The 120002-nt window shown below is 43.8% G+C and overlaps 2 protein-coding genes across 2 annotated transcripts; one reads left to right on the forward strand and one right to left on the reverse strand.

The window, feature by feature from the left end:
• Nucleotides 1-8112: 8112 nt before the first annotated feature.
• Nucleotides 8113-61104, reverse strand: LOC149446170 (phospholipase A and acyltransferase 4-like). The gene is made up of 4 exons (XM_089652790.1): nucleotides 61056-61104; nucleotides 53514-53613; nucleotides 42351-42610; nucleotides 8113-10310 (listed from the first exon to the last, which is right to left on the reverse strand). The coding sequence occupies exons 1-4, from the start codon at nucleotides 61065-61067 to the stop codon at nucleotides 10194-10196; spliced, it is 489 nt and encodes a 162-aa protein (XP_089508916.1). The 5' UTR covers nucleotides 61068-61104; the 3' UTR covers nucleotides 8113-10193.
• A 22711-nt stretch (nucleotides 61105-83815) lies between these two features.
• LOC149446171 (REST corepressor 2-like) lies at nucleotides 83816-97833 on the forward strand. The gene is made up of 4 exons (XM_089652777.1): nucleotides 83816-83906; nucleotides 84005-84184; nucleotides 89605-89663; nucleotides 97561-97833. Exons 1-4 carry the CDS (start codon nucleotides 83816-83818, stop codon nucleotides 97831-97833), a joined length of 603 nt encoding a protein of 200 aa, XP_089508903.1.
• Nucleotides 97834-120002: the final 22169 nt, after the last annotated feature.

Here is a 120002-nt window from a genome sequence, read left to right on the forward strand (position 1 = left end):
GACTCTGCAGACAGTTGTCGACTTCTGTGCACTGTGCTCTTCTGAAAGCGCTGATCCCGCTCTGTCATTGTACGTGGCATACCACTTCGTTGCTGAATTGCTGTTGTTCCCAGTTGCTTCCGCTTTGTTATACCACTAACAGTTGACCGTGTAATATTTAGTAGCAAGGAAATGTGACGGATGGACTTATTGCACAGGTGGCAACCTATCACGGTACCACACCTGAATTCACTGAGCTCCTGAGACCGACCCATTCCTTCACAAATGTTTGTAGAAGCAGTCTGCATGCCTAGGTGCTTGATTTTATACACTTGCGGCCATGGAGGAGGTGATTGGAACACCTGAATCCAATGAATTGGAGGGTGTCCCAATACTTTTGGCAATATAGTGTGTGTGTATGTGTGCATATATATATATATATATATATATATGCACATACATAGTGTATGTGTACTTATTTCCTCAGACTATAGGGGAAAAGTCTGCTTGTCTTGGAGACAGACATCAAGTTTCTTGGAGTTTGAGGAGATACTTCTCAAACAAGTGCCACTGGATACAATGGTAACAAAGATACTATTGTTATATTTCAGTTGACAGTTGGTTTAGTCTATTGTTCTGTAACCATAGCCAAACACAGCTTGACTTTTGACATATGTGACCTATGGTATGTATGATACCACAGAGCCATCTTGAGGTCGAATTGAAGAATGTTCCTGACATTGAAACACTGTTTTGTGAAAGGGGCCACACTCATGTGGGGATGGTAAACTTTTCAAATAAAAGGTTGGCTGGTTAGGTTGACATGGAAGACTCCATGATGACTTAACACCAAGGAAGATCCCTGCAAGAACCTGATGACACTTGTAGCCAAATCTCCTGCAACCATTTTACAGCAAGCCTGGGATCCTCATTGCCCACTGAGATTGTGAAGCCTCTGTAATCAGAATTAAGTAGCCTTTTAGCATATTTCCATTGTATACAGACTTGCTTATTTGCTAGGAAGTAGGTAGCAATTTGCTTGTTGTATGTATATCTGCCAGTCTTGTACTGTTTTTCCTATACAGGTGTACCTCGGTTTACAAATTTAGTGCATTCTCCAGGACGTTTTGTATTGCGAAAAACTTGTAAACCAAAAAACGGTTTCCCATAGGAATTCACTGAAAACCAATTAATCCGTTCCGGAGGTCAGAAAAAAAGTTTTTAAAAAGTGGCTGTCACTATAGGTCAGTGCCAGTTTTTAAATGTAATTACCGGCTTTTTTTTCTTGGCTCACAGAATCAGCTGTCACTTTCCCCCCAGCTAAAATAAAGAAGGATTTCTTTTAGTTTATTTCCCAAAGTTAAAAGAAACAATGTTTCCTTTTAGTTTCTTAAAAGAAACAAAGTTTCCTTTAGCACCGGGGAAAGTGACAGCTAATTCTGTGAGTTATAGTGAAGGAAAAAAAAATCCGACAATTGCATTTGAAAATCGTCACTAACATGCACTTCATATTGTGAAAAAAATTCCTAAAGGCATTATTTTCAATGGATTTTCATTCGTAAACCGAAAATTACATTGACCGAGGCGTTTGTAAACCGAGGTACGCCTGTAGTTTTAAAGGTTTCTATGTACAGAATTTTAGTAAAGCACATTAATATACCATGGAGGTCTACGCTTCCATGCATATAATGCAGAGTAACCTTTACTAGCAGGGCTGCTGTTAGAAACCACAGGGCCCCATACAGCCAACCTGCCAGGGCCCCCCTCAAAAAAGAAAAAGTTTACTATGCTTCAGTTATGAATGAACACCATGAGTGATCAGTAACAATCACTGATTGTGTTCATTCAGAAAAGGAAGGGGCTGGTAAATGTGACATAGTTAGAGGACCCTTCCCCAACTCTCCATCCTGAAAGATCCTATTGTGCTTGCTGCTGCTGGTGGAAAGAAGGGGAGGGAAGCTGGCAGCACTGCAGGGGTGGGGGCACACGGGGGCCTGGACAGCAGGGGGAAATGTATGATGTACAGGGAGGGTGATTACTGGAACTGGTCCCCTCTATGGCTCCAGCTGAAAGCTAGCAAGACGGAGAGGAGAAGAAGCCAGCTTTCAGCTGCTCCCTCTGGGGATCCCCATGCAGGGGATCAGTTCCAGTAGTCTCCCCCCCGCCATGCTGATCGCCATCCCTGCCCACATCCGATTCACCCAGCTGCCTGGGCCCCCCTGCTGGCCTGTGCCCAGTACAGGAGGACTGGTGGTACCCTCTTATCCACAGCCCTGTTTAGACACCAAGAAAAACATATATTCATTGGATGTTTGGATATATGTTATCTTATTTGCCATTGGTGTATCAGAACATTGACTACTCTAGCACCATCTTGTGGACATTTATCCCAAGCACTCTTTGTTGTATAGAGTACCTATCTGTCATTTCACTACTCCAAGTGGGTTTGATTGAGCAGCTAGGAAACTAGTCCACTATCTTGTGCTACACAAATTTAAATCCTATTGCCTGAGAGTTGGAATTTTCTGTTTTTACTTCTTACTTTTCTGAACCTAAAAGTACTGGTCCAAAAAAATATACAAATGGCAGATTTTGCCAGTTACAGTTTAAAAAGCTCCTGTGGATCAGCCTGTCAAGTTATTTACTTAGATTAGAAATCAAGTTTCTCCAATTTGTGGATCTTTATAATCCCACAATATTATGTACATACAATATCTCCTAGAAGTGAGTACACCCCTCACATTTTTGGAACTATTTTATTCTATCTTTTCATGTGACCAGTGAAGAAATTACACTTTCCTACAATGTAAAGTAATGAGTGTACAGCTTGTATAACAGTGTAAATTTGCTGTCCCCTCAAAATAGCTCAACACATGCAGCCATTAATGTCTAAACCGCTGACAACAAAAGTGAGTACACCCCTAAGTGAAAATGTCCAAATTGGGCCCAAAGTGTCAATATTTTGTGTGACCACCATTATTTTCCAGCACTGCCTTAATCGTCTTGGGCATGGAGTTCATCAGAGCTTCACAGGTTGCCACTGGAGTCCTCTTCCACTCCTCCATGATGCCATCATAGAGCTGGTTGGATGTTAGAGACCTTGCGCTCCTCCACCTTCCATTTGAGGATGCCCCACAGATGCTCAATAGGGTTTAGGTCTCTAACATCCACCAGCTCCGTGATGTCGTCATGGAGGAGTGGAAGAGGACTTCCACATCTCAATTCCTTTCCTTCAAAGTCATATTGAGCATCAGTCCTTTGGCATCTGATAAATGCTGCATGTTTCAGTACTCCAGAACTATGGAATTCTCTTCTTCAGCAACCATCCAACAGTGGATTAGACAAATGGAAGACATTAGGATTATGGAAAGTCTTACCGCTTCAATAAACAACCCACAACTTAAAGTTACTTCCACCTGCTTCTACTGGCTAGACTTCACTTGTAAGAATGACTTTAAAATAGTTCTTGTATGTATGACCTAGAGCCATGTTTCTCATGTAATGGGTTGTGACCAGGGGCAGACTGGACCCCAGGCCTCTTTAATGCCCTAATAAAATGCCTGGTGCCCTGACAACATAGCTTAATAAAAAACGCAGGCCTCACTAATATAGGTGTTAAGATGGCTGGGATCGCAATTCTAGCCGACCCTAATATTTGTAGTAATGCAGCCAGCCGGTCCCATCAAAGTGGTGCACAAGGGGTTCCAAAGCCTTCACGCGCATTCCTCCTTCCTCTGCGTCAGCACTGGGAGGAAGTGACATTTAAGTACACTTCCTTCCAGCCAGCCAGCCGCGCAGGAGGGAAGAAAATCACCACTGGACGCCAGGGAATGACTCCACTAGGTACTTTTCCTGGGGTGATGGAGAGCGCATGGAAGGGGGGATTCAAGGAGTGCATGAAATGGTAGGGACTGAAAACCCTCACATAAATATTGCACAAATTATATTGTTAATTTAAAAAGCCACTGAAGACATTAATACTCTTAACTTAGTGTGGCTTTGAGAGTGAGAAGTAGAGGAGGTATTGTTCAGTTTAATGGGCTATTACTGTGAGGTAGAGGGGACATTGCTTAAAGTTAGGGGTATTGGTGGATTTTTGTTTTTATATGTATGCTTAAAATATTTTTTTATTTTAAAAGTCTAAAAAAGTGTTTTATTATGTTATTGTAGAATACTGCACGAGTTGTTTTGTGGAATCAATTATAATGTTTCACAAATTAAATTATTTTTAATGATTTAATGACCAAGGACAAATGTGGCTCCTGAGGTTCCAGAGGTTGGGAATTACTCACCTGGAAACTTGGTGGTCACACTGTAGGCTCTATCAGCTATCCCCCTCAGCTATCCCCCTGCAGTCTTTTTTACTTCACAAAGGTTCTGGTTCCCCACCGCCTGCACCCTGGTCTCCCTTCCCCTCCTTTTCTTTTTTCGTCATGTTCTTGACTCCCCACTTTCTTTCTTTCATTGGTTCTACTTCCTCCTACCCTGCACATGTATTGGCATGGAAAGGGAATGTCATGCTGATCTATTGTACATAACGCTGTCTTCTAGTCACAGTTAGAAATGTACAAAACGAAAAAATGTGTTTAGTTTCGGATTGATTCGGTAAGTTAATCATTGCATCTCGTGATCCGACGACATGACGTCAAGGCATGCAGGCTCCTCCAAAACACGTTTCGTAAAATTGTACTTCCTCAGTTGGGGTATGGCTCTTCAGTAAGCTTTTTAATCCCCCAAAGCTCCCCCTGGTGACCATCCCTGTATTCTGAAGAGGCTGCATATACGTCCTTAAAGGGGACCTCTGGATGTAAAACAACCCTGATGCTACCCTAAGCTGTAACACCTATAAGAGGGATTCCGGGCAGACCTCTGTTTGATTAATACATTGCGCATTATCCCTGCGCATCTGGTGAGTGCGCATTTTATCTATATGTTGCCACCCACAGAATCTGTTTGATGACTGATACACCATCGGGAATAATCGTGTCACCTTGGGGCCTTCATATGATCTTTGATTTTATTTATGGACTTTTATTCTAATATTTTAATATTTTATGAGTAATATATATGATTATCATTTAAGGTATTTTTATTGACCCTACATTCTATTGAGTATTTTATTTATGCTATATCGTTCATATTATACTACTATATATTTTTAGCGCTGCACTATCTTACACTACTTTGAAGGTTGTATGGTCTCCTTTCAGTGCATAGCTATTTTCTTGTTAGCCAAGCGCTCGCTGATATTTCTCCAGGTTATAATGATTCATTTTTGGAATTTGTTTTGTATATTAGGATTAACAAACGTAACCAGCGCTCCAGTCTTCATGCAACCAAGAAGATGCCAAAATGCCAACCGAAGAGGTGCAGCCCTTCTAAGATCGGGAAATCTGAGCACTAGTGCAAAAGAACAGACAAGGGCGCACTCTATACTCACAAACCAACGTGATTAAAAGCAGTAGAAGTGGTCCACAAAGACAGTTACAATACATCTGTGTCTAATGATGCGAATGAGCTGACGCGTTTCGGGAGCTGAACCCCCTTCCTCAGAGCTAGGATTAGTTTCATATATTTGTAGTTCTGAATCAATTAGTATTTTCAGAGGTTATTTTGGAAAATTGACTAAATTCATTTTAACGTATTAATTCGCTATTTCAGGAAGTTACTTATGCACTCTGAGTCATCCTTGCTAGTCCAACCCACAAAGAGAAATTAAATGTGCTGATTGGACGATATGGACTGGAGTCATGTGCATTCAAAAGAACGAATGGAACAAAATTAACTTTGGATTAATTCGATGTTGTAATTCAGAGATTCTAATGGATCCTCCTCCATACAACCCAAACACAATAAGTAGGACTCATTATCTTATTTCACCCACTATACCTTGCTGTATTTGTTGCAATATGTTTCCATTTCATATGTAGTGCATTTTTTTATAATAAAGAAAAATGTTAATGCAAAGTAAAAATGAAATGGAATCTGAATCAATTTGGATCATTTGCTGTGTTACGTTATTTCGGATGCTTCAAACAAACAAATGACCCAAACTATGACATTATGTCATTCAAATGAAACATGAATATGAATGAATTTGTCGTTTCATTATAATTTAATTCGGATTTGTAGAAATGTGTTACTATTGTGATTCGGATATTCATATACATCTGAAGCTCCGAATAATGAAAATTTTTGTAGAATTTCGATTTGTAACAAAACAAATCACCCATGTCTAGTCACAGTCAAGTTGAAGGCATTTGTGATTATTTATCCTGATGTCCTATGGTAGGTATCTGTATCCCTCGATTGTTGGCTGTTTCTCACTGAACAATAGGTGTCTCTCTGTGCTGTATGCTGTCTAATGTTTTACTGTACCTTGTACTTCTAGTTAGTTATACCACTGTTCCTGTGTTCCATGATCATGTAAAACTCAATAAACACAGAATGCATAAAAAAGGGGGAATTTATAAAGGGACATGCTTTCGAATTCCATCAGGGCACAGCACTAAAAAAACAGTGGTTGCTTCCAATTCATGTACCTGTCAGTGCCTAGCATGGAGGGGTAGAGTGTCCATAATGGACATTTCATCCCCAGTGTGCACCTTGCTCAACCACTGCAGCCTTTACATTGCCAGGCGCATGGGCGAGGAGTTTTGCACCAGGGGTGGGCGGAGCCTGATATTAAATTGAGAGACTAGTTCCCTATCAGGTCTGCGTTACTTTTGATTGACAGCACATGGATCCATAGCTTTTCAGTCCAATAGCAGCTTTCAAATCTGGCAACACTGCATCATGCATATGACAAATTTAAAAATGTAAGGGTGTGTGACACCGAGGAGGAGGTCCAAGCACAAGGCTAATTGTATTGGAATCAACTTCAGTTGCAATTATTTTGCATGAGCACCATATAACCTAAAGGCTACCCTGATCATATCTAATGTACAGTATATAAAAAGCCTGATTCTAGTACATGTGTTTGTCCTCTACAGTAAAGTGACATGATATTTCCTCTATCTGCCTAATAGCTACCATCATATGACTTATTAATCACTTGCCCTCCAGAGGATTTACCCCCCTTCCTCACCAGGCCATTTTTTGCTTTACGGCGCTGCGTTACTTTAACTGACAATTGCACGGTCATGCAACGCTGCACCCAAATAAAATTTACATCCTTTTTTACCACAAATAGAGATTTCTTTTGGTAGTATTTGATCGCCCATGCGTTTTTTATTTTTTGCGCTATAAACAAAAAAAGACTGACAATTTTGACAAAAAAAACAATATTTTTTACTTTTTGCTATTAAACATGTCCAGTAAAAAAAAATTTAAAAATCTAATTTAATCATAAATTTAGGGCAAAATGTATTCAGTTACATGTTTGTGCTAAAATAAATCCCAATACGTGTAAATTAATTGGTTTACATGAAAGTTATAGCATCTACAAATGGAGGTGTATACAAAGTGGAATTTTTTATTTTTATATTTACTAGTAATGGCGGCGATCAGCGACTTATAGCGGGACTGCAGCGGCATTCTGACACTGGGGGTAACTGATATACAGTGATCAGTGCTTAAAAAAAAGCACTGATACTGTACTAATGGCACTGGGCAGGAAGTGGTTAACATGAGGGGTGATCAAAGGGTTAACTGTGTGCTGTTTCACATTATGTGCTGTGTGTGCTTTGTATGGCTCTGCTGGAGCTGACAGGAGAGATAACTGTATTGTTTACATACAGTTTTCTCCCCCGTCGGTAATACTCGGCAATCACCGAGTGCCGGCGAGTAATCACCGGCCAGGGCTCGTGTGCGCCCCCTACCCAGAGTTGCAAAATCATATATATATACATACACATGATTTTGTGCACCCGTACCACCCTGTGGCAGTATATCTGCTATAAGGCAGACGGGAAGTGGTTATTGACCCCTCGCTCAGACTCTCTCATGATATGCTAGCGCTGATCAGCACAAAGGACATCAGTCCTTACAATAGACAACAAAGTGCTACATGTAAAGAATTTTTTGTGTTTGAGATGTCCAGTACCCTTTCAGTTAATAATGTACACTAATTTGTATGTAATATTACAACTCATTCAGTAGTAAATTCACAGAGATCACACTAAAACAAATAGGTATGAACTACATAGATTTATTTTGATCATATTACATTTGAATTATAAAAGCACAGACTTCAACTATATAGTATAACAATGTGCACTTAATACTGTTATAAGATTATAATTATTATTGTTGATATTAATATTATTATTATACAGGATTTACATAGCGCCAACAGTTTGCGCAGCGCTTTACAAAATGAAGGACGACAGTACAATTACAATACATTTCAGTACAGAAGGAATAGGGGGGCCCTGCTCGTGGAGCTTACAATCTAAATTATAATATAAAATATAGATAAGCATATAATCAAATACAAATCTAAGATTAGCACAAAGCTGGGAGTTAAATTAAGGCAATAAAGGGAATTCTGTGACTCCATATTTTCCATGTTCCATGATACCCTGCTTATAAATATAGGGCTGACAATCTGTCCAAAAAAAATGCCTTAAGACTCCATATTGGAAAAGTACTAAATCCGATTTACACCCCGGTCACATCCAACCCGACTTTGAAATTGTGTGAGTTACAGTGAAGTCGCACGATTTCAAAGTCGGGTGAGATGCCGATTTCCGGTGCAATTTGCAAGACATCTGACACAGATGTCTATGCAAATCGCACCGAAATTAGTGCATGTACTACTTTAGAAATCAGTGCGGCTCCAACCAAGCAGGAACAACACTGATATGACCGCTCTAGTTGCGGACAATAGGGCGTGACTTGGCATGCAATTTGCAAGTCGCATGGCATGCACATCGCATGCCAATTCGCATCCAGTGTGGCCGGGGACTTAAGACCCATTTGAACCTTCAATGCACTGTAATTATTTTGTAAGTATGGATAAGTGCTGCTGTGTACCATCCATATCTACAGAATAATTATATGGTGCACTGATGTTGGATGTAATTTTCATTTCTTTTCTATTCTTTGTATATATATATATTGCACTGTGATCAGTGCTTAAAAAAAGCACTGATACTGTACTAATGGCACTGGGCAGGAAGTGGTTAACATGAGGGGTGATCAAAGGGTTAACTGTGTGCTGTTTTACATTATTTGCTTTTTCTTTTCTATTCTTTGTATATATATACTGCACTTTTTCTACATTCCAAGTGTAATTTTCAGTATATATTATTTTCTCTGCATGTACACTGCCTGGCACCACGTATTTGGTATCCATTAAAGGCTAATTCTACCCATAGAACATTTTACATGTTACACCCATATATAAGGTGTACCATAGAACATTGTGCCCTGTGGATGCCACCCCCCCCCCCTCCACACTACCAAAACAAACAAAACAACCCTCCCCCACATGTTGCAGTTCTTCTCACTCTTAACCACTATCAGATATGAAATTGGCGTGGCTGTGCTAGACTCCATCTGCACTGCCACATTATTTTTCTATGAGAAAACTACAAATCCAATGCGCCACCGCGGCTGACAGACTTCTAATTCTCAGTGGAACACAAGTGCAGTGATATCCTCATACATAGTCTATTGACACCTCCACCAGCTCTCCAAATGAGAACCTATACCTCTGTACTGACAGAGCTGGAGGAGGAGTCTACAGGAGCCTGACAATGCATCCGCAGTCCACTAATCGTTGCAATGCTTTGCTGGCCCATTTGCAAAAACATTTTTTTTCTGCAAATAAATGTGCATTTATTTATTTGCAAAAGGTGAACTTAAAAAGGCTGTGGAACTCCCACCTTTATATAGATGTTTAGTTTTGACGGCCTCCTCAATGTAACTTTATGTCATTATTATGTTTGTAACCATGCAGATCTCACCATCGATGTGCTCTCTCTCTCTCTCTCTCCTGTGATGTTGTTTGTATGTATATATATCTTTGTGAAAATTTATAAAAATTGTTAATATAAAAAAAAAGGGCTGTGGAACACCAGGGTGGTTAATTGAATCTTCCTGTCAGTATATCTGCTTACCCATACATCCTGTACATCCTGTATACTGACAGATCTGCAGGAGCCCTGCATGGCACCAGCTTTACAGGTTCCTGCAGCCAAAAATAATAAATGCACATTTTTTTACCTACATAAAGATGTGCATTTATTATTTTTGGTCGAATGATGAACTTATTCTGTAGCGTTTCTTTGCTTCCGTCGACTTATTGCAGTTGCTACCACTGCAAGAATTCCACCAACAACAGCAATAGCTGCACCTCCGGCTGCATAAATCTTTGCATTATCCACCTGCAAGAAGAGCAACATAAAAACTTTGTAAACCCTTTATATTACTACAGAAACTGTTATTTCTTGTTGTGATTCTACAAAAAAACAAAAAAAAAAGCCCAACTTCAGCCTTTTTTGTTGGTTTTTATTAAGTGGGAAAGATTTTATCAGGTTCTCATCACTATAAACAAAAACAGGCAGCACTCCAAAGTAGTAGATCTCCAATTTATATTGAGATTTTATTTTATTTATTTATTTAAGGTATGTAGCGACGTCAATTTACGCAGCGCTTTACATATACCGTATTTTTCGCTCCATAAGACGCACTTTTTTCCCCCCAAAAAAGGGGGGGAAAATGTCAATGCGTCTTATGGAGCGAATATAGAGCGGCCGGTCCGGTATTTCCACCGCCGCCGTGCAGAATACCGGGCCGGCCGCTCAGCTCTGCAGCGGGACCTTATGAAGAGGACTGATGACCTTTGGGGAGGTGGGGAGCGGGTACCTGAATTTGACAGGTACCCGCTGTTACTTATTTGTTCTTTATCTTACCTGTTCCTCTATCCAGCGGCGCGCTGTCTTCCCGGCTTCTGTAGTGTGGGCACTGGGCATGACAGCCGGGTGCCAAGTGCGCATGCGCAAGAAGCGGTGCTTTTTGTGAATGGTAAGGCGGTACCTGGGACACATGACCGATCCCAGAAGCCGCCAGACCAATCACAAAGTGCAAGTGCTTCTCGCTCATGCGCACTGGGCACCCGGCTGTCATGCCGAGCGCCATTACAGAAGCCGGGAAGACAGCGCGCGGCTGGATCGAGGAACAGGTAAGATAAAGAACAACTCCGCGGAAGTAAGAGCGGGTATCTGTCAAATTCAGGTACCCGCTCCCCCCCTCCCCAAAGGTCAGCAGTCATCTGTACTGTCCGCAGTCTCTGGTCATCCCTGTGCTGTCCTCAGTCTCTGGTCATCCCTGTGCTGTCCGCAGTCTCTGGTCATCCCTGTGCTGTCCGCAGTCTCTGGTCATCCCTGTGCTGTCCGCAGTCTCTGGTCATCCCTGTGCTGTCCGCAGTCTCTGGTAATCCCTGTGCTGTCCGCAGTCTCTGGTCATCCCTGTGCTGTCCGCAGTCTCTGGTCATCCCTGTGCTGTCCGCAGTCTCTGGTCATCCCTGTACTATGTCTGCAGTCTCTGGTTATCTCCTGTACTATGTCTGCAGTCCATTAGTTCAGAATTTTTTTTTCCTGTTTTCTGCCTCTAAAACCTAGGTGCGTCTTATGGTCAGGTGCGTCTTATGGAGCGAAAAATACGGTATATATATTGTACATTCATATCAGTCCCTAACCCTCAAGGGGCATACAGTCTAAGGTCCCTAACTTACATTCTTACAATTTAGACAGGATCCAATTAAACTACCAGCATGTCTTTGGAGTGTGGGAGGAAACTCATGCAGGCACAGGGAGAACATGCAAACTCCAGGCAGGTGGTGCCGTGGTTGGGATTCGAAAACCAACGAGCTTAGTACTGCCAGGCGGAAGTGCTAACCTTAGCAGTAGCAAAACATAGCTTATGCAGTAAAGCAAAATAGCATGGTGGAGTTTTTCTTAGTGCATAAACTTTGTTTTTCTACTAAACTCTCAGTAGAAATTTGATATCTACTACTTTTGGAGTGCTGGCTCTTTCCATTTAAAGTTTTACACCGTGGCGTTGATTTTACAGATGTGCATCAAGGAATAATTTGTTTCCTTTCAGGATTCGTTTGTTAAGTTCCATATATTAATTATTTTCAAACTGAAATTCGAATTTCGGAAGTTATATTCATTCTATTCTATTCTTCTATTCTATTATGTTTTATTCTATTCTTCTATTGCTTTATTTTTTTTTTCTTTTTTGCTTTATTCTATTCTAATCAGCAGCCTATGTAGGAATCATCATCATATTTCACTTTAATACCTTACTGTATTTATTGCAACATGTTTCCATTTCGAATTTGAACTCATTGCCTCTAATGTTAATGCTCCCCAGCCTCTGCCGTTGTAATCTTTTGGTGTGGCAGGGATACTACATCTAACGGGTTATCGCAGGCACTCATCAAGAAAGCCCGGCAATGCCAGAGCCTTTCCACCCAGCTGCTCCTTCATTCATGCTGTACTACAGCTTCTATGAATGAAACTGGATCTATGAATGGAGGGGGCTGATGCCTGAAAGGCCCACCCCTACATTCATATAGAGTTTTTCACTCATAAAAGCTGTAATAATACTTCTATGAACAGAGCAGCTGGATGAAAAGGGCGGTCATAATCAGGCTGTCTTGATGAGAGCCGATGACAGACCCTTATATGGGGTTGGTGGACATGAATGGAGGAGGATTTCTACTAACAGAAGAGGAATCAGCATAAGGGACACATCCTCCTGGCTGTAAGTTATGTCCTTTGTGCTGAATTTTTCTGGTTTTTATTTTACCTATAGTTAGGATTTAAACAAATTGTTGGATTGGGAAGCTAATGAAAAGTTACATAACAGGTTATGACCACTATACCTTTACATTTTGAGCTTGATATTAGAATGATCCCACTGGGGCTTATCCGATTCTCCTTCCAGAACAAGTTGTTTTATTTCAGGTATCAATTTGCACAGCACTTTACATATGTATTGTGCATTCACATCAGTCCCTAACCCTCAAGGGGTGTACAATCTAAGGTCCCTAACTCACATTCATACATACACATACTAGGGCCACGTTTGGCAGGAGCCAATTAATCTACTAGCATGTCTTTGGAGTGTGGGAGGAAACTGGAGTACCCGGAGGAAACCCACACAGGCACAGGGAGAACATGCAAACTCCAGGCAGGTGGTGCCGTGGTTGGAATTGGAACCAACAACCTTAGTACTGCCAGGCAGAAGTGCTAACCATTTAGCCACTGTGCTGCCCGTAAGTTAATGCTTTCTAATACAAACTTGTTTTATCCTAATAATTGTAATGATTTATTTGTTGTAACAATAAAAATCATTAGAAAACAAATTAAGCGTTGGAAGGTGAGATTTTATTTTTTTTTAATATGATATTTGCTATCATTAAATGCTGCCATTTTTTTTCTTAGAAACAATCCTCTCGATATATATATATATATATATATATATATATATTTTTTTTTTTTTTTTTAAACCATAGCTCTGCTTTATCCCATTGTAATGACAAGAAGTTATGTGAATGAAGCAGAAAGCCCATAGTTGTATATTTGTTTCTCATGGTCATTAACAGTTAAAAGAGTGTGAATAATAAGCTATGAATAAATGTTTTATACTTTCTTAAAATTATAAGTGCATTTTATTATTTGTATCCTTTTCTTCTTTAACCTTCCCTCGCAATATTTTGAAAATTTAAATATAATGTATACCTACAAGACCTCTGTTAAAAAAAAACCTAAAAATCCATAATTTTCTTTTCCTGGTGCATCTTCATGGCAGTAAAAAATATGGGTTGAGTCTCTGCCCCCACAACCTGATAAGACTGGTTAACTATAAATCAAAGACAGACCTGGCTAACATCATTCTCCATAACTCTCACCATTGGGGTGGGAATCTGTACGCTGCCATAAAAATGCACCAGGAAAGGAAAATAATGGAAAGGTGCATATACAATTTTCCATTTTCCTGGTGTATCATGGCAGCATACAATGGGAACTAACTCGCCATATGGGAGGGTACATGAAAAAATTTGTAATGCTCAGTAGTGTAAGTATCCTCCTGCACAACAAATTTTCCAAATTTACTGTCACAAGCTGAGTCGGGTTCACCTAATAAAGTGTAATAATGGTGTTCTGGGAGGTCAGTATTGCTGACTTGCAAGTAGCCTCAGGAGATACTCAGCACTGTGCTGTCTAGAGAGCTGGTACTGCCCTGGCTGAATATGCTCTTAAGTCTTATGGTATAGAAAGGTTCTGTGAAGAGTAGGCTCTTTTTTTGTCTTAACAATCTAGGAGGTGACTGTACGTGTTGATGCTGACTGACACTGCCTTAAGCCATGCGGGGCCAAGCACAGATTTCAGATTTCCTGAATGAAAAGGTATCTGCTAAGCAGGCCATCAGAGTTAGACCAACATCCAGGGGATATGGTTCTCTTGATTCACCAAAGAATGATGGTAAATGGACTTCCTGGTTAAAGTGGAAGGAGGAAGAAACCTTATGGATAAAAGCGGTCTGATTTTAGAATTATTCTGTCAGGGTAGAACGTTAGGTGAAGCTTCTCACGTACAAAGCCTGTGGCTCTGACACCCTTTTCACAGAGGTTGTGGCAATCAGAAATATGATCTTCAGAGATTGCAGAGTGTAGCCAATTCTGCAGGATAAAAACGAGGCCTAGACAGAGGTTCGAAGACCATAGGCAAGTCCCACTTAGGGAACAATAGTTTCCTGGCAAGTCTAAATTCATGCAAGCCTTTAAGAATTACTAAATGGTTAAGGGCTCCTTAAACTCCTGTAATGGTGGACAAGGCTAAACTTTGAACGTTAAATGTATTTGAACCTAAGCCCCTGTCCAGCCCCAGTTGAAAGAACTGCGAAGCCTTGGCTGATTTTGGTGATGAAGGATTCCAGGCTTTTGCTGTGAGATCTGCAAATTTTACCCATATTCTCTGGTAAGTCTGATTCATGGAGACCTCTCTGGCTTGACACAAAGTAGCCACTACCTGCACTGAGCACCCTTGACTTGGTAGCCTCAGCCTTCATGCCATCAAATGTAGTCTCTGGGAGCTGTATGGCAAAACTAGCAATGAGAGAGTAGATCCATCATCACTGGCAGAGGCAGTGGTGACTCAGTGCTCAACTGTAGGAGAGATAGACACCAGAGCCTCCTATCAATATTGTAAGTTCCACTGGCAGCTTATGAATTCTACCCTTCCACTGCTGTCTAGGCACAGTACAACTCTTGTGCCTCTTATAAAAGGAGTGAATGCCAGAAGAGCTTTGAATGCTGCTCTCAGTTTGAAAGTTTTCATACCATGCCTCAAAAGCTGAACATCCCACGATCTTGAGCTTCCTACTCTTTGAAATGCATCCCCCAACCTTTCTGGCTGGACGTGATAATGTTGCATTTGAAAACAACAATTGGGCAATTAAGAAAAACCAAGGATACTTAGGCACTGTCCTGCTGAAAGAGACTTCGCTCCCAAACCACCTTTGATTTTCTCTATCAGAGGATGGCTCCTCCCTCGTGGAAATTCTACTTTATTTTTTCTGTGTATCCAAAATGCCGCCAAGAGCCTCATTCTTTGAGCTGGGCAGAAGAAGCTTTCTTCAAATTAAATAGCAATCAAACTGTGGTATAAGGTGCAGCAGAGCATCCCATTGCTGAATAAGCATCTCATGATTTCTAGCTAGAAAAAGGATGCCATCCATGTGAATGTCTTGGGGGAGGTGGACAGACTGAAGGGAAGGCACCAAAACTGGTAGTGGAATGGATTGGGAAAAGTAAATAGGCGTCTGATAAACCAGAGAGCATCCACTCTCCTAGATTTATCAATAATAGAACTGATTGCAGATTCTCTATCTGGAATGACTCCAACCTTCTGTGCTTGTTGAGTTTTTTCAAATTAAGCACTGGGCACAGATCACTTGATTTTGAGGGTTTTTTTTGTTTTTTTACTAGGAACAGAGGTGAACTAAATTCTCATCTCCTCTGGGGGCTTGGAACCTTCACGATTGCTCATTTTTACAATTCGTTCGGCTACAAACTGAACCAAAATGTTTTGCTTTTCCATCAAATCCGGTAGCCAGGCTGGCTGTAAGTGATTGGAAGGTGGATATACCCTTAAACTTCCACCAATGTCACACTGATATAGGTGACATGGCTCACTGATCCTGAATATTTTCGCTCCAGGTGTGTTTGCAAAGCTTCAGCTGGCTCCCACAGGCACCCCCCGGATGAGCGCACCCTTAAAAGGACTTCTGCTGTTCTCTCAGGACAGGTGCCTTAGCTTTTTAAGGCTTCAACAATGAAGATTGGTTACTATTAGAGATGAGCGAATTATTCAAAAATTCGATTCGGCTGATTCGCCGAATTCGCGGAATAAATTCGATTCGAGCCGAATATATTCGCTGCGAATTTAACTTATAAAAAGGGTGTTTCTAGGCTTCAGAGAGCCTTTATATTAGTGCAGAACACTGTACCTTTAATTTAAATGCCCTTGGAGTCTGCTGGGGAAGAGAAATAATACTGTCAGTCAGTATGACATGCAGATGAGTGCCGTCGATCTTAGAATCACCGCACACTTCACTCATTTGGGCAGTCACGGGGCCAAAACCAGAGTGTGGAGCCACAGTGTGGCGGTGGAGGCAGCAGCAATGGGAGGCCATACAGCACCCTATGACAAAATGGAACCCACCAGCAGTGTGAGGAGACCTGAAAGTGGCACATGGCAGAGTGTGGCGATGGAGACAGCAGCAATGGGAGGCCGTACAGGGACCCATGACACACTCTGGACCTGGCAGCAGCATGAGGAGGCGGTACAGGGGCCCATGACAGATTATGGGCCTGGCAGCAGCATGAGGAGTCGGTACGGGGGCCCATGGCAGATTACGGGCCTGGCAGCAGCATGAGGAGGCGGTACAGGGGCCCATGGCAGAGTGGCGGAGCGTAAGCAGCTAAAATTGAAGGCCATACAGAGGCCTATGTTAAAAAGTCCCCCCAGCAGCAGCGTGGGGAGACGACTATCAAGAGTCCAATGGCAGAGTGGCGGAGCAGAAGCAGCTTCAATTGAAGGCCATACACAGGCCTAGGTTAAAAAGCGGAAGCCGTCAGCAGCGTGAGCAGACGACAGAGACACATGGCGCAGGGTGGCGGTGGATGCAGCAGTATTCGGAAGCCAAACACAGGCCTCGGTTAAAAAGCGGAAGCCGTCAGCAGCGTGAGCAGACGACAGAGGCACATGGTGCAGGGTGGCGGTGGAGGCAGCAGCAATGGAAGGCCATACAGCACCCTATCACAAAATGGAACCCACCAACAGTGTAAGGAGACCTGAAAGTGGCACATGGAGCAGGGTGGCGGTGGAGGCAGCAGTATTCGGAAGCCATACACAGGCCTAGGTTAAAAAGCGGAAGCCGTCAGCAGCGTGAGCAGACGACAGAGGCACATGGCGCAGGGTGGCGGTGGAGGCAGCAGTATTCGGAAGCCATACACAGGCCTAGGTTAAAAAGCGGAAGCCGTCAGCAGCGTGAGCAGACGACAGAGACACATGGCGCAGGGTGGCGGTGGATGCAGCAGTATTCGGAAGCCAAACACAGGCCTCGGTTAAAAAGCGGAAGCCGTCAGCAGCGTGAGCAGACGACAGAGGCACATGGCAGCGGCAGGTGTCACGCATGAGCTGCCAATGGCTGACATCTAAGTTACACAGGGGAGTACCTTTATCTGCTTGTAACATCAGGAAATCGGTGATGGCCTTTCGCTGTTCGTAAAGGCGGTCTAACATATGTAGGGTTGAATTCCACCTTGTTGCAACGTCGCAGATCAGGCGATGCTGTGGAATTCCGTTCTGCCGCTGCAGCTCAAGGAGGGTGTGCTTTGCGGTGTAGGAATGGCTGAAATGCATGCAAAGTTTACGTGACATTTTAAGGATGTCTTGCAGTGGGATGGTGGATTTTAGGAACCGCTTGACAACCAGATTGAACACGTGAGCCATGCATGGCGCATGGCACAACCTTCCTTGACGCAGAGCAGACACCATGTTCTTTCCGTTGTCGGTCAACATGGTTCCGATTTTCAGTTTGCGCGGAGACAGCCATCTGTCCATTTCTCTGTTCATTACACTCAGAAGTTCCTCCCCTGTGTGACTACGTTCGCCAAGGCATACCAGGTGCAGCACAGCGTGACACCGTTGCGCCCTGCACATGTGATATGCCGGTCGGGTAATGGGACTTGGCACGGGGGTGGCGGCTGAGGACACGGTGGAAGAAGAGGTGGTAGAGGCGGACATCTTTGCTGGACCAAGGACGTGCAAACGTGGAGGCAAAAGCGGCGTGACCTGTCCAAGTTGCTGGTGCGGCTGTGCCGGCACCACGTTCACCCAGTGGGCCGTAAATGACATGTACTGTCCCTGACCGTAGTTACAGCTCCACACGTCGGCGCTGCCGTGCACTTTGGCAGAGACCGACATGCTCAAAGACTGGCCCACCATCTCTTCTACATGTGAATGCAGGGCTGGCACTGCCTTTTTGGCGAAGAAATGCCGGCTTGGCACTCTCCATCGCAGCGCGGCACAAGCCATCATTTCTCGGAAAGGTGCTGAGTCCACCACTTGGAAAGGGAGGGACTGCAGCACCAGCAACTTGGACAGGAGGACGTTCAGCTTCTGCACCGTCGGGTGCGTGCTCGCAAACTGTTGTCTCTTGGAAACGGATTCCAAGAAAGACTGCTGACGGAATCCGTGAAGAGGAGTAGCAGGAGAAGGAGCATCTGAACGAGCGGAAGATGCCAACGAGCGACAACTCCCCTCAGCAGAGGTGTTGGAGCCTTGACTGGCTGATAGAGGGCGATTGACGTTGGGTGACGGAGCAAGTAACGGAGCGGGTGATGGAGCGGGGGCTGGGGCAGGCAGAACCGCCGTATCTTTATCACGGTTTTCCCAGGCCACCGAATGGCGACGCTGCATATGCTGACGCAACGCTGTAGTCCCAACATTGGCCCCCTGGCCACGCTTGACTTTCTGGCCACATAGTCGACATACGGCTACGTTTACTTCCTCGGGCGGCGTGACGAAAAATTGCCACACCGCCGAGTAGGAAACTTTGCCCCCGCTACTCCTCACTGGCTGACTGCTACTTCCTCCGTGCACACCGGCACCACTACTGGCCGTGGTGGTAGGCTGCAGTGGAGGTGGTGCTCTACTCCGAGGCCGTTTGGCTCCACTGACACTGCTGCGACCCTGCTGCCTCCTGGGCAACCCACCGACTGTTTTGCTCGCTGGCAAGCTGGCACCCTCTTCTCCTGATGATGCGGAAGCAATAGCCTGATGACGACGAGGCTGCCAAGTGCGATCAGCCTCATCATTATCAATTAGGGTCTCCGCATCACTACTAGCCCCCTCGGCTGCGTGTGGGTCAGGAGACAGACCTGTCTCTAGACCGGCTACCGAGCCACTCTCCTCGCCAGTACTTCTTCGCCTGGCTGCTGAAGAGGCGGATGTCTCCCCCCGTTCCTGACCGCCCTCTGTTAGCTCTTCCTCACTGTACAGTGGGGCTGAGCCCACAGCATGCGATACTTCGCTTGGTGAGGGAACACCAAAGGACAGGGGCAGGTCGAGGACACGTGATTTCAGTGGGCTTGCTCCCGGGCCATGCCAACTAACGGTTGTGTCTGACGTACACACCGACTGTTGGCTGTAGGTGTCAGAGGTGACCTGGGAAGAGGAAGACGACCGAGTCAACCAATCGATGACGGCAGGGTTGTCGGTGGAGACACGACCGCTGGATGACACCGGGAGCACTGGCCTCTGGCTGCGACTAGTGCTGCCTCGACCCCTTCCTCTGCTGCCACGTCTGCTCGCTCCTGAATCATTGCCTCCTCTGCCACTCCTCTGCGTGTTGTCTGACATACTCTTTAATTCAATAAGCACCCCAAAAATAAAACCGGATTTAACTCTTTGAACGTACAATAGTGGTTGTGAAGCAGAAAGTCAGTTTATGTAGCACAATCGGTCAATTGCAGCTTGCCGTTGGCTGTAAACTGTACGTTTATGTCACTGGAATGCACTAATCACCCAAAAAATATTACCGCCACCCGGCGTGTATATGGATTTAACTCTTTGAACGTACAATAGTGGTTGTGAAGCAGAAAGTCAGTTTATTTAGCACAATCGGTCAATTGCAGCTTGCCGTTGGCTGGAAACTGTACGTTTATGTCACTGGAATGCACTAATCACCCAAAAAATATTACCGCCACCCGGCGTGTATATGGATTTAACTCTTTGAACGTACAATAGTGGTTGTGAAGCAGAAAGTCAGTTTATTTAGCACAATCGGTCAATTGCAGCTTGCCGTTGGCTGGAAACTGTACGTTTATGTCACTGGAATGCACTAATCACCCAAAAAATATTACCGCCACCCGGCGTGTATATGGATTTAACTCTTTGAACGTACAATAGTGGTTGTGAAGCAGAAAGTCAGTTTATTGTACACAATCGGTCAATTGCAGCTTGCCGTTGGCTGGAAACTGTACGTTTAGGTCACTGGAATGCACTAATCACCCAAAAAATATTACCGCCAGCCGGCGTGTAAATGGATTTAACTCTTTGAACGTACAATAGTGGTTGTGAAGCAGAAAGTCAGTTTATTGTACACAATCGGTCAATTGCAGCTTGCCGTTGGCTGGAAACTGTACGTTTATGTCACTGGAATGCACTAATCACCCAAAAAATATTACCGCCACCCGGCGTGTAAATGGATTTAACTCTTTGAACGTACAATAGTGGTTGTGAGGCAGAAAGTCAGTTTATTTAGCACAATCGGTCAATTGCAGCTTGCCGTTGGCTGGAAACTGTACGTTTATGTCACTGGAATGCACTAATCACCCAAAAAATATTACCGCCACCCGGCGTGTAAATGGATCTAACTCTTTGAACGTACAATAGTGGTTGTGAAGCAGAAAGTCAGTTTATTGTACACAATCGGTCAATTGCAGCTTGCCGTTGGCTGGAAACTGTACGTTTATGTCACTGGAATGCACTAATCACCCAAAAAATATTACCGCCAGCCGGCGTGTAAATGGATCTAACTCTTTGAACGTACAATAGTGGTTGTGAAGCAGAAAGTCAGTTTATTGTACACAATCGGTCAATTGCAGCTTGCCGTTGGCTGGAAACTGTACGTTTAGGTCACTGGAATGCACTAATCACCCAAAAAATATTACCGCCAGCCGGCGTGTAAATGGATTTAACTCTTTGAACGTACAATAGTGGTTGTGAAGCAGAAAGTCAGTTTATTGTACACAATCGGTCAATTGCAGCTTGCCGTTGGCTGGAAACTGTACGTTTATGTCACTGGAATGCACTAATCACCCAAAAAATATTACCGCCACCCGGCGTGTAAATGGATCTAACTCTTTGAACGTACAATAGTGGTTGTGAAGCAGAAAGTCAGTTTATTTAGCACAATCGGTCAATTGCAGCTTGCCGTTGGCTGGAAACTGTACGTTTATGTCACTGGAATGCACTAATCACCCAAAAAATATTACCGCCACCCGGCGTGTATATGGATTTAACTCTTTGAACGTACAATAGTGGTTGTGAAGCAGAAAGTCAGTTTATTTAGCACAATCGGTCAATTGCAGCTCGCCGTTGGCTGGAAACTGTACGTTTAGGTCACTGGAATGCACTAATCACCCAAAAAATATTACCGCCAGCCGGCGTGTAAATGGATTTAACTCTTTGAACGTACAATAGTGGTTGTGAAGCAGAAAGTCAGTTTATTTAGCACAATCGGTCAATTGCAGCTTGCCGTTGGCTGGAAACTGTACGTTTATGTCACTGGAATGCACTAATCACCCAAAAAATATTACCGCCACCCGGCGTGTAAATGGATCTAACTCTTTGAACGTACAATAGTGGTTGTGAAGCAGAAAGTCAGTTTATTTAGCACAATCGGTCAATTGCAGCTTGCCGTTGGCTGGAAACTGTACGTTTATGTCACTGGAATGCACTAATCACCCAAAAAATATTACCGCCACCCGGCGTGTATATGGATTTAACTCTTTGAACGTACAATAGTGGTTGTGAAGCAGAAAGTCAGTTTATTTAGCACAATCGGTCAATTGCAGCTTGCCGTTGGCTGGAAACTGTATGTTTATGTCACTGGAATGCACTAATCACCCAAAAAATATTACCGCCACCCGGCGTGTAAATGGATCTAACTCTTTGAACGTACAATAGTGGTTGTGAAGCAGATAGTCAGTTTATTGTACACAATCGGTCAATTGCAGCTTGCCGTTGGCTGGAAACTACGTTTCTGTCACTGGAATGCACTAATCACCCAAAAAATATTACCGCCAGCCGGCGTGTAAATGGATTTAACTCTTTGAACGTACAATAGTGGTTGTGAAGCAGAAAGTCAGTTTATTTTGCACAATCGGCAAACTGCAGCACCAACTGTGCACGACAGCCACCAAAAAAAAAAAGGGTGTATGTCACTTTAAATTTTCGATTCTTTGATAGCTGTGGCCCTAAGTAACGATTCTGTGTCCCTGAGTAACGATTCTGTGTCCCTGAGTAACAATTCTGTGTCCCTGAGTAACGATTCTGTGTCCCTGAGTAACAATTCTGTGTCCCTGAGTAACGATTCTGTGTCCCTGAGTAACGATTCTGTGTCCCTGAGTAACGATTCTGTGTCCCTGAGTAACAATTCTGTGTCCCTGAGTAACGATTCTGTGTCCCTGAGTAACGATTCTGTGTCCCTGAGTAACGATTCTGTGTCCCTGAGTAACGATTCTGTGGCCCTAAAGTCTCTGTGGCCCTAACTCTGTCCCATAATACACACAGGTCTGTCTCTCTTGAATGACCGGAGGCTAATGGAGAATTCTAAGATGGCCGCGATTTATAGCTCCACCATTACACAGTGCTGGCTGGCTGGCTGCTGATTGGCTAATGCGATCACATGTCATGAATGAATGCATTATGGGTCAGCGCGCCTTGTCTGCGCGCCTTCCCAGAGATCCCCGCTCCGTCGCCGCACATGTCGCCGCCATTTTTGGGAAAATTCGATTCGTGCATCCGAAGTTTGCTAATCTTCGGATTCGTCGCGAATCGAATTTTTCCAAATCTTCGGAACGAATTCCACTTCGTCATGTTCGATTCGCTCATCTCTAGTTACTATAGTTCCCTTTTTAATCTTTTCCAAATCCTTAGGATTTTGCCTCTTCGTATCTACCCAGGAGTTGCCGCCTGTATGCTGGACCTTTCTGATTTTTCTGGTTTTTGTCAGATGATATCCCCCTTAACCTGCCAGTGGTCACCCTTAAGATGGCTGTATCTAGTCTACTCCCAAATAGATTGGAGCCAACATCTGGTATCTTACACTAGTTTAATTTCAAGATGGAATCTGTCGACCATGGCTTCAGCCATAATACCCTCCTCGCTGTGACTGCAAGAAAGAACATTAAATGATGCCTCCACCACAGAGTCTCCCACCAATTCCAGCTCTCACAAGGCTGTTACCACCTTGTCTCTCTCCACTTCCTCCAGGATTTCTTTAATATTAACTGTCCAACTCCATATTGCTCTGTCTACCACTGCAAATGTTATAGCTGCTCTGCAGGCAGCTGCAGATGCTACAATACATAAGAGCACTTCAGATCTAGATCTAATTTTTTGGACTAGAGCGTCCTAGAATGTAACAGCAAAGTGATGTGTCTTGTCAGTGGCATCATTGATGCATCCAACATCTGAGGCGACAGCAGCAGATTGACCTTTGGCTCTTTCAGGGGATACCATTTTGAAAACCTGTTTATACAGGCCTCTTTCCTTGGCCCCTGTCATTCTTCCTGGGTTAACTCCTCCAGTCTTCAATGAAGGGAAATGAGACTGGATCTCTCTTGAGATTTGGGAAGTACTTTCTAACCTTGTCAAAGTTTCCTACACTTCACCCCAGACAGACTTGACATACTAGCTTGGAAAGGCAATGGCTTTCTATCAGAAACACAGCAACCTGTAAGTCTGCAATGAGTGATAATAATGAGAGGCGAGATGCTGACATTTATCAACATTGCCTGGATGCCTGTGCCTAAATGGCAACTGTTCTGGCCTTTACAGGGCTACCTGCATCTTGAGGACCTTGCAGGGCTGTATGCTGCTTGCTCCAGGCAGACATGACATACTAGCTTGTCAGGCAAACAATTTCCACCACAAGCACAGCAACTATTAGGGCTGGTAACTTGTGATGTTTGTAGACAGGGAGCAATAAGAATGAGAGGTGAGATGAAGACCCTAAACAACATTTCCTGGATGTCTGCTCTTAGATGGCAACTTGTCTTGATCTTTAGAGGGTTCCTTCCATCTGAAGGTCCTTACAGGGCTGTAGATATTACAACAGTATTGGCTCCCTTTTTCTCAATATCTTCACTACTTACCTAATCCTTTTACCTTACAAGCAATGGGTGGTCTTACTGGGCAGCATTCCCCGTAGAAACAGAGAAAAGCAGCAGACTGAAATGAAAAGCAACATGACACGGTAATGCCAGAGCAACACTGAGAAGGAGATAAGAAAAGCCCAGGTGAAATGCCATAAAAAAGGGAAAACATACCTGTAAACAGTGATCACATAAGCATCCTAAATGCATGAGTAGAGAACACCACCATGTGTTTCCCAAAAATTCATTAAAACCATTTAAAACTGTCACCCTTGGCCATTAGTATTGGTATCAGCACCTGAGCATGCTCAGATCGCAGTCTGGGGCTTACAGAATCTCAGAAAAGGGCAAGACAGGAAACTTTCCACAGTGGCAGCATCTCTTCCTGCCATCCATGTTCAGAGTGTACTTGCACTGCTGAAGCCATCTTTGAAATAGTAAACACCCACAACACAGACAGGTCCAGGAAAGTACTGGCAAACAGAGAAAGGAAGGGAAAAGCATATGGAAAGAAAAGAGAAAATACTGCTATTACACCAAAGCTTTTCTAAAGCACCACCAGAATAGGGCTCCAACCATATAGCCAATTTAGGGACTGTACAGGAAGGACTTCTACCCAGGAGAGGCTGAACCTGGTTGGGGCAACAAACTGTAAGAGATGCCTCGTGACTCTAGTCCTGATCAGGTGAGAACAAAGAGGAGAATGCTGTGAGCCAGGTCTGCCTTTGATTCATAGTTAACCAGTCCTATCATGTTGTAGGGGCAGAGTCACAACCCAATTTATGCTGCCAAGATGCCCCAGGAAAAATAGAGAAGGGACGGAATTCCTTATACTGAGCTTGGACGCTGAAAAGGTGGTTGATTGCCTGAACTGGCCTTTTCTTTTTGCTACACTTCAATGTATGGGTTTTAAAAGGTCCGTTCCTGTGAGCAATTAAGCATTTATACTGTACCCCTTCCACACAGGTTAAGACACCCTATGCCACCTTGTCTCCATTGGATATGTCCAATGGCATGAGACAGATGCCATCTTCAGGAAGTGATGCCGCCAGGTGAAACGTAAGTAGAAATGTGATCCTGTCACTTCTGGGTCCTACACGATGTCACGTCCAGCTCGCTAACACGAAGCTTGAAACACACGCCGGCCAAATACAGAGACACATGCTGTCCCCACATTGGCTGTACAGACTGGTGCCGGGGTACAGGCACCAAACAATGTGAGTGTATTTTTACTTATTTTATGAACCATGGTTCCTAATAAATACTATATTTAGAGAACATTTCATGGATATTCGTTTTCATTTTGAGATTCTTTGAGAGTTACTACTATAAGAAGGGGAGCCTGAAAACCCACCATGTAAAAGCCTACAGTTGGGAATCCATATATCATTTGATCATCCTAGCATTAGTTGACCACCCAGAGTGGGAAATTCATTTAATACTCAAAAGTGGTGTAGAAGAACCTACTGGAACAATATGACACCCTCCTATGGGACTCTCATACATTTACATTTTCTGGACTTTACCATACCCTGTATTAGATTCATTACTACATGTGGTGTAAGGAGAGCACTTTATATATATTTGTATTTCAACTTTTAGGTTTCATGACACATATGTATATATTGTAATTTCATTAAGCAAGCGCCTGCCTATTTATGGTTTTGGCATTTAATACCCCACAAGGTTATGCAGGCACCACAATATTGTTTTTTTTTTATTTTTGAGACAAAATCCTAGGTAAGGAGCTCTCCCCGGAAACATTGCAGGTTGTACAGTCTCAGGCAGCCAAAAGTTCCATTTGTTTTCTCTATAGAAAAAAACTCATAAAATACTGTATTTTTGGTATATGACTCCTGAAACCCTCCATGCTATTTATCTAGTAGTGATCGCTGTTGGAGATGCCAAATTTTTTTTTTTTTAATCTTTTTCCTTTTGGTCTTTCTGTCTTCTAATATGTAAGTTGATTGTCAAAGTGATGACCCCTCCCCCCATTCTTTTCTTTTTACTCTTTTTCTCTTCTTTCCTTGTTCCTATTTTCATTTTATTAATAATACACAGAGTACTTGGTTGTTGGCACTCATTTATAAATACATGGACAGATTACAGCTATAAGCTATATACAGCTTTTTTCAAGATGGATTTGCCTTCTGTGTAATGATATTGTTACCCACCATTTCATTTTCTTTGTCTATTATAACTCTTTTTTCCACATGCCAATGCAACTTTAGTGTAATGTTCTCTCTTTACTCATGTTGCTACAGAGTGCTATGTACGCTGTGTGTTTTGGAAAATCTTTAATAAAAAGTTATTTATAAAATATACAAATTTAATAAAATTACCCAAACCTTCATATCATAGTGCAGCTAAAGAATTATTAATAGGATTGCTTAAACTATACCTATAATATACTGATTTCTATTTCTCTTACCTTAGGGGTTTGCCTATATGGCTAGAGTACCTGACCTAGCAAGGCTAAGCTGGTGGCTGGAGAGCATGATTTTTTTATCATCTTACCATAGTTCCAGCATGTTTTCATTTTTATATACTTTGTTTATTAAAGGGTTTCAGGATTTGTGCAACTACACAAATTTGTTGTCTAATGGTAGGCATTAGAGATGAGCGAATCGAAGTATCCGAAGTGGAATTCGAGTCGAATATCGGAAAAATTTCGATTCGTGCCGAATCCGAAAAACAGCCTAATTCGGACGCGCGAATCGAAATTTTTCCGAAAATGGCGGCTGACATGTGCGGCGACGGAGCGGGGATGTCGGGGAAGGCGCGCAGACAAGGCGCGCTGCCCCATAATGCATTCCTCAACGACATGTGATCGCATCAGCCAATCAGCAGCCAGCCAGCCAGCACTGTGTAATGGTCGAGGTATATATAGCGGCCATTTTGGAAATCTTCATTTGCCTGCAGTCATTGAACAGAGGCAGACCGCTCTGTACTAGGGACAGGGACAGAGTTAGGGCCACAGAAACGAGAATTGGGGACAGAGAGAAGTTACTTAGGGACAGAGAACCATTACTCAGGGACACAGACTTGTTAATGAGGGCCACAGAATCGTTATTTAGGGACAAAGAAACGCTAGTTAGGGCCACAGAATTCATACTCAGGGACAGACAGAATTTTCACTCAGTACCAGAGAATTGTTACTTAGGGCCACAGAAACGTTATTAGGGCCACAGAATTTTTACTCAGGGACAGACAGAATTGTTACTGAGTGCCAGAGAATTGTTACTCAGGGACAGACAGAATTGTTACTGAGTGCCAGAGAATTCTTACTCAGGGCCACAGAATTCATACTCAGGGACAGACAGAATTGTTACTCAGGGACAGACAGAATTGTTACTGAGTGCCAGAGAATTGTTACTCAGGGACAGACAGAATTGTTACTGAGTGCCAGAGAATTGTTACTCAGGGACAGACAGAATTGTTACTGAGTGCCAGAGAATTGTTACTCAGGGACAGACAGAATTGTTACTGAGTGCCAGAGAATTGTTACTCGCACAGACACAAAATTGTTACTTGCACAGACACAGAATTGTTACTCGCACAGACAGAATTGTTACTCAGGGCCACAGAATTCATACTCAGGGACAGACAGAATTGTTACTGAGTGCCAGAGAATTGTTACTCAGGGACAGACAGAATTGTTACTGAGTGCCAGAGAATTGTTACTCAGGGACAGACAGAATTGTTACTGAGTGCCAGAGAATTGTTACTCAGGGACAGACAGAATTGTTACTGAGTGCCAGAGAATTGTTACTCGCACAGATACAAAATTGTTACTTGCACAGACACAGAATTGTTACTCGCACAGACACAGAATTGTTACTCAGGGCCACAGAATTCATACTCAGGGACAGACAGAATTGTTACTGAGTGCCAGAGAATTGTTACTCAGGGACAGACAGAATTGTTACTGAGTGCCAGAGAATTGTTACTCAGGGACAGACAGAATTGTTACTGAGTGCCAGAGAATTGTTACTCGCACAGACACAAAATTGTTACTTGCACAGACACAGAATTGTTACTCGCACAGACAGAATTGTTACTCAGGGCCACAGAATTCATACTCAGGGACAGACAGAATTGTTACTGAGTGCCAGAGAATTGTTACTCAGGGACAGACAGAATTGTTACTGAGTGCCAGAGAATTGTTACTCAGGGACAGACAGAATTGTTACTGAGTGCCAGAGAATTGTTACTCAGGGACAGACAGAATTGTTACTGAGTGCCAGAGAATTGTTACTCGCACAGACACAAAATTGTTACTTGCACAGACACAGAATTGTTACTCGCACAGACACAGAATTGTTACTCAGGGCCACAGAATTCATACTCAGGGACAGACAGAATTGTTACTGAGTGCCAGAGAATTGTTACTCAGGGACAGACAGAATTGTTACTGAGTGCCAGAGAATTGTTACTCAGGGACAGACAGAATTGTTACTGAGTGCCAGAGAATTGTTACTCGCACAGACACAAAATTGTTACTTGCACAGACACAGAATTGTTACTCGCACAGACACAGAATTGTTACTCAGGGCCACAGAATTCATACTCAGGGACAGACAGAATTGTTACTGAGTGCCAGAGAATTGTTACTCAGGGACAGACAGAATTGTTACTGAGTGCCAGAGAATTGTTACTCAGGGACAGACAGAATTGTTACTGAGTGCCAGAGAATTGTTACTCGCACAGACACAAAATTGTTACTTGCACAGACACAGAATTGTTACTCGCACAGACACAGAATTGTTACTGAGTGCCAGAGAATTGTTACTCAGGGACAGACAGAATTGTTACTGAGTGCCAGAGAATTGTTACTCAGGGACAGACAGAATTGTTACTGAGTGCCAGAGAATTGTTACTCAGGGACAGACAGAATTGTTACTGAGTGCCAGAGAATTGTTACTCGCACAGACACAAAATTGTTACTTGCACAGACACAGAATTGTTACTCGCACAGACACAGAATTGTTACTCAGGGCCACAGAATTCATACTCAGGGACAGACAGAATTGTTACTGAGTGCCAGAGAATTGTTACTCAGGGACAGACAGAATTGTTACTGAGTGCCAGAGAATTGTTACTCAGGGACAGACAGAATTGTTACTGAGTGCCAGAGAATTGTTACTCAGGGACAGACAGAATTGTTACTGAGTGCCAGAGAATTGTTACTCAGGGACAGACAGAATTGTTACTGAGTGCCAGAGAATTGTTACTCGCACAGACACAAAATTGTTACTTGCACAGACACAGAATTGTTACTCGCACAGACACAGAATTGTTACTCAGGGCCACAGAATTCATACTCAGGGACAGACAGAATTGTTACTGAGTGCCAGAGAATTGTTACTCAGGGACAGACAGAATTGTTACTGAGTGCCAGAGAATTGTTACTCAGGGACAGACAGAATTGTTACTGAGTGCCAGAGAATTGTTACTCGCACAGACACAAAATTGTTACTTGCACAGACACAGAATTGTTACTCGCACAGACACAGAATTGTTACTGAGTGCCAGAGAATTGTTACTCAGGGACAGACAGAATTGTTACTGAGTGCCAGAGAATTGTTACTCAGGGACAGACAGAATTGTTACTGAGTGCCAGAGAATTGTTACTCAGGGACAGACAGAATTGTTACTGAGTGCCAGAGAATTGTTACTCGCACAGACACAAAATTGTTACTTGCACAGACACAGAATTGTTACTCGCACAGACACAGAATTGTTACTCAGGGCCACAGAATTCATACTCAGGGACAGACAGAATTGTTACTGAGTGCCAGAGAATTGTTACTCAGGGACAGACAGAATTGTTACTGAGTGCCAGAGAATTGTTACTCGCACAGACACAAAATTGTTACTTGCACAGACACAGAATTGTTACTCGCACAGACACAGAATTGTTACTCAGGGCCACAGAATTCATACTCAGGGACAGACAGAATTGTTACTGAGTGCCAGAGAATTGTTACTCAGGGACAGACAGAATTGTTACTGAGTGCCAGAGAATTGTTACTCAGGGACAGACAGAATTGTTACTGAGTGCCAGAGAATTGTTACTCGCACAGACACAAAATTGTTACTTGCACAGACACAGAATTGTTACTCGCACAGACACAGAATTGTTACTCGCACAGACACAGAATTGTTACTCAGGGCCACAGAATTCATACTTAGGGACAGACAGAATTGTTACTGAGTGCCAGAGAATTGTTACTCAGGGACACCTAATCGTTGAATTAAATAGTATGTCAGACAACATGCAGAGGAGTGGCAGAGGAGGCAATGTTTTAGGAGCGAGCAGACGTGGCAGCAGAGGAAGGGGTCGAGGCAGCAGTATTCGCAGCCAGAGGCCAGTGCTCCCGGTGTCATCCAGCGGTCGTGTCTCCACCGACAACCCTGCCGTCATTGATTGGTTGGCTCGGTCGTCTTCCTCTTCCCAGGTCACCTCTGACACCTACAGCCAACGGTCGGTGGGTACGTCAGACACAACCGTTAGTTGGCATGGCCCGGGAGCAAGCCCACTGAAATCACGTGTCCTCTACCTGCCCCTGTCCTTTGCTGTTCCCTCACCAAGCGAAGTATCGCATGCTGTGGGCTCAGCCCCACTGTACAGTGAGGAAGAGCTAACAGAGGGCGGTCAGGAACGGGGGGAGACATCGGCCTTTTCAGCAGCCAAGCGAACAAGTACTGGCGAGGAGAGTGGCTCGGTAGCCGGTCTAGAGACAGGTCTGTCTCCTGACCCAGATGCAGCCGAGGGGGCTAGTAGTGAGGCGGAGACCCTACTTGATGATGAGGAGGTTGATCGCACTTGGCAGCCTCGTCGTCATCAGGCAATTTCTTCCGCATCATCAGGAGAAGAGGGTGGCAGCTTGGCAGCGAGCAAAACAGTCGGTGGGTTGCCCAGGAGACAGCAGCAGGGTCGCATCAGTGTCAGTGGAGCCAAACGTCCACGGAGTAGAGCACCAGCTCCACTGCAGCCTACCACCACGGCCAGTAGTGGTTCCGGTGCGCACGGAGGAAGTAGCAGTCAGCCAGTGAAGAGTAGCGGGGGCAAAGTTTCCTACTCGGTGGTGTGGCAATTTTTCCTCAAGCCGCCCGAGGAAGTAAACGTAGCCGTATGTCGACTATGTGGCCAGAAATGCAAGCGTGGCCAGGGGGCCCATGTTGGGACTACAGCGTTGCGTCAGCATATGCAGCGTCACCATTCGGTGGCCTGGGAAAACCGTGATAAACATACGGCGGTTCTGCCTGCCCCAGCCCCCGCTCCATCACCCGCTCCGTTACTTGCTCCGTCACCCGACGTCGTCAATCGCCCTCTATCAGCCAGTCAAGGCTCCAACACCTCTGCTGAGGGGAGTTGTCGCTCGTTGGCATCTTCCGCTCGTTCAGATGCTCCTTCTCCTGCTACTCCTCTTCTCGGATTCCGTCAACAGTCTTTCTTGGAATCCGTATCCAAGAGACAACAGTTTGCGAGCACGCACCCGACGGTGCAAAAGCTGAACGTCCTCCTGTCCAAGTTGCTGGTGCTGCAGTCCCTCCCTTTCCAACTGGTGGACTCAGCACCTTTCCGAGAAATGATGGCTTGTGCCGCGCCGCGGTGGAGAGTGCCAAGCTGTCATTTCTTTGCCCAAAAGGCAGTGCCAGCCCTGCATTCACATGTAGAAGAGATGGTGGGCCAGTCTTTGAGCATGTCGGTCTCTGCCAAAGTGCACGGCAGCGCCGACGTGTGGAGCTGTAACTACGGTCAGGGACAGTACATGTCATTTACGGCCCACTGGGTGAACGTGGTGCCGGCACAGCCGCACCAGCAACTTGGACAGGTCACGACGCTTTTGCCTCCACGTTTGCACGTCCTTGGTCCAGCAAGCATGTCCGCCTCTACCACCTCTTTTTCCGCCGTGTCCTCAGCCGCCACCCCCGTGCCAAGTCCCATTACCCGACCGGCATATCACATGTGCAGGGCGCAACGGTGTCACGCTGTGCTGCACCTGGTATGCCTTGGCGAACGTAGTCACACAGGGGAGGAACTGCTGAGTGTAATGAACAGAGAAATCGACAGATGGCTGTCTCCGCGCAAACTAAAAATCGGAACCATGTTGACTGACAACGGAAAGAACATGGTGTCTGCTCTGCGTCAAGGAAGGTTGTGCCATGCGCCATGCATGGCTCACGTGTTCAATCTGGTTGTCAAGCGGTTCCTAAAATCCACCATCCCACTGCAAGACATCCTTAAAATGTCACGTAAACTGTGCATGCATTTCAGCCATTCCTACACCGCAAAGAACACCCTCATTGAGCTGCAGCGGCAGAACGGAATTCCACAGCATCGCCTGATCTGCGACGTTGCAACAAGGTGGAATTCAACCCTACACATGTTAGACCGCCTTTACGAGCAGCGAAAGGCCATCACCGATTTCCTGATGTTACAAGCGGATAAAGGTACTCCCCTGTGTAACTTAGATGTCAGCCATTGGCAGCTCATGCGTGACAGCTGCCGCTTGCTCAGGCCCTTTGAGGAGGCCACGCTATTCGTGAGTCGGCAGGACTATGGGATGAACGACGTCATTCCTCTGTTGCACGTCCTGGAACAAATGCTGTTAACAATGGCTGGTCAGGGTGCGGTAGACGTGGCGCACAGATCTCAACGCCACATGACCCCTGTGGGGGCAGGACAGGAAGAAGAGGAGGAGGTAGAGGAGGACATTTGTGCTCAGGAATTATTGAGTGAAATGGGTGGTTTTTCCACTCAGCGGACAGGAGTGGAGGAGCAGGAGCATCTGGTAGAGGAGGAGGAGGAGGAGACAGAGGACCCAGACGCACCGTGGCAGTATGCTGTGGAGATGGAGGCAGGGAGTCCCTCGCATTCCTTGGCACAAATGGCCCATAGCATGCTCGGTTGCTTGCGTAGCGACAGCCGAATAATAACCATCAGACAGAGGGATGACTTTTGGCTGTCCACCTTGTTGGACCCTCGCTACCGGTCCAAAATGGTGGCCTTTTTCACACCTGCTGAGAGGGAGGCCAAAATTACGTACTATAAAAACCACCTATGTAGTCAGTTGGTCTCTGCCTTTGTGCGCCAACGTCCATCCTCAGACACTGTGGGCCCTGTGCGCTCGCGTTCCGCTGGCATGGCAGCAGGGGAGGGGTGGGGTGGTAGGAGCAGTGGCAGCTCCACCAGCAGCGGCTGCCTCAGTCTGCAGTCGATGATGAGTAGCTTTCTTCACCAGCGCAGTGAGGAAACTACTAACCAGCCGCAGCAGCAGCAGCAGCATCAGGTGGACCTGGAGCAGGAGCTCAAACAACAGGCTTGGGCCTACTTGGACAGCACCCTGCCAACCGAGGTAGACAATCCCCTTGACTACTGGGCAACGAAACTTGACCTTTGGCCCCAACTAGCTGAATTTGCCCTTGAAAGGCTGTCATGCCCGGCCAGTAGCGTGGCATCGGAGCGCGTGTTTAGTGCGGCAGGAGGTATTGTAACTCCGCGGAGGACACGACTGTCCACCCAAAGTGTGGAGAGACTCACGTTTGTGAAAATGAATCAGGCGTGGATTAGTCTGGATTTCAAACCACCAGTTCCTGACACAACTGACTAAATCCGCCATGAATCATGCCTCAAACATGTGCCACTTTCAGGTCTCCTCACACTGCTGGTGTGTTTAATTTTTTGACATAGGGTGCTGGCAGATTACGGGCCTCCTATAGCTGCTGCCAGGCCCCTAATCTGCCATAGGCCCCTATATACCGCCTCCTCATGCTGCTGCTAGGTCCAGAGTCTCTCATGGGTCCCTGTACGGCCTCCCATTGCTGCTGTGTCCATCGCCACACTCTGCTGCCATGTGCCACTTTCAGGTCTCTTCACACTGCTGGTGTGTTTAATTTTTTGACATAGGGTGCAGGCAGATTACGGGCCTCACATAGCTGCTGCCAGGCCCCTAATCTGCCATGGGCCCCTATATACCGCCTCCTCATGCTGCTGCCAAGTCTAGAGTCTCTCATGGGTCCCTGTACGGCCTCCCATTGCTGCTGTCTCCATCGCCACACTCTGCTGCCATGTGCCACTTTCAGGTCTCTTCACACTGCTGGTGTGTTTAATTTTTTGACATAGGGTGCAGGCAGATTACGGGCCTCACATAGCTGCTGCCAGGCCCCTAATCTGCCATGGGCCCCTATATACCGCCTCCTCATGCTGCTGCCAAGTCTAGAGTCTCTCATGGGTCCCTGTACGGCCTCCCATTGCTGCTGTCTCCATCGCCACACTCTGCTGCCATGTGCCACTTTCAGGTCTCTTCACACTGCTGGTGTGTTTAATTTTTTGACATAGGGTGCAGGCAGATTACGGGCCTCACATAGCTGCTGCCAGGCCCCTAATCTGCCATGGGCCCCTATATACCGCCTCCTCATGCTGCTGCCAAGTCCAGAGTCTCTCATGGGTCCCTGTACGGCCTCCCATTGCTGCTGTCTCCATCGCCACACTCTGCTGCCATGTGCCACTTTCAGGTCTCTTCACACTGCTGGTGTGTTTAATTTTTTGACATAGGGTGCAGGCAGATTACGGGCCTCACATAGCTGCTGCCAGGCCCCTAATCTGCCATGGGCCCCTATATACCGCCTCCTCATGCTGCTGCCAAGTCTAGAGTCTCTCATGGGTCCCTGTACGGCCTCCCATTGCTGCTGTCTCCATCGCCACACTCTGCTGCCATGTGCCACTTTCAGGTCTCTTCACACTGCTGGTGTGTTAAATTTTTTGACATAGGGTGCAGGCAGATTACGGGCCTCACATAGCTGCTGCCAGGCCCCTAATCTGCCATGGGCCCCTATATACCGCCTCCTCATGCTGCTGCCAAGTCTAGAGTCTCTCATGGGTCCCTGTACGGCCTCCCATTGCTGCTGTCTCCATCGCCACACTCTGCTGCCATGTGCCACTTTCAGGTCTCTTCACACTGCTGGTGTGTTTAATTTTTTGACATAGGGTGCTGCAAGATAACGGGCCTCACATAGCTGCTGCCAGGCCCCTAATCTGCCATGGGCCCCTATATACCGCCTCCTCATGCTGCTGCCAAGTCCAGAGTCTCTCATGGGTCCCTGTACGGCCTCCCATTGCTGCTGTCTCCATCGCCACACTCTGCTGCCATGTGCCACTTTCAGGTCTCTTCACACTGCTGGTGTGTTAAATTTTTTGACATAGGGTGCAGGCAGATTACGGGCCTCACATAGCTGCTGCCAGGCCCCTAATCTGCCATAGGCCCCTATATACCGCCTCCTCATGCTGCTGCCAAGTCCAGAGTCTCTCATGGGTCCCTGTACGGCCTCCCATTGCTGCTGTCTCCATCGCCACACTCTGCTGCCATGTGCCACTTTCAGGTCTCTTCACACTGCTGGTGTGTTAAATTTTTTGACATAGGGTGCAGGCAGATTACGGGCCTCACATAGCTGCTGCCAGGCCCCTAATCTGCCATGGGCCCCTATATACCGCCTCCTCATGCTGCTGCCAAGTCCAGAGTCTCTCATGGGTCCCTGTACGGCCTCCCATTGCTGCTGTCTCCATCGCCACACTCTGCTGCCATGTGCCACTTTCAGGTCTCTTCACACTGCTGGTGTGTTAAATTTTTTGACATAGGGTGCAGGCAGATTACGGGCCTCACATAGCTGCTGCCAGGCCCCTAATCTGCCATGGGCCCCTATATACCGCCTCCTCATGCTGCTGCCAAGTCTAGAGTCTCTCATGGGTCCCTGTACGGCCTCCCATTGCTGCTGTCTCCATCGCCACACTCTGCTGCCATGTGCCACTTTCAGGTCTCTTCACACTGCTGGTGTGTTTAATTTTTTGACATAGGGTGCTGCAAGATAACGGGCCTCACATAGCTGCTGCCAGGCCCCTAATCTGCCATGGGCCCCTATATACCGCCTCCTCATGCTGCTGCCAAGTCCAGAGTCTCTCATGGGTCCCTGTACGGCCTCCCATTGCTGCTGTCTCCATCGCCACACTCTGCTGCCATGTGCCACTTTCAGGTCTCTTCACACTGCTGGTGTGTTTAATTTTTTGACATAGGGTGCAGGCAGATTACGGGCCTCACATAGCTGCTGCCAGGCCCCTAATCTGCCATAGGCCCCTATATACCGCCTCCTCATGCTGCTGCCAAGTCCAGAGTCTCTCATGGGTCCCTGTACGGCCTCCCATTGCTGCTGTCTCCATCGCCACACTCTGCTGCCATGTGCCACTTTCAGGTCTCTTCACACTGCTGGTGTGTTTAATTTTTTGACATAGGGTGCAGGCAGATTACGGGCCTCACATAGCTGCTGCCAGGCCCCTAATCTGCCATGGGCCCCTATATACCGCCTCCTCATGCTGCTGCCAAGTCCAGAGTCTCTCATGGGTCCCTGTACGGCCTCCCATTGCTGCTGTCTCCATCGCCACACTCTGCTGCCATGTGCCACTTTCAGGTCTCTTCACACTGCTGGTGTGTTAAATTTTTTGACATAGGGTGCAGGCAGATTACGGGCCTCACATAGCTGCTGCCAGGCCCCTAATCTGCCATGGGCCCCTATATACCGCCTCCTCATGCTGCTGCCAAGTCTAGAGTCTCTCATGGGTCCCTGTACGGCCTCCCATTGCTGCTGTCTCCATCGCCACACTCTGCTGCCATGTGCCACTTTCAGGTCTCTTCACACTGCTGGTGTGTTTAATTTTTTGACATAGGGTGCTGCAAGATAACGGGCCTCACATAGCTGCTGCCAGGCCCCTAATCTGCCATGGGCCCCTATATACCGCCTCCTCATGCTGCTGCCAAGTCCAGAGTCTCTCATGGGTCCCTGTACGGCCTCCCATTGCTGCTGTCTCCATCGCCACACTCTGCTGCCATGTGCCACTTTCAGGTCTCTTCACACTGCTGGTGTGTTAAATATTTTGACATAGGGTGCAGGCAGATTACGGGCCTCACATAGCTGCTGCCAGGCCCCTAATCTGCCATAGGCCCCTATATACCGCCTCCTCATGCTGCTGCCAAGTCCAGAGTCTCTCATGGGTCCCTGTACGGCCTCCCATTGCTGCTGTCTCCATCGCCACACTCTGCTGCCATGTGCCACTTTCAGGTCTCTTCACACTGCTGGTGTGTTAAATTTTTTGACATAGGGTGCAGGCAGATTACGGGCCTCACATAGCTGCTGCCAGGCCCCTAATCTGCCATGGGCCCCTATATACCGCCTCCTCATGCTGCTGCCAAGTCCAGAGTCTCTCATGGGTCCCTGTACGGCCTCCCATTGCTGCTGTCTCCATCGCCACACTCTGCTGCCATGTGCCACTTTCAGGTCTCTTCACACTGCTGGTGTGTTAAATTTTTTGACATAGGGTGCAGGCAGATTACGGGCCTCACATAGCTGCTGCCAGGCCCCTAATCTGCCATGGGCCCCTATATACCGCCTCCTCATGCTGCTGCCAAGTCTAGAGTCTCTCATGGGTCCCTGTACGGCCTCCCATTGCTGCTGTCTCCATCGCCACACTCTGCTGCCATGTGCCACTTTCAGGTCTCTTCACACTGCTGGTGTGTTTAATTTTTTGACATAGGGTGCTGCAAGATAACGGGCCTCACATAGCTGCTGCCAGGCCCCTAATCTGCCATGGGCCCCTATATACCGCCTCCTCATGCTGCTGCCAAGTCCAGAGTCTCTCATGGGTCCCTGTACGGCCTCCCATTGCTGCTGTCTCCATCGCCACACTCTGCTGCCATGTGCCACTTTCAGGTCTCTTCACACTGCTGGTGTGTTAAATTTTTTGACATAGGGTGCAGGCAGATTACGGGCCTCACATAGCTGCTGCCAGGCCCCTAATCTGCCATAGGCCCCTATATACCGCCTCCTCATGCTGCTGCCAAGTCCAGAGTCTCTCATGGGTCCCTGTACGGCCTCCCATTGCTGCTGTCTCCATCGCCACACTCTGCTGCCATGTGCCACTTTCAGGTCTCTTCACACTGCTGGTGTGTTTAATTTTTTGACATAGGGTGCAGGCAGATTACGGGCCTCACATAGCTGCTGCCAGGCCCCTAATCTGCCATGGGCCCCTATATACCGCCTCCTCATGCTGCTGCCAAGTCCAGAGTCTCTCATGGGTCCCTGTACGGCCTCCCATTGCTGCTGTCTCCATCGCCACACTCTGCTGCCATGTGCCACTTTCAGGTCTCTTCACACTGCTGGTGTGTTAAATTTTTTGACATAGGGTGCAGGCAGATTACGGGCCTCACATAGCTGCTGCCAGGCCCCTAATCTGCCATGGGCCCCTATATACCGCCTCCTCATGCTGCTGCCAAGTCCAGAGTCTCTCATGGGTCCCTGTACGGCCTCCCATTGCTGCTGTCTCCATCGCCACACTCTGCTGCCATGTGCCACTTTCAGGTCTCTTCACACTGCTGGTGTGTTAAATTTTTTGACATAGGGTGCAGGCAGATTACGGGCCTCACATAGCTGCTGCCAGGCCCCTAATCTGCCATGGGCCCCTATATACCGCCTCCTCATGCTGCTGCCAAGTCTAGAGTCTCTCATGGGTCCCTGTACGGCCTCCCATTGCCGCTGTCTCCATCGCCACACTCTGCTGCCATGTGCCACTTTCAGGTCTCTTCACACTGCTGGTGTGTTAAATTTTTTGACATAGGGTGCAGGCAGATTACGGGCCTCACATAGCTGCTGCCAGGCCCCTAATCTGCCATGGGCCCCTATATACCGCCTCCTCATGCTGCTGCCAAGTCTAGAGTCTCTCATGGGTCCCTGTACGGCCTCCCATTGCTGCTGTCTCCATCGCCACACTCTGCTGCCATGTGCCACTTTCAGGTCTCTTCACACTGCTGGTGTGTTTAATTTTTTGACATAGGGTGCTGCAAGATAACGGGCCTCACATAGCTGCTGCCAGGCCCCTAATCTGCCATGGGCCCCTATATACCGCCTCCTCATGCTGCTGCCAAGTCCAGAGTCTCTCATGGGTCCCTGTACGGCCTCCCATTGCTGCTGTCTCCATCGCCACACTCTGCTGCCATGTGCCACTTTCAGGTCTCTTCACACTGCTGGTGTGTTAAATTTTTTGACATAGGGTGCAGGCAGATTACGGGCCTCACATAGCTGCTGCCAGGCCCCTAATCTGCCATAGGCCCCTATATACCGCCTCCTCATGCTGCTGCCAAGTCCAGAGTCTCTCATGGGTCCCTGTACGGCCTCCCATTGCTGCTGTCTCCATCGCCACACTCTGCTGCCATGTGCCACTTTCAGGTCTCTTCACACTGCTGGTGTGTTAAATTTTTTGACATAGGGTGCAGGCAGATTACGGGCCTCCCATAGCTGCTGCCAGGCCCCTAATCTGCCATAGGCCCCTATATACCGCCTCCTCATGCTGCTGCTAGGTCCAGAGTCTCTCATGGGTCCCTGTACGGCCTCCCATTGCTGCTGTCTCCATCGCCACACTCTGCCATGTGCCACTTTCAGGTCTCCTCACACTGCTGGTGTGTTTAATTTTTTGACATAGGGTGCTGGCAGATTACGGGCCTCCCATAGCTGCTGCCAGGCCCCTAATCTGCCATAGGCCCCTATATACCGCTTCCTCATGCTGCTGCTAGGTCCAGAGTCTCTCATGGGTCCCTGTACGGCCTCCCATTGCTGCTGTCTCCATCGCCACACTCTGCCATGTGCCACTTTCAGGTCTCCTCACACTGCTGGTGTGTTGAATTTTTTGACATAGGGTGCTGGCAGATTACGGGCCTCCCATTGCTGCTGCCAGACATGTAATCTGCCATGGGCCCCCGTACCGACTCCTCATGCTGTGACGTTGCAACAAGGTGTAATTCAACCCTACATATGTTAGACCGCCTTTACGAACAGCTAAAGGCCATCACAGATTTCCTGATGTTAAAAGCAGATAAAGGTACTCCCTGTGTAACTTAGATGTCAGCCATTGTCAGCTCATGTGTGACACCTGCGCTTGCTAAGGCCCTTTGAGGAGGCCACGCTATTCGTGAGTCGGCAGGACTATGGGATGAATGAGGTCAAATCGGCCATGGGCCCCCGTACCGCCTGTTCACGCTGATGCTGGTCCCACAGTGTGACCTGGGTCCCTGTACGGCCTCCCATTGCTTCCACTCTGCCATGTACCTCTTTGAAATCTCCTCACACTCCTGCGGTTGTCCATTTTGTCATAGGTTGCTGGCAGATTAGCGGCCTCCCATAGGTGCCGCCAGGCCCCATATCGGCCATGGGCCCCCGTACCGCCTGGTCACGCTGCTGCTGGGCCCACAGTGTGACCTGGGTCCCTGTACGGCCTCCCATTGCTGCTGCCAGGAGGCAGCAGGGTCGCAGCTGTGTCAGTGGAGGCAAACGGCCACGGAGTAGAGCAGCAGCTCCACTGCAGCCTACCACCACAGCCAGTAGTGGTGCCGGTGTGCACGGAGGAAGTAGCAGTCAGCCAGTGAGGAGTAGCGGGTGCAAAGTTTCCTACTCGGCGGTGTGGCAAGTTTTCGTCAAGCCGCCCGAGGAAGTAAACGTAGCCGTATGTCGACTATGTGGCCAGAAAGTCAAGCGTGGCCAGGGGGCCCATGTTGGGACTACAGCGTTGCGTCAGCATATGCAGCGTCGCCATTCGGTGGCCTGTGAAAAACGTGATAAAGATACGGCGGTTCTGCCTGCCCCAGCCCAGGGTTCCATTTTGTCATAGGGTGCTGGCAGATTAGCGGCCTTCCATAGGTTACGCCAGGCCCCATATCGGCCATGGGCCCCCGTACCTCCTGGTCACGCTGCTGCTGGTCCCACAGTGTGACCTGGGTCCCTGTACGGCCTCCCATTGCTTCCACTCTGCCATGTGCCACTTTGAGGTCTCCTTACACTCCTGCGGTTTTCCATTTTGTCATAGGTTGCTGGCAGATTAGCGGCCTTCCATAGGTGCCGCCAGGCCCCATATCGGCCATGGGCCCCCGTACCTCCTGGTCACGCTGCTGCTGGTCCCACAGTGTGACCTGGGTCCCTGTACGGCCTCCCATTGCTTCCACTCTGCCATGTGCCACTTTGAGGTCTCCTTACACTCCTGCGGTTTTCCATTTTGTCATAGGTTGCTGGCAGATTAGCGGCCTTCCATAGGTGCCGCCAGGCCCCATATCGACCATGGGCCCCCGTACCTCCTGGTCACGCTGCTGCTGAGCCCACAGTGTGACCTGGGTCCCTGTACGGCCTCCCATTGCTTCCACTCTGCCATGTGCCACTTTGAAATCTCCTCACACTCCTGCGGTTGTCCATTTTGTCATAGGTTGCTGGCAGATTACAGGCCTTCCATAGGTGCCACCAAGCCCCATATCGGCCATGGGCCCCCGTACCGCCTGGTCACGCTGCTGCTGGGCCCACAGTGTGACCTGGGTCCCTGTACCGCCTCCCATTGCTCCCACTCTGCCATGTGCCACTTTCAGGTCTCCTCACGCTCCTGCTGGTTTCCATTTTGTCATAGGTTGCTGTATGGCCTCCCATTGCTGCTGCCTCCACCGCCACACTGTGGCTCCAAACACTGGTTTTGGCCCCGTGACTGGCCAAAGGAGTGAAGTGTGCAGTGATTCTAAGATCGACGGCACTCATCTGCATGTCATACTGACAGACAGTATTATTTCTCTTCCCCAGCAGACTCCAAGGGCATTTAAATTAAAGGTACAGTGTTCTGCACTAATATTAAGTCTCTCTGAAGCCTAGAAACACCCTTTTTTAAGTTAAATTCAAAGCGAATTTATTCGACTCGAATCGAATATTGTCCACGAATTCGCCGAATCAGTCGAATCGAATTTTTCATTTCTTCGCTCATCTCTAGTAGGCATGCTAAAATATGGAATAATGAGCATTGTGGAATACAGCTCTGCTATGGGTTTTATACATAGTAGCTGAACTATAAACAGTAATAATGTCTAGTTGTCAGTGATTCATACAGTACCTGCTCAGATAATTCTTTCCCATATCTCAGATTAGTTGCAAAGTGTTCACAGTTGGCTTTATCGAGGGAATATGCCATTGTTTTCCCTTCTTCTTTTAATGCCGCGCTAACAATTTTTCCAGCTGGATAAGGGGAGCATTTGCTGTCATACTTGTTATTCACTCTATACTTGCATCCACGGGCGACAGACTTCAAACATTCCTTTTTCACCACAGCTGTTCCTTCAAGTGCAGGAGACGCAATGGAGCAGCCCGCTCGATCTGAATAGAAGGGATAGAGTAGATATGTAAGTTGTGGAGCAGATGGAGCTAGTAAGTTTAGCACTACTATCTACATTAGTTTATGGATAAAATGGGCTTTCTGTAGCCTTTAGGAGCCATGTAAAGACCATTGAAACCAAAGAAACTTCATTAAGTCCCCCTCCCCCCAACTTTTTTTTCATCCAATCTCACCAGTTGTGCAGGGTTTTCTTTGGAAAAAAACTAACCTGCCCAGAAAATCCAACATTGTCCTGCTGCTTCACTGATACAGGCTAGGTCTTGCGCTACCATCTTTCCTTCCTATATCAAGAGCTTGGTGTCATTTTTTAAGCCAGTGAAAAGTTGTTCAGTAAAAATGATCCACCCTAGTCTACAGATGCTCAATAGCGTTTACGATACTGAGAATCTACTCAACGCAACCTCAACATTTACTTTCTTTTTTTTAATTCTTTAGCACCACACTCACAAAACTGTGCAAAACATCCCCAGTATATACGTCAGAAGGAACAGGGTAACATCCCCCGAGCACCAAAATCACAATGCAACAATGCAATAACCAGCCAGGAGTAATACAAAAAGAAAACAAACAGGCAATGCAATATACTGTATACTGTAGAGAAGAGTGCCAACATGAGGTGTATCCCGGGGGGCAAAACTAACTGCAACTATGAGTGTTGGGGTCTGTCCGTTTTTATAGAGAGTGTATATAAAGGAATGAGGAACAGCATGAGTCGGTAACAAAAAGCTGGAAAAGACACAAAGGAGGGGAAGAGAGAAGAAAAAAAAAAGGGGGGTAGGGGAGGAAGTAGGAAAGGATAGGTACAGGATACCGGAGAAGGAAGGGAAGTCCAGCCTCCGAGTGTAAAATAATTCAGTCCAGAGAGGAGAAAACAAAGAGGGATTTCCCCTCATCAGAGAAAGTAAACATATTCCAGAGAAGCCAGGTCTTCGAGTAGGCCTCATGTCTATTTTGTGACGTTAGAATCAAATCTTCCATTCTATTGACCTCCTCTACCCTTGACAACCAGAGCGGGACAGAGGGAGGACAGGAGTCTCTCCAACGCAGGGCGATACAGGATCTGGCGGAGTTGAATAGGTGACGTAAAATCGATTTGTCATATGTTTTTTCAGGAATGTAAAGACATGTAAAAGAAATTGAGCCGGGTCTTCAGGGAGGATATAATGAGTACATTTCTGAGAGATACGATGAAGGATTCCAGTTTCGAACATGTCCAAAAAATATGCAATAAAGAACCCCTGTCCCCCAGACATCTCCAGCAGCGGTCGGGGAGTGTAGGGCAGCAATTAAGGAGTATCGACGGAGTACTACGGTACCATCTGTTGAGAAGTTTGAAGTTGGTTTCTTGTATCCACGTTAAGATGGAGGATTTGAGAGCAAAGCGGATGATTTGCCTCTGTTGGACGGAAGAGAGGGATCTGTTCATCACCAGTTCCCATTTCCGCAAAAAGGCGGGGGGGGGGGGAGTAGTTCAATTGTGCATACATTTGAGAGGGAGAGAGTGTGGACAGGGGCCCTCATCAGGGGTGGACTGACAACTCATGGGGCCCCCGGGCAATAGGGCATCATGGGGCCCCTGTGTCCTTGCCCAAACTCAAAAAAGCCTATGGAAAAGGTACCAAGGGCATTTCATGGGGCCCTCTACTGACCGAGTTTCCAAATGGTCAGTCCTCCCCTGGCCCTCATCCACACAAAGTCATTCAAAAGGATGAAATCGCTCCAGAGGAGGGAGTTCCATCAAGAAATGTAGTTGTAGTGCGCTACAAAAGTTCAGGTGGAAATGGCCCGTCTCGGAAGTAAGCATTGCAAGGAATGGCCACTGTGAATAATTCAATAAATGGGATGCTTGGTAGCATAGGGAGCCCAATGAGGCATAAAGTAATCCAGGCAGATGATATCCCGCGGTCTATTGGGGTGAACCGATTTGGGGCCCAGTGCTCTATGTACCCTATCAAGCTCTAGGGGTTCCGGTAGAGTTGTATCGAGCACTCGATGGAATATGGCGACAACTGTATCTCATAAGTCCTCCGGTCCCGTGACCTCAGGAAGTCCAAAGAGCTGCAAGTTGTTGCACCGGCTCCGGTCTTTCAGGTCCTCCATGCGGAGTTGTAGAGTTACTGCAGAGTCCGCCTGGCATGCCTGTTCTCACTCCACCTCCACAACCCTGTCTTCTATGGCCCCTCGCACCACCTCCTCCTGTGACAGACGTTCAGATAGTTGCTGCACATCAGTGCGGATTACCTGGAGGTCTTGTTTGTGGGTCTCGGTTATGCGTAGAAGCAAGGCCTCAATATCGGCCCTTGTAGGGAGGGCACGCAGGAGTTCTCTGATCTCCACATCATCTTGCAGGTAAGTAGACTCTGAGGAGCTGGGAGCCAGGGCAAGAGTGAGGGAGCCAAGGTCACAGGGAGGTCCGAGAAGGCGTCTGAGTCCCCGTATGGAGCAGGGGACGTTGCCGCCTCCAGCGGGAGGCCTTAGTCAGCCTCGCCACCGCACAAGTCTGCCACAGTAGGCCGCAAACTGGCAGCAGCGGTTCCCGGGAAGACATGCTGGATGGCAGACCGGGCCAGGGTCCTTGGTCTTTTTGCGTTTCATTGAGCTCATGCTGGTGCTTGCAGGCTGCAGGGTAAAGATGTAGAGCTGGAGGGAGACAGAAGCTCTAAAGAGGCGCGTCCCTACTCCGCCAAGTCCAAACCACGCCCACAACGTTTACTTTTTACCCCAAAATTGGATATTATATTGTGTTTGTGTGCACTAAAATTACTTTTAGTGTATTTTTTGGTGAAAATATGCGTTTCATAAATAGCTGTGTGAATATTGTTTGATATGAAAAAGAGCAACTGCTTCCATTTTGTTCTCCAGTACCCTGCTTTCAGAAAACATAATGTTAGGGAGTTCCAAGTAATTTTTATTATCAAAAAATGCTGATTTTTCATGAAATGGTGACATTTTGCCAAAACCTCATAATTTGTGATGACATTTCACTCATCCTAATAACTACAGTGTATCCTTGCACAACAGACTTGCTATTTGTATGCTTAATCCATATGACCAATTTACTCTTTACTGCCTTATCTTAAAACTTTAGTAACTAAAGCTGCCCATACATTATACAATTTTCTTTAGACTTACCTTCAACAATGTGATTGCATACAAATTAAAGGTGTTTAGGTTTGATCTCATATTATATGGTTTTGGTAAATCTAAAAGGAAAATTGTACAAGAGAATTGTATAATGTATGGCCAGCCTTATTAAAACTAACGTAAATACTGCCTCACCTTGTCTATGTAGATTCTCATGTAATTTATCACAGTCAGATGGACTTGTTCTGTAATGTATCACGGCACTTGCAAACCACTTCTTCAGTCCTAATGAGTGTCAGGAACATACCCCATCATTTGGGGCTGCTGTTAGTAATCACAGAGCCCCATGCAGCCTACCTGACAGGTTCTCTACCTCAAAAAAATATAAACTTATATTTTCACTAAAGTTCTACGGTCGCAATGCTATGCTTTGCAGCCATGGCAGAAATTATTCCGTTGCTACTGCTGCCTCCTGACACCCGTGTGTTTTTTGTTTTTTTTTTACTTTTTTTTTTTTAAATTGCTGAATGGCAATTTTACTTTGAAAGACTGCGCTGCAACTTGGCTCACAGTTGCAGAGCAGCCATGTTGAACTCAATAGGGAGTTTGATAGGTAGGGCTGACTGTCAAACTCTGCAGCCTGCTTTTAAAATGCTGAAGCTGTGAAGTAAATGTAGCATGTATACAGCCTTATCTGACTATATTGTTAGGATTTGGGTGAGCAACCAGGGATAGCGGTATATCCACATCTCAGCTGCCCATGTTAAAGAGCCTTTAGGCCGCATTCACACTTGGCATTGCCTGAACATGTGACAAACTGTACAGGAAAGTGATTTTGCACTTCAGATGCACATAGTAATTGTGAATGGGCTGCCCTATGTAAGAAAAAAAATGTGAGCAGGAATGAATGTCCCTCTATGCGAAGTGTGAACAGGGCCTTAGGGCTGGCATATAGAAATGGCTGGGCAGAGATGTCTATCAGCTGAAGAGAGAGGCGTATTCACTGGCCCCTAGCTCTAGCACTGCAGTGGCTGGTGTATTTATACATGTTGATCATATCCCCCCTTAATCTCCTCTTCTCAAGAGAGAATAAATTCAGTTCCTCTAATGTTTCCTATATAGCTGTCAGAGCCTGGGTCCGAACCGGGGCCTTCTGGGGTGAGAGGCAATGTTTCACCTGGAATGTTGGACAGCTCCCTAGACAATTATTTGGATGATCCTACCTTGACCTTGTTTATCTTGCACCTTGAACCCCTTGCTTCTCCCATGAACTTCCTGATAAAAGCCATGTCTCTGCATTTCCTGTTTGCCAGATTATTGTGCCTTCTCCAGCCAGTATCTTGCTTTGTCTCTTCTGCTGCCATCTATACCTTCGCTACCAACCTTTGGCTTGCTCCTTGACTACGATTCTGCCTCACCCCAACCTGCTACCGCTTGTTACCGACCCTTGGCTTTTTTACTGACTATGCTTCTGATAGATCCCTACCTGCCATATCTGCTACTGGTTCCTGGCTTGCTCATTCCCTGGTGGGGTGATCCTGAGAACTGCGACCTGGTACTAACACGCAGCGAAATCCATCTCCACCATCAGGATCTCTGGTGAATACCGGTTAGTGCTTAGACCTCAGATGAGCCTGCATCATTTCCCAGGGTGACCTGCCCGTGTACCTATCCTGCTGGTTTCAGGTAAGCCTTACACTGCTATAGCAACTGGTCTTTGAGCCTGACAATAGCTGATCTCTTCCATGCCTCGTATCAGTTTGGTTGCCCTTCTCTACACTTTCTCCAGTTCCCCAATATTCTTTTTGTGAATTGGTGCCCAAAACTGAACTGCATATTTCAGATGAGGTCTTACTAATGATTTGTACAGGGGTAATATGAGATCTCTCTCTCTGGAGTCTATACCTCTTTTATTACAAGAGAGGATTTTGCTCGCTTTAGAAATCGCAGCTTGGCATTGCATGCCATTATTAAGCTTGTGATCTACCAGAACTCCCAGATCCTTCTCCACCATTGATTCCCACAGTTGTACTCCCCCTAGTATGTATGATGCATGCATATTCTTAGCCCCCAAGTGCAGAACCTTACATTTATCAACATTAAACCTCATTTGCCACATAGTTGCCCAATTAAACAGTGCATTGAGGTCGGATTGTAAATTTGAGACATCCTGTAAGGACGTTATTCCACTGCACAGCTTGGTGTCATCAGCAAAGACTGAAATAGTATTTATAATCCCAGACCCTATATTGTTTATAAATATATAAAAGTACAACCCCAGACCATTCAGAGTATGAATCATTAACCACTACTCTTTGAATACGATCTTTTAGCCAGTTTTCTATCCATTTACATACAGATTTTTCCAGGCCTGTAGACTTTACCTTACACATTAGCCATGTGTGGGGAACTGTGTCAAACGCTTTTCTAAAATCCAACTATACCACGTCCACCGCCACCCCTCTGTCCACGATTTTTCTCACCTCCTCAAAAAAAGAAAATCAGATTTGTTTGGCAACTTCTGTCTTTTATGAATCTATGCTGTCTGTTGCTTAAAATATTTTTTTCCAGCAAGAACTCATCTATGTGGTCTTTTAATAAACTCTCCAATATCTTCCCAACTATAGAAGTTAAACCAACAGGTCTATAATTACTTGGTAAAGATTTTGACCCCTTTTTAAATATTGGCACCACATTGGCCTTACGCTAATCCAGTGGTACTATGCCAGTTTTTAAAGAGTCCCTAAAAATTAGAAACATCCGGTCCAGGTGCTTTATTCACCTTTTATTCTGTCTAAATATTTCTTGATCATATCAATTGTGAGCCAATGTGCATCATCTGGAGCTGTCAATACCTTGCCCATTATGGACAAGAGCTCCCCCATGCTCCTTTGTATACACAGAGCTGAAGGTATTTATTACATTTGCCTTCTCTTTGTCCCCAGTCACCCACTCTAGATTATTTTGTAAAGGGCCTACATGCTCAGACCTGACCTTTTAACTATTAATATATTTGAAGAATTTTGGGGGGTTTGTCCTGCTATCTTTTGCAATCTGTCATTCGTTTTCAATTTTTGTGGCCTTTATTTCCTTTTTGCATATTCTGTTATATTGTTTGTAATATTTAAACGATGATAGTGTTCCTTCATTTTTATATTTAATAAAAGCTATTTTCTTATCTATAGCTTTTTTAACTTTGGCCATAAGCCACATAGGTTTAGCATTTAAACTTATTGCCCATGGGAATATATTTTGCAGTGTGTTCACATTCTGTGTTGTGTTCATTGATGCCAATATTCCCTCCCAGTCTAAGTCTTGGAGAGCAGCTCTGAGCCTTCGAAAATTAGCTCTCTTAAGGTTGAGCATTTTTATTTTTCCAGTATGTGCATGTTGTTTACAGCTAACAATAAATTAAATCATGTTATGGTCACTGCTACCCAGATGTTCTTTTATATGGACATTCATAATAGGCTCAGCATGGTTTGAGATAACCAGGTCAAGCAGAGCATCATTCCTAGTTGGGGCCTCTATGAACTGTACCATAAAATTGTCCTATAGTAGGTTTATAAATGTTTGCCCTTTAACTGTTCCTGCAGTACCATTACTCCAGTCAATTTTTGGGTAGTTAAAATCCCCCATTATTATCACTGTCCCAGCCCTTGCAGCTCATTCGATCTGTGCAAGGAGATGAGTCTCTACCTCCTCATTAACACTAGAAAGCCTATAACAAACTCCAATTATTACCTATTGTAGTACCCACCCCCATGTGCAGTTCCACCCATAATGCTTCAGCCTCATCACACTCTCCATCAACTAGGTCCTCTTTCACACTCACTCTGAGATCACATCTCACTTAGAGACAGACACCACCGCCTTTCCTTTTTACGCTGTCTCTGCGAAAAAGAACATAGTTAGGAATATTAATGGCCCAGTCATGTGAAAAATGAATATAAGATTCAGCAGTACCAATTTTCTTTTCTTCCATCCATGGTGAAAGGAAAGAAAATTGCATAATCTACGGCCTGCTTAAGAGATAGGCTTGGATAGGCTGTTAAATGTCTTCAACATTACAAAACACGTCCAGTTGAATATGGTAAATTACTACTAACACCATCACCATATTGAGTTATCCATTTGACATTTCTGTAAAGTGAACATATTCTTGTTCTTTAGCATGTCAAACCTAATGTATGTAGAGATAGACCTGACTATCACTATGTATGGAGAAAAAAAGGCACAGCACACCAACATCAAAACCTCATCCCCACTGTAAAACATGGCGGAGGGAGCATCATGGTTTGGGGCTGCTTTGCTGCCTCAGGGCCTGGACGGATTGTTGTCATTGATGGGAAAATTAATTCCAGAGTTTATCAAGACATTTTGCAGGAAAACGTACGACCATCTGTCTGCCAACTGAAGCTCCGCAGAGGATGGGTGATGCAACAGGACAATGACCCAAAGCATACAAGTAATTCAACAAAACAATGGCTGCAACAGCACAGAATACGCCTTCTGGAGTGGCCCAGTCAGAGTCCTGACCTCAACCCGATTGAAATGCTGTGGCATGACCTTAAGAGAGCAATTCACACCAGACATCCCAAGAATATTGCTACACTGAAACAGTTTTGTGAAGAGGAGTGGTCCAAAATTAGATCGTTGTGCAGGTCTGATGTGCAACTACAGGAAACGTTTGGTTGAGGTTTTTGCTGCCAAAGGAGGGTCAACCAGTTATTAATCTAATGTTTGTGTAGTATTATGTTCAGCAGACTATGTTCTTCTATTGTTGTGACTTAGATGACGTTCAGAGCATATTTTATACCCAATTCATGCAAAACTCCACGTAATCCCAAGGGGTTCACATACTTTTTCTTGCAACCCCCCACCAAAATACACTGCAACATTTTTAAAAACAGCAGAAAATATTAAAACAGCCCGTAGCTAGGGTGACCAGCACAAATCCCTTACCAAATCACTCTTCCTAGAAGAAATCTTACTCCTGTCCCAAATTCCCTCTCTCAGAACAAATTCCCCTTCCTAGAACAAATTTTACTTCTGTGTGCCCCCAAATCCCCCCCCCCCCCCAAAAAAAAAATAATCCTCCTACAACAAATCCTATCCCTGTTATCCCCAAATTCCCCTTTTCCAGCACAAATACCCCTACCTAGAATTAATCATCATCTCCTTTCCCCCTATTAGCACACTCTTATCCCCAGCACAAATACTTTTACTTTAGGTCCCCAATACAGTCCTCCCCAGTCATCAACACACATCCCTCAGCTGCAGGTCTGCCTCCGGGCTCCTCCTCACCTTGTGAGCTGCCTCCGAGCTCCTCCTCACCTTGCAAGCTGCCTCCGGGCTCCTCCTTACCTTTCCGGCTGCCTCTGGGCTCATCCTCACCTTGCAGGCTGTCTCCTGGCTCATCCTCACCTTGCAGGCTGTCTCCTGGCTCCTCCTTAGCTTGTGGGCTGCCAGGCACAGGAATGCTGCACCAGGGACCAGCACTAGCAATAGCACTGGCTGTCAGATCGGGACTGTGCAGGGTGTGTTTACCCAGCCCCCAACCACATTCTTTGTCTGACAATCTCAATCAGGAGCACTGCAGTGGCAAAAGTGTGGAGCTGGAGGGGAGAGAGATCACAGCCTACTCCCAGCTCTCTCTTCCTTTATAGATTTGGTCTGTCACTTTCTGTGCTAACAAGAGTCACTCTTGTGTCAGCTTGTAGCAGCAGGAGCTCTCATCACAGCTAACCCCCCCCCCCATCTCAGCCCTGGTTGCAACCTAGACGACAGTGCACCCTAGGCAGCTGCCTAGTCTGCCTAGCAGTAGCACCGCCCTGGTCTCCATACACAGCTGCACCAGCTTTTGCACTCTCCACTCTTCCGCCATGTCTTTTGGAAACATATTCCAAATCTTAGAAATGATAAAGTGATTTGATTAAAAGTAATTCACAAGGTTTACATGACTCCATTCCATTAAATTGGTTGTAAACGCTTACATATCCCCAGTGAAGTGACTGGGCTTAGGTAATACACAGAGATGAAACAAATTCTCCTACATACAGTTGTATCTGCAGCCTTCTCTAAGCTAGTCTAAAAGTTCTAAAAAAAAGGGGTAGAGATCTGAAATTACATGCTGCAGAGCTCAGTGAGGAGAGCTCTAAGAGATAATTGGAGGAAAGGGACACACTTTCCTACACACAGCTCACATGAACAGAGCTGAGGCTGTCAATCAGCTGGAGGTCCCTCCTCTGTCATCATTTGTCTTTTGGTGTCAGGAAAACTTGTCAGACCTGTTTCATGTAGATTGCAGAGGAACTAAGCAGCAGACAGAAATAACACTTCTGTTTTGTTCATATTTTAAGTTTGAGGTTTACAACCATTTTAATGTAAAATCAAGCCTAATAAATCCATGTTCCTTTGCAGATCCAGAGGACAGGTGTTAAAAACGTTGCTAGCAGCTTGACTGAAATTTCAGTTCTTTAGGCCTGACCAAAAGACTGACTTATCTACTAGACCTGACTAAAGGTGGTACTACTTCAAAATGTCAGTTTGATTACAGTGTTCATGCAGTGACTTTGGTCCTAGTAAACAGTTACCCAGACATAACTTTACCACCCATGCAGCTTTATTAGGAAAATACTGGATACACCTTGGAAGATTAGGTTCTAGTCGTCCCATCAAGGCTTCCACACTTTACTACAGGTCATCAAATATGATGAGAGGAGAGGAACCGCTTGGTTTTTTGAGCTATGCTCAATGTTATATCACCCTAGCTTTGGTTCCAGTTGAGCTCTGGAAAGATTATGAAGTTATTTTTATATTTGAAGACAGTTAGTAACTGCTATAAAAAAAGAACTGGTGAGGAGAAAAATATAGGAGGTGCCAACACTAATTTGATTTTAAAGATGCAGGTTGCAAGGTTGTCGTTTGTTAATTTTTATTGCTCTACACAGGATCCTGTTGGGAGACATTCTGCCTCATTATTTCTACCTTTGGCAGCAGGACAAGAAATCGGTAGGGTGAAGGAATTTCAAAGAGCCTAGAGGGCACCAAGGTAACCCCATGGCACTGCAACAACCCTCTAGAAGTTTCTCTCCCGCTACCACTTCATTTTTTTCCTATCTCCACAGGTAATTGAAGTATTCTGGAATGGTTTGGTTGTTTTAAATAAATGCATCACTTGCAGTTCCATGGTTATCAAAGGCAGTAAGACAGACAGTTATGATAACCAGAGAAAGGTTCTTACCCTTCCACCTATAAAAAAATAATAGTTACAGACTATGTCTGAACTAAAAAGATTAGCTATCACTGTCCCTATATAAAGTGAAGAAAGATCTCTCCAATGGGGACACAGACAAAACATGATAAAGTCTCTAGCCCTTCTTTTCAAATCTTAAAAAAAGGTTTTGCCTGGAGTTAGGCCTTAAAAAGTAACAGATTTACAAAAAATGTATATTAACAATAATAAATGTACAATGTATGAGAAAATATTGTTAAAAAAAGGGGTCTCCAAACTTTCCAAAGAAAGGACCAGTTTACTGTCCTTCAGACTTTAGTGGGGTTGGCTATGCCCAGTGGAAGTAAGCAATGCCTGATCTTTGGTATCAGGGGAAGAAATAGTTGGTGCCCCATTGTTGGTGTCAGTGGCAGGAATTTTGCCTCATTGTTGTTGTCAGTGGCAGGAATAATGCCTCAAGGGTCCAAAGGCAAGCAAAGAGTCACAGTTTGGAGACCACTGGTTTAGAACATTCATAGTAAAAAAAAGTGAAAGATCAGATCTGTATATTTATGTATCCTCACCTGTTAAATGTATAACATATCCATCTCCAACATATACACCCCAATGCCGATAGCCTGTGCGATAAAATTCTATCAAATCTCCTGGCTTTGGCTCTGGTCCCTGTGAAAGTGTTGAAGCATGTTAGATTGTTTTAAATCTTAGAGGTATGCAATATTAGACAAACTAAAGAAATTCCTTGACATTTCTATGGTTTCATGATATAACCACCAATTTTAAATATACATTAACAACATTAACAGGAGAGAAGCAATAGTCTCCAGAAGTTGCAGCTGATCTGATTCCTATGGAGTTTTCCTGGATTTCATCTTAGTTCATAAAATGACCTAAGTTGGTCAATACAACCAAATTTTGAGATCTTATTTCATCAATAGTCCAATTTGTATTATTCTTGAGGGGAGCTCCCTTTTTAGTTGTTCCCATGCAAAGATCTCTCTACTACTCCTGCTCCAATGACGCTTGTAAACATTAGTATTTTACATCAATTCTTGTTCAATTGATTTGACAGTGATCTCCAGAACACATAGAGAGAGCACATCTTCCCAATGGTGAAACAGATAATAAAAACCTTAAAATATATATGCAGCGCTGGAAATAAAGTGACTATGTGCATAGTGCGCAAATTTGCGCAAAATTAGTGGACTCCAAAATTGTCAGCAAAGTGACAAGTGCAGTAGTGAATGGATGAACATAACATCAATCAATAAAATGACAAAATGAATGTGAATATCTGATAACGGACCTATATGCGGCCTCGGCGGCGTAACGTCAGCACGGCAAGGCTCCTCCCTGACATGTTTCGTGTGAAGACACGTTATCAAAGTGTCTTAACGTCTTCACATGAAACGCATCAGGGAGAAGCCTTGCCACGCTGACGTCATGCTGCCAAGGCCGCATGTAGGTCTGGCGGCCATCTTGATACATTGAGCTAATACCTCTGTTTGGTGGCTTCATTCTGAGCCATTTAAGGTGGAGTAGTACCTTTGGTTCCAAACGGTGCAAAGTGGCTGGATTCGCTTAAGGAGTTATCCCTGTGTCCCTGTGAGCTGGATTGGATTGCTGCGAGGTCTGGAGTGCTGTCTGGTGTGTATGTGCCATTGGAGCCCCCCTCCCCCCAGGTTGTGACCAGATCCATGATGACCACCAGGGTCCCTTTCTGGATATGATATTTATGATATGCGCATTTAACTTGCGCTTCTGTCCCCTGGTGCAGTAAAGCATGGTGTCACCCCCACGGACATGATACAAGAGATGGTCAGAGACTGCAGACATACTACAGGAGATGTACTAATTTGTTTCATCCAGATGACATGATGCAAGAGTGTGGGCCTTTTGTTAATGCCTGAAATATCCAAAAAAACGTAACATCATAACAAATGATCTGAATTGATTCAGATCCATTCATTTTTATTCTAGTGAGCTTACCGTGAATATTCTAATAGGATTCTTTTTTTTATGGGTTTTGAAGAGACTATTTGCTTATTTCTATATACGCAGCCCAACAAATAAGGTCAGTTGGGAATGAGGAAATTAATTCAACTTAATTACATAGTCGAATACATATTAATTAATTATGTTAAAATTAATATAGCCTATATTCCAGAATAACAAAAGAAAACCAGAACTTCCAAAAATATACAAATCGATTCGGAACAACGAATATACAGTGAAGGAAATAAGTATTTGATCCCCTGCTGATTTTGAATGTTTCCCACAAAGAAATGATCAGTCTAAAAATCGAATGGTAGGTGTATTGTAACACAGAGACAGAATAGCAACAAAAAATTAAAAAGAAATGCATGTCTAACAAATTATGCACTGATTTCCATGTTCATGAGGGAAATTCCGTATTTTTTGCTCCATAAGTAGCACTATGTTCCCCCCCAAAAATGGGGGAAAATGCCTGTGCGTCTTATGGAACAAATATGGAGCGGCCAGCCTGGTATTCCCGCCGTCGCCCTGTTAGCATACCGGGCTGGCCACTTGGCTCTACTGTGCAGAAGAACCTGCTCCTCGGTCCAGCGGTGTCCTGCTTTCACTGGCAGTCTTCTCTCCCTGGAGCCGGCATCTTTAGTGTGGGCACCCGGCTGTGACAGCTTGCGGCTTCACAGCCAGGTGCCCACTGTGCATGCGCGAGAAGCGCTGTGCTTTGTGAATGGCCACCTGTAGTCTTCTGGGACCTGTCACGTGTCCCACAAGACTACGGGGAGGATAACTCCGTGGAAGTGGGAGCGGGTACCTGTCGAATTCGAATGTCCGCAGCCTCTGGTCATCTCCTGTAGTATGTCCGCAGTCTCTGGTCATCTCCTGTAGTATGTCCGCAGTCTCTGGTCATCTCCTGTACTATGTCCGCAGTCTTTGGTCATCTCTTGTACTATGTCCGCAGTCTCTGGTCATCTCCTGTACTATGTCTGCAGTCTATTGGTTTGGAATATTATTTTTCTTGTTTTCCTCTAAAATCTAGGTGCATCTTATGGAGCAAAAAATATGATAAGTATTTGATCCCTTTCACAAAACATGACTTAGTACTTGGTGACAAATCCCTTGTTGGCAATCACAGAGGTCATACATTTGCTGTAGTTCACCACCAGGTTTGCACACATCTCAGCAAGGATTTTGGCCCACTCCTCTTGGCAGATCCTCTCCAAGTCATTAAGGTTTGGTGGCTGACGTTTGGCAACTCGAACTTTCAGCTCCTTCCACAGATTTTCAATTGGATTAAGGTCTGGAGACTGGCTAGGCCACTTCAGGACCTTAATGTGCTTCTTCTTGAGCCACTCCTTTGTTGCCCTGGCCGTGTGTTTTGGGTCATTCTCATGCTGGAACACCCATCCATGACCCATTTTCAATGCCTTGGCTGAGGGAAGAAGGTTCTCACCCAAGATTTGACGGAACATTGCCCGTCCATCGTCCCTTTGATACAGTGCAGTTGTACTGTCCCCTTAGCAGAGAAACACCCCCAAAGCAGAATGTTTCCACCACCATGTTTGACAGTTGGGATGGTGTTCTTGGGGTCATAGGCAGCATTCCTCCTCCTCCAAACACAGCAAGTTGAGTTGATGCCAAAGAGATCGATTATGATCTCATCTGACCAGAATACTTTCAGCCAATCCTCCTCTGCATCATTCAGATGTTCAGTGGCAAGCTTCAGACGGGCCTGGACATGTGCTTTCTTGAGCAGAGGGACCTTGCGGGCACTGCAGGATTTTAATCCTTGTATGTTAGCAATTGTTTTCTTGCTGACTGTGGTCCCAGCTGCCTGGAGATCATTGACAAGATCCTCACGTGTAGTTCTCGGACGATTCCCTACTGTTCTCATGATCATTGACACTCCACGAGGTGAGATCTTGCATGATGCACCAGATCTAGGGAGACTGACAGTTGTTTTGTGTTTCTTCCATTTGCGAATGATTGCACCAACTATTATCACCTTCTCACCAAGCTGCTCGGCGATAGTTTGGTAGCCCAGACCAGCCTTGTGTAGGTCTACAATCTTGTCCCTAACATCCTTGGACAGCTCTTTGGTCTTTGCCATGGTGGAGAGTTTGAAATCTAATTGTTTGATTGCTCCTGTGGACAGGTGTTTTTTATAAAGGTAACAAAATGAGATTAGCAGCACTCCCTTTAAGAGACTGCTTCTAATTTCAGCTTGTTACCTATATGAAAGACACCTGGTAGCCAGAAATCCTGCTGAATGATACGGGATCAAATACTTATTTCTCTCATGAACATGCAAATCAGTGCATAATTTGTTAGACATGCATTTCTGTTGAATTTGTTGTTGCTATTCTGTCTCTCAGTGTTACAATACACCTACCATTTGATTTTTAGACTGATCATTTCTTTGTGAGTGGGCAAACATTCAAAATCAGCAGGGGGTCAAATACTTATTTCCTTCACTGTATATTCTCCAGAAACAACAAATCATTCTGAAAATGAATCATTTTAACATAAGGATTATGATGAATCGCTTAAATTACTTAATAAATGAAACAAAAACCTAACAAAGTTTTGCACAAATCCAGCTATTCTTTCAAAGCAAAATCATGTCTGCAAGAAAGTGTTTAAATTGCGCTCATTAATTTGGTGGCGTCTGACTGCAGTTTATTGCAGAGTTCTGCTCACAGAGATGCAATATTAAATGTGTCAACAGGGTCAGCCAGCAAACGTGGAACATTTCTAAGTGAGAACAATTAATTCTTGTAGAGCAGTCTCTCTCAACCAGGGTCCCACTTGTGGTGTCTATGGGTTCCCTGAGCAGGTTGATCTCCCAGCTACACTGACCGCCAATGCCAAAGAAACAATTTTCCACTAACCATCAATGTAGAGGGGTCATTAATCACTTAGAGGAAACCACCATTTTTACTGTTTGTGTTTCTTTGCTATGATTATTATTTTTTATTTAATTTCAAGATTATTGTTATAAATAATTTTAATCCATACAGAAAAGGCGTGTTAAGTGATCCACCCTGGGTGCTGTAAGGAAATATGTCTTTTTTAACCTCTTGACATTGGCTTCAAATTGGTTTCAGAAGCCGGGAGGCGGGGCCGGGTTTTAGGGTCATGTGACCGCCGTAATTCGCTGTCACATGATTGGAAAAGGTCCTGATCGAAAGGGGAGATCGGGACCTTTCCAGGAGTCGTGGACATATGTGCTGGGAGCGTGCAGGGCACGCGCTCTCAGCGCATCTGTATTTTCTAATTGCACGCAAATATGCGGCTGCTCGGCGTCAAGGCCCAGACACCGAGAGGCCGCATATTTGCGTGTGAGTGGCGCCAAGGTTAACTGCCATCTATTTTGTATAATGCCCCCATTTTTAGATGTGTAAAGAGTTAGTTTTGAGTTTTACTCGGAACTTCTCTCTCGTTTCCTGAGTTTAGTTTCTTTTTTCTGTAAATGGATTCACCTTACATGGTACTCATCAGCCATTTGTAGTTTCTATCTACTTTGATAAGAATATAATATTTCTTTTACAAAGAGCTTTATTGAATATTAAGCAGAGATAAACAGACATTCCGAACATAAATTCAATGACCAACAATTATAAATCATATTGAGTGACAAGTAGCTGATTCAAGGCATGCATCAATAAAGGCATAAGCTGAAGAGTTTAGATAGAAGCCCTGTAGAAAAGGATGGGGGAAGGGGTTATAAGGGAATGATTAACAAACCTTTGTGGGTCAATGATAATGGAAACTCCAGAGAGTAGTTTTGCTACATCAACATTATAGAACACGGGAGAGGCACGAGAAGAGGCCTCTCTAAAAAATTGTACATGTTCATATCCTAGAGTGTATAAAGAAATCTAAATTGCGTAAATAAGATTGCGGATGTAGCGCAAAAAATAACAAGTACAATCCGTAAAATATATTTAAGGACAGATTGAACAAGAAAGTAGGAAAAGACAAACAGTAGAGAGACACAGACAGCACAAAAAAAAAAAAAAAGGAAGGGGGGGGAGGGGGGGGGCTCCAAGGGGATCACAGCAAAATCCATCCTCATATCGACAGAAGGGACTGGTCGAATCTCGAGGGTTGAGCTATATCCAACCAGGGACGCCATATCTGCAAAAATTTTGTATGGGTATCCAACAATATGGCCGTCAATTTTTCATTAACCATGATGAAATTCATCCGGTTTTTGACAGCCTCAAAACTAAGGACAGGAGTCTTCCAAGCCCTTACAATTGTCAATTTAGTTGCCATGAATAAGTGTGATGCCAGCTGCCGCTCAGAACGGAGAAGACCCTCCAGTGGTTTAAATAAAAGCGCTTCATACGGGTTACGCTTAATGTCTGTGTGAAGGATAGTGCGGAGGAGGGCATACACCCTAATCCATAATCTGTTTACTTTAGGGCAAGTCCACCAGATGTGAGCCATGGTGCCCAATTGTTGGCAACCCCGAAAACAGACCGGGGAATAGGTAGGGATAAAACTAGCTAAACGAGCAGGCGTATAATACCATCGGTATAGAATTTTGTAGGCATTCTCAAGAATAATGACATTCCTAGAACATTTAGATAGTGTTTGGGTCATGTTCTGCCAGTCCTGTTGATCCAGGTTCCCCCCTAATTCAGACTGCCAACGCTGATGATAAGAACGAACCACGAACCGGAGGGGTTCTATAAGATATAATGGAAGAATAAATCAAAGAGATCAAACCCGGGGCATGAGGTCTATGTCTGCACTGGCTTTCAAAGGGGGACAGACGATAAGGTCCCGAATGCGTACGTGTTAATGTTTTTAGGAAATGACGAAGTTGAAGATAACCAAAATGTTCTCGAAGTGGGATATTATAAGAGGAGCGCAGAGCGTCAAAGGTAATTATTCTAGTGGGAGATAGGAGTGAGTGAACATCATAAAAACCATGCGCCTGCCACCATGCAAACTGTCTAGGATTATCCCTACCCGGAGGGAATAATGGGTTATGCAATAGATGTAACAGCGGCAGGTGAGGAGAGATAAGGCCAGCTGAATATTTGATAGAATCCCAGAGACGCAGCGAAAGCGTCAGTGTTGGGCTAAGGGTAGATGGACGGTGAGACATAGGAAGCCATGGCAAGGAGGAGAGCGGTATCGGGTGAGAGTCCATCGTATCTACAACAGCCCACAGAGGGAAGTGGTGAGATGCATGAACATGAGCCAAGGGGGCAATGTTAGCCGCCAAATAATAAGACTGGAGATTCGGAACAGATAACCCGCCCGCACTCCGTCGCGCGAATAAGATATGTTTGCTAATTCTGGGTCGAGAAGAACTCCAAATAAAGGACAAAGGTTTTCACTGGTGAATACGCAGTATATGCGAAGGTACTGGAACTGGCAGAACACGAAATAGGTAAAGTAGTTTTGGGAGATAGGTCATACGGATTGCATTTATTCTGCCGAACCATGAAAGCGGGAAATGAGACCAAGAAGACAATAACTCAGTCAACTCATGGAAAACAGTGGGAAAGTTAGCCTGATATAGTCCATCATAGGTCGGGGTAAGCTTAATTCCTAAATATGGTAATGCCAAAAGCCATTGAAAAGGGAACGTTTGCTTCAAAGTAGCCAGAAGTTGTGGTGGGAAGGAGAATATAATATTTCATTGGTCATTCTGACTTAACAATGCCTATAGAGTTCTTGTATAATACTGCTCGTCCGCATTAAACTTTCAGAGATTTCGCTTTCACACTTCGGTGTCTGGGGCTTTATTTCTCCCGGGCCTGGTGGTGAAAAATGATCGAGGACAAGTTGGGCTACAGACAGGAATTGATCCTATCAGGTGCCGAATACACCAGGTACTCCAAATCGTTTATTATGTTATTTAAACCTTCCTACAATTTTCTGTTCATGCTAGAACAGTAAATGTATTTTTACGGGGGTTCCCTAAGGCTTAACTCTCTTTAAGGGTTCTCTGAGGTATAAAAAAAGGTTAAACAATCATAAGGGAATGTTGTGTTTAAGAGTACGGAAGTAATTGATGATTTGATTCAGTTACAAGGGTTTTCTTGTCACAAATATGCTGAGATTAACAGAAAATATCAGGGGAAACTGATACTTACAATCAAAGGCATGTCTCGTGACTTCCAGTAGCTTTTTGTTCACTTCTACCAAAAGAAGGTCAGAGAATGTATAATTGTAACAAGTGTCTATAAAAACGTTCATACCTCAATAATAAGTTATGCATTTGCTCTATTTTCTCATGAGTGCTTTTTTTTTTTTTTTTTTTTTATACAGCCCTCGCAGTTGAAGTGGTATTAAACCCAAAAGCAAACATTTATTATATTGCAGATTAGCAGTTCTTAGATGTGATGGCTGCATTACATTTCCTTATTTAGGCTTTCTTTCTCCAATTTTCACCTATTAATCTGGCCAGTAAGTCTGTTGTTTTTCAAAAGCTCATGCTCTCCAGCAGAATGTATCAGTTACAGGAATAAGACATGTCATTTACCAATGGAAATAGCGCTTACAATGATCAGCTTTTATCTATTCATGTAAAACCTTTATCACAAAAGGAAAAAAAACTGTTTGATGTAACATTATAAAGTGTTAGCTGGAGTTTGGCTTCATTTTGTTAGTGCATCTAAATCTGCTAGTACAGCTAACTCTTCCCTCTCCCTTGACTGATAATGCTGCTGTCCATATATTCCCCCTGTGCTCCTTCACACTCGGGGGCGTCCCTAGGCAGGTGCGCGGGGTGAGTACCGCGTCGGGGTGGACACCTTTGGCACAGGGTGACACCGGACCCGCTTGACCAGGGGCAGACTGACTGAGAGCCCGTGTCACTACAGGGCCCCATAAGAGCATCAGTCCGTCCCTGTATGTGCCGGGGCGGGTCCACATCCCTGCCACAGGTGCTGAAGTCGGAGAGCTGGAGAGGCGGGCAGAGTATGCAGCAGGTCAGTGTAATACCCCGACCCTAGTGACAGCACTGCAGCTTCATGTAGTAGGTAGGGGGGGAGAGAGAGGGGGGAGAGGGCAGAGAGAGAGGGGGGAGAAAGAGGGTAGAAAGGGAGGGAGAAAGAGGGCAGAGAGAGGGGGGAGAAAGAAGGCAGAGAGGGGGGGGGAGAAAGAGGGCAGAGAGAGAGAGGGGGTGTCACCAAGTGTTCCGGCTCCGGGTGACACCAACCCTAGGGACGCCCCTAGGGGCACTGTAATAGGTGTGTTACTGGCCAGATCACCAGATGAAAACAGTGGGACAAAGCCTAAAAAAGAAACTAATGCAGCCACCACATCTAATGATTGCTAAGCTGTGGTGCACTGAACCAGAAGAGGGAGTGGGTACCTGTCAAAAGCAGGTATCGACTCCCCCCCCCCCTCAAAAACTAAAAAGTGCCAAATGTGGAAGTGGACTTTTGGTTGGAACTCCGCTTTAAGCTTTAAACTGTGTTAATCTGCAAACATTAATGGGCCCTCAACATATAAAAAACATTGCTCTGTTCCTACCATACAGCTGCATTAGGCTGCATTCACACTTGAGCATAGTGCATTTGAGCATTGCTTGCACAATTTGTTTGCACAATTTTGTGCGTTTTCATACAGCTTTTTTGGCATTTTTAAATAGCCAATAGGCTAATAAAGATATTATTTTATTATTTTAATAGAGAAAAATATCTGTTTCATAATTTGTTGCTAGGTATTCAGCTTTTTTAGCTTTTCCATCAGCTTTTTATCTTTTTTTTATTATTATTCATTTATGATTTTTTTTTTTGTTGGGGTAAGGGGTTAGAGTTAAAGTTAGATTAGGGATAGGATTAGGCGTTGGGGTTAAGGTTAGGATTAGGGGTTAGGATTTGGGATAGGGGTTAATATTTTATTTGTTGTCTTCTTATTTATGTCTTTATGATTCATTTTTTTTGTTAAGGTTAGGGTAGTAATAATAATAATTAAAATAATAAATAAATGTAAAATAAATACACAAATAAATAAAAATAATCAAATAATAAATAAATACAATAAATTAATACTATGTAATAATAAACAAATAATAATTAACTCCTAACCTTAACCCCCTAACTCTTTAACAAAAATTAATTAATTAATAATAATAATAATAATAATAATAATAATAACAACAACAAATTAACACCCTAGCACTAACACATAATAAATACATTATTATTTAGTACTATTAATAATAATTTACTTTTTGTTCAGATTTGGGGTAATATTATTATAGAAAGAAAGAGAGAAAGAGAGAAAAAGAGAAAAAGAGAAAGAGAGAAAAAGAAAGAGAAAGAGAAAAAGAAAGAGAGAAGACACAAGGCTGGTGGGGAGTGTGGGCGGGGCAGACACAGTAGGAGGAGGGGCAGCTTTCTCTCTCCTTCCTGGTCAGTGGTGGGTGGGGAACTGTCAGCACTGGGGACTGAATATGCTGACAGATCCCCTGCAGCACTGCAGGGGGGTGTGGGGGGAGCATTCAGGAGCCCATAGCATGCAGGAGATGGATAGGAAGGGTGGCCGGGTGGCACATAGAGGAACTGAGAAATGCACGGCCCACATTTAATAATCAGGCCCTGCATTGGTCAATAAAGTAACTGTACAAAAGTTTAATTCTGTTAAAAACCTTCAGTAACATTTAATAGCTTACTGAATGATCCAACTAATAGGGCTTGGGAGGTTACCATTTACTATCATTGTATTGCCTCTTACCAGACACATATCAGAATTGATGTAAAACAATAATTCATGTCCAAGTTTCACCGATAATATAAGCAGGGTACGGAAACAATGACATATTCACATAAGACTCAGTCTTGGCTATTAATATTACAATTTGGGATATTACAATAAAACTACAATTTCAATTCCATGAAAAGATTATAACCAGCACTAGGGAAAGCCAAGAGTATCAATTATCTGCACACCCCCCATTCAAGTGAACGGGGCTGTACCCCAATCACCCTGTGACTGTGTGCAGTGCATGCTGTTGAAGCACAGTGTCTGTTGCACAGTAGTGCACAGTGCAGGCTTTTAGGAGTTAAAACAAGTGATGAGGACGATGCCTTTTAAACACCCTCTGAAAAGTAATCCACCATGGATCACACTTCAAAGGACAACAATAGTATAAACCAGCCCTTACTTTTGTGTTAGTTTGTATTTTCAAACCACTTTAGAGGCGTCTGCACCTGTTTCCTGATCCTTCCCACATAAAAAATATATTCTACCTGTGACTCCTAGTAGAAAAAGAGTCTGAGCAGGCTTTCTGGTGAGTCCAAAGATTTGTATCTAAACTACTCCAAAAGGTAGATCCAGTTTTAACCCTTAACATTTACAGTATGTTCTCTGTCACTGCTCATAATTAAAATAAGTGATAGCAAAAGCCATAACACCTATATACAGTATACCTATTTAAGTGTTCTTGCATGGCAAGACCACTTACTGTTATCTCACATATATATTATTATTATTATAGCCAAATTTACCACCCTAACTCCTCCCACAGTTTTTACACTACATAGACAGTAATATACCGAAACGTGCGGATTGTTCCCGATTGGTGTGCTATTACTTTATGGAACGTTTTGCCGAATGGTTCACAAAATATTGCCGTTTTTGTGGTGAAATTGGTCCCATAGGAATAAATGGCGGAAAGTTCAAAACTAGAGTGGGAGCTGACAAAAGCTAGACAGTTACTCCAGCCACTCCACCCACACAACAGTTACTCCAGCCACTCCACCCAGTTATTCCGCCCACTCCAGTTGTAGACTACTGGTGGAGGCAAGAACACTTCACACAATTTCCCCAGAAATTGTAGCTTTTCTAGTTATTTTCTGTTCTTTCCAGGTCAGTGAAATCAGAAGTATTCTCGTGTATCACTTTGCATATGCTAAACCAAAACCAACACGGTTAAATGTTAATAAATCAATGCAAAAGGTGCAGATGTTGGGCATCTTACCTGCTCAGATGCTTAGTCATGTAATGTGCAGGTTCTATGTGTCAGGTGCATTATATTTGCTTTTTGCTTTCATTTTCTATTCCTCCTCTATCATTTCCAGGAATCCAAATACACACCTATATTCAGAGGTCAAATAAAGGCAATCTAAACATACACAGTGCCAAAACACCGGGTTCCCATAGGATTCTGGACACGTTATCCACAAAGTAATAAGATAAGAAAAGAAACTTAGTTGAAAGCGGTATTAAGCCCTAAAACAAATATTTAGTCTATTGCAGTTAATCAGTCCTTAAATGTTTTTTTTTTTAGGTATTATTTTCACCTGTTTATCTGTCCATTGACACATGTCCTGTGGGAATACACGATTAGAAAATCAACCGATCGGTCATCCGACGACCGAGAGGCATTGGTTCGTTGGTCGAAATCGTGGCCCAGATTAACCAATCTAAAAAAAATTGTTAGTCGGGCAATACGTTGTGTTGACGTCTTCTGTAAAAGTGGAAGTGATGCAGTGTGCATGTGACCTTGTAGCCACGCCCTTCCAGCCAGATCGAGTGATAGACACAACAATTACCAGCAATGAGTATAATATAGTTTATTACACGACCTATATACATAAATAGTGATATAAAAAATATAATCTGCAGAATTCTGGTTTCATTATCTCATTAGGCCAATCTACTTTTAACATTTGGATTTTTTGTTCATGTTTACGAAGATTCCTTGGACATACACATCCGGGTCATCTTCTGTTTCCGCTCACGCGTGATAGCGCTTGATAGATTTTTATTGTACAACCGTCATACCACCACATAGAAAATCAGTCGTTCGTAAGCGAAACGACAACATTTTTCACTGTTGTTTAACCCGATTTTTTCTTTCACAATATCGTTATTGGTTAAAACATCCTGCTCATCAACGAAGAGAAAATCATTCAATCAGTGGTTGCGCAAAATTTTTCGTACAATTTTCTTATCATGTGTATTGGGCATTGCGAAGTCTGCTCATCAACGCAGAGAAAATCGTTCAATCAGTGGTTCTGCAAAATTTTTCGTACAAATTTCTTACCATGTGTATGGGGCATTAAGGAGTCTGCCCTCTGGATGGAGCAGCAATGGAGACATCTTTGAATATCAGGATTGTCAGTCTGGGGGAGATTAGTGTTAGACTAGCACAGTGGTGGTCAACTTAAAAATCATAGATGGTCTCAAGTGTGGCCCCTAACACTTCCTGAGGACCGAACAATAGCAGAACTTTTTTACACCTCGAAGCCCCAAAATTTTGGCCCGCTGAATTTTTAGCAGCATATTGCAAAGCACACTAAAGAAGTTGGAGTACAATAACCCCCAGCATTGGCGTCAATGACCGTAGTAACAATCAGTGCCAATGGATGCAATCATAACTCCCAGCATCGATGTCAGTGAACACAATAACTCCCAGCATCGGTGTCAGTGAATACAATAATAACCCCCAGCACTGGTGTCAGTGGACACAGTAATGACCCTCAGCACTGGTGTCAGTGGACGCAATAATAACCCCCAGCACTGGTGTCAGTGGACACAGTAATGACCCCCAGCAATGGTGTCAGTGGACACAATAATAACCCCCAGCATTGGTGTCAGTGGACAGAGTAATGATCCCCAGCACTGGTGTTATTGGACGCAATAATAATCCCCAGCATTGGTGTCAGTGGAAACAATAATGACCCCCAGAATTGGTGTCATGGAAAACAATAATAACCCCCAGCATTGCGATAACTCGACCCACAGTACAGTCTCTCTGTCAGCACCAGAACTGAAACACACAGGGTGCTCCAGTGCTCGGCACCCTGCTGCAACTACATGGCTGCCTAGCAATCACGTGTTGGCACCAAGGGAATAGCAGATATAGATGGCCTTCATGATGCTGTTTGTTCACTACAATGTTCTCTAACAGACCTCTGAGGGCTTCACAGAACAGCTGTACAGAACATACTGAGATTAAATTACACACAGGTGGACTCTATTTACTAATTAGGGGACTTCTGAAGGCAATTGGTTCCACTAGATTTTAGTTAGGAGTATCAGAGTAAAGGGGGCTGAATACAAATGCACGCCACACTTTTCAGATATTTGTAAAAAAATTTGAACACCATTTATCATTTCCCTTCCACTTCACAATTATGTGCCACTTTGTGTTGGTCTATCACATAAAATCCCAATAAAATACATTTACATTTTTGGTTGCAACATGACAAAATGTGGAAAATTTGCAAGGGGTATGAATACTTTTTCAAGGCACTGTAGATTCAATTTTCATAATTCATGTATAATAATTGCAACTATATATAATTGGATAAAATGTGTTAAAAATAATAAATTAATTAATAAGATCATAATAAATGGGATGCATTAAACATTATCACAACTAATAATAATCAGAATAATATTAATAAATTAAGTATTACTAAATCATATCAATTCATTAGTCTATGAAACCAAGATGAGGACCTACTGAGACTAATTTGCACTCTCTTTATGTTCGGAGGATTCACACTTTAGGAATATTGTAGAAGTGGGGAATAAAGGGAAATGTTCTAAATAAAAAACGTAATTCCTGCTTGGTCAGTACTTTGCGATCAAGGACTTGGTCTGGCAGCGCCTTAAATGTCTGTCTATATATGATCTCCCTTAAATTTTCCATGTTTGATGATCGCTTCTGCCAGAGAAGATTCCTTATCATTTACTACCAAACCTCCTCCAATAGATAGATTTGCTATTTCATCTGATGTTATTATAGATATATGCAAGATATATGATTTTATTTTATATCCCCAATTGATATCACATCAAGATTTGAATTCACTTTTAGTTTATTTTTATTTTAATTTATTCTTATTTGTATTGTTATTGCTCTCCAGAGGATTTACCCCCCCCCCCTTTCCTGACCAGACCATTTTTTGCGTCACTTTAACTGACAATTGCGTGATTGTGCAATGCTGTATATAAATAAAATGTATTAAATATTTTCCCCACAAAGAGAGCTTTCGTTTAGTCACAATTATTATGATCTTCATAACGAACCCCCTCCCCCCTGCATAAAAGTAGTGCAAACTAGTCTCAGTAGGTCCTCATCTTGGTTACACAGACCGATGGATTTAAATTATTTAGTAACAATTAATTATTATTATTATATATGTGATTATTTTAATCCATCACAATTATTATGATCTTCATAACCACGTGACCTCCAGAAGGTTTTAGCCACTTTGTAGCCAGGGCATTTTTTTTTGCTATTCAGCACTGTGCTACTTTAACAGGCAATTGGAAAATGCCATGCAACACTGTACCCAAATTAAATTTATATAATTTTTTTTCACACAAATAAAGCTTTCTTTTGGTGGTATTCACTTTTTTTTTGCTATATTAAGGAAAAAATACAGACATTTTGAAAATAAACATGTTTTTTGTTATTAATTTTGCAAAAAAAAATCTTTCTTCATAAATTTAGGCCAAAATGTTGTCTGCTACATTTCTTTGGTAAAAATACCCACATCAGTGTATATTATTTAGTCTGTGTGAAAGTTATAGAGTTTGCAAAGTATTGTATATGTATCAAAAGCATTTCAAACCAACCAAGTCACCAGGTCTCAAACTCCCAAACCTCGAGAAGACCCTCAGATGGCTGACGCGTTTTGAGGGACAGTACCATCTTCCTCAGTCCTGCCTGCCACAAAAAGTCTTTATAAAGTTAAATAGTGGAATCACATGGTGTTGGGCAGACTCCTCCTACTGGGGTGTGTATGGATAATGGTCCAAATAACACATAGCTGGTTATGGCATTGTCACGAAGTGTGATTTTTTTTTGCTCACAATTGTTTGCAAAATTAAAATTAAAAGAATGTGTTTTCACCATTTTTTCTACATATTGTCACCAGTGCAGTACAGCATCATCATATGACTGGCATGGCAGTGATCAGGGATACTGACTGGTGACAGTATATCAGAAAAAAAAAAAATTAAATAACTTTTTGTTAATTTTTTTTTTCTTTTTTTACATACTGTCACCAGTGTAGTTCAGTATCAGCATAATGACACTGTACTACTCTTGGGGGTGATCAGGGAAATTTTTTTGATTGCTTATCAAAGTGATGATCGCTGTTATAAGCAACTGTGTTAGCTGTCATGAATGACTTTCATTCATGACAGCTTGCTTACTATTGTGATGCTTTGATTGCCTGCGATTGCACCAGGGGGCACATTAGTACGCATGTGCACCGAGACACACAGGTACGCTGCGGTGCCTGGGGTTGCCTCCTGTCAGCAGTAAATGTACAGCAGGAGGTTGACAAGTCTTTAATTTAATATTTTTAACACATTTTATCCTCTTTTATATATTTACAATTATTATACATGTAGCGCCCTCATAGCGAAGGATGCTAGGTAAATTTAGTTTTTTGTTCCTTCTGCAATCAAGGAATAATTATTTTGTCTGGTCTATTCAGCATTTCACAGATTGGGAGTTTGATTGCTTCTCCTGCCTCTAGAAGAAGTATCTAGAGCTTAGGGAGGGAGAATTCAAATAACCAACCTGAATATTGCTCAAGGTCTAGCTAATCTCTGGAGAGGTGTGCCCAGATGGTGGTTGGCAAGCTGATAAATGGTCTTGGTTTCTGCAGGAATTCTCTTTCCCAAGCAAAGACAGTTCCAAGCCTCAGGAGGCTATTGGACTGAGGAATGTGTTGTTGTTTTGTGAGGTCTCAGTGGTGGCAAAGTTGGGACCTGGAAGACATCTGGAATTGACTGTAGAACTTTACCAAAGGGATCTGGCCTATGGAAAGGTTGTCTCACTCACTGGATTGTGTCTGGAAGAAACTGGAAGGTGGCAGCTGTCCTGTGGATTTGTAATGACCGTGAATTGATTCCTGGTGACTGTGTGCTTTTGCGATATAAGTGCCAGAAGTAGCTTGGACTGAGTCAGCTCTCATAGGGTCTTAGATACTGTCCAGTCCAAGTCCTCTGCAGTGTCCTGGAGTGGGAGCTTAGAGAAGAATGCGCAGTGGTGCAGGTTAAGTAGATGGCAAAAAGACTTGCCTCATTGTCCCTAAATGTGAGGCCTTAGACTGTCCATTATTCACAGTTGCCTAAGGAGAAGACTGTCCTGTAATTACTAACCATTTTGGAGTATCCCATGCCCTAATCACTCTCCTGTTACATGTTTTACCAGCAATAAATCACAAAAAGACCACCCCTAGGCTGTTGTTGGGGCCAGATTGAATGGACTGTTGCTTGAGTCGCTGGTGGCCTCTGTACTGTTTGGGGTAGAACCAGTTAAACCAGCAGCACCTGCGGGGGTAGTACTACATACAAGGAGTGTATGCAGAGTACCTTGTAAAGCCTTGGAGTATATACTGTAAGTTTAGAGATTCATATATTTGCATGTATTGTTTCTCCCATCCTCTGGAGCCTTGGGCACACTGTATAAAACACACCAGTAACCAGTAGACACAATCTCTTGAGCCCTATTAGTTATTTTTTTTCAGATTCTTTTATTGTGTATTTACAATATTAAAAGAATTGTTTTGTGTTATAGGGTACCCTCCTTATTATATATATAGTGACCCTAGGATTGTGGTGATACTCATCCTTATGAGAATTATATTGCCACTTGTGTCTCGTCTATATTGCTGTTTTAGCCTTTGGCTATTGTGAGTATACACTCATTATGTCCTCCTATGTTAATAAAGTTTACCTGCACTAGACCCTTGTGCCATTATGTTTTTCTGTATTTCCCAGTCCGAAGAGGGCAGCAGTAGCTCAGCTTACCAGGTTGTAAGTGACATTTGAATGGCCTATACCAGGGGTGGACTGACCATTTGGAAACTCGGGCACTGCCCGAGGGCCCGGGGTCAGTAGGGGGTCCTATGAGATGCCCCTGGTACCTTTTTCATAGGCTTTTTTGAGTTTGGGCAAGGACACAGGGGCCCCATGATCCCCTATTGCCCGGGGGCCCCATGAGTTTTCAGTCCGCCCCTGGTCTATACTAGTTATTCTGGTCTTTACGAAGTCCTTAGCACTATGATGTCATTTGGAAATACATTTTTGTCTAAATCGGTCCCTTCTCTAGTATGTGTTCCTTATCCTGCTCTGGAAGAAGCCATCCCGAAACAAAGCAGGACCTGTAATAGAGTATACAAGGGGCGTTCAAGTCAAACCGGGACATTTGAGTTTATGTAATAAAAGAACAAATTTCAAGGAGTGGAAACTGCATTTATTTTTCAACATACTCCCCTACTACGTTTATACACTATTCTCAGCATATCACTAATACCTGGAAAGCTTTGACATAGAAAGATTTGTCGGTATGTCTGAACCATCCTAGGACAGCCTGCTTCACTTTGTCTGTATTGTGTTCACTGTTCCCACAGAAAGAGTCATCTCTTGTGCAATTTTATGACAGGTTATGCATCGATTATCCAGTATCAGGCGTTCCACACGTTGAAAGTTCACAGGAATTATGGCTGTGGGCTGGGAACCATTGCAGCCTGGATCATCACTGATGGAGGTATGCCTTTGAAACTTTTACACCATTTAAATGTCTTACTGCGGCTGAGCGTCTCATCACCGGACTGTGCTTGAAGTCTTCTGTAGATTCCCGCAGGTTTTACACCTTTGTTAAACAAGAACTTCATCACCACACTCTGTTCCATGCACACACTAACACTGTTCTCTGCCATCATGATTAAAGATCTCTGGACTGGCCCGCGACATGTGCACCGCCTATCAGTAATAGGACATACTTGCCACTTACTACTGCGTGTAAGACCACCACGCTAGCATCCCTTTTTATACCTGTGACATTAAAAGTCCCAGTTTGACTTGAAAGCCCTCCTTATCTATAGGTGCTGAGAATAAATATTCTCTATTGAACATGATGGATGCTAGCATATTGACAGCAAAAGACATAGTAGCTGATTTATTTCATAATGTGCATCTCCATAGTATGCCATTACAATGTGCAGCATGGGGACAGAGGTGGAATATAAGCAGGCTGTGGGTTGAAATTAGTGACAAAAAAGTAATTTAATTCACTTTTTGAATAGTGTAAAATGAAATATGGCAGCACAGGTTACAACCTCAACATAACACAAGAATCATGAGATCCTAACCCTTTGATGGAATAATAGTAAAGAAACTTTTCTTCTCTGAATTTAGGTCCTGCTCACAATTAACAATTCAGTGGTCCGCCATGAATTTCCAAACCCAATGAGCAAAAGAGGCTTAAATAGGAGTGTATGTGTGTTCGAAAGCTATGCTGTTTGTAAATGGAAAATACTAGGGGGCGGGGGGGTTGTTGATCCTTTCAAAGAATGAAGTGCCAAGAATCATGAACAGCATTCTGGAGGTTGTTTGAGTACTTCCTGTGACATTTTCAATCAACAATTAAAGATAATTTACTGATGTGCTGCTTATTTCTTTTATTCTACTGCACTCTATTGTTCTTCTTCATATTATTATGTGAGGATGTACACCTGTTGTCATTTTTGTTTCTAGTTAGGCCTCATTCACACGGGTGTGGTTGTAAACCCTTACATATAACCAGTGAAGTGACTGGCCTCAGGTGATACACAGAGATGAAACTAATCCTCCTGCATAGGCGGTACCTGTTTATCTACAACTGTCTTTCCCCTACATCCAGTCAAAGTGAAGAATTTACACAGGATATCTCAGCTCTGAAAATCAGGGGGCTGGGAACTGATGGTACATCAGAGAGGAGAGCTCTGAGAGCTGATTGGAGGGGAGGGAAGCAACCCCCCCCCCCCTTCAAACAGAGCAGGAGCTGAGGCAGTCAATCACAGGCTGTATCCTTCCTTGTCGTCTTTTTTCTCTTGAGGTCAGGAATACTTGTCAGAAGTGACTCATGTAGATAGCAGAGGAACAAAGCAGCAGACAGAAATGACACTTAGTGCTCTGGATCCAGACAAATACACACTATAGAGGTATATGCTTTGTTCAGATTTTATTGCAGAGGTTTACCACCACTTTAAGTGTACACCCATGTGAGGGCAGGTGTTCCATGTATCCTCATGCAGGCAGTCCAGAAGTTTTGCTTAATAATGTAACCTGAGTTACGTTTGTTAAAGTGGTTGTAATGTCTAAGCATTTTGTACCATAATGTATAAACATTTTTTACCGTAATGTCTAAACATTTTTTACCCTAATACATTCCTTGAATCAAACCAATTCCACAGAGTACTTTAAATTGATTTAGGGTGCTGGTGCCCAACTCATGGACCCTTGGTACTTAATGTGGAGTGTAGTAAAGAACAAAAAAACAGAGCGCACCAACCTCGCACATAGTTGGTGCACTCTGCTTTTTGTTCACTACTACAGTCTATATCGAGCTTCCCCAGCTTCACATTAGAGCTGCACAACCTTTGACCGGTCCTGGAGGAACTTCCATATATCATACTTTATATTGATCCATCGGTCCTGGATCCTCGAGCACAGGAGGTGTTGTATCTGTGATACTTAATGTGGTGTCCCAGAGCCCCAGCAACCAATATTTAGTGTTATACCTACTGAGGTGCTTATCAACACATAACCTGAGAAAGTAAAAGGTGAAGTGATTGTGAACTCCAGCTGTTCTAAATCATATGAAATGAGGAAAACCAGGGAATGTCCCTCCTCTCCGTGTACCGTGTCCTGTGAATAAAACCTAATGCTGGCTCAGAAAACAGCATTTTTAAAGGAAAAATTCACCTTTGGGAACATGTTCCATCTTCCACTCGTTTTTAGGGAGGAACATGTAACATGTCCCCAATGCTGCAGCTGCTGCCTGACCCCCCTCATCCCATCCCCATGACAGCAGTACGAGGAGAGGTTCCCCATATAAGCTGTCACTTTTGTGTGTGTGTGTGTGTATGTGTGTATGTATATATATGTATATATATATATATATATATATATATAAAATATGTGTATATATATTATATATTTTTTTTTTAAATAACATTTTTTCTTCTTTGCCTTTTTAGGTACAAATCATTAAACAGAGAAACAGCAGTTTGAGGGGAATACTCAGTGGAGGAATTGATGATTTGAGGCCTCAGGAGGTAAGATTTCTTTAACTGTACTCCTTGAAAGTCTGATGTATATTCAAATGGTGTGCAACAAATCATAATTACTAATCACAAAGCTGTTCAGTCTGACTGCCTGCAATTTTCTTAACTGATTTCTGATTGGTGGTTGTGGGTTACTAATCTGGGGTGCTCAACCTTTTGAAGAACGAGGGCCATTTAAGTGATTTGGAAACCGGTCACGGGCCACAATAAACTGAAAATGGTTTAGAATTTTTTATTTTGAATAACATAATGATCTTTTTCTTGCAGCAGCTGCTGAATGCTGGCAGGAGGGAGAGGGGGATAAGACGGCTTTCAGCGGGAGCAGGAGGAAAATGGAGAGGATTGGTTCCTATATATCTTTTCCTGCCACCCCTCCTGTCCAAATGTAAAACAGAATGTGACAGGGAGGTCACGTGGGGTGGGGTTACCATTACGACCCCTGACCCTACACCAGTGGTTGTGGGGGATGGGTGGGTGGTGGTTCTGATACTCTCCTCCCTCTCTCTCCTCCACCAGTTCACAAGTAAATGAACTGTTCTCTGGCTTCATAAGTTTCTGTCCCATTTTGCTTTACTTCCCTCCCGGGGACCCTAAGGTGAACCCCAAAGCCGTCACTCTCTCCTGTTCTAAGAGTGCTGTGTCGTGAGACGGTTTAAGCAGAACCCACGGACAGCAATCAGCACTCCCCCCCCCCCGCTTCTCTCTTTGTCCTCTATCTCCTCCGGTGACTTCCCTATTTCCAGCTCCACTGAGTAATGTACATTAACCCGGTAAACCAATATATCAGGGGCTGCAGGCATCACTGACTGCAATCCCAGGAGGGTGCGATTGTATCCTCCTTGTACTACTTTCACCAATCCCCACCCTTCTTCATGTACACCAAACAATAATCCACATACACAGTGTGGGCATGACATAGTATTTCAGACACGCCTGTCGGGAGTAAATTTTTTTTCTTTCCCACAAAGCCAAACTCCGGCTGTGGTCTCCCCTCGTGTCGCCAACACTGCGACTTCGAGTTCCCGGCACCCTCTCTCTAAACAGGGTGTAACCTATCCACTCCTGATGAGGAATATTCTGCTGTAATTCTCCCCTCCCTCACAGGCGCATCAGCAACAACCAATCACACACTGGTACACACAGACAACACAAAAGACAAGACATATCACACTGGTAGATGACGTTACACGGACAGGTGGGTTCAAAGGAGCCCCGAGCAAATACCTGTCCTTTTTCGATCAACGGACAGCCAGACAGGTGGGTAGTCCCGCTGGGCAATCCCGGACCGTGCAGGTAAGGAATTATATTAAACATAAAATTCACTTACCCCTTCTCGGAGGTGATCAGTCTCCGGGTCCACCAGTGCCCCACGGGTCCACCTCGTCCACTCTGGGTCGGCTGGTCCAGTGTTCAGAACTCAGGCTCCACGTTGGTGCGCCAAAATGTTTTGGATGTGGTCACTTACCGACCACAGCTGTTGTGATCTACCTGTCAGGGCTCCAGGGTATGACCAGAGATAACAGTACATACAATGCAAGCGTCGTCAGGCAGGCCGGGTCAGGTAGGTACAGGGGGTCAGGCAGAGAATGGTCGGGGTCACAAGCCAGGGATAAAACAGGAGAAGTCAGCAGAGGTCCGGATCAGGCAGGGTCGGCAACGAATCAGACAGGGACAGGGGCAGGAACAGGGATGCAGGAACAAGATACAGGGCCCAGGAAAAACACACACCAAGGCAGAGACTGCAGGTCTGGCCATCCCTTAAATACACCTGCATAATCAACTTCAGGTGTTTGGCTGGCTGCAGGGTTGAGTCTCTGATTGCTGGGAGCACCCGCTGGCCAGCCCTGGTACTGCAGCCCACAAGGCAGGTGAGTCCCACCATTACTGGAAAGTCCATTCCTGACAGTACCCCCCCCCTCAAGGAGCGGCCTCAGGACACTCCAAACAGTCCTAGCTGGGCAAAATGTTCCACCGCCCGGGTCTGGTAACTGGCGGGATATCAAAGACTGGCACATCGGGCAGCGGCACACCGGGCAGGACTCTGGGCAGGACTCTGGGCAGAGGCACATCGAGCAGGACTCCGGGCAGCGGCACACCGGGTAGGACTCCGGGCAGCGACACACCGGGCAGGACTCCGGGCAGCGACACACCGGGCAGGACTCCGGGCAGCGACACACCGAGCAAGACTCCGGGCAGCGACACACCGGGCAGAGGCACACTGGGCAGGACTCCGGGCAGAGGCACATCGGGCTGGACTCCGGGCAGAGGCACATCGGGCAGGACTCCGGGCAGCGGCACACCGGGCAGGACTCCGGGCAGAGGCACATCGGGCAGGACTCCGGGCAGGACTCCGGGCAGCGGCACACCGGGCAGGACTCCGGGCAGCGGCACACCGGGCAGGACTCCGGGCAGCGACACACCGGGCAGGACTCCGGGCAGCGACACACCGGGCAGGACTCCGGGCAGCGACACACCGGGCAGGACTCCGGGCAGCAGCACACCGGGCAGAGGCACATCGAGCTGGACTCCGGGCAGCGGCACACCGGGCAGGACTCCGGGCAGAGGCACATCGGGCTGGACTCCGGGCAGAGGCACATCGGGCAGGACTCCGGGCAGAGGCACATCGGGCAGGACTCCGGGCAGAGGCACATTGGGCAGGAATCCGGGCAGAGGCACATTGGGCAGGACTCCGGGCAGAGGCACATCGGGCAGGACTCCGGGCAGAGGCACATCGTGCAGGACGCCGGGCAGGACTCCAGGCAGTGGCACATCGGGCAGGACTCCGGGCAGCGGCACATCGGGCAGGACTCCGGGCAGAGGCACATCGGGCAGGACTCCGGGCAGGACTCCGGGCAGAGGCACATCGGGCAGGACTCCGGGCAGCGGCACATCGGGCAGGACTCCGGGCAGCGGCACATCGGGCAGGACTCCGGGCAGCGGCACATCGGGCAGGACTCCGGGCAGCGGCACATCGGGCAGGACACCGGATCACCAGGCGGAGCAGCAGGCACCGGGCCACCAGGCGGAGCAGCAGGCACCGAGCCACCAGGTGGAGCAGCAGGCACCGAGCCCCCAGGAGGGGCGACAGGCACCGGGCCCCCAGGAGGGGCGACAGGCACTGGGCCCCCAGGAGGGGCGACAGGCACCGGGCCCCCAGGAGGGGCGACAGGCATCGGGCCCCCAGGAGGGGCGACAGGCATCGGGCCCCCAGGCGGGGTGGCAGGCGCCGGGCCCCCAGGCGGAGCGGCGGGCGCCTGGCCCCCAGGCGGAGCGGCGGGCGCCTGGCCCCCAGGCGGAGCGACAGGCATCGGGCCCCCAGGCAGGGCGGCAGGCCCGCAGGCGGAGCGGCGGACACCGGGTCATCGGGCACGACAACGGGCATCGGGTCACCAGGCATCAGGTCATTTGGCTCGCCAGCGGGCACCGCGTCATCTGGCAAGGCAGTGGGCGCCGAGTCACCAGGCACGACAGTGGGTTCTGAGTCAACTAGCATGACCACGGGCACTGGGTCAGACATTGGATCGTCTGGCTCGACAGCGGGCATCGGGTCACCAGGCATCAGTTCATTTGGCTCGACAGCGGGCACCGCGTCATCTGGCAAGGCAGTGGGCACCGAGTCACCAGGCACGACAGTGGGCTCTGAGTCAATTGGCACGACAGCGGGCACCGGGTCATCAGGTACCGGATCGTCTGGATCGACAGCGGGCACCGGGTCATCTGGCGTTGGATCGTCTGGCTCGACAGCGGGCATCGGGTCACCAGGCATGACAGCGGGCACTGGGTCACCAGGCATCAGGTCATTTGGCTCACCAGCGGGCACCGCGTCATCTGGCAAGGCAGTGGGCACCGAGTCACCAGGCACGACAGTGGGCTCCGAGTCAACTGGCATGACCGCGGGCACTGGGTCAGACATTGGATCGTCTGGCCCGACAGCGGGCATCGGGTCACCAGGCATGACAGCGGGCACTGGGTCATCAGGCATGGGATTGTCTGGCTCGACAGCGGGCATCGGGTCACCAGGTATGACAGCGGGCACTGGGTCACCAGGCATCAGGTCATTTGGCTCGCCAGTGGGCACCACGTCATCTGGCAAGGTAGTGGGCACCGAGTCACCAGGCACGACAGTGGGCTCCGAGTCAACTGGCATGACCGCGGGCACTGGGTCAGACATTGGATCGTCTGGCCCGACAGCGGGCATCGGGTCACCAGGCATGACAGCGGGCACTGGGTCATCAGGCATTGGATCGTCTGGCTCGACAGCGGGCATCGGGTCACCAGGCATGACAGCGGGTACTGGGTCATCAGGTACCGGATCGTCTGGATCGACAGCGGGCATCGAGTCAACTGGCCTAATGGAATCATCAGGCTGGATCAGTTCATCAGGCTGGATAGAAACATCATGCTGGGTGGAGGCATCAGGCTGGGTGGAGGTATCAGGCTGGGTGGAGGCATCAGGCTGAATGGAGGCATCAGGCTGGGTAGAGGCATCAGGCTGGGTAGAGGCATCAGGCTGAATTGTGGACGCCGAGGCACCAGGCTGCACCACGGAAGGCAGGTTCTCAGATGGGAGGCTGACCGGTTTGGATACTGGCAGGATGGTATTGGTTGGAAAGAACTTTCGCCTTTTCCTGGTTTTAGTTTCCGGAGCACCGTAAGTAAGCGCAGGTTTGTAAACGGATGGAGCAGCTGGAGACAGAGAAGAGCTGGAGGATGGAACAGGGGAGGGAACAGTTGCTACAGAGGGCTTCTTTACAGGGTTAAAGGCAGGATAGGTGCAGCGAGTGGGAACAGGGTACTGACATGCGGTAGATAGCAGGGTATACTGGGCTGTAACTGGAGGTGCTGTTGGGAATGCAGGAATAGAGCTTTGAAGAAATAGATTAGAAGCAGGACTGGGTTTTTGCAAGCTGACTGAGGCTGGGTGCAACAAGTCTGACCATGTCTGCAGTATGGGTTGAACAAAGCTCAGCTTACACAAAGCCTGTCTGACCAAAGACTGCAGTGCGTTTATACAATCTCTTAGTACCTGTTGTGAACATGCAGAATAACGCTCCAGAAAGTAATCCACATCATCCTCTAATAACCATACCAGGGACTCTACCTGGTCGGCACTAAATGGGGGAAAAAATTCATCCCTGCATTCGGGGGTACCAGATAAAACCAACTCAGCACAAACCTGAATCAATGGCTGCACCTCAGAGAACTCTGTGCCCTGATCTACTAGAACATGAGCGATCCGTGTACATTCTAGCAGTTGATCCCGGGTATACTCCCCAGAGTTTGATAAGCATACTCTCTGTCATCAAACACTAGCAGAGATAAATACACAACCTCATCAAGATCCATCCTTCCCAGCAACAAGCCAAGATGGCTTCCCTGTGCAGCCACTTCTGGTCAGGATTGGCCTTGGTGTAATGTCAGGGCTCCAGGGTATGACCAGAGGTATGTGAACTGACGCAGGGAAACGCAGGCTTCAGATAAGTTATAGACAATATAATTTATTAAAGACTAACAATACAAACATAAACGCAGTGCAATACTAAAACATAACACAGTGCAAACGAACCAAACCACCCACAGATAACAGTACATACAATGCAAGCGTCGTCAGGCAGGCCGGGTCAATAACAATCGGGCAGGTAGGTACAGGGGCTCAGGCAGAGAATGGTCGGGGTCACAAGCCAGGGATAAAACAGGAGAAGTCAGCAGAGGTCCAGATCAGGCAGGGTCAGCAACAAATCAGACAGGGACAGGGGCAGGAACAGGGATGCAGGAACAAGATACAGGGCTCAGAAAAAACACACACCAAGGCAGAGACTGCAGGTCTGGCCATCCCTTAAATACACCTGCATGATCAACTTCAGGTGTTTGGCTGGCTGCAGGATTGAGTCTCTGATTGCTGGGAGCACCCGCTGGCCAGCCCTGGTACTGCAGCCCACAAGGCAGGTGAGTCCCACCATTACTGGCAAGTCCATTCCTGACACTACCAGTGAGCCTAATTAATGTGAGAATACGTGCACGTGGAAGTAAGACACTGGCACAAAATGCAGTTTGTTAACTTCCTAATTTCTACTTTATTGAGGAAATAACAGTAACATTTATAAGTTTCATGACGCAGGCAAAGCATATACGATGATTGGGTGAAAAGTCCCCTAAGTTTCCTGCATGTTCTTCCATCCATGTTGATATCTTCCAATCATTGTCACCAAAACAACTCATTCCCTTTTATGGGGGTTGTTTACATTAAAAGATACTTTTGTTCTAATGAGTCACCTAGGGTGAGACTCCGGATGAAGGCACCATCTTTGATTATCATTGTTCCATTGCCCTATATCTGATTGTTTTCTTAAGAGAGTAAGGAATTTAGAGAGAGAGAAGCAGAGAGTAGCAAGACTATAAAATTGTCATTTTACTGATCATCTAATAGAACGTGGACTGTCTATCGCAATCCACTACACGCCCTTGCTGTCCTTTATCCACCTATAAGGTTGCTTTTACACTGATGTGCTGCAGTATACCCACACCGCTTGTGCAGCGCAGTGCACCTGCGGCTTTCCTTCAGGTTAGGTGTACATTGCTATAGACTTCTGTTATAACTTGTGAGTGTGATGCACTTTCAGAAAGCGCACCAAACCCGCAGGATATAATAGAAGTCTATGGCTCAGTGCAGCTAACCTGCAGGAGAGGCGCAGGCGCACTGTTTCATGTACAGGAATGAAGACAACACAAGCTGCTAGTGTGAGGAACCATGTTGAACAACCAAACTGTATCCAGGTCAGGCATAGAACAGGAAACAGGAAGTATAAAGCAATGCAATATTACCATATGCAAGTAGGGTCACAGTATTTGCATAATAACTCTATAACACGCACTGTGCTGGCACCCACGGGTCAGTGTGGAAGTAGCCTAATAGTTGTTAACCTTTTCATAAATGCTAAAATGCCCATTGCATATGCGCAGTGTATATGTTGTTTAACTACTTGCCCTCCTGAGGATTTACCCCCTTAATGACCAGGCCTCTTTTTGCTACTCAGTGCTGCAATAATTCAACTGATAATTGCGCGGTCATGCAATGCTGCACCGAAACAAAATTTACTTCATTTTTTTCACACAAATAGAGCTTTCTTTCGGTGGTATTTGATCACCTGTGCGCTTTTTACTTTTCACGCTATAAACAAAAAAAGACCAAACATTTTGAAGAAAAACGATATTTTTTAATCTCAGCTATAAAATTGGTAAATTAATTGGTTTACGTGAAAGTTATAGCATTTACAAATGGCGGGAAAGATACTGGGATTTTAATTTTTTTTTTATACTAATAATGGTGGCGATCAGCGACTTATGGCGGCGATCAGTGACTTATGGCGGCGATCAGTGACTTATGGCGGCGATCATCGACTTATGGCAGGACTGCGGCGGACATTCTGACACTGGGGGGGAACTGACTTGGGGTCACTGACATCCCCAGTGACACCAATACAGTGATCAGTGCAAAAAAAAAACACTGACACTGTACTAATGGCACTGGGGAGGAAGGGGTTAACTTTATTATTCAGTGAAAGGGTTAACTGTGTGAGGGGAGTGTTTTACTAGGGGGCGGGGGTGTGTACTGCAGGGAACACCGCTGATCGAGACAGATAAACTCTTCTGTCCCGATCAGTGTGTCAGGAGCTGTCAGGGAACTGACAGAAAGCACAGTTACTGCAGCTGTGCTCTCTGTCACTGATTGCCGCTAATCGCCGGGACATAGCCGGTAACGACCGGCTGTGACCCGGCGACTGACATCGGCGGCTGTGATCTGTGGGACAGGTAGGGCGGCGGCGCGTCTCGTGCACGCCCCGTGTGCGCCCCCTACCCGGTTTAAAAACACACGTTTTAAAACGTGGTTTTACCCAGCCGTGCCGCCCTGCCGCCATATTTCTACAGTGGTTGGGCGGCATGTGGTTAATACACTGACTCTTTTTCCTTGTCCAGGTTCTGCTGGCATCACTCTCTGCCTCCAGGCTGCTAGAAAGGTCCCAGGTGAAGTGCACTTGGTATCACTTCACCTTGGGCAGGTGCTGGCAGTACAGAGGAATGTGGATCCTGCTCCCTCTATGGCCACCTACTTCCTCTGTTTCTGGCTCATTGCACTCTGATGCTCTGGAAAGGCGGGTTGGCAAACCCAGATCATGTTCAACGGGTTGCCAACCCTGGGCATGCACTTCCCTATTTTGAGGTTGAGTGCCACATCAGAGGGCTCCGAGGACCACAGGTTGAGCATCCCTGCTATATACCATTGTTATTGGGCTTTACTTTACCTAAAGGTAAAGGTCTTTGTTATCCAAAGCAACACTCAGATTCTATCTTGACTCTCCCATGCTGCACTGGTAGCATGCATGAATCTGATTTGTTGCTATGAAAAATAAGGCCTGTTGCCTTTTATGTCTGTGTCCTGTTTAAACCTTCCCAGCCTTAAACGGGCATTCTCTTGATTTTTAGCTGAATATTAACCATTAGCCGCCCGGCCAATGGCCGTTTGGCGGCCGCAAAAACGCTTCGGCATTCTGGGTGCACGGCATTTGGCGTGCTCCCGCACATGCACAGTTCGCGTGGTTGCAGAGCCGCGCAGCGGCGGCGTGATCTGTCACTGGCCGTGTATCTCGGACACGGCCGATGACAGATCTGAGTACCGGCCCCGTTGCCGGTACCATGTGACCTGCTATGACCAATCACAGAAGGTCACATGACAGTTGTATACAATGGATGGCTTCATTCATGCCATCCATTGTATACTAGTGCTTAGCTGTGAATGGTCACAGCAGGTCACATGCACATGTCATGTGATTAGCTGTGACCAAATCACAGCTAAGCACAAAAAAAACAAAAAAAAAACCCTGAATGAATCGATTTCATTCAGGTAAATGCTTGCTTATAGCAAAGTAATTCTTTGCTATAAGCAAATTGTGTAAAAAAAAAAAAATACTGATCACTTCCCCAAAGTAGTACAATGTTACTATGGTAACATTGTACTACTTTGGTCATAGTAAAATATGAAAAAAAAATCTTAAAAAAAAATAAAAAAAATGTAATAAAAACTTAAAAATAATAAAAAAATTGAAAAAAAAAAATATATATATTTTTTTTTTCATACTGTCACCAGTCAGTGTCCCTGTTCACCGCCATGCCAGTTATATGATGATGCTGTACTGCACTGGTGACAGTATGTAAAAAAAAAATAGTGAAAATAATTTTTTTAATTTTTTCATTTTCTGAAAAATTATGACAAAAAAATACAACTTCAAAAAACTCGCCATTCCTCTTATGAAGTACGTTGGACTGTCTACTCTGCAAAAAGGGGTCATTTGGGGATATCTGTACTATTCTGACATTCTTGGACCTCAAGAAATTAGATTGGCTGTCAGTACTTCAGGATTGATCAATTTTCAGATCTATACCATAGTTTGTGAACTCTATAACTTTCCTACAAACTAAATAATACATCCTAATTTGGGTTATTTTCACCAAAGACATGTAGCAGAATACATCTCGGCCTAAATTATGAAGATCAATTATTTATTTGTAAATTTTTATAACAGAAACATAGAAAAACGTGTTTTTTTTTCAAAATTTTTCATCTTTTTTTGTTAATTTAGCAAAAAATAAAAACCCCAGCGGTGATTAAATACCACCAAAAGAAAGCTCTAGTTGTGTGAAGAAAATGATAAAATTTTAGTTTGGGTACAATGTTGTATGACCACACAATTGTCATTCAAAGTGTGAGAGCGTTGAAACGTGAAAAATGGCCTGGGCAGGAAGGTGTAAAATTGCCCGGTATTGAAATGGTTAAGCTTAATTCACGGTGGACTACAGATGAGCAATTGCTGGCTGTGCAAGGTGAGATACATTTGGTGCCTGATCTTCTAACACCGGGTGAGATGATTGCAGATCACAGAATGTGTGGGAGGTGGTAATACAACACATGGATATACTGTACTAGACTAAAACCTCTTTGCTGTTTTCCCTTTCAGCTTTCAGGAGATATGGGAAGGATTTTAAGGCCATCTCAGACGTTCTTGCAAATAAGACACCTTTACAAGTGAAGACTTTTTTCATTAGTTACAGTAGACGTTTTAACTTGGATGAAGTAGTTCAGGAGTGGGAAGCGGAGCAGGGAGTGGATTCATCTGCAGCTGGCAGTGATTCCACCAGTAAGAGCACTGCTTCCTCCCAAATAAGCAGTGAGGAAGATGTGAGGTGAGAGATTACAGCATTAGCCCAACGTTGGTTCACTCCTGGCTCCAATTAGCTCTGGGAGAAGTCATTAAGCTAGGGCCTCACATACTTTTTCCTCCCTGCACTGTGAATGTTTACATGTTATGTGCAATTAAACCATGGCAACATCTAATGTTTGTGTAGTATTATGTTCAGCAGACTGTGTTCTTCTATTGTTGTGACTTAGATGACGTTCAGAGCGCATTTTATGCCCAATTCATGCAAAACTCCACGTAATCCCAAGGGGTTCACATACTTTTTCTTGCAACTGTAGATGCAGTAAACTGACTGCATGTGCATTGTCACCCAAGGACAGGAGGTGTGTTACTAGCAGGATCAGTTAAAAAAAAAAAAAAAAGAAAGAAAAGAAAACAAATGCAGTCACAGCGTTTGAGGGACTTGCCTGCAGTTTGAAAGCATCTAAGACCAGAGTGAAACAGATCTGTTGCCGCTCCAAAGATGGACACTGAATTTTCTTTGCACTGGTTTGCACACTTTAAAGGGACTGATTAATGCGAAATAAGTTGCAGCGTCTTGTCTCCTTCTGCAGTTTGTGAGTCATTAGTTCTGTAAAATACATGCCTATGTGTCCCTATTTGAGGGACCTATGCCCCGAAAATTGTAACACATGTATACAAATTTGTATAGTGGTGGGAATTTTAATATTTCCTTATCTTGTTTGCTGATCACCATCCTGAGACGGTCTTTGGAGCCTCCCACCTCCAAAAATATTATCAGGATTTGTGAATGGTGAGCGATCAGTGAATGTGATCTCTCCTACGAGGCATTAACAGAGAGGCATGCATGCAGTCCTAAGCTCTTCCAAGATCAGAGCTGTCAAACCCTGGTTGCTGTGGCCAGGTAAATAACAGACTAGGGGACTTTTTGTCTTCAGTATGCTTGGGCAGAGGATTTGTTTTGGCTGCAGAAGGGTTAAGTTGTACACCAAGGACACATTTTTAAATTCCAAAAATCATTTACATTTGCCTTTACTTGGGTTGTTGTAGGACGATTGACAGGCTTTTAAGCATTGGGTGGAAACGCCGTCCTAGGCATACCTGAATAATGATGCCATTTTCTTACAGTCTACCCCTTGTGTTCATTAATTTTTGCTAGAATGAGCTGTATGCTGTCTACTTTATATGCAAAACAAATGCTGTCTTGGCATTTAAACATTAAAGAAGGTTTCAGTCAAAGAGCAGCATGTTGCTATTATGTGCAAGTATTTATCAAGAATTCATTAAATTGACCTCGTGGAGAACACCATAGTGTCCGCCAATGGGAGATCAGAACAGTTCCATAAAACCTGGTTTACTGGCATGACTTTATCTGTTTTTCAGAATATCATGACCTCTTGGCATCTGCAGATGCCTAAACTCCTCTATATATCATTAAAACCAAGCAATTTTCTCTGCTCTTGAATCTTGTGTCCACTGCTGATGCCTTCCCTCAGTGCCCCCCACCATAAATACAGTATATGGGTACGTGTACCTATATATGCATACATAGGATTGGTGTGGAATTTTATTTTGCCATCCCCTCACCCAGTCCTTCACTTTCCCTCCTGTCTTGATGGAATCCCTTCAAGGGTTTTATGCTTTCTACAGTCTAATTCCAAGTCCTTTGGCCTATGGCCGGGTTCTTCTCTCAAGCATTCATTCACACACAAGATGGTTTGCATTTTTACCATTGACCATAACCAGCAGTTTATTATCTTTTGTCTTGCCTTCATTGGGTACTGCCAGCTCAAGAGATACTTTTGCACATTACAGGACAGCAATTTGCTACATTCTCAGATTCCAGTGTCCTCGGCAGAACTCTCCTGGTTTTATAACTTTGATTGTCAATAATTACTGCTTAACGACTTCTGCATGCTGTATCAATTTCTGTCACTTTAACTTAGTTATATAGTTAGTCTGGCTGAAAAAAAGACAAAAGCCCATCCAGTTCAACCATTAAAAAAAAAAAAAGTTATGATCCTATACCAACAGTTGATCCAGAGGAAGGCAAAAAAAACCCAGCAAAGCACAATCCAATTTACTTCTGCTGGGAAAAAAATTCCTTCCTGATCCCCCGAGAGGCAATCGGATATTCCCTGGATTATCTTTACCTATAAATGTTAGTATCCAGTTATATTCTGTGTATCCAAGAAAGAATCCAGGCTTTTTTTTAAAGCAATCCACTGAGCTGGCCAGAACCAACTCTTTAGGGAGTCTATTCCACATTTTCACAGCTCTTACTGTGAAGAACTTACTAAACAATATGGTAGTGTGACAAGAGCACCCCTACCTGAAAAAAGTAGGTTACTAAATGATCCACGCGGAGTAATATGAATTCAAAAGAATTTCAAGAAATACTTTATTTGATCACATAGATCATAAGGAGGTTAAACATGAGCACGGTGAACATATCAAACAAGTAAAATCATGTTAAAAAGCACTTGGCGTCTTCAATTTAGGGTCATCTTAGCAAATAGAGTACCATACAAGGCAGAATTGAGTAATGGTGAGATAATTATCCTGGGTTTCCATGTGTTTCCAGCTTGTATTAGAGTAAACCATGTATTCAGCAGATGTGTTCCCAATATATGTCAGGAGCCTCCTGGTATGTAAAAGCTGGAACACAAAAATACATAGTATATGTATAGAAATATGAAAGCCAAATCACATCCAAAGCTCACCAGGCCTCCCTCTACAGTAGTCAATGGATACTTCTATTACCTTCTCAGTGGTGAGACTATCAGACCCGCTTCTCAAGTGTGGGGACTTCCTGGATAGCCACCCCAAGTGAAACAAAGTCCACAGTACCAAATGATTCTGAGGATATATATAAAAATAAATGTATAGATCACAGGCATCAGGTAACCCTGAAAACAAAAAAACACAAAATGTGGGTATATTACCATCAATAAAGATCAAGAAGACTCCCGTCGACTTGAAATAGGATCAGGTCCTTGATGCTTTTTCAAAGGTGCATGTGGGGGTGGGGAGCCAGGTAGTCACAGTACGTAGATTCCAAACACATATAATATGTATATAGCATGTAGCAGGCCGTAAGTACCTGAGTCTATATACCCAATGAAGGGTTTCCAAAAATCACTCAAATTGAGAAAGGTATTGCGGTTTCATAAGGATATGGCTATGTCACAGCATACAATGCCTGAATAGGATAGCGTATATATATGTATGTATATTGTCCTCCAAAGAGGATTTCCAAAAAATTCCCCGAGTATACAGGGTAGATTAGGCCCGTATAGCATGCCCTTTTAACACCATATATGCTCTATAAATCTAAACAGCTGTAAGCTTAAATAACTTGCCACCGGTGGAAGGTATGTTCCCCTAGGGGATTGCCGTTTGCGAACCGCTGTAATAGTAGCCTTATGGTAGTTTTCAGAGGGTCTAGGGCCTTCCTAGTAGGGAGCTGTGACACCGCCGTTCCTTCCCGCCTCGTGGGCGCCGCGCCCAGTGAAGACGCCGAGCGTAGTGACGTCAGTACGTTGACGCGTTTCGTCCGCCAATCACCGCAGACTTCGTCAGAACTGGGAGGGGACTTCAATCCTTCCCTTATATGGTGCACTAATTGCATACCAAAGAGTCTCCACCTCGCCATCTTGTGTTGAAAGAGTATCACTACATTGGAAATATCCAAAGTGAATTAAAACACATATATTAAATTTAAAATGATTGCTGGATATAGAGAGGAGGAACCTTATTGCTATAAATCAGATCATCTTCAAAGAAGATAATAAAAAAGAGATTATTATTAACATAATTATTGTTCGACCAGGGAGACATCAAGACTAGGTTCAGCCACCAAAATTTCAGTATCAATCCAGTTATTGTAAGAATTTACTACATAGTGAGAATAGGAAGAATCACAGAGTTGAATTCATACTTTGTCCAGATAGATCCATATTTTATTCATATATATGGTACCCCAATACAGGTTATAACTCAAGGTATGTAATAGGTTCCAGGGAATTCAATTAAAAAAAAACCCAAAATTGAGTTCTGTATTTAGTCCATATGGGACAAGTGCACCCAGGGTATAAATCCAGAATTTTTCTTTTTGTAGGAGGACTTTATCAAAGTCCCCCCGACGAGCTGAAATATTCAGCAGGAAAATCCCTTTTACTTTTAAACCTTCTGTTTTGCCCCCATGTACTTCTTTAAAGTGTTGTGCCAGTGGGTTCTCTTTTTCTCCCTTTCTTACATTCCTATTTTCATTTCTGATATCTCTCAGATGTTCACCAATCCTAGTCCTGAGGTTTCTTTTTGTTTTCCTATATACATCTTCTTGCATGGACATTCTATCATGTATATTATTTTACTGCTAGAGCAATTAATAAAGCTTCGTATTTGGAATATCTTAGATTTATCATTGTTAAAGAACTGATTGGACTTATGTACAAATGGACAAATCTGGCAATGGCCACATGGGAACATACCACATAGGCCGGTCCTCCTAGTTAACCAATTTCTTTGTGGTGCCTTCTGAAATTCTGATTGTACTAATATATCATTTAGATTCCGAGCTCGTTTTGCTACCATTTGGGGGCTCTCCCCTACCACTCTCGCTATCTGCGGATTTTGAGTTAGTAAGTACCAATGGGAGTCCAGGGCCTTCTTAACTTCACCCCATTGTTGTCCAAATTTAGTTATGAATCTTACCGGTTGATTTACCGGGTTCGCACCTGCCTTTGGTTTTGATTTATTTATAAGTTCCTCTCTTGTTTTACCGAGGGCTCTTCTTTATGCTCTTCTTAGGGTTCTATGTGAGTAGCCTCTTTCTCTAAACCTCTTATAGAGCTGAATGGATTCATTTCTATACTCCACTTCTTCTGTACAGTTTCTTTTTATTCTCTGAAACTGACCAATGGGTATTCCCTGTTTTAAACTCCTTGGATGATAGCTATTAGCATGTAGAAGAGTATTAGCCGCTGTTTCCTTTCTAAACGTTTTAGTGACTAATTTATTTCCGTAGATAGAGATTGATAAATCCAAAAATGTTATTACCTCTCTATCTACTGTATAAGTAAGTTTGATATTCCTATCATTCTCATTTAAAAATTCCATGAACTTTTTAAGCTCATCTATACCTCCATCCCAGATCATCAAGACATCATCAATGTATCGCAACCATTTTATTGCGTATTGCTTATAGGGAGTGGAGGGATATACCAACTCCTCTTCCCATAAGCCTAGATGTAAACATGCAAATGCCAGGGCCCAAGGTGCTCCCATGGAGGTACAACATATTTGCTGATAGAAGGAACCCAGAAACTGAAAACAGTTATGGGTCAGCATAAGCTCCAACAGATCCAATATAAATTCATTTTGAGCCTCCATTTCAGGAAAATATGTCTCCAAAAAGTGGGCCACAGCTTTCCGTCCCCAGATGTGTGGGATGGAGGTATATAATGATTCCACATCAATACCCACCAGGAGTGCACCTTTAGGTACTTTTACATTTAAAATCTTTTTCAGTACATCTCCCGTATCCCTTACATAGGATCTGAGTTCCAAGACCAGATCCTTGATTAGATCGTCTACAAATTTACCTATTGGTTCCAAAGGGCCACCAATAGCAGATACTATAGGGCGTCCCGGTGGTTGAGAGGGATTTTTATGTATTTTTAGGATTATATAAAAGGTGGGGATGTTATATGCATCAACTGTCAACATGTCACATTCCCGTTTGGTTAATAAGTTTGCTTCACGTGCCAGTTCCACTTTTCTATTTAGAGCAACCACGAGTTTTGGGAACGGATTATTATGTAGTTTACGATATGTATCCGGACTCTTCAGCTGTCGAAGTACCTCCTTTTCATATTCCACACTCTCCAGTAATACTACATTCCCCCCTTTTTGTCACTTTTTTTAATCACAATGTTTTTAGCATTCTTAAGTTCCCTAAGGGCTATTCTTTCACCCCTAGTGAGATTATCAACGTTCCTCATTGTCCAGTCTATTTTTCCAAGATCATCATGTACTAGATCTAAAAAAGTACTTAACCATTTATTTTCCCTAATATTAGGCATTCTTCTAGATGGAGTTTTAAGTCTAGTGTGTCTTTTCCACTTATTAGAAACATCCACCTCCCCAATCTCACTGTTTATAGGAGTCTCCTCAAGAAGACTAATGAGATCACTTAATGCCTGTTGTTCCCTCTCTGAATTAAGGTCACAGGGATTTTGTTCTTCTCTAGATAGATATGGGATTCTTAAAAGGATCTTTCTCAGAAATAGATTTAGATCTTTATAGACCTCAAACAGGTCCATTTTATCCGTAGGAGAAAAGGTTAAGCCTTTCCGTAATAGATCATAATGTCTTTTTTTCAATGCAAAGTTGGAAAGATTTATTACCTTAAGGTCATTAGTTCCCTCCTCTAGGTTGGTCTTTACCTCTTGTGGCTTCTGGTTCGATTTTGATTGGGTGGTTTTAGGGCAGCTAAAAACATTTTTCTATGAATAATAGGGAATACTCGTCAATGAGTGAAGACGATGATGAAAGTAATAAGAGATCTGTCAGTTTTTTAGAGGAAAAAACAGCTGGCGAGAACCAGGGGATACTAAAACAAACAAACAAACAAATAAATGGGACAAAGGAAGAAAGAAGCACCATAGCTGCCCTAAAACCACCCAATCAAAATCGAACCAGAAGCCACAAGAGGTAAAGACCAACCTAGAGGAGGGAACTAATGACCTTAAGGTAATAAATCTTTCCAACTTTGCATTGAAAAAAAGACATTATGATCTATTACGGAAAGGCTTAACCTTTTCTCCTACGGATAAAATGGACCTGTTTGAGGTCTATAAAGATCTAAATCTATTTCTGAGAAAGATCCTTTTAAGAATCCCATATCTATCTAGAGAAGAACAAAATCCCTGTGACCTTAATTCAGAGAGGGAACAACAGGCATTAAGTGATCTCATTAGTCTTCTTGAGGAGACTCCTATAAACAGTGAGATTGGGGAGGTGGATGTTTCTAATAAGTGGAAAAGACACACTAGACTTAAAACTCCATCTAGAAGAATGCCTAATATTAGGGAAAATAAATGGTTAAGTACTTTTTTAGATCTAGTACATGATGATCTTGGAAAAATAGACTGGACAATGAGGAACGTTGATAATCTCACTAGGGGTGAAAGAATAGCCCTTAGGGAACTTAAGAATGCTAAAAACATTGTGATTAAAAAAAGTGACAAAGGGGGGAATGTAGTATTACTGGAGAGTGTGGAATATGAAAAGGAGGTACTTCGACAGCTGAAGAGTCCGGATACATATCGTAAACTACATAATAATCCGTTCCCAAAACTCGTGGTTGCTCTAAATAGAAAAGTGGAACTGGCACGTGAAGCAAACTTATTAACCAAACGGGAATGTGACATGTTGACAGTTGATGCATATAACATCCCCACCTTTTATATAATCCTAAAAATACATAAAAATCCCTCTCAACCACCGGGACGCCCTATAGTATCTGCTATTGGTGGCCCTTTGGAACCAATAGGTAAATTTGTAGACGATCTAATCAAGGATCTGGTCTTGGAACTCAGATCCTATGTAAGGGATACGGGAGATGTACTGAAAAAGATTTTAAATGTAAAAGTACCTAAAGGTGCACTCCTGGTGGGTATTGATGTGGAATCATTATATACCTCCATCCCACACATCTGGGGACGGAAAGCTGTGGCCCACTTTTTGGAGACATATTTTCCTGAAATGGAGGCTCAAAATGAATTTATATTGGATCTGTTGGAGTTTATGCTGACCCATAACTGTTTTCAGTTTCTGGGTTCCTTCTATCAGCAAATATGTGGTACCTCCATGGGAGCACCTTGGGCCCCGGCATTTGCATGTTTACATCTAGGCTTATGGGAAGAGGAGTTGGTATATCCCTCCACTCCCTATAAGCAATACGCAATAAAATGGTTGCGATACATTGATGATGTCTTGATGATCTGGGATGGAGGTATAGATGAGCTTAAAAAGTTCATGGAATTTTTAAATGAGAATGATAGGAATATCAAACTTACTTATACAGTAGATAGAGAGGTAATAACATTTTTGGATTTATCAATCTCTATCTACGGAAATAAATTAGTCACTAAAACGTTTAGAAAGGAAACAGCGGCTAATACTCTTCTACATGCTAATAGCTATCATCCAAGGAGTTTAAAACAGGGAATACCCATTGGTCAGTTTCAGAGAATAAAAAGAAACTGTACAGAAGAAGTGGAGTATAGAAATGAATCCATTCAGCTCTATAAGAGGTTTAGAGAAAGAGGCTACTCACATAGAACCCTAAGAAGAGCAAAAAGAAGAGCCCTCGGTAAAACAAGAGAGGAACTTATAAATAAATCAAAACCAAAGGCAGGTGCGAACCCGGTAAATCAACCGGTAAGATTCATAACTAAATTTGGACAACAATGGGGTGAAGTTAAGAAGGCCCTGGACTCCCATTGGTACTTACTAACTCAAAATCCGCAGATAGCGAGAGTGGTAGGGGAGAGCCCCCAAATGGTAGCAAAACGAGCTCGGAATCTAAATGATATATTAGTACAATCAGAATTTCAGAAGGCACCACAAAGAAATTGGTTAACTAGGAGGACCGGCCTATGTGGTATGTTCCCATGTGGCCATTGCCAGATTTGTCCATTTGTACATATGTCCAATCAGTTCTTTAACAATGATAAATCTAAGATATTCCAAATACGAAGCTTTATTAATTGCTCTAGCAGTAAAATAATATACATGATAGAATGTCCATGCAAGAAGATGTATATAGGAAAAACAAAAAGAAACCTCAGGACTAGGATTGGTGAACATCTGAGAGATATCAGAAATGAAAATAGGAATGTAAGAAAGGGAGAAAAAGAGAACCCACTGGCACAACACTTTAAAGAAGTACATGGGGGCAAAACAGAAGGTTTAAAAGTAAAAGGGATTTTCCTGCTGAATATTTCAGCTCGTCGGGGGGACTTTGATAAAGTCCTCCTACAAAAAGAAAAATTCTGGATTTATACCCTGGGTGCACTTGTCCCATATGGACTAAATACAGAACTCAATTTTGGGTTTTTTTTTAATTGAATTCCCTGGAACCTATTACATACCTTGAGTTATAACCTGTATTGGGGTACCATATATATGAATAAAATATGGATCTATCTGGACAAAGTATGAATTCAACTCTGTGATTCTTCCTATTCTCACTATGTAGTAAATTCTTACAATAACTGGATTGATACTGAAATTTTGGTGGCTGAACCTAGTCTTGATGTCTCCCTGGTCGAACAATAATTATGTTAATAATAATCTCTTTTTTATTATCTTCTTTGAAGATGATCTGATTTATAGCAATAAGGTTCCTCCTCTCTATATCCAGCAATCATTTTAAATTTAATATATGTGTTTTAATTCACTTTGGATATTTCCAATGTAGTGATACTCTTTCAACACAAGATGGCGAGGTGGAGACTCTTTGGTATGCAATTAGTGCACCATATAAGGCGAAGGATTGAAGTCCCCTCCCAGTTCTGACGAAGTCTGCGGTGATTGGCGGACGAAACGCGTCAACGTACTGACGTCACTACGCTCGGCGTCTTCACTGGGCGCGGCGCCCACGAGGCGGGAAGGAACGGCGGTGTCACAGCTCCCTGCTAGGAAGGCCCTAGACCCTCTGAAAACTACCATAAGGCTACTATTACAGCGGTTCGCAAACGGCAATCCCCTAGGGGAACATACCTTCCACCGGTGGCAAGTTATTTAAGCTTACAGCTGTTTAGATTTATAGAGCATATATGGTGTTAAAAGGGCATGCTATACGGGCCTAATCTACCCTGTATACTCGGGGAATTTTTTGGAAATCCTCTTTGGAGGACAATATACATACATATATATACGCTATCCTATTCAGGCATTGTATGCTGTGACATAGCCATATCCTTATGAAACCGCAATACCTTTCTCAATTTGAGTGATTTTTGGAAACCCTTCATTGGGTATATAGACTCAGGTACTTACGGCCTGCTACATGCTATATACATATTATATGTGTTTGGAATCTACGTACTGTGACTACCTGGCTCCCCACCCCCACATGCACCTTTGAAAAAGCATCAAGGACCTGATCCTATTTCAAGTCGACGGGAGTCTTCTTGATCTTTATTGATGGTAATATACCCACATTTTGTGTTTTTTTGTTTTCAGGGTTACCTGATGCCTGTGATCTATACATTTATTTTTATATATATCCTCAGAATCATTTGGTACTGTGGACTTTGTTTCACTTGGGGTGGCTATCCAGGAAGTCCCCACACTTGAGAAGCGGGTCTGATAGTCTTACCACTGAGAAGGTAATAGAAGTATCCATTGACTACTGTAGAGGGAGGCCTGGTGAGCTTTGGATGTGATTTGGCTTTCATATTTCTATACATATACTATGTATTTTTGTGTTCCAGCTTTTACATACCAGGAGGCTCCTGACATATATTGGGAACACATCTGCTGAATACATGGTTTACTCTAATACAAGCTGGAAACACATGGAAACCCAGGATAATTATCTCACCATTACTCAATTCTGCCTTGTATGGTACTCTATTTGCTAAGATGACCCTAAATTGAAGACGCCAAGTGCTTTTTAACATGATTTTACTTGTTTGATATGTTCACCGTGCTCATGTTTAACCTCCTTATGATCTATGTGATCAAATAAAGTATTTCTTGAAATTCTTTTGAATTCATATTACTCCGCGTGGATCATTTAGTAACCTACTTTTTTCAGGTAGGGGTGCTCTTGTCACACTACCATATTGTTTAGTATGTACTTTTTGGGTTTATGGATCCACACTTATACAAGTGAGTCGGAGATATGATAATGACACCAGTTATTCGTGTCATTCAGGGTGGCCTGTTTTTGTTTTATTGTTGTGACTTACTGTGAAGAAACCTTTCCATGTTTTGGAGATTTACATTTTTTTTCCTCCAGATGTAAAGGATGCCCCCTTGTCATCTGTGATGACCTCAGGGTGAATAACCTACACCGAGTTCACTATATGAACCACTGATGTATTTATACATGTTGATCATATCCCCCTTAATCTCCTCTTCTCAAGAGAGAATAAATTCAGTTCCTCTAATCTTTCCTCATAGCTGATCTCCTCCATGCCTCCGTATCAGTTTGGTTGCCCTTCTCTGTTAACTTTCTCCAGTTCCCCAATGTTCTTTTTGTGAATTCGTGCCCAAAACTTAAATATATGCCATCTGGATGTAAACATATTTTCTGATGTAAAGCTATGCTATTCTTTAGTACTTTTGCAAAAACAAAATAAGGAATTTATTTAAAAAAAAGAAAACATACTTTTCTCTTTACGCCGCTACTGGACCTTTCCCCTCCATTCCGCAGTTATCTGAACTGTACGTTGAGGGATAGCCTGGAAGTGACGTTCAGGCACTTGAATCTGCGTGTTGTGTATAACAGACTCCAGTTATGGTAAATGTTAGCTGCATAGTGCTGTCCAGGTCCAGAGGCGGCAGAATGTCCACAGCAGTTGCCTGTCCTTACAGACTCACCCAGTGGGGCTGATTTAGCAAAGGTAAATAGACTTTGCATTCTGCAACTGCATATGCTTCAGAGCTTGGTAAATGAGGGGAGGGTCTGCTGACTTCCATTATCGTATCACGACTCGACTACTGAAACTCCCTCCTCACTGGCCTGCCTCGCCGCTGGCTATCCCCGCTTCAGTCGATCCTGAATACGGCTGCCAGACTCATTCACCTTTCCAACCGCTCCGTTTCCGCCACCCCCCTCTGCCAATCCCTGCACTGGCTTCCGATTGCGCAACGGATCAAATTCAAAATCCTAACACTGACGTACAAAGCCGTCCACCATACTGCCCCGAACTACATCACTGACCTAATATCCAAGTACCGCCCAGCACGCACACTCCGCTCCTCACAAGACCTCCTTCTCTCTAGTTCCCTGGTCTCCTCCTCCCATGCCCGCCTCCAGGACTTCTCCAGGGTGTCACCCATCCTCTGGAACTCCCTGCCCCAACCCATCAGATTATCACCTACTCTCCTCTCCTTTAGGCGCACCCTGAAAACCCATCTCTTCAGGGAAGCCTACCCTACCCCCCTGCTAACTTGACCGACCTCCTCCACCCTTCCTACCACTCCATCCCCCACAGCTATCTCCTCCTGTACCACTATCCCCTCCCTCCTAGATTGTAAGCTCGAAAGAGCAGGGCCCTCAATCCCCTCATGTTTTGCATTGTATTGGTATTGTTCTGTCACATGTTCTGTCCCCCTTTGTAATGTACAGCGCTGAGCGAACTATTGGTGCTTTATAAATACTGTATAATAATAATAATAATTATTAATTTGTGTGCAAGCAAAAATGCTGTGGTGTTTTTGTTTTTTTGTTTTTTTTTTTTGTTTTGGTTTTTCCCCCATTTACTAATCTCTGGAGCAATAGCACCTGCAAAGTGTACAGTCTATTTGCCTTTAGTAAATCAACCCCAGTGAGTAGGCCAGTTGGGATGAACACCAAGAGCTACCTCTTTTTTCATCAGTCGCATTGTTTCCTATGCTCACTGTTTAGGAAAAAACCTTCTCTATGCAGCAAAAAGTTACAATCAAACTCTCACTAAAAAATTTTTGAGCTCCACATATAAACATAAACGCACACGTCAGGGGTGCCTATGTGCAAAAACTTTGGCATGTCTGACAGTATATAACGTATAGCACAGTGAGAGTGAGCGTAATAATTCTAGGGCCTTAGTGAACCGTGACTTTAGAGTGAACTGTGAATTGACTATGGAAAATTTAGGGTACTAAAGTAATTGCTGTTTCATGGGACCACACAGCTTTAAGGCTTGATGCATTAGTTCTCTATTTATTCAGCACAACTTCATCTTTTATATTTGACCAAAAAACTGGTTTGCATTTGTGTTCTTCATTGGGAAGAATGGTCCTTACATTTGTGGTCAGTGCGAAGAGTCCCCCTTTACAGAAAGCTAAAAACGATCATTGGTGTTAGTGGGAACTTATCTGAGAGGCAGAAATTGCTCATTGCTCAAGGAACCTGCAGCAACCTCTGGAGGAACCCTGGTTAAGAAACCTTGCTCTAAAGCAAAGGTTCATGTTGTCCCATTATTTTTTTTGTTTTTGTTTTCACTTTTAATTTTGACAAATTGCCTAATTTCATGTCTAATTTTTTTTATTTGCACTTTTATTTTGACATAAAAATTGCCTAATGTGACAATGGAAACATGCTAAATTTTCATCCTCTTCTCCTTTCACAGGTACAAATCACATCTGTTTCTGCCTCCTCTCAGACAGTGACAACTACTTCAACAGCTTCTACAACTCCAACAGCTGCTACCATGTCCCTCCCACCTCCATTGCTAAGACCAACAATTCCTTCTGCTCCTATACTTCATCGTCAGCCACCTCCACTCCAGCCTGGACGTCTTCTCCAAGCTCGTCCTCCACTTCTTGTCCGGCCAGCTCCCCGCCAGAGCCCACGAGCACCACCTGCTTTATTGGGCAATCATGCAGAGCCAGCTTTCTCCTGAGGGATCTAATGAATGTTCTGTTTATATACAGTGTGTTAATTGGGTGGGTTTATTTATGGGAGTATTGGCTTGGTAATAAGACCTGTGTACAGAATTGTCTGTATCTAACAGAACAGTATTGAACAATAAATGGGCCTTGCGTGGAAATGGTGCTATAATATAGTTGTCCTAATGGCATGTGGAGTGATACATTTCAGCACAATGCCAATGATTTTTTTTTTTTGTACAATTAGGGGGTTCAGGGTTTTTTTTGTCTACATATTTGACCATCAGTGGAAGTCTCTTCTATCATGGATTTAAGACATCTTTATAAATGTCGTTTTCAGTGGCACATGTGGTGGAGATTTCCAACTTGCACATTGACTCTGCCTACTTATGGCTTCAGAGGATGTTGGATTAGAATTGTATCCTAAATTTTCTGGTCTGTGTCGGTAGACTGTTGGTGTGACCAATTTGTGTGATCATACTAGCATACGCATTCTGGATACGTAGTAGTGTTTTTTTTATCTCTGTGAATAGTTAATTAATAAAAGTACTTGTGTTTTGCTAATATCTGATCTCCATCTGAAGTTGTATTTAAACTAGAGAGAATATCACTCTTGTTTTTGTGGGTTTTTTTTTCCTATTAATCTCATTATCTTAATTTTGTGACTACTTTTGTCTTTGTTAGGAACAAGTCCACATCTATAACCTTTACAAATACAAAACTATTAATACATGGACCATAGCAGAAATATTTAAATGGGCTTCCATTTCTAGCCACAACATGATTCCCTTACTGAACTCTTTATCATGCTCCCTCTGTGGGACTAGAAAATTCTCCATGCTTGGACAAAGCTGATAGGTGTAGCCCTACAAAAACTAAAGAACATTTTTGTCATTTGTCAGAAATAATATACAATGTACTTCAAACAGCTCTTAAGTCCTTAACTGGTTTATAGATTTATTTATTTTTTTGAGCTGTGCTTTAACAATGAAAGAACATTATAAACCCACCCTGTAGGCTCTGTCACCAGGTATTTTGGTGGAGTTTGTGATGGAGAAGAAAGTCGTTGGAAGCACTGGAGCAGGATCAGTGGGTTGGTGGTGGGGTGCTGGCTTTAGAGACACTTGCAAATGGACAGTATCTCTTTAAAAACGTAATATGCTGCAAAATCATTTGTCTGGAGTGGATATACACTTAACTGCTTCCCTCCCAGCAAATGTACATACAAAGGCAGGTTTTTTACTGTTCCGGAGGTATCCATACTTCTTCCCAGAGGCCCGTATGGCATGTGACCCCTGGGGCATGCAGTGGCAAGTATTAGGAATTCATGATGCCTTACTTACTAATGTGTGATCTCTGTGATTGGCCACAGTGATTACATAGTACCAAGGCCAACCACTGTGAACATGGCTGTGACCAATCAGTAGTAAGCAAGGTTAATAAGTGAAACCTTTGAGTAGTGTTACAGATTGATAATCAAGCAGTGTAAAAAAAATCCCTGATTTCCCCCCTTCCTGAGTAGTACATTGTTAAACAATTAAATATTGTAAAATTAAAAATCTCGTGCCAGAGCAATTGCACTATGGTGACATTGTGCCACGCTAGCATTGATCATGTACAGTGGCTGGCTGCTCTGATGTCAGTGCCACCAGCCATTATGTCTGATCACCGTAACAGCAGTACAATGTCACCAGTCCAGTGCTGCCAGTCAGTGTCCCTAATCAGCGCAGTTCTGTGTGTCCTTAATCACCCCATGACTCAAGAAATAAGAGGCGTTCAGCAAATAATGACTGATCAATAAATATACACACAAACATACATGCTATATTGCCAGAAGTATCGGGACAACCCTCCAACTCATCGGATTCAGGTGTTCCAATCTCCTCCATGGCCACAGGTGTATAGAATCACACAGTCAATAGATAAAGACCTCCAAACTTTATGTGCCCTTCAGATTAGCACAAGAGTGCAAAGAGAGCTTCATGGAATGGGTTTCCATGGCTGAGCATTTGCATCCAAGCCTTACATCACCAAATGCAAAGCAAAGCTTCAGATGCAGTGGTGTAAAGCAAGCCACCACTGGACTCTAGAGCTTTGGAGATGTGCTCTGTGGAGTGACGAATCATGCTTCTCTGTCTGGCAATCCAATAGGTGTGTCTGGGTTTGGTGGTTGCCAGGTACTTGCATGCCTGCATTGGGCCAAGTGTAAAGTTTGGTGGAGGGGAGATTATGGTGTGGGGTGGTTTTTCAGGGGTTGGGCTTGGCCCTTTAGTTCCTGTGAAGGGAACTCTTAAGGCGTCAGCATGCCAAGACATTTTGGACAATTTTATGGGGTTTGGGGGTGGCCCGTTCCTGTTCCAACATGTCTGCATACCAGTGCAGAAAGCAAGGTCCATGAAGACATGGATGAGCGAGTTTGGGGTGAAGGAACTTGACTGGCCTGCACAGAGTCCTGACTTCAACCCAATAGAACACCTTTGGAATGAATTAGAGCAAAGACTGCAAGCCAAGCTTTCTCGTCCAACATCAGTGCTTGACCTCACAAATGTGCTTGTGGAAGAATAGTCAAACATTCCCATAGACACACTCCTAAATCTTGTGGACAGCCTTCCCAGAAGAGTTGAAGCTCTTATAGTTGCAAAGGGTGGGCCAACTCAATACTGAATTCAACGAAGGAAGACTGTGATGCCATTAAAAGTTCATGTGCGTGTAAAGGCAGGCGTCCTAATACTTTTGGCAACATAGTGTGTATGTGGGTTTTGTGTGTGAAAATAAATATATATACAGTGGGGCAAAAAAGTATTTAGTCAGCCACCAATTGTGCAAGTTCTCCCACTGAAAAAGATGAGAGAAGCCTGTAATTGGCATCATAGGTTGACCTCAACTATGAGAGACAAAATGAGAAAATCCAGACAATCACATTGGCTGATTTGGAAAGAATTTATTTGCAAATTATGGTGGAAAATAAGTATTTGGTCAATATCAAAAGTTCATCTCAATACTTTGTTATATATCCTTTGTTGGCAATGACAGAGGTCAAACGTTTCCTGTAAGTCTTCACAAGGTTGGCACACACTGTTGCTGGCATGTTGGCCCATTCCTCCATGCAGATCTCCTCTAGAGCAGTGATATTTTGGGGCTGTCCCTGGGCAACACGGACTTTCAACTCCCTCCAAAGGCTTTCTATGGGGTTGAGATCTGGAGACTGGCTAGGCAACTCTAGGACCTTGAAATGCTTCTTACGAAGCCACTGCTTCGTTACCTGGGTGGTATGTTTGGGATCATTGTCATGTTGGAAGACCCAGCCACATTTCATCTTCAATGCCCTTGCTGATGGAAGGAGGTTTGCACTCAAAATCTCACGATGCATGGCCCCATTCATTCTGTCCTGTACATGGATCAGTCGTCCTGGTCCCTTTGCGGAGGAACAGCCCCAAAGTATGATGTTGCCACCCCCATGCTTCACAGTAGGTATGGTGTTCTTTGGATGCAACTCAGCATTCTCTCTCCTCCAAACACGACGAGTTGTGTTTCTACCAAACAGTTCTATTTTGGTTTCATCTGACCATATGACATTCTTCCAATCCTCTTCTGGATCATCCAAATGCTCTCTAGCAAACTTCAGACGGGCCCGGACATGTACTGGCTTAAGCAGGGGGACACGTCTGGCACTGCAGCATCTGAGTCCCTGGCTGCGTAGTGTGTTACTGATGGTAGCCTTTGTTACGTTGGTCCCAGCTCTCTGCAGGTCATTCACTAGGTCCCCCCGTGTGGTCCTGGGATTTTTGCTCACTGTTCTTGTGATCATTTTGACCCCACGAGGTGAGATCTTGCATGGAGCCCCAGATCGAGGGAGATTATCAGTGGTCTTGTATGTCTTCCATTTTATAATTATCGCTCCCACAGTTGATTTGTTCACACCAAGCTGTTTGCCTATTGTAGATTCAGTCTTCCCAGCCTGGTGCAGGTCTACAATTTTGTTTCTGGTGTCCTTCGACAGCTCTTTGGTCTTCACTATAGTGGAGTTTGGAGTGTGACTGTTTGTGGTTGTGGACAGGTGTCTTTTATACTGATAACAAGTTCAAACAGGTACCATTGATACAGGTAATGAGTGCAGGACAGAGGAGCCTCTTAAAGAAGAAGGTACAGGTCTGTGAGAGCCTGAAATCTTGCTTGTTTGCAAATAAATTCTTTCCAAATCAGCCAATGTGATTGTCTGGATTTTTTTTTCTCATTTTGTCTCTCATAGTTGAGGTCTACCTATGATGCCAATTACAGGCCTCTCTCATCTTTTTAAGTGGGAGAACTTGCACAATTGGTGGCTGACTAAATACTTTTTTGCCCCACTGTATATATACAGTTGTGTTCAAAATAATAGCAGTGTGTTGAAAAAAGTGAATAAAGCTCAAAATCCTTCTAATAGCTTTTATTTCCATACACAGAAATGCATTGGGAACACTACACATTCTATTCCAAATCAAAACATTAAGAAAGATATATCACATTTGTGCTGTTCCTCTAAACAAATTGAAGAAAAGTGAATATTAGACTGTTCAAAAAATAGCAGTGTTTGTATTCTTCTTCACAAACTCAAACATTCACTATATAAACTGAAAAATGTTTGAAGATTTTGCTTTCCTTTGAATCACTTAATGAATATTTAGTTGTATAAGCACTGTTTCTGAGAACTGCTGTACATCTGTGTTGCATGGAGTCAACCAACTTCTGGCACCTGTGATCAGGTATTCCAGCCCAGGATGATTGGACTACATTCCACAGTTCTTCTCTATTTCTTGGTTTTGTCTCAGAAACTGCATTTTTGATGTCACCCCACGTTTTCTATTTGATTAAGATCTGGGGATTGGGCTGGCCACTCCATAACGTCAATCTTGTTGGTCTGGAACCAAGATGTTGCACGTTTACTGGTGTGTTTGGGGTCGTTGTCTTGTTGGAACACCCATTTCAAGGGCATTTCCTCTTCAGCATAAGGCAGCATGACCTCTTCAAGTATTCTGATGTATTCAAACTGATCCGTGATCCCTGGTATGCAATAAATAGGCCCAACACCGTAGTATGAGAAACATCCCCATATCATGATGCTTGCGCAACCATGCTTCACTGTCTTCACAGTGTACTGTGGCTTGAATTCAGTGTTTGGGGGTTGTCTGACAAACTGTCTCCGGCCACTAGACCCAAAAAGAACAATCTTACTTTCATCAGTCAACAAAATGTTGCGCCATTTCTCTTTAGGCCAGTCAATGTGCTCTTTGGCAAATTGCAACCTCTTCAGCACATGTCTTTTTTTCAACAATGGGACTTTGCAGGGCCTTCTTGCAGATAGCTTGGCTTCACATAGGCGTCTTCTAATTGTAACAGTACTCACAGGTAACTTTAGACCTTCTTTTGATCTTCTTCCTGGAGCTGATTGTTGGCTGAGTCCTTGCCATTTTAGCTATTCTTCTATCCATTTGAATAGTAGTTTTTCACTTTCTTCCACGTCTTTCAGGTTTTGGTTGCCATATTAAAGCATTTTCAATCATTTTAGCTGAGCAGCCTATCATTTTCTGCACTTCTTTATATGTTTTCCCCTCCCCAATCAACTTTTTAATCAAGGTACGCTGTTCTTCTGAACAATGTCTGGAACGACCCATTTTCCTCAGATTTTCAGAGAGAAATGCACTGTAACCAGCATGTACAACATTTGCTGCCTTCCTTCCTTAAATAAGGGCAATAATTGCCACCTGTTTTTCAAAGAATGAATGACCTCACTAATAGAACTCCACACTGCTATTATTTTGAACATGCCCCTTTCAGTTAGTGATTCAATTACACAGAATCAGCAGCATGCACGTCATGACTGTTGGGTCTGTTGGATTGCTATCACTCTACTACACCTGCTAGTAAATTATTTGCCATGTAGAAATATTTCTACCAAAAACAGTGACTGATCAGGTTAGTGATGTCTGACTGCTATTATTTTGAACACAACTGTGTGTATATGTGTATGTGTGTGTGTGTATATATATATATATATATATATATATATACACATAGTTTGTAGACTGTATAACTTTCACACATGCTATATAATCTACACTCATTTGGGTTATTTTTTACCAATGAAATATAGAATACATTTTGGTTTACATTTATGAAGAAAGATTATTTATTTGCAATGTTTTTTAACAGAAGTTAAGGGAAATGTGTATACCACATGTGAGATGTTTTTCACAGCCTACCTAGATAGAGGGGCCCAAAATCCAAGAAACACCTTTTAGGCTTTCAAGGAGCATAAATTACACAACTAATTTCCTGACTACCTATCACGCCTTTTTAGGCCCTGGAGCACCAGGACAATGGAAACCTCCACAAAACAACCACATTTTGAAAAGCAAGCACCCTAATGTATTTTCTATGAGGAATAATGAGTCTTTTGAAGATACCATTTTTTTGCCACAAATTTTTGGAAAATGTGAAAAGAAAATGAAAGTTTTTTTTTTTTTTTACACAAAGTTGAGATATTTCTATCACACAGCATGGACATATTAAGAATTATACCACAAAACACACTCTGCTACTCCTCCTGAGTATGGTGACACTACATGTGTGAGACTTGTTTTTAATTTTTTTTTTATATAGCCTAGCCACATAGGCCCAACATCCAAGGAGCACCCTCAGACATTATAGGGGCATAAATTACACATCCAATTTCTTGAATACCCATCACATTTTTGGAGGCCCTGGAGCACCCAGACGGTGGAAACGCCCACATAATGAGTGTGTCAATTTATTTTTTGCCACAAGCTTTTGGAAATGAGAAAATGTATTTTTTTTTACACAACGTTGTCAATTTCAAAGTTATTTCTAACGCACAACACAGGCATACTTAGAATTACACCTCAAAACACATTCTGCTACTCCTCCAGAGAATGGTGATACTACATGTGGTATGGGCCCTAATTCTTTGTGATGGATACCCCGCTACTAGTACCAGGTCTAGGACACTGTGACAGATGTTGATGATCCACGTAGAACACTGGCAGATGTTGAGGGTCTACTAGGGACATTGACAGATGTTGAAGGTCCAATAGGGACACTGATGTTGCAATAGGACACTATTGCAGATCTTGATGGGATACTGGTACACTGCAACAGATGTTGATTGGGAACTGGTACACTAACAGATGTTTTTCTGCACTGTACACTGCAACAGATGTTGACAGTTCACTGGGGACATCAACAGATGTTTACGGCCCACTAGGGACACAGATATTGACAATCCACTAGGGACACTGACATGACTTTGTGAACTGGTACACTGTGACAGATGTTTTTGTACACTGGCACACTGTGACAGATGTTTAGTCCACTGGGGACACCGACAGATGTTGACAGTGCACCAGGGATACTGATAGATGTTGATGGTCTACTAGCGACACTAACAGATTTTTGTGCACTGGGGACACTAACATATGTTGACGGTCCACTAGGAACATTGACAGATGGTTATGTGCACTTATACACTCACAGATGTTTTTGTGCACTGGTATACTGTGACAGATGTTTGGTCCTCTGGGTATAATGACAGATGCTGATGGTCCACTGAAGACACCAACCAATGTTGACAGTCCACTTGGGACATTGAGAGATAGTTATGTGCACTGATACACTGTGACAGATATTGATGTGAATCTAGGGACACTGACAGATGCTGATGTTGCAGTGGAGCACTATTGCAGAAGTTGTGCACTAGTACACTGTGACAGATGTTGATGTGACACTGGCACACTATGACAGATGTTTTTGTACACTGTGACAGATGTTATGGAACACTGGTAAATGACACATGTTGATGGGACACTGGTACATGTTAATGTGCACTTGAATACTATGAAAGATGGTGCTTGTTGCACTGTTTATGGATGGCTGCACTGTGTGTGATCTATGTGTAGCTGCACAGTAAAATCAGCAGCTACACACAGATCCCTGACAGGCTGCAGTGATCAGTTGCCCCCCTCCACACTGAGCTCTCACAAGGATTGCTAATACAGAGGCACATGTCTTTGTTTACATTGTGTGATGGTTGTGATTGGACAAAACCATCACATGATATTAAGGGCCAGTCAGAGAGCCTATGTCCCAATCTGTGACACACTGTGTCTGAGGGATATGGCTATCAAAGGATCACGTAGCTGCGCATGGAGTGGGAGAACTTACCAGTTTATGTACAGTGGCTGGATGGGAAGTGGTTAAACTTTCACAATTCCCACCAGTCAGAGGTTAGGCTGGCCATACACTATGAAATTTTCTTTTCTTCAATTGCTCGATTTCCCCCATCAATATAGTTCTGAAGGGGAAATTCCTGCTGCGTTACTGTATTCTGTAAAAATACAATGGTCACTAGTAGAGATGAACGAATCGAACCAGGCGAACCGGAATTCGATACGAATTTCAGGAAAAAATCGATTCGCGTCGAATCCGAATATTAGCCTACTTCGGGTGCGCGAATCGGATTTTTCCCGATCAGCCGGCAAAAGTGTCCCTGCAGAGAGCTCCGCTATTTCTGACAGTTCTCTGACAGTTCCTTCACATGTACAGCGGTTGAAACATTGTATCTATTTGTTTCCATTTAGGATACAGATGTTTTTATTCGGAAACAGATACAATGTTTCAACCGCTGTAAATGTGAAAGTCAGAGAACTGTCAGAAATAGAGGAGCTCTGCAGATACTCTTAGCGGAGCTCTGCAGATACACTTTTTGCCGGTTTGGAATTCTTCTTATTTTCATCCATTTAGGATACAGATGTTTCAACCGCTGTACATGTGAAGAAGCTGTCAGAGAAATGTCAGAAATAGAGGAACTCTGCACATACACTTTTTGCCGGTTTGGAATTCTTATTTTCATCCTACTTCTTCTTCTTCTTCTTCTTCTTCATCCTCATCCTCAGAAGAAGAAGAAGAGGATGAGGATGAAGAAGAAGAAGTAGGATGAAAATAAGAATAATTCCAAGCCGGCAAAAAGTGTATCTGCAGAGCTCCTCTATTCTGCAGATACACTTAGAGGAGCTCTGCAGATACACTTAGAGGAGCTCTGCAGATACACTTTTTGCCGGCTTGGAATTAATCTTATTTTCATCCTACTTCTTCTTCTTCTTCTTCATCCTTATCCTCATCCTCAGAAGAAGAAGAAGAGGATGAGGATGAGGATGAAGAAGAAGAAGAAGAAGAAGAAGAAGTAGGATGAAAATAAGAATAATTCCAAGCCGGCAAAAAGTGTATCTGCAGAGCTCCTCTATTCTGCAGATACACTTAGAGGAGCTCTGCAGATACACTTAGAGGAGCTCTGCAGATACACTTTTTGCCGGCTTGGAATTAATCTTATTTTCATCCTACTTCTTCTTCTTCTTCTTCATCCTCATCCTCAGAAGAAGAAGAAGAGGATGAGGATGAGGATGAAGAAGAAGAAGAAGAAGAAGAAGAAGTAGGATGAAAATAAGAATAATTCCAAGCCGGCAAAAAGTGTATCTGCAGAGCTCCTCTATTCTGCAGATACACTTAGAGGAGCTCTGCAGATACACTTAGAGGAGCTCTGCAGATACACTTTTTGCCGGCTTGGAATTAATCTTATTTTCATCCTACTTCTTCTTCTTCTTCTTCTTCTTCATCCTCATCCTCATCCTTAGAAGAAGAAGAAGAGGATGAGGATGAAGAAGAAGAAGAAGTAGGATGAAAATAAGAATAATTCCAAGCCGGCAAAAAGTGTATCTGCAGAGCTCCTCTAAGTGTATCTGCAGAATAGAGGAGCTCTGCAGATACACTTTTTGCCGGCTTGGAATTAATCTTATTTTCATCCTACTTCTTCTTCTTCTTCTTCTTCATCCTCATCCTCAGAAGAAGAAGAAGAGGATGAGGATGAGGATGAAGAAGAAGAAGAAGAAGAAGAAGAAGTAGGATGAAAATAAGAATAATTCCAAGCCGGCAAAAAGTGTATCTGCAGAGCTCCTCTATTCTGCAGATACACTTAGAAGAGCTCTGCAGATACACTTAGAGGAGCTCTGCAGATACACTTTTTGCCGGCTTGGAATTAATCTTATTTTCATCCTACTTCTTCTTCTTCTTCTTCATCCTCATCCTCATCCTCAGAAGAAGAAGAAGAGGATGAGGATGAGGATGAAGAAGAAGAAGAAGTAGGATGAAAATAAGAATAATTCCAAGCCGGCAAAAAGTGTATCTGCAGAGCTCCTCTATTCTGCAGATACACTTAGAGGAGCTCTGCAGATACACTTAGAGGAGCTCTGCAGATACACTTTTTGCCGGCTTGGAATTAATCTTATTTTCATCCTACTTCTTCTTCTTCTTCTTCTTCATCCTCATCCTCATCCTCAGAAGAAGAAGAAGAGGATGAGGATGAAGAAGAAGAAGAAGTAGGATGAAAATAAGAATAATTCCAAGCCGGCAAAAAGTGTATCTGCAGAGCTCCTCTATTCTGCAGATACACTTAGAAGAGCTCTGCAGATACACTTAGAGGAGCTCTGCAGATACACTTTTTGCCGGCTTGGAATTAATCTTATTTTCATCCTACTTCTTCTTCTTCTTCTTCATCCTCATCCTCATCCTCAGAAGAAGAAGAAGAGGATGAGGATGAGGATGAAGAAGAAGAAGAAGTAGGATGAAAATAAGAATAATTCCAAGCCGGCAAAAAGTGTATCTGCAGAGCTCCTCTATTCTGCAGATACACTTAGAGGAGCTCTGCAGATACACTTAGAGGAGCTCTGCAGATACACTTTTTGCCGGCTTGGAATTAATCTTATTTTCATCCTACTTCTTCTTCTTCTTCATCCTCATCCTCAGAAGAAGAAGAGGAGAATGAGGATGAGGATGAGGATGAAGAAGAAGAAGAAGTAGGATGAAAATAAGAATAATTCCAAGCCGGCAAAAAGTGTATCTGCAGAGCTCCTCTATTCTGCAGATACACTTAGAGGAGCTCTGCAGATACACTTAGAGGAGCTCTGCAGATACACTTAGAGGAGCTCTGCAGATACACTTTTTGCCGGCTTGGAATTAATCTTATTTTCATTCTACTTCTTCTTCTTCTTCTTCTTCATCCTCATCCTCAGAAGAAGAAGAAGAGGATGAGGATGAGGATGAAGAAGAAGAAGAAGAAGAAGAAGAAGAAGTAGGATGAAATTAAGAATAATTCCAAGCCGGCAAAAAGTGTATCTGCAGAGCTCCTCTATTGTATCTGCAGAATGTCATTTATGGAAAAAAATAGATACAATGTTTCAACCGCTGTATGGAGTGAGTGTCCCAGAACTGTCAGAAATAGCCTATTTCTGACAGTTCTGTGACATTCACTCCATACAGCAGTTGAAACATTGTATCTATTTTTTTCCATAAATGACATTCTGCAGATACACTTTTTGCCGGCTTGGAATTATTCTTATTTTCATCCTACTTCTTCTTCTTCTTCATCCTCATCCTCATCCTCAGAAGAAGAAGAAGAGGATGAGGATGAGGATGAAGAAGAAGAAGAAGAAGAAGTAGGATGAAAATAAGAATAATTCCAAGCCGGCAAAAAGTGTATCTGCAGAATGTCATTTATGGAAAAAAATAGATACAATGTTTCAACCGCTGTATGGAGTGAATGTCACAGAACTGTCAGAAATAGGCTATTTCTGACAGTTCTGGGACACTCACTCCATACAGCGGTTGAAACATTGTATCTATTTTTTTCCATAAATGACATTCTGCAGATACAATAGAGGAGCTCTGCAGATACACTTTTTGCCGGCTTGGAATTATTCTTAATTTCATCCTACTTCTTCTTCTTCATCCTCATCCTCATCCTCTTCTTCTTCTTCTGAGGATGAGGATGAGGATGAAGAAGAAGAAGAAGTAAGATGAAAATAAGATTAATTCCAAGCCGGCAAAAAGTGTATCTGCAGAGCTCCTCTAAGTGTATCTGCAGAATGTCATTTATGGAAAAAAATAGATACAATGTTTCAACCGCTGTATGGAGTGAATGTCCCAGAACTGTCAGAAATAGTCTATTTCTGACAGTTCTGGGACACTCACTCCATACAGCGGTTGAAACATTGTATCTATTTGTTTCCATAAATGGATCCATTTATGGAAACAAATAGATACAATGTTGAAACCGCTGTATGGAGTGAATGTCCCAGAACTGTCAGAAATAGGCTATTTCTGATAGTTCTGGGACATTCCCTCCATACAGCGGTTGAAACCGCTGTATGGAGTGAATGTCCCAGAACTGTCAGAAATAGACTATTTCTGACAGTTCTGGGACATTCACTCCATACAGCGGTTGAAACATTATATCTATTTGTTTCCATAAATGGATCCATTTATGGAAACAAATAGATACAATGTTTCAACCGCTGTATGGAGTGAATGTCCCAGAACTGTCAGAAATAGTCTATTTCTGACAGTTCTGGGACATTCCCTCCATACAGCGGTTGAAACCGCTGTATGGAGTGAATGTCCCAGAACTGTCAGAAATAGGCTATTTCTGACAGTTCTGGGACATTCACTCCATACAGCGGTTGAAACCGCTGTATGGAGTGAATGTCACAGAACTGTCAGAAATAGACAGAAACTGTCACAGAACTGTCCTTCTTCTCATCCTTCTCCTTCTTCTCATCCTTCTTCTCATCCTTCTTCTTATCCTTCTCCTTCTTCTCATCCTTCTCCTTCTTCTCATCCTTCTCCTTCTTCTCATCCTTCTCCTTCTTCTCATCCTTCTTCTCATCCTTCTCCTTCTTCTCATCCTTCTTCTCATCCTTCTCCTTCTTCTCATCCTTCTCCTTCTTCTCATCCTTCTTCTCATCCTTCTCCTTCTTCTCATCCTTCTTCTCATCCTTCTCCTTCTTCTCATCCTTCTTCTCATCCTTCTCCCTCTTCTCATCCTTCTCCTTCTTCTCATCCTTCTCCTTCTCCTTCTTCTCATCCTTCTCCTTCTTCTCATCCTTCTTCTCATCCTTCTCCTTCTTCTCATCCTTCTCCTTCTTCTCATCCTTCTTCTCATCCTTCTCCTTCTTCTCATCCTTCTTCTCATCCTTCTCCTTCTTCTCATCCTTCTTCTCATCCTTCTCCTTCTTCTCATCCTTCTCCTTCTTCTCATCCTTCTCCTTCTTCTCATCCTTCTCCTTCTTCTCATCCTTCTCCTTCTCCTTCTTCTCATCCTTCTCCTTCTCCTTCTTCTCATCCTTCTCCTTCTTCTCATCCTTCTTCTCATCCTTCTCCTTCTTCTCATCCTTCTCCTTCTCCTTCTTCTCATCCTTCTCCTTCTTCTCATCCTTCTCCTTCTCCTTCTTCTCATCCTTCTCCTTCTCCTTCTTCTCATCCTTCTCCTTCTCCTTCTTCTCATCCTTCTCCTTCTTCTCATCCTTCTCCTTCTCCTTCTTCTCATCCTTCTCCTTCTCCATCTTCTCATCCTTCTCCTTCTCCTTCTTCTCATCCTTCTCCTTCTCCTTCTTCTCATCCTTCTCCTTCTTCTCATCCTTCTCCTTCTCCTTCTTCTCATCCTTCTCCTTCTTCTCATCTTTCTCCTTCTCCTTCTTCTCATCCTTCTCCTTCTCCTTTCTCATCTCCAAGGGCATTTAAATTAAAGGTACAGTGTTCTGCACTAATTTAAAGGCTCTCTGAAGCCTAGAAACCCTTTTAATAAGTTAATTTCGTAGCGAATAAATTTGCATCGAATCAAATTTCTTCCTGAAATTCGCCGAATCAGCCGAATCGAATTTTTGAATACTTCGCTCATCTCTAGTCACTAGCCAACAGCAGTCATCATACAAAAAAAAACAACAGGCTGGTTGTACTGAAGTCTATCAATAGATCAACTCCAGTACAACCAGCCTTCCCATAGAATAGATGGATCGAAATTTGGCCAGTTTCTGCTGAACTAGCTGAATTTCGATCCGTCTACAGGTGAAACTCGAAAAATTAGAATATAGTGCAAAAGTTCATTTATTTCAGTTGTGCAACTTAAAAGGTGAAACTAATATATGAGATAGACTCATTACATGCAAAGCAAGACAGTTCAAGCCGTGATTTGTCATAATTGTGATGATTATGGCTTACAGCTCATGAAAACCCCAAATCCACAATATCAGAAAATTAGAATATTGTGAAAAGGTGCAATATTCTCGGCTCAAAGTGTCCCACTCTAATCAGCTAATTAAGCCATAACACCTGAAAAGGGTTCCTGAGCCTTTAAATTGTCTCTCTGTCTGGTTCAGTAGGAATCACAATCATGGGAAAGACTCCTGACCTGACAGTTGTACAGAAAACTATCATTGATACCCTCCATAAGGAGGGAAAGCCTCAAAAGGTAATTGCAAAAGAAGTTGGATGTTCCCAAAGTGCTGTATCAAAGCACATTAATAGAAAGTTATGTGGAAGGTAAAAGTGTGGAAGAAAAAGGTGCACAAGCAGCAGGGATGACCGCAGCCTGGAGAGGATTGTCAGGAAAAGGCCATTCAAAAGTGTTGGGGACTTTCACAAGGAGTGGACTGAGGCTGGAGTCAGTGCATCAAGAGCCACCGCACACAGATGGATCCTGGACATGGGTATTCCTCTTGTCAAACTGCTCCTGAACAACAAACAACGTCAGAAGCGTCATACCTGGGCTAAAGAAAAACAGACCTGGTCTGTTACTCAGTGATCCAAAGTCCTCTTTTCTGATGAGATCAACTTTTGCATCTCATTTGGAAACCAAGGACCCAGAGTATGGAGGAAGAATGGAGAGGCAAACACTGCAAGATGCTTGCAGTCCAGTGTGAAGTTTCCACAGTCTGTGTTGATTTGGGGAGCCATGTCATCTGCTGGTGTTGGTCCACTGTGCTTCATTAAGTCCAGGGTCAACGCAGCCATCTACCAGGAGATTTTGGAGCACTTTATGCTTTCTTCCGCAGGCAAGCTTTATGGGGATGCTGCCCACACTGCCAAAAGCACCAAAACCTGGTTCAAAGACCGTGGGATTACTGTGCTTGATTGGCCAGCAAACTCGCCTGACCTGAACCCCATAGAGAATCTATGGGGCATTGCCAAGAGAAAGATGAGAGACATGAGACCGAACAATGCAGAAGAGCTGAAGGCCGCTATTGAAGCATCCTGGTCTTCCATAATACCTCAGCAGTGCCACAGGCTGAAAGCTTCCATGCCACGCCGCATTGAGGCAGTAATTGCTGCAAAAGGGGCCCAAACCAAGTACTAAGTACATATGCATGCTTATACTTTTCAGAGGTCCGATATTGTTCTATGTACAATCCTTGTTTTATTGATTGCATGTAATACTCTAATTTTCTGAGATTGTGGATTTGGGGTTTTCATGAGCTGTAAGCCATAATCATCACAATTATGACAAATCACTGCTTGAACTATCTTGCTTTGCATATAATGAGTCTATCTCATATATTAGTTTCACCGTTTAAGTTGCGTTACTGAAATAAATGAACTTTTGCACAATAGTCAAAGTTTTCGAGTTTAACCTGTATGTCTGGCTTTTATCTGAGGTGGATGACTAGGTGTTACATCACACCACAGGTTGCACTATTACCACCACTTCTGGCCAGAGCCCTTAGGTACTCAGGCACTTCCTCCTACCCTTTTAGCTATTGACTCTGCAGACAGTTGTCGACTTCTGTGCACTGTGCTCTTCTGAAAGCGCTGATCCCGTTCTGTCATTGTACGTGGCATACCACTTCGTTGCTGAATTGCTGTTGTTCCCAGTTGCTTCCGCTTTGTTATACCACTAACAGTTGGTCGTGGAATATTTAGTAGCAAGGAAATGTGACGAATGGACTTATTGCACAGGTGGCAACCTATCACTGTACCACGCCTGAATTCACTGAGTTCCTGAGACCAACCCATTCTTTCACAAATGTTTGTAGAAGCAGTCTGCATGCCTAGGTGCTTGATTTTATACACTTGCGGCCATGGAGGTGATTAGAACACCTGAATCCAATGAATTGGAGGGGTGTCCCAATACTTTTGGCAATATAGTGTGTGTGTATGTATATATATATATATATATATATATATATATATATATATATATATATATATATACACACACACATGCACACACATAGTATATGTGTACTTATTTCCTCAGACTATAGGGGAAAAGTCTGCTTGTCTTGGAGACAGACATCAAGTTTCTTGGAGTTTGAGGAGATACTTCTCAAACAAGTGCCACTGGATACAATGGTAACATAGATACTATTGTTGTATTTCAGTTGACAGTTGGTTTAGTCTATTGTTCTGTAACCATAGCCAAACACAGCTTGACTTTTGACATATGTGACCTATGGTATGTATGATACCACAATGCCATCTTGAGGTCGAATTGAAGAATGTTCCTGACATTGAAACACTGTATTGTGAACGGGGCCACACCCATGTGGGGATGGTAAACTTTTCAAATAAAAGGTTGGCTGGTTAGGCTGACATGGAAGACTCCATGATGACTTAACACCAAGGAAGATCCCTGCAAGAACCTGATGACACTTTTAGCCAAATCTCCTGCAACCGTTTTACAGCAAGCCTGGGATCCTCATTGCCCACTGAGATTGTGAAGCCTCTATAATCAGAATTAAGAAGCCTTTTAGCATATTTCCATTGTATACAGACTTGCTTATTTGCTAGGAAGTAGGTAGCAATTTGCTTGTTGTATGTATATCTGCCAGTCTTGTACTGTTTTTCCTATACAGGTGTACCTCGGTTTACAAATTTAGTGCATTCTCCAGGACGTTTCGTATTGCAAAAAACTTGTAAACCAAAAAGCGGTTTCCCATAGGGATTCACTGAAAACCAATTAATCCGTTTCGGAGGTCAGAAAAAAGTTTTTAAAAAGTCGCTGTCACTATAGGTCAGTGCCGGTTTTTAAATGTAATTACCGGCTTTTTTTTCTTGGCTCACAGAATCAGCTGTCACTTTCCCCCCAGCTAAAATAAAGAAGGATTTCTTTTAGTTTATTTCCCAAAGTTAAAAGAAACAATGTTTCCTTTTAGTTTCTTAAAAGAAACAAAGTTTCCTTTAGCACCGGGGAAAGTGACAGCTAATTCTCTGAGTTATAGTGAAGGAAAAAAAAATCCGACAATTGCATTTAAAAATCGGCACTAACATGCACTTCGTATTGTGAAAAAAATTTGTAAACTGAGGCATTATTTTTAATGGATTTTCATTCGTAAACCCGAAAATTACGTTGACCGAGGCGTTTGTAAACCGAGGTACACCTGTAATTTTAAAGGTTTCTATGTACAGAATTTTAGTAAAGCACATTAATATACAATGGAGGTCTATGCATCCATGCGTATAACGCAGAGTAACCTTTACTAGTAGGGCTGCTGTTAGAAACCACAGGGCCCCATACAGCCAACCTGCCACAGCCCCCCTTAAAAAAAAAAGTTTACTATGCTTCAGTTATGAATGAACACCATGAGCGATCAGTACCAATCACTGATTGTGTTCATTCAGAAAAGGAAGGGGCTGGTGAATGTGACATAGTTAGAGGACCCTTCTCCAACTCTCCATCCTGAAAGATCCTATTGTGCGCTTGTTGCTGCTGGTGGGAAGAAGGGGAGGGAAGCTGGTAGCACTGCAGGGGTGGGGGCACACAGGGGGGCCTGGACAGAAGGGGGAAATGTATGATGCACAGGGAGGGTGATAGGTGCACCAGGCAATTACTGGAACTGGTCCCCTGTATGGCTCCAGCTGGAAGCCAACAAGACGGAGAAGAGAAGAAGCCAGCTTTCAGCTGCTCCAGAGGGAGCCATACAGGGGATCGGTTCCAGTAGTTCCCCCCCCCCCCGCCATGCAGATCACCATCCCTGCCCACATCCGATTCACCCAGCTGCCTGGGCCCCCCTGCTGGCCTGTGCCCAGTACAGGAGGACTGGTGATACCCCCTTATCCACAGCCCTGTTTAGACACCAAGAAAAACATATATTCATTGGATGTTTGGATATATGTTATCTTGTTTGCCATTGGGGATTAAAAAGCTCACCGAAGAGCCATAAAGGGAAATGCCCATAGTGTAGTATTTATATTGAAGTTTATTAATAATAATAAAGGGTTCAAAATAGCAAATAGTATCCTTCCAGAGCAAAAAAATGCAGAGTAATGTAGCAGCAAAAACGCCGCTATGAGCACTGACCAGCTGGTATGGTGTAGTGGCCGTGGGACCTCCGTGATCCGACGGCGTGATCAAGGTGTGCAGGCTCCTCCACAACACGTTTCGTAAAACTGTACTTCCTCAGTTGGGGTATGGCTCTTCAGTAAGCTTTTTAATCCCCCAGAGTTTCCCCTGGTGACCATCTCTGTATTCTGAAGAAGCTGCATATACGTCCTTAAAGGGGACCTCCGAATGTAAAACCACCCTGATGCTACCCTAAGCTGTACCACCTTTAAGAGGGATTCCGGGCAGACCTCCGTTTGATTAATACATTGCGCATTATCCCTGTGCATCTGGTGAGTGCGCATTTTATCTATATGTTGCCACCCACAGAATCTGTTTGATGACTGATACACCACCGGGAATAATCGTGTCACCTTGGGGCCTTCATATGATCTTTGATTTTATTTATGGACTTTTATTCGAATATTTTAATATTTTATGAGTAATATATATGATTATCATTTAAGGTATTTTTACTGACCATACATTCTATTGAGTATTTTATTTATGCTATTATATCGTTCATATTATACTACTATAGATTTTTAGCGCTGCACTATCTTATACTAGTTACTTTGAAGGCTTTATGGTCTCCTTTCAGTGCATAGCTATTTTCTTGTTAGCCAAGTGCTCGCTGATATTTCTCCAGGTTATAATGATTCATTTTTGGAATTTGTTTTGTATATTAGGATTAGTTTCATATATTTGTAGTTCTGAATCAATTCGTATTTTCAGAGGTTATTTTGGAAAATTGACTATATTCATTTTAACGTATTAATTCGCTATTTCAGGACGTTACTTATATTCATCCTTGCTAGTCCAACCCAGAAAGAGAAATTAAATGTGCTGATTGCACAATATTGACTGGAGTCATGTGCATTCAAAAGAGCGAATGGAGCAAAATTAACGTTGGATTAATTCGATATGTTGTAATTCAGAGATTCTGATGGATCCTCCTCCATACAACCCAAACACAATAAGTACTCATTATCTTATTTCACCCACTATATCTTGCTGTATTTGTTGCAATATGTTTCCATTTCATATGTAGTGCATTTTTTTATAATAAAGAAAAATGTTAATGCAAAGTAAAAATGAAATGGAATCCGAATCAATTTGGATCATTTGCTGTGTTGTTACGTTATTTGGGATGCTTCAAACAAACAAATGACCCAAACTATGACATTATGTCATTCAAATGAAACATGAATATGAATGAATTTGTCGTTTCATTATAATTTAATTTGGATTTGTAGAAATTTGTTACTATTGTGATTCGGATATTCATATACATCTGAAACTCCGAATAATGAAAATTTTTGTAGAATTTCGATTTGTAACAAAACAAATCACCCATGTCTAGTCACAGTCAAGTTGAAGGCATTTGAAATTATTTATCCTGATGTCATATAGCAGGTATCTGTATCCCTCAATTTTTGGCTGTTTCTCACTGAACAATAGGTGTCTTTCTGTGCTGTATGCTGTCTAATGTTTTGATTTACCTTGTACTTCTAGTTCGTTATACCACTGTTCCTGTGTTCCATGTTCATGTAGAACTCAATGAACACAGAATGCATAAAAAAGGGGGAATTTATAAAGGGATACCCTTTAGAATTCCATCAGGGCACAACACTGAAAAAAACAGTGGTTGCTTCCAATTCATGTACCTGTCAGTGCCTGGCATGGAGGGGTAGAGTGTCCATAATGGACATTCCGTCCCCAGTGTGCACCTTGCTCAACCACTGCAGCCTTTACATTGCCAGGCGCGTGGGCGAGAAGCTTTGCAGGAGGGGTGGGCGGAGCCTGATATTAAATTGAGAGACTAGTTCCCTATCAGGTCTGCGTTACTTTTGATTGACAGCACATGGATCCATAGCTTTTCAGTCCAATAGCAGCTTTCAAATCTGGCAACACTGCATCATGCATATGACAAATTTAAAAATGTAAGGGTGTGTGACACCGAGGAGGAGGTCCAAGCACAAGGCTAATTGTATTGGAATCAACTTCAGTTGCAATTATTTTGCATGAGCACCATATAACCTAAAGGCTACCCTGATCATATCTAATGTACAGTATATAAAAAGCCTGATTCTAGTACATGTGTTTGTCCTCTACAGTAAAGTGACATGATATTTCCTCTATCTGCCTAATAGCTACCATCATATGACTTATTAATCACTTGCCCTCCAGAGGATTTACCCCCCTTCCTCACCAGGCCATTTTTTGCTTTACAGCGCTGCGTTACTTTAACTCACAATTGCACGGTCATGCAACGCTGCACCCAAATAAAATTTACATCCTTTTTTACCACAAATAGAGATTTCTTTTGGTGGTATTTGATTGCCCATGCGTTTTTTATTTTTTGCGCTATAAACAAAAAAAGACTGACAATTTTGACAAAAAAAACAATATTTTTTACTTTTTGCTATTAAACATGTCCAGTAAAAAAAAATTTAAAAATCTAATTTAATCATAAATTTAGGGCAAAATGTATTCAGTTACATGTTTGTGCTAAAATAAATCCCAATACGTGTAAATTAATTGGTTTACATGAAAGTTATAGCATCTACAAATGGAGGTGTATACAAAGTGGAATTTTTTATTTTTATATTTACTAGTAATGGCGGCGATCAGCGACTTATAGCGGGACTGCAGCGGGCATTCTGACACTGGGGGTAACTGATATACAGTGATCAGTGCTTAAAAAAAAGCACTGATACTGTACTAATGGCACTGGGCAGGAAGTGGTTAACATGAGGGGTGATCAAAGGGTTAACTGTGTGCTGTTTCACATTATGTGCTGTGTGTGCTTTGTATGGCTCTGCTGGAGCTGACAGGAGAGATAACTGTATTGTTTACATACAGTTCTCTCCCCCGTCGGTAATACTCGGCAATCACCAAGTGCCGGCGAGTAATCACCGGCCAGGGCTCGTGTGCGCCCCCTACCCGGAGCTGCAAAATCACATATATATACATACACATGATTTTGTGCACCCGTACCACCCTGTAGCAGTATATCTGCTATAGGGCGGACGGGAAGTGGTTATTGACCCCTCTCTCAGACTCTCTCATGATATGTTAGCGCTGATCAGCACAAAGGACATCAAAGTGCTACATATAAAGAATTTTTTTGTGTTTGAGATGTCCAGTACCCTTTCAGTTAATAATGTACACTAATTTGTATGTAATATTACAACTCATTCAGTAGTAAATTCACAGAGATCACACTAAAACAAATAGGTATGAACTACATAGATTTATTTTAAACATATTACATTTGAATTATAAAAGCACAGACTTCAATTATATAGTATAACAATGTGCACTTAATACTGTTATAAGATTATAATTATTATTATTGTTGATATTATTATTATTATTATACAGGATTTACATAGCGCCAACAGTTTGCGCAGCGCTTTACAAAATGAAGGAAGACAGTACAATTACAATACATTTCAGTACAGAAGGAATAGGGGGGCCCTGCTCGTGGAGCTTACAATCTAAATTATAATATAAAATATAGATAAGCATATAATCAAATACAAATCTAAGATTAGCACAAAGCTGGGAGCTAAATAAAGGCAATAAAGGCAATTCTTTGACTCCATATTTTCCATGTTCCATGATACCCTGCTTATAAATATAGGGCTGACAATCTGTCCAAAAAAAAATGCCTTAAGACTCCAAATTGGAAAAGTACTAAATCCGATTTGCACCCCGGTCACATCCAACCCGACTTTGAAATTGTGTGAGTTACAGTGAAGTTGCACGATTTCAAAGTCGGGTGAGATGCCGATTTCCGGTGCAATTTGCAAAACATCTGACACAGATGTCTATGCAAATCGCACCGAAATTAGTGCATGTACTACTTTAGAAATCAGTGCGGCTCCAACCAAGCAGGAACAACACTGATATGACCGCTCTAGTTGCGGACAATAGGGCGTGACTTGGCATGCAATTTGCAAGTCGCATGGCATGCAC

This window comes from Staurois parvus, unplaced genomic scaffold (assembly GCF_062004578.1).
Source record: "Staurois parvus isolate SC_StPar_1 unplaced genomic scaffold, SC_StPar_1.0 ptg000694l, whole genome shotgun sequence".
Taxonomy (NCBI): Eukaryota; Metazoa; Chordata; class Amphibia; order Anura; family Ranidae; genus Staurois; species Staurois parvus.

What these genes read in the sequence shown, in the direction of transcription:
- LOC149446170 (XM_089652790.1), bottom strand. An exon ending in ATATGTTATACATTTAACAG is followed by an intron (nt 42,611 to 53,513) that starts GTGAGGATACAT and finishes CCTTCTATTCAG; the next exon opens with ATCGAGCGGGCTGCTCCATT. An exon ending in GGAAAGAATTATCTGAGCAG is followed by an intron (nt 10,311 to 42,350) that starts GTACTGTATGAA and finishes CTCTTCTTGCAG; the next exon opens with GTGGATAATGCAAAGATTTA.
- LOC149446171 (XM_089652777.1), top strand. Translation starts at nt 83,816, where the DNA reads ATGGTTAAGCTTAATTCACGGTGGACTACAGATGAGCAATTGCTGGCT. An exon ending in GCCTGATCTTCTAACACCGG is followed by an intron (nt 83,907 to 84,004) that starts GTGAGATGATTG and finishes TTTCCCTTTCAG; the next exon opens with CTTTCAGGAGATATGGGAAG. An exon ending in CCCAGATGTGTGGGATGGAG is followed by an intron (nt 89,664 to 97,560) that starts GTATATAATGAT and finishes CTCCTTTCACAG; the next exon opens with GTACAAATCACATCTGTTTC.